The 144,179-nt window shown below is 37.0% G+C and overlaps 5 protein-coding genes across 5 annotated transcripts in view; 3 read left to right on the top strand and 2 right to left on the bottom strand.

The window, feature by feature from the left end:
• Nucleotides 1-17,201: 17,201 nt before the first annotated feature.
• On the bottom strand, nucleotides 17,202-29,473 carry LOC140163417 (arginine kinase-like). Its single transcript, XM_072186746.1, has 5 exons — nucleotides 29,392-29,473; nucleotides 28,310-28,481; nucleotides 23,414-23,537; nucleotides 22,078-22,267; nucleotides 17,202-17,880 (listed from the first exon to the last, which is right to left on the bottom strand). The coding sequence occupies exons 1-5, from the start codon at nucleotides 29,471-29,473 to the stop codon at nucleotides 17,675-17,677; spliced, it is 774 nt and encodes a 257-aa protein (XP_072042847.1). The 3' UTR covers nucleotides 17,202-17,674.
• A 10,106-nt stretch (nucleotides 29,474-39,579) lies between these two features.
• Nucleotides 39,580-60,143, bottom strand: LOC140163401 (arginine kinase-like). The gene is made up of 4 exons (XM_072186745.1): nucleotides 59,878-60,143; nucleotides 48,352-48,456; nucleotides 42,722-42,892; nucleotides 39,580-39,626 (listed from the first exon to the last, which is right to left on the bottom strand). The coding sequence occupies exons 1-4, from the start codon at nucleotides 60,053-60,055 to the stop codon at nucleotides 39,580-39,582; spliced, it is 501 nt and encodes a 166-aa protein (XP_072042846.1). The 5' UTR covers nucleotides 60,056-60,143.
• A 4,815-nt stretch (nucleotides 60,144-64,958) lies between these two features.
• LOC140154294 (glycine amidinotransferase, mitochondrial-like) lies at nucleotides 64,959-97,499 on the top strand. Its single transcript, XM_072176875.1, has 8 exons — nucleotides 64,959-65,073; nucleotides 72,551-72,680; nucleotides 76,351-76,545; nucleotides 77,966-78,161; nucleotides 78,288-78,475; nucleotides 84,384-84,521; nucleotides 93,215-93,443; nucleotides 94,120-97,499. Exons 2-8 carry the CDS (start codon nucleotides 72,624-72,626, stop codon nucleotides 94,344-94,346), a joined length of 1,230 nt encoding a protein of 409 aa, XP_072032976.1. The 5' UTR covers nucleotides 64,959-65,073; nucleotides 72,551-72,623; the 3' UTR covers nucleotides 94,347-97,499.
• A 26,711-nt stretch (nucleotides 97,500-124,210) lies between these two features.
• Nucleotides 124,211-136,233, top strand: LOC140163385 (glycine amidinotransferase, mitochondrial-like). The gene is made up of 6 exons (XM_072186744.1): nucleotides 124,211-124,324; nucleotides 125,788-125,983; nucleotides 126,866-127,053; nucleotides 129,318-129,455; nucleotides 132,475-132,703; nucleotides 135,627-136,233. The coding sequence occupies exons 1-6, from the start codon at nucleotides 124,211-124,213 to the stop codon at nucleotides 135,851-135,853; spliced, it is 1,092 nt and encodes a 363-aa protein (XP_072042845.1). The 3' UTR covers nucleotides 135,854-136,233.
• A 1,224-nt stretch (nucleotides 136,234-137,457) lies between these two features.
• The window catches only part of LOC140154263 (glycine amidinotransferase, mitochondrial-like), an 85,809-nt gene continuing 79,087 nt past the window's right edge, over nucleotides 137,458-144,179 (top strand). The window contains exon 1 of the mRNA XM_072176852.1: nucleotides 137,458-137,627. The gene's annotated coding sequence lies outside the window, so the exon portion shown is untranslated. The remainder of the gene's footprint in view (nucleotides 137,628-144,179) is intronic.

Below are 144,179 nucleotides of genomic sequence, written 5' to 3'. Positions count from 1 at the left end.
ATTTTGTCAATATGATGGGACGTCCTTTGCCGCCTGATAATTAGCTAATTAAGCACAGCGCCGCCACTTTTCCTATGGGGATTTTGTACAGGTTTTTCATGAGATCATAAGAAGGTTTGTTTCGTTATTTTCCAGCAATGTTTTGATGTTGAAAAGTTGATTAAAACTGATTAAAGATATTATAGATGATATTGAAGTAAATAAATAGGTTTAAAGTTAGTATTATTTTCTGAAAATTCAACAATTGTTACTGCGGAAAGACTTTTCGTCCGGAGAGTACGTACTGTATTATAAACATCGCGTACGCGTTCGACTAATATTTCCATCGTAATATAATTAAACGACGTTAAATGCGTTTTATCCAAAATCTCGGATTTTGACAAAACTACAGCACCTAAAGTCTTCATGTAGGGTATGTTAGTTGAATAAGGTACATTACAATCGAGTACACAACAGAATTTTGAAGATATTGAGGGCGTCCTCCTCAGCAAATGTTAAAATATGGCTTTAAACAACTACCATGGTCATTTGATAATTTGTAAAACGAGCCGATATTTATAGCTATCACAGAAGAAATGGTAACAAGTAAAATTAAACATAAAATTAGAAAGTATTCACTGGTCATTCAATCATGACTACCGACCTACTATTATGAAATTCCCTTATAAACTGAAATGTAGTGTTATGGTGCTATTCTCGTCCGATTGATCAATTATTTAAACTTTGTCAATTATTTGAGATGCGGAATTAAAGACTATAGTGAAGATATATTTATATAATCTGTCTAGTTATCTTCGTGTATGCTGCGAGTCATTCCCCGGGACACTTTGAGATCCGTCGGCCGACTATTGTGGTATGATTTCTCTCACCAAATAACTGGTTGACGGAACTAGTAAGTTTCATTCACAACATAGCAATTCAATGAAACACATTCGAAATAAATACAAATTGCATCTAATCTCATTTTACAAGTAATTCTTGGAGCGCTGCTTTTGTGTGGTAGGCTTAGTATACTTTGTTTTGTTTTTCTTGTTGTTTTAAATTAATTCTGTAGAGGGGATGGCCAATGCTGGCCTTATTGGCCTTTCGACCTCCATAATTATCTTTGTATTATGATATATTTCTATGTGTAATTTCAATGTATTTAGCTTTCTTTTTTATTATGAAAATATAAATTCAGTTCAGTATGTTGATATATCCGAGCTTAGCCAGTAAGTCAAACATATGGAGTGTATGGAATTGTCCGAACTTTGTCCGATCGGGCTCAAACTTGGTGGGTGGAATCCTTGATACTGATGAGGGAAACACGTAAAATATAATCAAGGTCATCCGGGGTCAAAGGTCATCCAGGGGCTATTGTTAATTTTAAACTTCGTCCTATTTGGCTTAAACTTGGTGAAAGTTATTCTCCATATCACTGGAGCATGAACAAAATTAAACCGAGGTCACTTGAGGTCAAAGGTCATAATATGGGGTTAAACGTTAGGGTATGCTTAATCGGGCTTAAAAGTGGTAAAAAGAATCGTCATTATGACGGGAACATCTTAACGTTAAAAGGGTTATCAGGGGTCAAATAGCATCGCTACCAGTTACTTGCTTGCTAGTTTACGGAGTTTATGGTTAGGGTTTAGGGTTGGGGTAGGGCAAGCTTGTAATAAGACATAGAGTTGCACCTTATTCGGTAATCGCTCATCAGAATTAAGTTTTCTTTATTCAAGCTCATCTTTGCATACATTGTATATCGAACATACACACCCACATTAAACCCCCATTTAAACATTATATAAATCTTGTTTGTGATCACAGCTGTTTGATGTGATCTTTTATTAGTTTTTCAAACAAAACTTCCATGTACAGACCAATTTTAGGCTTAACCAGCTAAACGCGATATCATGCTAATGTATACAGATGCTTTTGAGTCATTTGAACTTACATTTTCCCTCTTTTACAAAATATTCACATTTACAGCATTTTTAAAAGCTTTTTCAGTTATAAAATGTATCTATTTATTACAAAATTGGTGGCGCTATTTAATAATTCCTTTTGTTTTTTGATGAAATATGTTTATAAAATCTCAATGTTTCTTGTTTAACTTATTCCATCTATTTTAATGGTAGTATTGATCACCTACCCCATGCAAATTAAGAAATATGATTGAGGATAAATAGCGCCACCTATAGCTTGCATTTTGTTAATAATGAAGCCAATTCTATATACATCAAACAGCCGTGTGATAGACACAACACTATTTATATGGACAATTCACTGCCCCTTATTGTGTGAACACGACGTATTTGTGAGGACAATAATATCCTTGTTTAGATCACTGGATAGCGCCACCTCTACCCTATCTATATATATATAGAGAGAGAAGGTATTGCGCCATCTAGTGAGAAAGTAGATATTAATTAGAAAGTTGAAAAAATTATAGGCACAGTATATAAAATAAAATTGAGAAATTAAAAACCTAATGTGGAATGCGTTTTTATTATATATTTTTTTAATTATTATTATTTTTATGTGTCAGTACAGGCTTTGGGACAAGCATTTCAATGTGCAGAAAGTATCCAATGTATGATGCAAATGTTAGAATAGTAGACAAATAAAACACTGCTACAAAATACTTCTTCCCTGTGTTGAAAACTTCAAAACTGGTTGAAAACATGAAATTAAATAGGAATTTTGAGTTTGAAATTCGGCTTTTTGTTAAAAAAAGACATTAAAAATATTATTAATTACTTGATTTTCAAAGAGTTTTATGTTTTTCATCCACCGAAAGATAGCATTTTGTGACCCTTTGGTATTTAAATAGATTGACGAGGCCGAAAATGTTGTAAAAGACGACTAAATAGTTAATCAACTTGAAAAAGGTCTAAAAAAGCTTATAAAATACAGCTGGTAAATCATACATTTAACATGTTATCGACCATTTTTCTGAACGCGTGCCCAGCTAGCTAACGCGTAGTAAAGTGTTTTAGGCCAAGTTGACGTTTCATGTTTCATCGCTATTTTGCATTTAGGTCCTAACAATTACAGGAAATAATTTATACATTTAGCAGAATACGTGATGGGAAAGTCTTGGTATATTTGTATGTTGTTGGGTTGGTTTTTTATCCTTGTTTAGGTCACTGGATAGCGCCACCCCTACCCAATCTATATAGAGAGAGTAGGTATTGCGCCATCTAGTGAGAAAGTAGATATTAATTAGAAAGTTGAAAAAATTATAGGCACAGTATATAAAATAAAATTGAGAAAATAAATTGCAAATTTAGCTTGTGAGAAATTAAAAACCTAATGCGGAATGCGGTTTTATTATATATATTTTTAATTATTATTATTTTTATGTGTCAGTACAGGCTTTGGGACAAGCATTTCAATGTGCAGAAAGTATCCAATGTATGATGCAAATGTTAGAATAGTAGACAAATAAAGTCACTGCTACAAAATACTTCTTCCCTGTGTTGAAAACTTCAAAACTGGTTGAAAACATGAAATTAAATAGGAATTTTGAGTTTGAAATTCGGCTTTTTGTTAAAAAAGACATTAAAAATATTATTAATTACTTGATTTTCAAAGAGTTTTATGTTTTTCATCCACCGAAAGATAGCATTTTGTGGCCCTTTGGTGTTTAAATAGATTGACGAGGCCGAAAATGTTGTAAAAGACGACTAAATAGTTAATCAACTTGAAAAAGGTCTAAAAAGGCTTATAAAATACAGCTGGTAAATCATACATTTAACATGTTATCGACCATTTTTCTGAACGCGTGCCCAGCTAGCTAACGCGTAGTAAAGTGTTTTAGGCCAAGTTGACGTTTCATGTTTCATCGCTATTTAGCATTTAGGTCCTAACAATTACAGGAAATAATTTATACGTTTAGCAGAATACGTGATGGGAAAGTCTTATATTTGTATGTTGTTGGGTTGGGTTTTTTTTTTGGGGTGGGGTCGCTATCTACTAAAGATAGCATTTACAGCACGCGTGGCAGGTGTATAAAATGCAATCAATAATTCATAGGCGCTAGGCTACATTGAATATTTTTATCAGCCAATTATTATAACCCGTAGTCCCATACGACCTGCATCTTCATCTCTTTGACTCCTAAACGCGCAGCTAAAGTCTTTTGGTATACATCAATGTTTCATTTTTTTTGGTTTTGTTTTTTGTTGTTGTTTTTTGCCATCTACTGAAGATAACATCTATGGCCTAATAAAACCAGAGCTTAATTCATACATTTAGCGGACGCCGTGTTACGAAAGCCTTTAGATATATGAAATTCATTCAAGATAATTTTGTTTATCCAAAATCCAAACAAAATTTAGTACTCAATTTTTCTGGAATTTTTTTATGCCGGATGAACAACATTGTTTCCCTTTTTTTTTCAAGAAATTGTAAGATGATAAAATTATGCCAATTTTTTTAAATCATAAAGCGCACTCTATAAAATATAACATGCCATAAATGCTCAAAACACGTGACTTGATAAATCCAAACTTTGATCACGACGATTTAATTTATATTGTGATGACCAAAGTATTTCGCATGTTACATGTAGTATTTCGTATTTTAATCAGAAGTACGCCCTCTATAAAGGTCTGTAGATACTTGCGGTAACCACTCATCCGACATTTGACATTGCGCATGACCTGCTCCCACAAAATGAGTATAAGTCGACAGAGCACTATAAACGATATATTAAAAATGGCAAAATATAATAGAAAAACAGATGAAATTATTGAGGAAATGTTAATTTTTGAAGACCAAAGCAAATAGCCATCCTACCGTACTTGGTATGCCTTTAAAGGGTACAAAATAAGGATTTCAAATCTGTAATATCTCAGAAAGTTATTTTGTCAACTTTATGTTCATGTCGTGAAGCAGGTCATTAAATGTACTCTCACTCTCCAGGATTTGCTCGACCATGTCTGATTGCATAAGTAACGAATAGTTCGAAATACTGACTGAGTTCAACGTAGACAGACAGACAGCGCTGAGAAAATATACTACAATCCTTCAAGTTCAGCACTAGTATTGTGCCTGACACAACCAGGAGTGCTACTGATTCTGAACTACCGAACTGATTCTGCTCATAATACTTACACTACATCTCAAGGTTCCTCAAGGGTATGTAAATTGTGCATTAATTATATCATCCAGGGCCGGGCCTATATCTTAATTACATTTTCAGTTTAGCATTTTCATGAAATTTAACTAAAATTGTTAACTAAAATATGTCCGATTCTCATGACATTTTACATGAAGAGTCACAAAGGTATTACCCTTTGACTCCTAACCGACAATTATTATTAATATGGATGGTCTAAGGGTGTGGTCACTTTTTATTCATAAACATCCTATATCTAAAAGTTCATGGTTTACATAGTTATATCAATATACCGTATCGTCTTTAGTAGACAGCAAAAATGTTTATTGCATATTGGTGCATTCTCGCATAATCGTCATGTATTCACATGTGCATATAATGTGTATGTGCACCAATGGGTGGGGGTGTGTGTGTTGGGGGGGGTGGGGGGAAGGAGATATAGGGGTGTTCTTGTGTTCTTTGATGGATTTGTTTGTATGTTTGTGTATATGTATGTGGTTCTGTTGTTTGACCTTTAGACCGCTTTGTTTTGGAAAGCCCAAGTTCCCCACAGTTATCACTGAGTCTACAACACTTACAGATTTAGTTGATTTTCTGGTTCATGCTTTCAAACAGTTTGCAAATATACCATGAGTTTCTAATTGAACCAGTTGAAACCTGGTCAGTCTCCGCTACATATCAAGCCTCACTAGCGAACATTGATGCATTGAATGACTATCAACTATTGTGCAGAGCATAGACTTCTCCGTAGTCCACTTGCCAATTGTGCACTACTGTGGCTATTACATTTAAGCTTAAAACTCTGATTTAATTAATGAGTGCACAATTGATAGATTTTCACAACTGATCTTTTCAGTCACCGTACGCCCTCTGTTTGTTAGCTTCCCAAGTGGACTACTGACTTTGCCTTTTGAGAGTTAGGCCAATTTCTGGCCTAACTAAAATTGGTGATGATGTAATGCATCTTTAAAATGAATCTGGCTTGTGATTGGTCGCCCAGATCTCGTTATTGTTTAAATCCTCCCGGCGCGTACTGGTACCATTATAACTATACATGGTACACAACTATCTAGGGAATGCGGCGCTTTTGTGCTGGTGGATGAACGTATGCATCTAGCGCGTATTGTACCACCATGCTTAGTCTTGTGGTTAGATTTTATTGATAAACAAGTATGATTGACAGTGTGTGAGTCCTGGATAAAGTTCTGCTTAAAAGTGAAAGTCCATAGTCGGTTTTTCGGATAATAAACTGGCAGATTCTAAAATTAGAATTGTTCAGTATTGAAGTGTCATTATAATTATGCCATTATGATATGTTGCATTCAATAATATAAGCCTACGTAGGGCCTATACTTTACTTTTACTGTCACAAATATAATTATATAGCCTAAACTTTTTCATAACCATTTTATAAGTATTTTGATGTACTAAATATCAGTATAATTTCGAGTTCAACTGAATGCGTTCATCATGATTAATAACATTTTTATTTATCAAAAATCGACTATGGCATAGTCTATGCAGAGCATGGTGTGAAATTGAGCTTGTATTTCCTCTCAGCAGCAAAGTCTGAAGAATATAAGAATGTTCTTCAAGTTGTAGAAGAAGACTTCTGGTTCATGCTTTCAAACAGTTTGCAAATACACCATGAGTTTCTAATGGAACCAGTTGAAACCTGGTCAGTCTCCGCTACATATCAAGCCTCGTTAGCAAACATTGATGCATTGAATCTATCAACTATTGTGCACAGCATGGTGTGAAGTTGAGCTTGTATTTCCTGTCAGCAGCAAAGTCTGAAGAACAGAATCAGAATGTTCTTCAAGTTGTAGAAGAAGACCAAAAGAAAATGCATAATGGACATCAACGCAAAGCAAAAACTGACAATTAGTTGAGCTTGAATTTAAGCTATGGATAAACTGCTTCAAGGAACTGTCACTTTTAGGTGTTTTATTAAACTGAAGTTTATGCAGTATGTCAATGGTTATGAACAATTTCAAGTTATGTCAAACTATATGCTGTTATTATGTACTATATCCATGTTAGACTGGCCCCCAGTCTCTGTTCGGTTCCATCTCTGGATAATGTAACAATAAATAATTACATAATGCCCTATGAAAAAAATGCCAAAGTCCTGTACCCCCCACCCTTATTTTACTCAATGCCAAAAACCCATTCCACAAATCGACGCCACTGATTACACACACACAGTCAACCATGCAGCAATATAGAAATATACTCGTATTATAAGTGAACGCGAAAGTCCATTGAGCGCTGATTCCTCGACTGGTCCAATCTGTTTGAGATCTCCCTTCCAAATAATAGTTCAACGAAACACGGTGATTCCGATGTCAATTACGAAAGCCCCGCCCCAGTTTCAATTCAAATATGGTAGCACAAAGCTATGCCGCGGGATGTGACGCAAGATCGGAAGGGACACTTGTTAACAACTGAGAGGTATTGAGCTCAACTGGCACGCGTCTGATTGACCCATGGTACGCGCAATAATAAAAGGCAACCACTCGACTCGAACTTAGGACTATTGTCCATATTGCGTATATTATCGCGTGCGGTTTGCAAATGTTTGCACATTATTTAGCTAGGGAAGCCCCTTCAAATATCCCCGCGCTGCCAAGCTGCGTTGATTGGTCGGATACAATATCGTTGTTTTAGTCGCTTACACAAACGTTAATGTAGTGAGAACACGGACGTGGTATGTAGAAAGTGCGCCTGAACCAGGATCGGTAAAAGTGAACTCCCACAAAATGCTGGGAGCTGGAAGGCAAATTGCTTACAGACTGGGAGGGTCCATGTATTGGGTTGATTTTTAATGCTATGTAATCTACATTACCAGTCGTTCTCCATGGACCCGAGGGAGGGTCTATAATCCTATTATACTCTATATCCATGTTCATAAGCTTTCATAACAAAGATTGTTAAGGGGGTTGGGGGATGTATCTAGATGAGTTGACCTCAATGTTTATAAGGCAAGGGACTTGATATGCTTGAGTGAACCACATACAACCACTACACTGTTTAATAAGCTTATTGTGATGTGGCGGGTTTTTTAAAAGCACAGACCCTAAACAAAATATGATGTGCACTTATAATACTGCCAGGCTAGGCAAGGAACAATGGTGATAATGTACGCAATGCGCATACTGCCAGGCAATGACGTCAGAAGTCAACTCATAGATAGGTTTAACCACTTCCCTGGTTTAACCATTACTTTAATGACAAAAATATTGTATAGCCCAGATTGAAAATAGTTATTTTTTCAATTAATTCCATCCTGATTTTGAGCCATATTACCATTAATGAAAGGAAAGCGGATTTTTTTCTGGAGGGGGCATCACAATGACCCCAATCACAAGGTTACGGACCTATATGTACCATGTAGTAACTAAATATGTGCCATTCTTGAAGAAAAAGTATTTGATTCTGGTCAAATTTTGTTCAAATTTAAAGTTTTTGAAATACAAGCCTTCAAGCCTTCCGAATTCGGCAACTTGCATTTTAAATGTTCAACCTCTTAGAGGCTCCCCTTAATCATGTTCAAATTTACTAAAATTCTGCAGTAGGCATTTATTTAGGCAATGGAACAAATTTAAACTAGGACAGATACAAAACAGACAATTCTGAAAAAAAGGGGCACCAGATGCACCCTCGTATGTACTGTACATGGTATACGTCATAGAGTACTGTACTCTACCAGATATCAATCTGTAATACAAGTTCTTCGTTCTGCCCCAAATATAGCAAGTTCATCATCATCCTCATCATCGTCGTCGTGATCCTCCACCACCTCATCATTAATGTTACATGATTTTATACTTATTTAAAATACTTACAATATTATGTTTGCTATCGTCTTTTATAGATTCGCTACAGACCCAGTGGAATATTCAGAGCCGATATCACTACAGTCTATAATACTTCATCCGAGTTAGTTGTTATATTTGGGCAAAGATGACGTCAGAAGGTGATACATTTACTCCGAAACAAAAACTTTTCCGACTTTTAAGCAGTCTAGCTATTTTGATTTACGGGAGAATGTTGCTTCCAATTGCGCCTTGCGTAACAGAATGGAGCTGGGCGTATTATGAACACATCGATGATAATAACATCACCATTAACACGATTAATAATACCCGTGTCAGCAAATCAACATTGATGTCGTCCAAGATGGTGATAATATCGATCGTGTTTCCGATTACTGATATTATAATAGCGCCATTTGCCGGCAGTATCGGCGATCACTTAGGCTACGATTTTGCAGCTGTTATCGGTATTCTCACTGCGCTTATTTTGACCGTTTTACTGTCATTCCAAAGCGATTTCTGGGCGTTGTTAATAGCTAGATGTCTCCAAGGGGTATCTGTTGCTTTTATACTTCCAGTAGGTATGGCCAGAATCATCCAGGTTTATCCAACAGACCATAAACATCACAAAAGGTCATAGCATTAGCAATGTGTGCTATAATATTTTCGATTCTGGAAAGTCCCATTGCCGGTTCTGTTATCAAACATTTCGGTGTGTATGCTTGGTTCACTGCAATGATCCCTGTCGGTATTCTTATTCTGGTTGTAGTTTTACTACAATTTCATTTACACAGTAACGATCATAATTTGGAAAACGAACATTTATATGAATCTGTACCTTCCGGAGTAACTTCAAAGGTATCTATTTTCGAAATATTAACTGATTACCAATTGATAATTGCTACCGGTAGTCTCACTATAGCATTCACGACGCGAGTTTCTCTTGAGTCAATTATAGGTGTATGGGCAAGTTGGAATTTCAATGCTGATCCGGAGATAATTGGATTAATATGGGGTGCTGGAGGAATAGTCCTTATTCCCGCGTACATGATCGGCACTCGCTTTGCGCAACGTTATCCAGAATGGGTGTGGTTATACGGGATGATCCATCTAGCTCTCTGTGTTATACCTACAACATGCTTACCATATTCTCCAACTACATGGCTAGCTGGATTGGACGTAGCCATTTACCTATACTGCGCTGCTTCAGCTCGCTATGCAATTACGACACTACTGCCTATCATCGCGGAGACAAAGTTCCATCATGCATATGGACGAGTGATGGCTATAGCGAGCTATGGATCCACATTACCCTACATCATTGGACCAGTTGGTGCCGTGCCCCTGTTTAATCACATTGGATTTAAATACACGTGTATGTGCATTGGTGGGTTGTACCTTTTGTATCCAGGATTATTGGTTTTCTTAAAGAAAATCTAGTTTATATATATTAAGGATTGAGATCCAGAAAGCCTTAAGGTTACGGAAAGAAACGTATAAAAGACGTATAAATTTGAACGCAGTAAAAGAAATGTTGGTGCATAAAATATAGCTTTAGATTATTTTGGTGGGTTTATACAAATATTTAGAATCCTCTTTACAGACCACGTTAACGAGACCAAAAACGCGTTCATGTTGTTATTTCAAATGTATGCCCCGTATAAAATCACACCTGGAGATTGCTTTCTCCTTGTTCGTATTGTGCTACAAACCGATCAAAGAAATAATGTCACCATTTATCAGAACCAAATATAGTACTGATTAAATTTTAGAAGTTAGTTTTGGGAACATTATGAAGAGCAAATCAAAGCTTTGATTCAGAGAGATTAGAGTTGATTCCCAGATACACCATCAGTAACTTGTGCTGCTATGCATGATATTGATGTGAGTGACACTCCACCCATCAAGCAACATCCCTATAGGCTCAATCCTCAGAAAATGAAATGTCTCAAGAACGAGATTGATTACATGCTTGAAAATGGGATAATTGAACCGAGCTAAAGTGAGTGGTCATCACCATGCATAATGGTCCCAAAACCTGATGGCTCATTTAGAGTTGTGGCAGACATGAGACAAGTCAACAAGTGTTCCAAAACAGACGCATATCCAATCCCTAGAATAGATGATTGTATAGATAGGGTTGGAAACGCCAAATATGTCAGTAAGTTTGATTTACTCAAGGGATATTCGGCCCTAAATGATCTAACTTGAAAATCGCTGTTTCAGGAAAAAGAGCTTTTGAACACTTGATGTTTTTCTTTTTGAATAAAATAAATTACTAAACAAATCTAATATCTTAGAAAATATAAAAATCTTTTTATTTGCAAAAATTTGGCTAATTTTGTGATTTCAAGTTAGATCGTTTTACCAAATCAGGGCCGTATTGGCAGGTACCTTTAACAGACAGGAAAAGAGATATCTGCCTTTTGCACACCATTTTCGTTGTATCAGTATCGAGTCATGCCATTTGGGTTAAAAAATGCGCCCGCCACGTTCCAAAGAATGGTCAACAATCTAGTATCAGACATTGACAATAATTGTGAAGCCTACGCAAATGATTTGATTATTCACACGGAAACATGGCCGGAGCATTTGGCAGCACTCGATATGTTATTCCGAAGGTTATCAGAAGCAAACCTAATCATAAATCTCCTCAAGAGTGAATTTTGTCATGCAACAGTGAAGTATCTAAACCATGAAGTTGGTATGGGTAAAGTGAGGCCATTGAGGCAAAGGTAGAAGCCATTGAGAAATATCCCCCACCAAAAGGGAAGAAAGACTTGATACGGTTTCTTGGCATGGTGGGCTAATTGCTCAAATTTTTCCACCTTAGCCAGTCCCCTGACCAATCTTTTCAAGAAAGATACCCCATTCGTGTAGTCTGATGAATGCAACGATGCATTTCAAAAGATTAAGTCGATCATGATTAGTGATCAGTTCACCTATTTTGCTTGCCCCTGATTTTGACAAACAATTCAAATTGGCTGTGGATGCTAGTGATGTGGGATGTGGTGCTATGCTGTTCCAAGAAGGTCCTGATAGCATTGATCACCCTGTGTGCTACTACTCCAAAAAATCAACAAGCACCAGAGAAATTACAGCACTGTAGAGAAGGAGTGCCTTGAGTTGATTCTGGCGGTTCAGCATTTTGAAGTGCATTCCCCATCCTGGTATTCACTGATCACAACCCACTGACCTTCTTACACAAATTAAAAAACAAAAGTAGACGCATCATGAGATGGTCCATTTTCCTCCAGGAATTTGACCTCCACATTCAGCATGTAGCTGGGAAGGACAATGTCATCCCAGATGCTCTTTCAAGAGCATTATTAAGTGTACATACTTTTGTGTACCTTCAATAAAAGGCGCGTGATTTTCTGATGTTAAAAGGTATGTACATCAATATTGAATATGATATGTAAACATTGTGTGGTGAAAAAAGTGCGTTTGAAATATTGTTTTAAACTTACAGTAATACTCATTTCAGGAAAAGGTGATTTAAAAAACTTAATTCCATGAAAATTAAGAAACTTAGGCCTATATTTCAATACCGCAGAATTTATGTAAGGAAGTTTTGATCAGTATATTGTTGATTGATATTTGTGTGTTCTGAAAGATTTGTGAAAAGTGAATTAAAAAAAAAGCGCAGTGTAGAGAAGGAGTGCCTTGAGTTGATTCTGGCGGTTCAGCAACTCTGTTGCTAGAAATATAATTAGTCACAAGTAGTTCTTACACTGTAAAACTTTTAGTGTAAATTACATGCAAGTAACATTAGGTGATTTAAAAATTTCAGTAAAAGTGTGTAAAGAAATCTTTTGTAAAGAAATCTTATGTGAAGATTTCTTTCCTTTAAGGAGGGTGGTGTTACGCCCTTGACCCTTGTCATGCCAGTTGATTGCGGTTGGTTATATATTATATGATTGTGCAAGGAAAACTTATATAAAAGTCATCATAAAGAAATAATGATCTTAATTGGTGCCATGGTGATAACTTAGAAGGACACCCTCTATATGGATGATTTACAGCAACCAGAGGGCAGCAGACTGACTTGCATATTAATGAGAAATAGCAGACTCTAATTTGCATATTTAAATGATATGACGTCATGATACAAATCTCTGGAATATTAGGAGCTATTAGGACTGACAAAATCGATGTCATCGGGTAAAAGGTGACACAATTTACGGGAGACAAATGTCTCCAGATTTGGCAGTAAATGCCATCCTAAAGGACATTAAGAGTTTGTCATGTTAACCACAAACTCTCCTGGACTCTCTTCTGTGTGCTTGAATGGTAGGATGACTTTATTATAATGCAGATTTAAGAAGATATTGAATCACGGTTCCGGCGTCAAGAAGCTTAACATGAACAGCAAGTAATGTGGTAACTTCAATTCAAGCTTCAATGAGCGCTCCATCGTGATCACTTTAAAGTACTCTGTAACTCTGAATATTCACTACAACCTTGCACCATCAAAACTATAAAGCTTTATTAATTAGCTAAATCAGTAATTGCATTGTTTTATTGTTTATGTAACAACTTTAATCTGTTACGTTGACACAACGTTTTGGTGATATTAAAGACCATAGAATATATATATTTGTCATAGATCCTTCAATTAATGTGTCGTTTTGGTGGTTTTGTTTCAATTGATTACAAGTCAGTGAGCCAGGCTTGTAAGAAAACTAACTTTAAGGCTACATGCTCTTGTTGGTTGAAATTTTTGGCGGGAAATAATCCCGCCAAAACATTAAAGTAATCTTTTCCCACAACTAAATATCATAGTCAGGAAATTAATGATGCATCTGGTAGCTTAGATCATAACTTTCATTATACTTAGTTGCAATTATCCCAGAAAATTCTTGATTTGTTTTTACAGAGTCTTGAATTGTCGATGTTTTTGATAAAAAACATCACTCGGTGTATTTTGAAACTCGAGGCATTAACTCTTCTCAAATTAGCCCCAAATCATAATTTATTATATGCACGTGTAGCAAACACCAATGGGAATAATTGGACGTTGTTTGCGGAGCCTAAATTTGGTTTGATTTTATTTCACAATAATTCTAAGGTGAGAATTTTGACCTGACATTTCCTTTTTGGAATTCCAATTTAAATTCATTGATATGTGATATTTTGAATAAATAAAGAGTACGCTTACCTTTCTGCAACACTTCCCGGTATCATTAAGCATCTGCTGATAACCAACATTTTAGCTGAAAACAGTCCTTCCTATCATTTTTTGAACAAAATATGGTTCAAAAGTACGTACACTACGCGTATATAATGGCACAGCGAGGTAACGAAGAGAGCTATTTAGGGTGGGGTATCTATTGTAAGCTATTAGGGTAGGCCTATAGTATATCTTCCCGCAAGTGACAAGATGTGTCAAGCAGGTGCATACATAAGGGCGGTATATTCAAACGGTATTGTCTGGATCATTGAGTATCGATTGCGCACGTACACAGCAGAGGATGATTTAAGCACTTCCCACCACGCCACTGTGTTGACTTGCGGTTAGGACAGCTGTGTGAGTGAACATGACACCACTGCTCGCACATTGCATTGACGGGCATGGTTAAATTTGAATTTGGACTGATATATTTACAATAAAAACGCATTCAAAATGCTAGTCGATTTCACATTTTATGTTACTTACAGGTGTGAATTATCCTTTATGCATACATCACTTTTGTTCTGAAAGTAATAATGACACACCCACAATTCTTAAACAACATCTTTTGCACATAATTCAATGGGATTTGAAAAGTAAAGTGGCAGTTGAAACTCTAGCGATATTACGTTTGCAGTGCATGATGGGGCTTCCTTAAATTATCCTCTGCGTATACAGTAACACGGATGTGGTCCTCCCCAGGTTTTGACATGAATTACAAATGACGTCGTGAGTGACCCAGCATTTTCATTTTATTATTACAAAATTAATCGTCGTTTATCACGAGTCCTAAGTCGTACCAGTTCATGGAAAAACCAGAAAAACATGGAAACCATAGAAACCATACACAAGGGTATAAAAACATTCATACACAAGGCCAGGCATTGTTCTTCCCAATAACAATTTAGTTTTTATTTGACTTCGCTTAATTAAAAGTCAGACCACAAATTCAAGGTTTTTATGAAAATTAATTTTTATTATTTCTAAATCTTTTACTTTTTTTTTAACAATCATTAACAATGAGAAAGTAGAAAACCCATTCTGGGAGCGCAAGTAGATTTAAGATAAGCTATAAAACTTTAAGATAAACTATAAAGGTCAGAAATAAATAAACAAACTACTTTGCATCTGACGATCCTGTTAATCAAACTCCCCTCGGCCCTTTAAAGTAGCGCGTATAAAAAGGAACTTGATTCATCTGATGCCTTTATCAGAGAAAAGGGGTCGCAGAGAAATGGCGGGCGATGTCGGTATTTTTACAAGGCAACAACAAAAAAAGCTTTTCTAGGCATTACTGACATGGTGTTTTCAGTATGTATGGATTGTATAAGGAACGCTCTTTCCGCTGCGTTCAGAAATTTCAGTCAACACGACATCGACAAATCGTAGTAAACAAGTAGCCTCTGAGTTGATTTATGAATTCCACCAATATTCATCACCGTTCAACAAAGATGCGTAAGCGGACGCGAATGTTTAAACGGTGATGAATAATGGTAAAACATGATTGAATCCCTTTCAAAAGAATTACAAGGAGATCGGTGATTTCGCTGTTGGTATCAGCAATACAACGGCAATGGTTTGTAAGCACACAGGTTTAGGCATGGCGAATTATACGTGCTCACGCGTAACGCGTATGCCTGCTGCGTTCTCGTATAATCTACTATACTGTGTAAGTGTGGATTATAACGGTTACCTCCGAGCAATATAAAGGAAGAGTTGTTGAATTAGAGAATAAACGATAGGAATTTTTATTTGACTATCCTACCTAGTATGATAGACGACAGGCAGGTCCAATATTTTGAGTAGTGGATGCCGGCGCAGGTAGAGGATTCCTATCGTTTATTCTCATTCTTAGTTAGCTAAATATTATTTTAATAACTGTAAACTCTAAAATAAACGAAACTTGTTTACAACTTCACATCTTTTGTTGCACGTACTGCTAGCGCGTGCGAGTATTCCGCACTGCATCTACGCATACAACGCGATACATACGCGCACCTCTATGACAGCCTGATGTGTCTACTAATAGTAGGGATACCCACTGTCAATACAGTTGCCACTAGAACGATTTTCCATTTACTGTGTGAATGCACTCACACATGTATTGTCTATGAAGAAACTGATCGATACAGGAAATTCCAGGCCTGTTAAATGGCATACAGTAGGTTGTTGTGATCCAATGTAGGCCTATATCAGGGTGTTTCAAGAAATTCCTGATTCCACCAGAAAACATTAACCAATCTTTTTCCTGATTGGTCAGTAAATAGAGAGGACCTAAAGAAAAATTTAATGAGATGAGAACTACAACAGGTTGAAGTGACACCATTCTGTGCATCAGGTGTTGAAACGCAATTATCTCCGAATTTGGATTGATTCAGACAAGCAAACTTACATACTCATAAAATTTAACTATTTTTGAAGACAAAATGTACAGGATGTTAAGAAATTAAAGAATGTTTAAGCCTGCCGAAACCCATCTCAAATTATGTACTTCTGACCACCATGTGCATTTTAGATATGCTACATCATGGCTTCCATACACACACAGTATATTGGCTCAACGTAGTAAAGATAACCTTTGAGTTGGCGCAAATTTCTCAAAATTGGTAGTGATTAATGTTACCAAACTTATATCATGATGAAATATAATCATTTTTGAAGATAAAATGTTCTGACCTTAAAAGATTGAACAATGTTTAAGACTGCCGCTATTCATTTGAAAAAAAAGGCACTTATTGTTCAGCTCCTCTATGGAGACATTTTCCATGACAGCCATCTATGATCATACTTGAGGTTCCACCAAACAAACCATTTCGCTACTTGCACGGTTCCGCCATTATGCATATGTGCGGGAGAGCCTCGAACTGGCAGCATACATGAATGGGAATTGAACTAGTCATAACGTTCTGTGTAAGGTTACATAATTCTTCCTTTCATGTATGCTGCCAGTTCGAGGCTCTCCCCGCACATAGTGCATAATGGCGGAACCGTGCAAGTAGCGAATGGGTTTTTAGGTCTTATATTTTTGGTTGTATGGCAACAAAGTCATTTAAATTTTCAGGATGATCTTATTTCATGTGGTTATAAGCAAATAAAATGTTCCAGATAACGCTAGTTAATAAATATATTAAGAAAAAGCACCATAAAATTGTACTTTCTGTTAGTATTCCATTTTGGACTTTTTAACATGTTCTAGCAGCCCTATATAAAACCGTGACACTCTAAAGGCCATATCTCTGGAATGAAACGTCCGATTAAAATCATTTAAACGCCAAAATGTTTCTTTCATCAATTCCCAGTCAATAAGTTAGGTCTGAATCAATTTAAAAGTACTTCACGTTTTAGTGGACATGCCTACTAATAGACCACTCCACTGACTAATAATGACAGATGACCGTTTTGACTAATAATGACAGATGACCGTCAGATGCGAACTAGTTTCTTTATCATCTCGGACTTTTATTATAGCTAGGTACAGGCTGCTTCGGCAAAAAAAGTTTAGTTTAACTACACGGTGACCCTATTACCACTGATTACATTCAAAATATTAACCCCAGCTAGTATCCCTTGCTCACGGCCTTACTCCTTTGGTTTTGAACCTATTGCTATCTGGCAGTCAGGTAATTTATCATCAATATTCTCGCCTTCTTCCAGACACTTTTCCAACTCAATCAGTTTAACCACACCATCCACGACGATCTGTACCTGCTGTACTTCAGATGAGCCGAGCCTGTCGAGATTGGAGATGTCGCAGACACCACCAATGACTTGGGTGAATTCGCCATCTACATGTATAAAATATATGAGCATAAAAAGGGTGAATGGTAAAAGAACGAATAAATTTTGGGAATAAAAGTGTATATCATATCATGAAATCGCTTTAAAGATAATTATCGAAGCAGGATCAGATGTTGCTAATGAATATTATATATCTGCGTACTATTACACAGGACTTCGTAACTATACGTTAAACCGATCGTGGAATGGACGTCATTTGATAAATGTGTTAGCCCGTACCCGTGTCAACTACTATTGGGAAATTTATAATAAGAATTCTTTCGAAAGGAATGATAATTTGACAAAACTATTAAAGATTTCCTCATTTCTATGAATCTTTCAGCCCTGTGAGCATACTCTGTCACCCAAATGGATGGCAAATACTAATTACCGTGTAGACTGACAATCTGTCACATTGTTTTGAATGATCAAATTTAACACGATAATCAGTATATCATGTCCCGGGCTTAAAGTTTCATAGAAAAGAGAAAATTTCATTACAGTATTATTATACTGTTGAAGAGCGCATCAATTTCAAAGTTTTAGTTACTGTGTTTAAATGCTTCACCAAGAGTGTTCCTGATGAGTATAATTGTGTTTCCCTGCACTGCCCTGCACGTGCTGGCCTGCGTTCTGCTTCTGATACCACCCTCCTGACAGAGCACAACACAATCAAAACACTCATGTCAGCTGAACGCAGGACCTTCTCCTAATGTTGCGCCTCGCACCTGGAATAGACTGCAATTTGGTATTAGGGAATCACAATCAGTTTTTTGTTTTTTGTTTTGAGCGCTACGTTCTAAATGTAGCAGCGCTATATAAATATTTATGTATGTATCATGATTGGACACAAGTGCGGCAGAAATTGCATGTCATTTTGTCACGAAGCCTGCCTGGCTCCTTTGTTGATGTTTACTGATGTATGTACTCCAGAATTCTTTTGCTTTTAAAAAATACTATCCTGATTTGCCAAATGAAAAATAGCTAAAATGTAATCCTTTTGTTAGTTGTAACTGGCAATAAAATTCAAATTTGAATAGTTTGCAATTGCAGGGGAAATGGGCCAAAAACATGCAATTTGCATGATTTCCGACAATTTCAGTCACAAAATTCAAAAACTTGGCACAAGTCTAAGCATTCCAAAATTTGTAGCATAGGCTGTGAGTTTGCTCATAAATCTTTTATGCTAATTTTAATAATAATATTGGTTATGAAAGATATAAAAAAGTTTGTTTTCCAAAAATTAGAATGCAATACCCACACAAGTTTCGTAAGTATGGCCCACTAGTGTATGGTATTGAGTCAGATTTCGTTTTTGTCTCATAACTCAAAAACACTACAAATACATTTGTTTTACAATATCATGTTTTGCAGGATGTTTTCCAAAATGTTTTTGAATGTTATTAAAACGTTTTGTACCCTTTATGATATAACCCAACATGTAAATGTTTTCTCTAAACCTTGTGTTTGCTGAGTATAGGCATATCCGAGCGAATCAGAAAGATTATGATGTAACAATTTGAAACAACTCATTTCTGAATATTATTTATTTATTTTGCGATGAGAAAAAAAGAAAAGAAAAAAGAAAACAATAACTGAATACACTTAAAGAAAAAATAGACTTGTGTAATTTAGCATAGGAGGTGTTTTCAGTGACCACTCCCTAAATAACCCAACATCTTTATCAACAATTTTATTATGATTCAAAAGGATATTATCTACTCTCAAATCGTGTGCAATATGAAGCTCATACAAGATTCTGTTTTTGAGTTATGGACAAAAACGACATTTTAGAGCAGTTTAGAGGCATGAAACGTGTGTAATTTAGCATAGGGGGTGTTTTCAGTGACCACTTCCTAAATAAACCAAATTCTTTATCAACAATTTTGATATGATTGCAAAGCATATAATCCACTCTCAAATCGTGTGCAATTTGAAGCTCATACGACATTCCGGTTTTGAGTTATGAGACAAAAACGAAATTTAGATGAAATATTTTGAATTCGGTAGAGACAATCTTCGAAAAAAGTACTTGGAACGCTTGGCACACTGTCGAAATTCCGTGCAGAATTTCTTATGATCATGGAAATGACGTATATTGTGTTTGGGAACAAACATGACATTTACAACAATGATTTCCCCTTCCCCTTTCCCCATCAATCAATGTTGGAACACATTGGGAAACCGCTGCACGGGGAGAGGGGTGACAGTTTTCCGTTATTTACATGCAAGCGTTCCAAGACTTATTTCGATGGTTGCAGTTAGAACTTAGTAAATGAGTAGTATTTAGCTATGTTTAATTTGGCGAAACAGGATAATATTGTTTAATCTCCAAAAAATAGTGCTGTTTCTGGAATAGGGATTAGAGCGCGACATTTGAACACGCAAAATTGGGAAGGCTATTTAGCATAGGTTTGTTCCCGATTGCAGCACAAGTTATGTGTGACATGGAAATATGCATATCGTCAGCCTGCTGGCTACGCTAATTGCCTAAGTCATTTTTTGTAATTTTGAGAACGAAGTACAAAATATGGGTCAATCATGCATTTAAACATATTTATTCACCAATCTTTGCACAAGAACAAATGATAATGATAAAAATGAAAGGGAATAATCCGAAATAATTAGGGTGATTACGTACACTCATAGAAATGACTTGTTCGCCTTGTTGGCGCAATTCAAAAGGAGTAAGTTTGGACAACTCAAAATAGTGTAAAAGTTGCCAAAACAAAATTCATTTTAGTTATCCGAACTTAAAAATGCTGAAAAAGCTCAAAAGTTCCGTCAACTAATCAACTTTGTTGGCATTTCTTAAAAAGTTGATGTAAGTCGTTGCGTCAACTTTTTAAGTAATGCCAACTTTTGACTTCAAGTTTAGGGAACTTAGAAAAATAAACAAGATTCATAAGAACCAATTAGTTGAGTTATTGTAACTCAACATGTAAGTTGATGTAACTCGTTCATATTAAGTTACTGGTACTTATTGTTTTGAGTTATCCCAATTTGGTACTTTGTTACTTAATTCACTAAATTGGATCATTTTCTGCACAATTAGCAGTATTCAAATATTTATTTTTGTAATCAGTGCAAAATTTTGTATACTATAGCACACCTCTAGAAAATTATGCTAACCTAGGCTAGTTTCATTTTCTGAGTTGTAACAACTCAATAAAGTAAGTGCAAATGAGCACGACCAACATAATGATATCGAGTCAGCGTTACTCAAAATTGTACGCGTTGGCATTACTCGGAAAGTTGACGCAACGACTTACATCAACTTACTGAGTAATGCCAACGAACAATTTCTATGAGTGTAACTGATGCATGCTTGAACAACATTTTGTTCTTTGTTCTCAAAATTTCAAAAAATGACGTAAGCAATTAGCGTAGCAGGCTGACGATATGCGGGTTTTTTGAGAGACTGTACATATAAAGTCTCCGAGTTTCCAAAGAGGGCTGTATCGGGCAAAAATATGGTATTATATACTCATTTTGGTGGGAAACGGACTTCCTGCCCCTTTTGCCTTCTCAATATTCTATTTCATTATAAGTAAGGCGGGCACTCTTCTCTTTCATTTTTTGTCAGGGGCACTCGGCAGTGCCCCCTGCTGGTTACGCTACTGGTTCACATGGTGAGTTTTTAGCACGTAGCGAGGAACTTGAAATTTTTCAAATTAGATTCATGTCTCAGGATTATTTTCGTCAAAACATAGATTCATGAGAGGATATTTCACCAAAAAATTATACCCAGATGCATCCCTACGTAACACCATCAGTCATGTGGCATAGTTGTCATTTTGATATTGGGTGGACTTTGGTGAAATCTGTGAAGTAGAGTGAATCAAGTGTTTTCGTTCACAGAATAATCTTTCTCAAACTAATGCGCACAAAATACTTAACCAGTTCGAAGCTAAAATAAATATAATATATGATGCAAAGCGAAGCGCGAATACTTTTGCAATTCAAAAGCTATATGAGGTTAATCTTTCTTCACAGCTCTTCACCCTTGACACCAAATCTTTTTTTTTTTGGTCTGAGGTGGCATTCTTTTTTTTTGTCAGAGGTGGAGCATTGTTTTTTCTCAGATGGCATGACAACTTTTTTTCTTCAAAAAAAATCCCAGCCCCCCTTGATATCTAATGCTGCATCCGAAATTCCAACATCACGTACATGACGTAGCGCTTTTATCTAAATCGTCAACTTACTAGTGCCTCTTTGTTGCAGCCTGAGGGCTTTGCAGGTGCTTTCAAAGTCCGGATGAGCAGATAGGTTGGGTAACTTAGCATGCACACTGCATCTTACACCTGTGCCAAGGTTTGTAGGACATGTCAAGATGAATCCATGGTGTGCATTCCACATATACTCATTGCCTGCTGTCTTAATGTTAGCATCCACCTGATACAATTAGAAACGCAGATTGATTAATGCCGCACAGTGCTCGGTACACTTTGATCGATGGTGTTGATATTCGAATACTATATAATTATTAGACCTACCGTCCCACGAAAATGGTCACGCCAGATAGAAACTTACTTCATTCGAAAAGATAATCTCGTTTAGCATATCTGTTTCATCTATCATGCCTGAGTTTTCTTTGGATATTCAGATATGTATTGTTTGTTTGTTTAAACAGTCTCTTATGCGGAGACACGCTTGGGTCCTGATGGAACAATCATAGAAGGAATCCAGGCCACTCCTGATAAGGGATGAAATCAAAACTCGACCGGCGGTTGACCGCCGGTTCCTGTTGTTCTAAACAACGGCAACCGGACGGAACCGCCGGTCAACCGCCGGTCGAATTTTGATTTCATCCCTAACAATTTTATCATAAGCCTCTGAGGCAAGAGGAAGGAAATTCGTAATTTATACTGCCAAATTAGCCCTACAAACATGGCACATATGTCCCTCCGGCATGCCACAGCGTCATCATCCCTATATCTACGTGTCAAAAATTGCCGTGATAGTAGGGCGAATCCACTAACAGCCGCGCATAGCGAATTTGTTCGATATAGGCCGAGCGACCCAGGATAACCACACGCCAGTGTACGATAAAAAAAAAAGGTACGCTAGAGAGAGTGAGGGGGGTAAAGAGAGACTTCCGTTTTCAGAATAATTATTATTATTAATTCAGCTTAAGTCTTGATCATATCATTACGCTGTTTTAAGAGGCTATTATATTGCTGGTGGCAGCGTCATTTTGCTGCTATTATTTATTCATAAGAAATGACGTCATCTTTATAGCAATACGCTTAATTTTACGAAGCCCTGGATGTAGCTTCGTCTGTGGCAGCGTCATTTTTCAAATGACCTTTGACATAGCGCTGGCTAGCCCTGCGTCATTACAAATGCATTACTCTGTCCACGCATTTTTGTATTGGAAGTGTATAGGTTACAAAGGCATGAAGGGGTGTGTTTACACGTGCGATCAAAGGCGATACATTTGCACGCGCGTGAAGTAACTCCGACAAAGTACTGACGTCACTCTCCCAGGAAGCCAAATGGACAATAACATAGTCATATTGATATCCAAGGTACACTTACATCAGCCAACCCTTTACAGAATCTTCTGAATACACGTTTCATGTTGCCACCCATTTCCATGGATATAATTCTCATGTGATCTTCTTCATTCACCCATACTAAGAAATTATTGTCATCATTGTACCTGTTCACAAGATATTATAGAAAATTGAATAATTACATAATCACTGATAAGGGGCGGTGCATTTCCAAACGGCTCGCCAAAAATCGCTTGCACACCCCTTAGTATTTACGTGAGTATTGATGACATTAAAATTCCGATAGAGTTGGAATATGGGCAACGAGTTCAATACCCGTGAAAGTCAGTGAAAGCCGTGATACTACTCCCTATTCCAGAACTTATTTTTTTGTGATTAAATATATTATGAAGTTCTGCCAAATGAAACATAGCTCAATCCTAATCCTTTAGTTAGTCCTAACTGCTGGCAGTAAAAGAAAAAAATCACTATTTTACTAATTTCTTGAAAAAGAGCCAAAAACATGCATTTTCGGCATATTTTCTAACAATCGAGTCTCAAAAAGACTTGGAACAAGTCTAAGCATTCAAAATCTTGAGTATATGCCGAAGTTTTGCTATAATTTTCACTTTTTTGTGTTTCTTTAATTAAATTATCGGTTATCAGAATGAAACATGTCTTTTCCAAATATTAGACTGCATAAACTGAAATTAGTCTTTGGGGTTGATTGTCACAGCATACGAAAAACACCCTAAAAATGAATGTTTTTGGCCCTTATTCCAAAAATTGACCAAATATTAAAATTTGACTTTTATTGCCAGTTAGGACTAACTTAAGGATTAGGATTTAGCTATGTTTCTTTTGACAAAACAGGATAATATTTTTTTAATCCTAAAAAATTAGTTCTGTATTTTTCTGGAATAGGGAGTAGTGAGTATCAATCACCTTCCCTTTCAATGGAGTCACCAGTGCGAAGTAAAGAAAACCAGGACTTTTACAAAATGGTGCTGATACTAAAAATACATGGAAATTCCTAAATTCAATTATTCGTAATAATACCAGTAAATGTTCTGAAAAGTTTGTATCCAAAATAGTTCCTATACATGCTCATCAGCGATTGCAACTGAATTTAATAAATATTTTGCAAATATATATAGGTCTTTCTTTAGGAAATGACTATTCATCATATCTTAAGGAGGCAAATGATAAGACCTGTTTTTTAAAACCTACTAATGAAGATGAAATTTTAAAAATTATGACCAAACTTGGAAGTGGTATAAGTCCTGGTTATGATGGTATGAAATCTGATATAGTAAAGCAAGTTGCAAATGAAATAGCTTATCCACTCATGCTTATTTTTAACCAATAAGTTTATTTAGGAGTTGTATCCGACGAATTAAGGGATGTGGCTATAGGAACAAAGACCAAACAAACATATTCTTGTTTACGCCGTAATATTGTAGTATTTACAACTTCAGCTGTGTAACTTGCAAAAATTCCCGCTAAAAAGTGGTTCTTTGAATTTTTTAAAATACATTAAAAATCGCATTGGACTTTTCGTACTGATTATACTATAATGATTACCTGCCTATAATGTTCTGATCACACTATAGACTGGGATTATATGTGACCCCATTGCCAGGCAATTTGTTCCTATTGTTCCTTGTCTGGAAAAATTCAGGGACTGTGCTTTTAAATAACCCGCCAGAACACAATAAGGCCAATGACCTGTGTAGTGGTCATACGTTGTTCATTCAACCATAAAAGATTTCTAGTCCCTCAGCAACTCATTAAAAATGCGTTGCATCAGGTCAGGGATTCTATTATAATAATTCTAATCCTTTCTTTGAGGTGAATAGATAAAAGAGAGTTCTTGAAAAACAGGTGTGATGTTGTAGATAATATATTATCATCAAAGTTGCTGGCATATAGGACATTTCGTGGAAGTGGCGCTTATTATATATTTCTTGTAAACACAATCTAATGTGGTACTCGCTACATGGAGAAGGTCGGTCTGCAAATGTCCAGTGCATGAAGCTATATAGTAGAGATATTATAGCTTCATGTTCAGTGTAAATCAATTAAAATACTATAGCTGGATATCAAAAAATCGTGATGCATTCCTTCTTGTTATGGACGATATTAATTTTGATATTATTGTGACAAAATCCATTCCCTTCTCAATTGATTAGGCTCCAGTCTTAGGCTTTCTTTTCTAAAAATAAATCCTAGGGCCTAAAGGCAATTAAATATGGGCTAAACCCATATTCGGTATGCGGAAAGTTTTCATAGTCATCTATTACCTATACCAGGGGTCCGCAAATAGCGTGGCTTCCCGAGTGGCGCGAGGCGCCGTTTAGATTTAAAATAAATAAATAAATAAATAAATAAATAAATAAATTCCCATGTTCTCCGTGTAAAGACAGGCTAAAATAGTGCAAAATATTGCACCAAATGGCGTCATTTGCACCTCAACTTAAAAAAAACAAAACGATAACTTCACAGGGGGCACCCTCTGACTCCCCGGCCGTGCTAAAGCACCGCGAAAGCTGCTTCGCAGCCATTGAGTGGCGCTTTTGAGTCTTTTATTTCATGTTGCGCTTCAACAAACCTATTTGAGGAAGCCTGACCTATACCAGTTTTCACCCCGATGTGGCAGTGACGTCAACACGTTGAAGCAGCTGTTTCGCTCGCGCATCTATGCGGCGTCTTTAAGCGTGTGCGAGTGTACATCAGCGCTTTGATCGAACGCTAGGGAGTGTAATGAAATTCATACAGTGCTGATGTCACTGCCATATCAGTAGCCTGAATCCTTCTGGCCTCTAATGACGGCGTCTTTTATTTACCCACAATCCGTCACGTTGCCTTATTCACCAACAGCACAACCCGATGACCGTGCGTAGTTGTTGAAAAACTGAAGGATCCAGCCTACCACATCAGGGTGAAAATGGTATAGCTTATCGCAAACCAGCCAAATTTGTATATGTTTGAATAGCTATAGAATACCCGTGAATATAGTGTCAGAAACTCTCACACATCTTGGGATAACCTTGTCATTAATGTGAGACTGAAAGCAACGCCATTTTGGGGATATATTTGAACATTGCGAGGGAAAACATTGCGGTAAAAGTAAGTTAATCATGAAAATCGTTTAATTCTAATAATATCAACCAGTAACGGACACTTAGCCAAGACTATGTGAGAAGTTTGGGGTATGTAAAGCATTGTCTTGTTATAAAAACAAGGAAAAAGCAGTCCAAAATTAAACAACTCGATATTTAAAGAAAGTACATTTTGAGAAGGCCTACGCTGGTTCTTTTTTTAATTCTAGTTCAAAATCTGTTCATCACCTGCAGTCCGATTTGGTATCTATGGTTTCATAAAAGTATTGGGAACTCTTTTTTATGATATTTTGGTTTAAAAAAACGATACTGTTAAAAATATCGGCATTTATGCCAGCGACATTTCTATTATGTAAAATGCATTGAAAATTGTCGGCTAAAAAGTGCATAAATTAAAATCGCGAACAGTAATAGAAACAACAACTATCTACATTCCAAGCGGAAACGCTTTTCAAAAACATACCACCTTTTTCGGGCAATCGCTGAAACCGAAATATGAAATTCTAGGCCATCTGTAAAAAAGTGCGTGAGCAGAAATGACCATGAACTTGGGTCACCGAAATAAGTGTTTATATTGGTGTCAGGCCTTTCATAGTGATACAACAATTAGCCCCCAATAATGGCTTTCATTTGAACCGTTATTTGTTAAAATTTGAGAAATCAATGAATGTATCAAAAAACCTTTCGAAAGTCGATTAAAAATGGCCTAACCCGTTAAAGATCGCAAAAGTTGCGCCAATATAAAAAAAGAGATAAGTTTTTGGTAACTATAGACCTGTATCTGTGCTACCATGCCTGTCAAAAATTCTCTAACGTATAATATTATAATAGGTCATATGACTTTTTCAAAATTATAATTATTCTGCATAAAAAAACAATATGGTTTCAGATCTAATCATTCAACATATATGGTGGTTTTAGATTTTTTAAATTATGTTACTAAGGCCAGTGATGATCGACCCGAATTTGATATGAATAAATTTATTATACATAATTTAATTTTATGTGTATACCTTTTTATTACATGCCTATAACATTTTTTGTGGTGGTGTGTGCGGGTATGAGTGTGAGGTGAGCAGTCAAGTTTATTTTCCTTTTCCCCCTACAGTGTACTGTATTTTTTCATTTTGTGTATCTGTATTTATATATTTAGGCCCTACTTTTGAGTGTTTCAGGGCACAACATTTTACAGGCTTCTGCTTCTAGTTGTATCTCCTCCATCATTATTTTATCATATTTTGTTATTTGTATGTTTTAATTTTAATGGAAATAAATATGATTGATTGATGAATGATTGATTGATTAAGACATGAACGACTGCTCAGGTGTGTTTTAGAACGTCAAACAGCCTTTCAATCAGGTAAATGTTAGTGAATGGCGTAAGCCTAGCAATCTTATTAAAAGAGAGGTCGAAAAAGCTATATCATGCCAACAGAATTAGATACTTACAGAAACCTAAACCACGTAAATGGTGTTAAGATATCAACTACCAAGAGCTAAAAACTACGAACTCAACTACGATAAAAGATATCATTCAATAAACTAAAGAAATCCCCGGTATTGATGGCAGGGATGGTGTAGCCAAGGCTAATTCCATCAAGGCGAATAAATGATACTTCGTGAAATTTCCCCAAACCCCAAAAAAGTAAAATAATACAATAAATTGGCGCAGGTAGATTTTCCCTACCCAAAATAATAAAATAATACAATCAAGGGGACGCAAGTAGATTAAAAAGTAAACTCTTATTAATCTAACGATTTGCCATTCCCATTGTAATCTACGGAAATCTTATTAAAGACAAAACTGGCCTACTTACCAAATGCCCCTGCCATCAGGAAAATCTCTTGCCATGCCACCACTAATAAAATGGCGGGAAACGGGTCGATCAAATAGAAAGTGGTCATCGATAAGTTGCTGATGGTCTTCAGGCGTCATGGTGGGTAAACCGTAATATTTGCCGATGAATTCTCCGCTAAGAGATGATAAGGCTGCAAGGTACCAATAACAATGCACCGGATTAAAAGATTAACAATGATAAAAGCATATATAATAAGCTCACTGTTTCCCGTCTCCGTTTGTTTTATTTTATAATAAGCTCAAATACACAAGTTCTTGAGATAACTTTTAGTAAATTTAGTATTGACTTGTATTTGGATTTGGCACCTATCAGTTATAAATTTTGTTGATTGCACATCAAATCGTCTGTGTGATTAAATAACATAATTATACCGTAGTACTTTTGAGTCTCCGTAGGTTTGGTCTTTCATGCACACGTTCAGTGTCAGCGTAGTCCGACGTGTAGGACCTTTTTTTCTTATTTACCAGACAATGTTCAGCTCAGACTATGACCACTATCTCATATTTGGGGCGGTTAGTGGACTTTCTTGAGCAATCAGAGCCTGCATGAGCAGTGATAAGTAATGTACTTATCGTACTTGGTAACTGAGAAAAAAACAGGTCCTATTCGTCGGACTATGTCAGCGTAGAAGTATGTTATCTACCAACATAAAAAAGTGATGTACCGGGACGAAGATGATTCCTAGTGAAGTGCAACTTATTTGTGTGAAATATGCAGTTGCTGTTTATCTTATTATCTGTGGATACTACAAGGCATATTTCTTTGAAGCTATACTATTTTGCAGTTAACCTTTGACGAGCGCGACTACCGTGATGTTGCAAATTTGGAGTTAACAACGCGTACGGCGCACAGTTCATTCATAAAGTTCCACTCGGCAACAGCAGATCGCCTCAGCAGCCAATCAGAGACAAGTGCGTCCAACGCAGTAAATACGCGATGTATGCTTAAAATATACGCGCTCGTCAAAGGTTTACTGCAATTGATTATAAGTCCTGGTGTTAAATTATATTTGTGACATATTTTTAGACACATGGATTTACTTGTCACCGTACTGCTTACACTTAAAGAAGTGACTAGCTCATGTCTACGTGCTGTGTATGCTGTGAAGTTTTGCATATTCATGATTGGCAGTATTGCATGGAGCGATTGAAGTCTATGAAGTATTAAAGTTTGCTGAGGCTTGTGGATACAACCCCAGACAAACATACAACGTCTAGGCATTGTGCCTGTGCGTAGCGCAATACTTCGCTTTTTTTTAAGGGAACAAGCAGAAAGCTAGATGTGTTCTATCAATGAAAGGAGACCGGACTTACATTTCTTTACGTACAAAGTTGAATTGTTGAAAATGGCATACAATTCGGAATAAAATTTTGAAATTGAAATATAAAATCATTCCTAAAAAAGAAAACACATGGTCACATTTGGAAAAGGTAATGATCTAACTTTATTATATTATCAACATGAAATATTTCCAGAAGTGTTAAGTACTCGTATCTTCCACAACCAACTATACTTCCCTCACACCACCCCAGGAAAGTTCTTTCCTAACCAGCATATTCCGCCCACCCCACACACGCAGTCAACAGAGTCAAGGTCCCATAAAGAGGACAGAACAAAACATGGCCAGCTGGTAGCCGGGACCACTCCTTCCTACGCCATACATAAATTCTCCCAGTCACATTTCCCTAATATGAAATTAAAAAAGTAAATTAAGTTCGGCAGAGGTGGGGTTCGAACTCACGCCGCGCCGCTATCATGGATGTAGACCGCTCGGCTACCAGACTTGTTGGTAGCCATCTTGAAACTTATTTGAATATATAATCGCAACTTCAACATCGGCCTACCACGTGACAAGCAAAGACAGAAAACGTACCATATTTTATTTTATGTCAGCTGTGTATGTCAGCAAACATATATTGAATACAATACCGCTCTTTTCAAAGATACTAATCTTACAGGTACGAGTGATCAGCCTTTCTTTGATATCTATGGTTCAATGCATTGTTTTCATACACTCTAAGATAGCGAGAACCAATCAGAGCAAGCGTTAGAAAAATCCAAACCATGCATTGATTGTGTCTAATGTGCACTCCGCGTATTGCTTTCGCACGCGTTCGCGTCTCGTAGGCTTGATTTTTTTTAATTTTCGGGCGGCCAGTTGATACATTTATATTTGGTTCTATTTTCCAATATTTTAAGTGAAAATGTTGTTATAAAACAGCAAAAATCACGTGTATTTTTTCTTCTCGTGTATGAAATAGGTTAATGAACGCATAGTGCACTTATGTCCACGGAAAATTCACCGTGACCTTTCCAGCCATAAACCCGCTTAGTGAAGATTAAACCGAGATATGCAGTACTAAACCATTGTAGTAATCGATTGTCCAACGCAAATTTATTACCACGCGATAGGCCTAAAAATCCAATGAGAGATCGAATTGTCCGCTACGGTCGACTAATCCAATTGATAATGACGCTATTGACATGTACGGTCGGAGATCCACTGACTGAGTTTTGGGGTATTTTTCACTGCTTTGCTGTCATTTACTCATCAAGGCGCTCCACCGTTATTATAAGGACTATGCTAATAATTTAAAGATTGACATGTAGGGAATAAACCATACTTGATTGAGAGAAAGTACTAAATTTGTACCTATCACGGTTTCGTGACACGCCTCTTGCAAATGTGACCAAGCCAGGGCGGCTCGGTGAAGCAAAATGTGCATTGGAATAACACGGGAGTTTGCATATAGATGGTATATTTTTTTCTCATAAAAATGTATGCTCCCCCGTTATTAAAGCTTGTACCGGGTTGCAAATTCAGATATTTTACGGAAAAACAGTGGCATGATCGACGGGAAATATAAAAATAAACATTAATTTTCACCAGGTTCGCCGTCGCAAATAATAAACCAGCCTAATCATGAAGCTCCCGTGGCCAAGTGGTTAAGGCATAGGTCTCGTAAACCTGAGGTCCTGGGTTCGATTCCCAGGCGGGATCACTTTTTCTCCTTGTCTCCTTTATTATTTGCGACGGCGAACCTGGTGAAAAATAATGTTTATTCAGATATTTTGAAAAGAATAAGTAATTGAAACATAGAGAAAGTACTAAAATCATAGCTTTTATACTTTTTCATATATGACGCCAACTAGTTCATCTCGTATATCTACAACACAGCACTACCAGTAGGGTTCAACTGCCTATTGTGAGTGCCCCTGTGTTGTGTGCATACATGTAGTTAACAATAACTGCATGATGGCGTATTACTTGTGCTGATGCTGATGCGTCTAACGCACTCCCCCCCTTTCGGGGCTCGTACATTAGACGCATCAACATCAGCGCGCGTGCAATATTTTGTCTAATTTATCTCCCAACAAGTAATACGCGTTCATTAACCTATAAATATTCACGTTTTCTGTCAGGAAAGGACAGGACAACACGATTTATCATGAAATATCCTGAATATGTTCATTAACAAAACAAAGCAACTTTCAAACATAACATAACCAAAAGACAAAGACAAGCGAATCGGATTAACTATCATAGCAATTGATGAATACAATTTTTAAGTAGATCGCCCTGCACTACAAGCAGATTGCACTAATCAGCAAACATAGATTGAATACAATACCGCTCTTTTCAAAGATACTAATCTTACAGGTGCGAGTGATCAGCTTTTCTTTGATATCTATGGCTCAATGCATAGGTACCGCGTGAACGTTGTAGTGCAGGGCGATATATTCAAAATTGTATTCATCTATTGCTATGGTAGTTAATCCGATTAATTACGTCACTTCTACAACGAATTGCGGAAATGTTGACAGATTTTGAAGCTATCAGATTTTTAGGGACGCACCGTTAGATATCAAGGGGGGGGGGGCTTGGTAGTTTTTCGAAAAAAAATTGTCACGTCATCTGAGCAAAATTGCTCCACCTCTGACTAAAAAAAATTGCTCCACCTCGGACCAAAAAAATAAAATTTTGCTCCACCTCGGACCAGAAAAAAAAAGATTTGATGTCAAGGGTGAACAAAATTTTGTTACAGTTAGTGAAAAATTAACCTCATTATAGCTTTTAAGTTGGAAATTTTTTCGCGCGAATTTGCTCCATTTTTCATCATATATTTATTTTAGCTTCGAACTGGTAAGTATTTTGTATGCATTTAGCAGTTTTGTATGGTAGAGCGCTCGCCCGACAAGCGAGAGGTCTGGTGTTTAAGTCCCCGCACAGGCAAGTATGTCCGGAGTTTTTACTCTGGTATATCTGCCTATGCATGTTATGTTTCCATTTGTAGATTCATGTTTAAATGTACTAGTGTGCGATGCGTTAGATTCTTCTTTCCCCTGTATATTGATGTTGATATTGAATAACGATTAAGCATCATTAATTTGATCTCCTGCGCTAGTTTGTAATGTTTGAATGTTTCCAAGTTCCAGTGTATGATGCGTAAGCCTCTTCCTCTGTTTATATGATTATATTAGGCTGGCGGGTAAGCATCATTAATTGATCTCGTACACTGGTATGTAATGTGTTCTTAGTGTTTACCCTTAACTGCTCATATCCATAAGTACCAGACTTGAGTCCTGTTTATCAGGGACAGTCTGTGTAGCTCAGTGGTAGAGCGCTCGCCCGACAAGCGAGAGGTCTGGGGTTCAAGTCCCCGCACAGGCAGGTATGTACCGGAGTTTTTACTCTGGTATATCTGCCTATGCATGTTATGTTTCCATTTGTAAATTCATGTTTAAATGTGCTAGTGTGCGATGCGTAATTCTTCTTCCCCTGTACACTTCAGGTTGTTAAAATACCACCCGATGAAGTGATGTTTTAGTACAGTTTTACTAAGTAGATCACTTCAAGTGGTGAATGAAGTACTGTAAATAAATGATGCAGGCTCGTTCACTGATATTCATGTTAAGAAAATGGAAATAGCATGAAATATCAAGCAAAGAAACAGCCTAGAAAATAATAACCATGATCCAGAGTTTATTATTTTAAATTATTAATTACAAGTAGTTATATAAATCAAATATCAATTTAAACAAGATATTCCTGGAAAAAATCGGTGTCAGTTCCAATAATTATTTACAATGTAATTATAATTTGGATGTAATGTTAAAGATGGAATTGCATGAGAAGTTTTGCACTGCAGGACTGACAGGAACATTTAGTGCCGATGCCGTGGTAATTCCTTTATCATTACACTTACACTTACACTTACAGGCCTACATAAGCCTGTTTTGGCGCAACGTAAGGTTTCAATTCTAGCTTATTCTTCAAATTTTTTCACAGGACGAAGATGAATCGCAGATCATTCGATATTATCATGGACTAATAATATAGAGCACGTAGTGTGAGTGTCAGTGTCCTCATGATGATGACTTGCTGAACGCGGCGGTATAAGCTTATATAAACCGGGCGCCTGATTGTTAATTTTGCAACTTCAAACATACAAACCATCTCAAAAGTTAGGTCTTTATAGTAGGAAACTTTCTTTTGCGAAGGCACCATGTCAACAATGCCCAGATAAGTTGCTTTTTGCCTTAAAAGTACGTAATTTTTCGCCATTTTCTGCTATTCAGCATGGAAGCAGATCGATTCGGACCCAAACCAATTCGGCCACAGTTGACTTGGCCATATGCCATTTGGCCCCAAGCTAAGTCAGCCACAAACCAATTCGATGTTGACAGAAGGGATAAACAATGATAAACGATTTAATATGTTAATGAATATATGTGACCGTCCACCACGAAACGGCTATAAAGTCGGATCGCGGTCAATTTTGTTTTATTTCGTGTTTAGAAAATATATATCATAAGCTTTAAAAAAAAGAGGGTTAAGTGCACAAAGTACAAAAAAGTCACTATGTAAAAAAAAAGAGGGTTAAGTGCACAAAGTACAAAAAAGTCACTATATCTCATTAACCAATGATCCTACAGATATGCGACCACTGACTTTTTTGTTCCTTAGGAAAAGTTCGACATATGGCACGACTCTCTAGGACATTTGGGTAAAAAGATAGAGGGTTAAGTGCACAAAATTAAAAAAAGTTACTATATATCTCATTAACCAATGATCCTACAGATATGCGACCACTGACTTTTTGTTCCTTATGACCACAGGAAAAGTTCGACGAATGGCCCGACTCTCTAGGACATTTGGTTAAAAAGATAGAGGGTTAAGTGCACAAAATTAACAAAGTGACTATATCTCATTAACCAATGATCCTACAGATATGCGACCACTGACTTTGTTGTTCCTTATGAACAGATGAAAAGTTTGACATATTGCACGAATCTCTAGGGTATTTGGTTAAAAGATAGAGGGTTAACTGCACAAAATTAATAAAGTGACTATATCTCATTAACCAATGATCCTATAGATATGCGACCTTTTTTGTTCCTTATGACGAGAGGAAAAGTTCGACATATGGCACGACTCTCTAGGACATTTTGTTTAAAAGATAGAGGGTTAAGTGCACAAAGTACAACGAAATGGTTTGTGACCGAATGCAAGACATCAAGGCATCTAAATATGGAGAAAATCACGAAAAAGTTAAATTTTGCCAACTTTATTTGTACATCAATTATACAGGGTTCGAATTGGCATGTGGGCGAATTGGTTTGGGACTAAATTGACGATACGGTTTGTCCCGATTTACATTAGAATTGAGACTAGATTCTGCGCACGCGCATGGCTAGTCGTCCAGAACATTGCAAGAACTCTAGGATCACCAACAAGAAGACCGCTGGTTAAGTACTGATAGAATAAAACTGTGATTGTGTGATTTTATTGTATATGCAATTGTTATTATATGTACCAATCATAATTTGTTTTCAATTAAAGCCTTAGATTTTGTTAGCTTAATTAAACAGTGTATTTGTGCATTCGTGTGAGTTCGGGTAAAAGGTGATTTTAGCCTTGAATCAGTACGACTCGACTCGTAACAATATATAACAGTCCTCGAAGTAAATTTTATAAATCTAATGATATATTCTTAAAGTGTATGTAGCTGGGAGGACGATCAATTTAAAATTTTGACCTTTTATATTGAAGATATGGATTATTTTCCCCAAAAGACCTAATTTTTTTTGGTGTTTTGGGGAAAAAAATCCATATCTTCAATTTAAAAAAAAATCATAATTATTTGATATCAGAAGGAAATTCTTCGTATTCAGAATGCATTTCGATATGTCTGATGTGCTCTAATCTCCCACAATAAATACTGTCCACACGTTCATACCCCATCCCTTAAGACAAAATAAGGCATTTTAGTAATTTATATACTGACAGTATATTAATTACCTACATGTATTTGAACGGGTTTGAACGGGGTTTCAACTTTGTCAATACTGCTGTTTTCTTTGTGTTTCCCCAAATTATTCATTAAAAAAACCCAAATGATAATTTGAATGACTTGTCCTTCACGTTTAAGCAATTTATAAACAATTTTATTTTTTTTACACTTGGAATCACTGAATGGGACTTTAACACACAGAAATAAGAAGTATGCATTTTTTAACACGCCGGACCAGAAATAACCAATGAAAAACTGCACGGGCTGGACATGTTCATTTTCAATGTTCTCTATTAAAGGCATTTCCAGACGATTTTGAAGTAAAAAAAATTTAAAAAAAATCTACCTATTTGTGTAAATTAATTTTGTAAGCCATGTAAATTAATTGATATTTTTGCATGTTTACTTGGGTTTATTATCCTTGGCCCAAATCTATATAAAAATGGTTATGAATTTTGAAACTTTGATGGCTGCATAAACTTGGAAGAGGAAGTCATTCCATACTTTTTTATTATCGTAACTACATTTAATCGTCTCTAAAGTCTACCTGCAATGAACTCCATTCTTAGCTACATAGAACTCATTCACCATGTTCACGGGGTCAATGTCATGCTGTCATTGCAAATACACGAAAGCAATTATTCACGTTTCTTTTCATGAACTAAAGTACCCATGGAAACCTTTGAAAAAATTAACTTTATCCATTTTCAAAGGTCATTTTCTCAAAGTTGAAAAGTATGTTCCAAATTATTGTTATATGTTTTTAAAGACCGTCTGTCTGAGAGTATTTGGTGAACAAATATGACTGAAAAATATTTTAAATATTATTACAAATGTGGCACCAGTTTTAGTCAAAGGGTCAAAATTAAGTTTGTCCACACGCAAGTCTATTTCTTCGAACTTTGCGAGAATCTCACAAACGCATCTTGTAAGATCAAGAGAATTAACGACAAGTTAGCTCATATCTTCCTTCAAGAATGACCTCGGCTATGTGTGGGGTGGGGGGGGGGGGCTTGCTCGGCGAAGCCGAACAACGAGGCCGAAGGCCGAGTAGCGAGGCCGAAGACCGAGTTATTTTGTAGACATCCATTTTTGATGAATAGGCTTCAGAATCTCGATTTAGACTGCAGACAAATATGTAATGCATATATGCAACTACACACCACTCAACAGCATACATATGGCATCAGGATGATGATACAACTTGGAGAAGATCTGGCATCAGTACATTTACTATCACTAGATGACAATGACCTCATCCCAATGGCATTGTTCAATAACCTCAATAAAACAATCACAGTGCAAAATTTGACCTCAAGTTGGAAAGTATGAGTTTTTGTACCCAAATTTTCAAAGGTCATTCAATGAATGCACAAATGTATTGGGGTTAAACAACTGTGCCCTGATAAATGAGCATGTTGTGGATCCTAGTGTATCATAAAGGAATAGCTGGTCATTCATTTTTTCACCAAATTAATACTCTTAGAAAAATGTTCTTTTAGAATATAAAAGAAAAATTGGAAACATACGTTTCAATTTTGAGGTCCCCTGTATACATATAAATCCCGGGGATATAAATCATTCTCTGTCAACAATTGACATTGTCTATTAAACTTTGGTATTTATATAGGAACAAAATCAAGGAGAATTTAGATTTGTCTGACTTTCACCTTCAGGACCTAATCTGGTGGAATAAAATGTTCGGTTGAATTTTTTTTATTACCCTGAGTGGGATGAAAAGGGTTTTCATCATATTTCAGATCTTTATTTAATATGGTAACTGGTTTCAGAATTCCAAGAATATTCAGGAAGATGTTTTTACTAAAATCTCTGCTGGTCTTGTGGGTGAGGCCAAAGTTCCCAAATATCATGAATATGTTTACTCTATAATGAGGAAATGTGCTGCAGTGGTGGTTGAAAATAAATGGGTCGATTATTTTGGATGAAGTGGAATGGAATGATATTCATAGTGCCAATTTGCACTATTGAAAGGCTCAGTTGAGGTCCTTCTATTTTAAATTATTTCATAGGGTAATTGGTCAGACTGACTCACCAAACTGTTATTTTTGCAACGATATGCCTAAAACACTTGTACATTTATTTTGTGAATGTGTTAAGGTTACCCCTATTTGGGATTAATTATGCTTTTTAATCAATAGTGTGCCTGGGGAGTCTTTTGTTTGGTGTCACCAATTTGTCCGCACATGATAGTTGTATCAATTTTCTTTTTTTATGTTTGAAATTTTATTTGCACAGATGAAAATTTCAACAAACCCAGCCGAATTTGGTTGCTTTTTAAAATGTGGTTAAAATTAAGGGATGTGAAGAGAGCGAACCGTGGTTTGTATTCCAGAGGGAGGGTGTCTGTAAGAGACACAGCCATCAGAAAATGAATAACTGAGATCGCGCACCAAATAAACTTACTGCAGTAATTTTCCTAGTCTTTAAAATAATTAGGCATAGGTGGGAATCGAACCCGGCACCTCTCGGTTCTGAAACAACGGATAGTACCGCTAAACCAACTTCCTATCTGCACTAAAACCTGTGATATTAATCCTTGATAATGCTTAACGGAATAAATCAATACTAATGTACGATGTCATTCAAATAGAAGTACCACAACTAAAGTAGCAATCGATCAATCTGCTCACTCAATCATCACGTTGTTCAAATAATCAATCGGAAAAAAAAAAAAAAAAAAATAATAATAATAATAAATAAATAACAGAAACGAAGGATGAAAGGAAAGAAAGAAAGATATGCATAGGAAGAAGGAAAAAATAAAGAAAGAAAGAAAGAAAGAAAGAAAGAAAGAAAGAAAGAAAGAAAGAAAGAAAGAAAGAAAGAAAGAAAGAAAGAAATAAATAAATAAATAAATAAATAAATAAATAAATAAATAAATAAATAAATAAATAAATAAATAAATAAATAAATAAGGCGACGGAATAGGGAAAGGGGAACGAAAGAGGGAAAAAGAGGTAAAGAAAACAACATGCATGTTTATTGTGGGGAAGCAATTCATGCACAGGGGAAGGAAGGAGTGTAAGAAAAGAGAAGAAATTGACGAATATGAAGGAGAGGAAATTTAAGGAAGGGAACGGGAAGTGATTTGAGGGGAAGTAATTTAAGTGAGTATAATGGAAGGGGAAAGGATGATGAGAGAAAGGGAAGAAACTGAAGAATATGAAGAAGACGGAACTTAAGGAATGGAAACTAAAGGAGGAGAAGAGGAAATAATTTAATGGAAGGGGGAAGGAATGAGAGAAAGGGGAAGATATTAGAACATAATGAAGAGGAAAAGACAAGGAAGGGAAACTTAAGGAAGAGAAGGGGAAGTAATTTAGGGGAGTAATTTAAAGGAAGGGGGAAGAAATGAGAGAAAGGGGAAGAATTGAATGTAAAGAAGAAGGAAAGGGAACGAGTTAATAGACATACTGGTGGAGGAAGAGGAGACCAAGAAGATGGAGAGGAGGAAGAAGAGGAGGGCTATGAAACTGTCAATTTTAGATATATCGTATATTACGGGGTGTAATTGTTATTGGGAACAGGAATTTATCTTGATATGGACTTTGAAACAACATTTAGGCGCCTAGTTAGAATTTGGTACTAGAAGGATAAAATGGGCTGACACCCTTTCATCTGAGGAGATTTTGAAATTGGTTTGATTTATTGACCATAAACCAAGGGTATACATCCAAGGGTATACATCTATGAATCTCAGAAATTGATAAATCGGCGAGATTTAGATTTTTCTCAGGGAGTCATTTTAAAATTTGTGTCGCCATCTTCCAGTTATTGATCCAGGGATATTTATAATGTGTTAACTGGATGCCCTGACACTGACAACATAGGTATATACATTAAAACCATGCTTCTATGACCTTTTAATTTTCAGTGTCGGCCATTTTGAAATTTCGGCAGCCATCTCGGAAATTAAGTTCCCTTTGCCATTGTAAGTGATACTGTTGGAATCCTTGACCCTGAAAACATGGGTGAAAATATCAAAATTATGCTGCTAGGAGCTTCAATGACCAAGTTATGGTGATTTTTGTGATTTTGGCGCCCATTTTGACAAAAGCGCCCTCAGCGGCTCACCCACCGCTAGCCAATGTGCAGGCAAGCAGATTTCAAAACCTCAATGGATAAGGTTTCCAAAAATACCTGCTTCCAAAAATCTCCGGGGGAGGGAGGGTTTCGAGGATGAGCCCACAGCCTATATAATTCGATAGTTTGTTTCACGACTTCCATAATTTCTCGTTTCGCATTTTGGCCTTTTAGTCTGCATCGACATAATTATATCCTTCGCATAAACTTAAAGCGTCAATGCTCTAAAAGATAACTTGAAAGGATTTACGCCGTCGAAAAGTACATTTTCGCTCAACGTTTTAAATCTCAATCATATTACGTTTTCATTTTCTCTGATGGTCTGAACTAGACTTTCTAACTGGTGCAAACGATTGGCTTCGTGACTTTTTTCTGCATAGTGCACTTTAATATGCTGCACAGCAAACTTAAACCTGGTTAACATGAAATTACTCCAGCCAAATCAATCGATAAAGTCTAGTCTATCCTCCACATTGAATGGAGGACTGCACTTATGTCCAAATATGGCACTTGCCAATCAATAATCACCCACTTGAAATCCCCTGGCTCGATGCACTGACCAAAGTTATGGACAGAAATGGGAGCTGTTTTTGCTTTTATCTGTCATTTACATATCAGGGAAGTGCGAATATTTGCAGATGCCCCACCTACTCAGTTTTTAGCCTACATGTAATGCATAGATTATTCTTGATTGACGTCAAGTACAAAAAATATCCGTCAAGTGGTTTAGCTTTAATGACCTTCGGGAGAGAGCGATCTACAAGTGAGTGATAGTCACTAAAAGTTGCATTTGATTTACACAGGGAATTTTGCAGGCATGCCGTGCCCTTCCTTACTAAAACACCAACGTGCGAATATTTTCAAATATCTAAATTAGCTAAAAATTTAGGACATGTTACAAAACCATATGTTCTAGAATTTTAGAGAGTACAAACAATATTGGCCGGTCATTTTTCACACAGTGACGTTAACTAGGCAATGGCCTATACCTCTAACATACACTGTTTGTAGAGGTCACGCGTCAATGGTGAGAGCACTGTGTATTGTGTATAGGAAATTGAACAGTAACTGCAGTATTTGTTCGATTGTGTAAAGTAAGTTTCGCGTTATTCATTTTTATAGAGATTTTGTACACTACTGTAAGACCTATCGTTATGAGATTGTGGTCGTACATAGCCAAGACATAGGGCTTTCACATGGGCTAATCAGGTCCTTCCTAACCTTAAAATAATTGACATTGCTAGGCTGGTCAGAAAAAATAGGGCGAACACTCCCCGCTCTCCCATACACAGCCACGTTAAGTATACATTACAGTCGTGTTAAATCAGAATACATTTTGAAGAAAAAATGAAAGCGCCCTTACAATATTGCTTTAAATTATGTAAATTATAACAAGCCATTCCAGAATGTTTCTTCCCCGACTTTTTTATAAGATATTTCATCATGGGAAAAAGAATCTCGGATGATTCGGTTTATGAATTATTTGTGGTGACCTTATCATTTACGGATAACTTTCATGGATATAGCTCTCTTTAGCATATCTAAGCATTTTAACATTGTACATTTGTTTTTAGGTGATCATCATGTTAAAGTCGATCGGCGTTATTTTAGCTATATTTCTGGTCAACTTCTGGGAATTAGGGACTCTTAAATGTTTCGGCGTGTTTTTTCAACCGCTTCGGGAAGGCCTTCAAATATCGAGCACTGCATTGGGAATATGGATAGCGACATGCAGAGCTATGCAGAGCATTTACCAATGTTATTTCAGGGGGGTGACACTAAATTCACGGCTTTTGTTTAGCAACCTATGGCAAATGTTGTTGGCTTGCTCTCAACAAAGTGAGGCAAGGTATCGATCGGTTATGAATAATTCACATCAACTCTTACTCAGCCCATGTGATTGAGGTCACCACATAAAGGTGTCGTAAGTTTAGCGAATCGAACCTGTTGAAGATAGTAAAAGCGCCCCAAGCAAGGTTAGACCGGGCGGAAGTGGGTCAACTACTATGATCCCATCAGGCCACAGTGATTTGTTTCTGCAAGAAAGTCTTTTAATTTGATAAAGGAATGTCTTGTTGATATAGTAATGTCGAAATTGAAACCAACTATCGATAATAGAAAGGAAATATACGACAAGCATAAGATATGAAATACAGTGAGTATTTGAAGTCAAACAATCATTTGACACATCACGTGACCTTCCAAAATGGCACCCGCGGCAATAGTTTTTGCCATGTGCTTCCTCCCATTGGTGAAAAGTAGAATAGCACCGTAATTTTGACATTTAATTGTATACCGCCACTATAATCCAAAAATCCGATCTTTATTCATCACGTCTATTGGCTCATTTTCTTACATTGAACTATTATAGGCACTTCAACATCGATGATAACCAGCGTACACCACCAGACCCCAGAAAAAAAATCTACGGATACCGGTAGGCCTACATTAAAAAAAGTATGCATGGGTGACACCCATCAGGAGCGATTATAGTATTTGTTCCCCAGCTACATCATATTTTGATTGTTTCTGTTTGCCATAATTTAACACAGAATAAAAGCAAAACTCACTGAAAAATAACATTTGCTGAAAAATCAACTAAGTTTAGGGAGTGTTCAGAAATACTTTGGTGGGGTGACAATATATTTTTTCGTGTTACAAATTTGTTAACCCCCCATCCCCTCTTCGTGAACCAAAAACTTTGTTGACCCCCGGTCTCACAAGTAAATGGACCTAAAACTGTTATGACCCCCACCCTCATATTTTAATATTAAAAAGTACAAAACTATCTCCCCCAACCTGTACCATTGTACATCAAACGATAGAGGAAATAATATTATTAAATAATACTAAAACTTGTATTCATGTCTCTGGTTGTCATGGTTATTTTGCTACCAGGACATCGATGTTAAATCAACCTCAGCCTAATACATGTTGACAATGGACAAAATAAGGCAAACAATATGCTCACCTTCTGACACGATTTTCTCAATTTGTCGCCTCTCAGCCCTGCAAACGTGTGGCGATAAGCAATAGCCACGAATATTACGTCCAGTCCGAATCCGTGAACTAACCACATATTCAGGGTCGAGTTCATCGGGGCCTGTAATTTTCTCAGGATCCAGATCTGCGATATGGTTGTCTACCAGATATAATATAAAAGTTACAAGTAAAAATATTATTAACATCACACAGAGAATTATTATTTATTTATTTATTTATTTATTTATTTATTTATTTATTTATTTATTTATTTATTTATTTATTTATTTATTTATTTATTTATTTATTTATTTATTTATTTATTTATTTATTTATTTATTTATTTATTTATTTATTTATTTATTTATTTATTTATTTATTTATTTATTTTTTTTTTTTTTTTTTTTTTTTTTTTTTTTTTTTTTTTTTTTTTTTTTTTTTTTTTAATCAGCGGCATACGCTTGCCCGGTGGTCCGTTCATACACAGAGCAAACAAATTGAGATACATACAAATGTATTGAAGTAATTATGAAGAAATTATTTACCCACGTTAAACTCATAACTCTCCAAAATATAAAGAATTGTGGACAAAATCATCAAAGAAAAGTGTTAGCACACCCTTAGACCCAACGTGATTTATACTTTTCCAAGTTCAATTTAAAACCACATTCTTTTCCAGCGATATTTTGATGAAAAGAACATTGGGTACCATAAACTTTTTTGAATCAACCCATTTAATGCAGTGGTGACGAATGTTCCAGTTGTAATAATCAGGATATCGCATAGGCATACTATGTCTGCAGCAAAAATAAAGTTATATAAAAGAGCTTTTTACTCACATTTTCCAGAATAAAACCCGGGGCACTCAGCTTTAGAAAATGATGGGATGTGCCATCAATTCATACCCGATGACCCCCCCCCCTTTTTTTTTTAGATACGGCTACCCAATGACCCCCTTATTTCTAGAATGGTATCATCACAATGCCACAAAATAATACGGAAACTTTCAAATTATCTTATTTCAGCAAATTTGTATTGGGAATTTGGCAAATTTGGAACAAGAAATAAAAATTTGCACCAATTTTTAAAAATTTTCTACCATTTTTTGAAATTTTATACCCAATGACCCCCTTATTTCAAATATTTAGTATACCCAATGGCCCCCTTTTTCATTCTGTTTGTACCCAATAACCCCCTTTTTTAAAACAACGTTTTGTACCCGATAGGCCCCTACTTCGCGACGCCGGTAGGCACATACCCGTCACTTCTAAAGTTGAGTGCCCACAGAGGCTATTTTAACGCGCCTCCTGGCACGTTCGTGCAGAGAGAATAAAAATCCGTGCAGTGAGAATTAAAAATCCGTGCTTTAAATATTTACTATACTATTCAAGTTTTAAGCACACAGGAAATTAAAGCAGTTCCGCATCAAACACAAAACGTTTTACGAGTCATAGAGGGTATAAAACGTATAAATGTTTTGCAGGACCTTTATATAACCCGACATTTAAATGTTTTAAAAACATTTTGACAAAAACTAAATCGCGTTTATAAATTATAACGTTTTAAAAACATATTAAACGAGCGAAAAAATCAAGCTAATATTGCATTACGCCTCTTGCAACGCCCTTTCTTCCCAAATTTCTATCACTCAGGACTTTGGATAAACGGGGCAAACTGGTAAAAAGTGTGTTTTTTATGCAACTTGGCAGAGTTTGTATGCGTTTTTTGCATTCTTATTAACATTTAACCATAATACCATTTAACTCGATATCAGTAAACCAGCAAACAGTATACTTTCATCCCGATGCAGCTGATACAAAACTTGCAATTCAATTAAATGGATTGAAATTTTTAAATGAAAATCTATCTTTCTAAATAAAACCAAATGATTTTGATTTTTTTAAATTTGCGATATAATACAAATTTTATGGCAAATGATTAAAAATTGGTATTTTTGAAATTTAAGAGTCCTTGTAGTAAATTGTATAAATCTAATGATATGTACTTAAAGTATATGTAGCTGGGATGAAAAACCGTCCATCACATGAAAATTTTCCCCAAAACACACAAAAAACAACAACATTGAGGCCTTTTTGGGGAAAAAATGTATATCTTCAATGAAGATTAACATTTTTAATTGATGGTCGACTTTTCATCCCAGCTACATACAATTTAAGTACATATCATTATATTTATAAAGTTTACTTTGAGGACTGTTAAATGTCAAAAATATCAATTTTTGATAATTTGCCCAACATTTTTTTATTGTTTTGCGAATTTCAGACAATCAAAATTGGTATCAGAAGGACATTCATCGTATTCAAAATGCAATTCGATATTTCTGATGTCTTCTCAGGTCCCACAAAAATACGTGAAAACGTCGCTATCTGAGCCCTTAAGTAGAGACATTAGCTTCATGTATTTCAATGGGGCTTCAACTTTGCCACGAAAAATTGTCTCCTAGTGAATAATGCTGTTTCCTTGTTTTGTTATTGTTGTTGTTTTTTTGGGATTTTTTTGTTTTATTTTGTTTTTGTTTTGTTTTGGCCCAAATTTTTCATTTCAGAAATACATAATGATAATTTGTGGCCGTACACTACCAATGAGCTTTAAAGTCGGCAAATTGTATTCTGAGTTACAGTGTAAAATGTGCGTGAAGGTCGTATTTATAGGTACCTCAATTTGGTGCGCAATGTATCTCATTTGATAGCGCCAGTCAAACACCGTTTAAACCAATCAATAATCCTATTGCTGAAGAGGATAAGAAGCTTCTACCTATTTTTATAGAATCCTTAAATAGCTCTAGACTTTGCTTGCTTTGGCTAAATCCTGTTTAAGTAGTGGGTTACAAAGCATTTTGTCTAGGTAACCAACAATTAACAATGAGAGGTAATTCCTGAACCTCGTTGACTTGGGGATGATTTGAAATATCCGCCAATTATGACTGTTTGATATTTATTACCAGCAATGTGGAAAAAGAGACACATGTAGAACCGGAAACAGGTACCATTTTGTTGAAGAAACAGAGTTCAACAAACCATAACCCCGCAACTGGATATCGTTTGAAGTGAAATGATATACCATTTTAAAGCTTATGATATATATTTTCTAAACACGAAATAAAACAAAATTGTCCGGGCCGACATAACGGCTGATTCGTGGTGTACTGTCACATTTGTTTATACTTTCACTGAGATCACTTTCACTGAATGGGACTGTAACTATAAGCCTTAGTGAACCAGGTGTGTACTTTCATCAAGCTGTGGCTAATAAAATAATGACATGTCAATTTAATGGATTTACATTTTAAATAAACGCCAGCCTTGTAAATAAATTGTAGGCACCTGTGTACATTTTGTACAACTTTGCAGAGTTTTTATCCATTTTTGCATTCTGATTAACATTTTTTAATCGTTAACTTCGCATTAGCCAACCAGGTGTGTACTTTCATCGAATTCTAGCTATAGGTTTCGGAAAAAAAATGACAACAAGAATCAGGTCATAAGTATGCACTTTCAAAGATTATACGTTTAATGTAGCTAGTAATTTTAGCAGAAAAAAGTCACATCACAAAATAGTGAGAATGTTGGTCAAACGACGAACAGTTGGTCAACATGTTTATCATTTGAAATAATCTTAATCGTGTAACCAATCGTGGAAAATATTCTTAAAAACAACAACAAGTTGTCCTTACTACAATATTACGCGAACAATTGGTAAAATAATTGTAAATGATGAAAAGTATGTTAATTTTAAAGCTTTAATTTTAGAATATAAATTGTGGTGTACACCCAGGGTAAATTCTTGGATCTCTATTATTGTATAATATGAACGATAATAAATGCATGAAGGATGTTCCAATTTATTCTCTTTGCTGATTACATAACATATTATACTCAAATAAGAATATCATTAGAAATTAGTTCTTTTTAAATAAGAAATGTATCGTGAACCAGATACAAACACAATGGGGATCAATTTTTTGATACCGAAGGAAACGGAATATAAACATTAGGGACCGTTCACAAACACTTGTAAGGGGGTGGCCTTATGAAAAAAAAATTCATCGCGAACATTTTTCGGGGCCCCCTTTACAGATCTCAAAAATTTCAGGCCCCCTTTGACATGAAAAATATGGGTCAACCCCAGAGCATATAAACTTAATTTTTCCAGGAAAATTTGTAGACATTTTTTTCAGGTCCCCCTTTTTGCATCAGCCCCCCCTAACAAGTGTTTGTGAACGGTCCCTTAACAAGATAAAAGTACAGTATGGTAGGCAAGGATTTAGACAGATTGATAAATACGGTATGAGCCTCCCCACCATGCATTTGGTTGATGGATTGTTAAACGAGCTCGAGGCGACGGCCACCCCCCCCCCCCAAGATGTCAAAAAGAAATCTATACGCCACTGGTTGAGATCAAAATTTATCACCAAATTCTAAATAAATCAGAAACTGGAGGTGGAATACACCCCTCGAGACCCCCCTCCCTCTTGCACACGCACAACCTGCTTGGGCATCGAAGCAAAAGTAACCAACAAGTCAACGTGCAGTGTCTTCCCCCACCCCTAAAATATCCCTTGAGTGTCCGGATAAAGTTATCAAAACATTCCACTGACCTTAACTTAAACGGACCTTCATTTCACCAAACATAAAAAGTCTTGGAACACTTGCGTGTAAATAACGGAAAACTGTGCGAAATGATACTATCTTCAGCGGTTCCCAATGTGTCCAACATTGATTATATTGAACTTGACTGGACCAGTATAAAACAACCTTCACTGTCAAAATACGGTGAGAGTGAGATCATTTGTTTCAGTGCGAGAAAGGGGAAATATTTGAACAGAAGGATCATAGTGCCATATCTTGATAAAATTACATCAAAACAGTCAAAGATCTATTTGGAACCAGTCTTATGATGGAACAACTTATACATCATTCCACTTTAAGGGATTTTTTATTCACTTCTCAGGGGGAGTATCCCCTCAGACACTCCCATGCGTATGGATAAACAAGTTGCCCTTTCAGTTATGCGGGCAATTATGCTTTTCTTTTATAGCAATAATGATAAATTGGGCTTTCATGGCCATTCCTGGGGGGTCACTCCCATTGTGGCCTGTACACCATCCGCGATAATCAACTTTTGAAAAGCACCCTAAACAAGGATTTAACCCTTGGCAAAAAACGATACCCTTTTCACGCCCTAAACAGGGATTTTATTCCTTGTATCAAATTTCATACCTTAAATTTCATTTCCGCGTATTAGCAATTGCAATTTTCCTACCCTTTTTTCCTTCCAATTTTTCATGTTTTTGACACCCTAAACACGGTACGCGCGTATCGTGCCTACCCACGAAAAACTACCCTTTTTACGCGTTTTCATTATCGCGGATGGTGTACAGACCACAATAGGAGTGACCCCGGGTGACCATCACTTCTAATGGGGCCACATCTTCCCTCTGGCACCCTCTTGTGTTGCGTTATAAACGTTACGACGAATAGGTGGCCTTGCAGGAAGTTGCGGCCATGTTTACATTTTCCGGTTTTCTCATATTGCCAGCCCCGACTGCTCTAGATTACTTTGAATTTATAATTTGATTATACGAGTGAACATACATACCATACTTCTTGTATCCATTATGATAATCTTCAATAACAGGGTCAAACAATTCACCATACAAAGTATAACATTCCTCGTCACCTGCCAACAAGCCAATATGAAAATCTACAGATCAAAAGAAAAAAATAGAGGGCAAGTGAAATTTTGATTTTCATTAAAATGTTGTTTATGACTGAATAAACATTATGAAATTATGGAGTCGAAACATAATTACTGCCATGTCATTGATGTTGTGGATGATGATGATGATGATGATGATGATGATGATGATGATGATGATGATGATGATGATGATGATGATGATGATGATGATGATGATGATGATGATGATAATCAAAGAGCTTTTAAATAGAAATAGAGTCGCAATAGATTATATAATCTTTTGTTCGTTTGATGCCGATTGGAAGTTGCGACAGGCTATTCATAAAAGTGGTACCTTCTCTTTGTCAAACAGGTTCGGTACAAGTTTTTCGGTACTTAGGACGTTGTTATTTCCCACGAGATTCCTTTGATAATCCGATAACCACTCTTCTTGTACTTTCAAACGCTCCGGCGCCAAGGGGTAAGCATTGTGTGAATCGTGTAATTCCTTCGGGTACTCCAAGTCAACTTCTAAAAATACCCCACTTCAGAATCGCTGGGGTGCTTTTGGATTTTTGTAGAAAGCCCCTCTAGATCCTCCTCCCATTTGAATTCTCCTCTCGGTAGGTGTTGGCTCATCGCCAAACCGTACAGGTTATTAGCGTCAAAATATCCTATATGGCTCTTGTCCTTATCGGGATCGTAACCTTTTACCATCGGGTTGTTCGCTTTGGCATATCTGCCGGATACCATGGAAACACCCCGCGCTAGCCCTTCTCGCAAAAAGTATACATATCGTAATCCGTCAACAATTCGAGCTTGACATCAGTCTTTTTTAGCATCGCATCCCACCCCAGACTGGGACCACTGATATAGTGCGCTGGATCTAGCTCGTAATGTTTGAGAGACAAAGCTCTAAAGTTTTCAAAGATATCCGCGAGTAGAGTGACATCGGTTTTGAGGTAAAGATAATCACCCATGTTTTTACAACCAAAAGTTTTCCAGACTTTTTGAGCATGTGCGTAATCCTCGTCGGAAATGTGATCATCCATCAGCGAGCTGTAAAATGCATCCTTGGGTGGTAATTGTGTTTCTTCGAAGCGCTCCCAGCTGTCCATGTATTCGTACGGATACACACCCTTTCTGAGTAGCATATCACGCTTCTGCGTATTTGGCTCATGTTCCGTTGTAATTTTAAACAAGTTGGAGGTGGTGGACTCGACCAATTTTGCTAGAGAAGAGAGCAAAAATTGGTTGCTATCTATGAATTTTAGATTACCCAACGAGAATGTTTTATATTTTTCCATGTTATTCGCGATACACTTGATCTTTCCTTCTGTCTCGCCCATCGCTTGCATAATCAAATGACTGTCGTATCCTTTGAGATTATGAAAAACCACGGGAATCGTGGGGTGGAAGCAAAAATTAAGGTTGCACGAGTTATGAGCTCCTCAAAAGGCTCCGGTGATGTGGCAATGATCCCTCACTTTGTCTATTTTACCTTCTTTAGTCAGTGACTTATTGCATATGTGACAAAAGGTAGCCTCATCAAACAGACAAAAATCTTGTCTCGTCATTTTCATTGGTTTTATGTTTTTTAGGACTTCGGTTATTTTGGCTTCTTCCTCTTTCACGCACTCGAGAAATTTCTTGTCAGCGTCTTGCCCCCTGTAACTGATTGTTTTTTTCGGTATGACCATCGCTTCTCACGACAATGTACGAAAAACTACATACCGCGTGCAGGTGTGTTTTTGCGTATTCTTCACTTTTTGTTCTTTCACCTTGGTGATTAGAGACTCAAAATCGGCGTAGATGATGTAGGGTGCTTTTAATTGATTGCTAAAATTCCTAAATTTCACAAACATTTTACTCTTCATCCTAAAAATCTCATCCTTCGACAGCCACTCTTCTTTTCTATTGCTATCCTTCCACTCGACCAGATACATTTGCTTCCCTTCTTCCCATTTTTCATCTACAATGTCTTTTATGGGATAGTTTGGCATTTCGAGTTTAGCGTCCGTTTCTACGGGGCCTTCGCATTCTGGGTTATGTTCTTGTAAAAGTTCTTGCTTAGAAAACCCATGAAGACATTTGTCACAAAAGTACGTTCTTGCTTTGTGATTATTCATATCGCTGAGAAATCGATCTAAATTCCTGATCAAAGTGTAGTGAGAATTATTTCCTTCCTCTAGGAGCAAGAGGTTGATTCTGGGAATTTCGGTTGGTTGTTTGCTTAAATGTATTCGAGCGGGAGTACTACCCTCTAGATTAAAGACATTGAATGCCACGTCGTTTGGCTTCTCCACTCTCTTAAGTTTTTCAACCGGAATAGGAGTGTTTGGTTCGAATCCTTTAAGATTTAGCCCTTCATACTTTGAATAGATCGATGTTCTTTCTGGGTTTTTTTACAGGGTATTTCCACGCGCGATAGCACCAATCTAGACCGTTGTTGTCTTTGTTTTTTATGTTCACGATCGCCTTTTTGTCTTTCAACCACTTTGGTAATTCGATGTACGAACCACCGGGTCTTTGGATCGGATTGTACTCCCATATGTCAAGGTGCAATGCTTCTATACGTTCAACCCACCACCCAGATCCGAGCTTGATAAACTCTTCGATTTTGTTCGAGATAATAGAAAATTGATCGCTGAGATCGATATCCTCCTCGCTCGATATTAGTCGCCGTTCGTGATTAAAATAAGCCTGCATGGTTTCTATTTCGTCACCATTCATCCTTGCCATCAAAATTTGAAGGCACAACACAAAATTAAAGCCTTTCATCTTTTTCAACTGTTCTTTGAGTTTAGTGATAATTTCCTCTTTTACACCACTCAAAAACTTTTCAGGGTCCTTTTCGAGAATGTGTCCTTTAGGTACGTTCATTTGAAAATTTTGTATGCATTTTCCTCTTGTGCACGCGACTCGCTCAAATTCAAGCGCCCATCTTCTTCTTTCCAATGAGAGTCTAGGAGCTGGTACGGGTCTTTGGGTTTGAGTGCGGGGAGTTGGTATTGGTCTTTGGGACCGGGAAGCTGGTATTGGTTTTTTGGTCCGGGGAGCTGGTGTTGGTCTTTGGGTCCGTGGAGCTGGTGCGGGTCTTTGGGTTTGAGTCCGGGGGGCTGATGCAGGTCTTTGAGATCGAGGAGCTGGTATTGATCTTTGAGATTGGGGGTGTTGAAGTATCGATAGATTGCCTGTTTCTCGCAACAAATTCGTCAAATCCTCTTTATTCAAACGGTAATAACCCCTCAGGCCAGCATCTTTGGCTATGGAGCGTAATTCTTTTACGGTCGGCATACTTTATTTATAGTAAATATTTTTTCTTTAAGCATTTTTTTTGTGCTCATAATTCGCGAATTCGCGATTTTTTTTGTGCTCATAATTCGCGAATTCGCGATTTTTTTGCTCATAATTCGCGAATTCGCGAATTTGTCCATGAACCAATGAAGGACCGTTCATAAACATAGCTCTGTCAAAGTGAACGTGCGGAATTCGCGAATACGCGAATTTGTCCATGAACCCAATGAAGGACCGTTCATAGACATAGCTCTGTCAAAGTAAACGTGCGCGCATTCGCGAATATTCTACTTACACAATCATCTGTTTCCAACAAATTATAAACATTATCCTTGAATTTAACCAGACCTTTGTATTTCTTTGACAGGAAGGATTCTAAATCACTTAAATAAATTGCAAAAAGTAATGGAGAGAGATTTGTTGCCCTGAATTTTGACACAGGATTTGGCATGACAGTGAGACTAAATTGCAAATTGGATCAGCTGACCATGCACCTGACCGGTCAGGTACATGATCAGCTGAGGTTTGATCCACCAGTCCTTCAACTGCTTAAGCATGGTCATCGGGTTGTGCTTGCAGGTGTTTTTGAATTGTTTCGAGGTCGGGCCGAGGGACTCAGGCTAGTCAGCTATTAAAATGGATGGTGTGCCAGAATCGTGCGAATTCAAAGGAAATGTTTGGTAATTTTCAATAAAGATTAGTTCCAAAATGGGACGTTGTGGCAGTATGCTAAATAAGAAGAAATGTGCGTCAAGTTTCATAGGTGCAGCACGGTGAGTAAGAAAATGTGAATTACCAAATGGGCCCCAGAAACCGACATTTGTCACCCAAATAATTACGAAGAAGATTTACGAAGAACTAAATAAGTCCAAGTTGTCTCTTGTACCAGTTGTTTTTATCACTTGCAAACTTCGGTATCAACCAAAATACACTTAGAGAGTGCCTTGAACGAAATGTGGATGTAATCTGCATAATGTTGGCAAGAATTTCCGACGATCAAACCAAAATTTTGAGCATGCCATTGTGAAAAATGATTCTTAATGCAACTACATGGGTAAAACGGACAGAAAACAGTGAAATAGGAAATCAAATCAAAGTGTAACAGTAAATTGGGAAACTCGCAGCTGCTAAAACCATACTGAAAATTTGTGTGTATGTATGTATATGAAATGTCCAACAGCGATTGTTTCTGACATTTCTCTTTGATGAAAAATGTGCAAAAAACCGATTTTTCACTAATTTGCCCCAAAAATCTTACCAGATACAAAAGTTAGTAAAAAAAAGAGTATACATGGCATGAACTGACCCATGGCAGTTATCACACATGATAATGGGTGTAGGTCATCTTTACTTTTCGATAGGGGCTACCCTGACCAACGTCGCTACCCCAGCCCTTAATAGATTAACATTTTCATACTTTACATTAAAGTAATTAACACACAGGAAACAATTAAGAGGCAAACATTTTGAATCTTTGTTGTTGGTTTTTTTATATGACTGGGAATGACGTTATTAACGTGTTTATTTATCCGTCATTGATGATGAGAGTGTCATCCTCATCCATCTAAAAAAGCAGGCAAGAAATAAACAATGAAAAATTGCATGGGCTGCACATTTTTATTATCAAAGTGCACTATTAAAATCATTTACAATAATATGCTACCTATTTTGTCTGAATTAATTTGGTAAACTATGTAAATTAATTCATATGTCTCCATGTTTGCTAAGGTCTATAATCCTGGGCCAAAATTTATGGTTATGGAAAATGGAAGAGGAAGTCATTCTATATGTTTATCATCGTTTAAACTAAATTTAATAGTCCTAAGTCTACCTGTAACATGTGTAATGAACTTAATTCTTAGCTACACAGAATTAACGGGTCATTTTGATCATTATGAAAATTATTCACGTGTTTTCTCAACACGCAACTCATGAATCAAGTAGTCATTGAACCTTAATCTTTGAAAAAAATAATATATGGTTTGGCAAATATTTTCTATAGAATACGTAAATTGTAATTGTTAGCATGGAATGATTTATATAACTGTGATATATGTAACCTACCGCTTTGGTGTAGACGAAAAAACTAAACTTTAAGGATAGACGAGGTCATGGTCGAAGCATCCACATAATAATGTATGGGTTTGTCAAATATTTTCTATAGAATACGTAAATTATTGTTAGGGACGCACCATTAGATATTATCGGGGGGGGGCTAGGGAGTTTGGGTCAGGCAGAAATTTTTGTTTTTCGTTGCCTTTGGAGGCAAATTTTTTTTTTCGCCGCCTTTGGCAGCGAAGTTGTATTTTTTCAATTTTAATGTATACCTTTATACAGAGCTGGGTAGGGGAAAATTTTTTTTTTTTGCTCATCAATGAGGCAAAATTTTTTTTTACTCATCAGTGAGGCAAAATTTTTTTTTTTTACTCATCATCAGTGAGGCAAAACTTTTTTTTTCAAAAAACTCCCTAGCCCCCCCCGATAATATCTAATGGTGCGTCCCTTAGCATGGAATGATTTATATAACTGTGATTTATGTACCCTGTCGCTTTATTGTTGACGAAACACTGCACTTAAGGGACCGTTCATTATTTCTACCGGAGGGGGGCCGGGAGCAGACAGAAAGTCACTGCCGAAAACTATATGACCCCCCCTTCTCCGATAATAAAAACCATATGACCACCCCTCCGAGCTACATGAAAATCATATGACCCCCCCAACCTGACGTATGCACACACTCAATGATGCGCAATATATATGCGCGCATGGATCAGCTGCCTCAACGCATCACGTCACTGCCACATATCAAGCTGACAAATTATGCCTTTATACCAATTTTTCACAAAAAGCACCTAAATTTACTCTAATTGCAGTAATTGGGCACTTTTCTCCAATGGTCTTTACTGAATAGCCACCCATCAATATACCAAAATCGCTGAAAAGGACCCCCAAAACGTAGCACATCCTCATATAGGCCTACCTTCAACTAGGTAGAACCCCACAGGGTATTTTAACTTGTTTTATTTATTTTTCTAAAATATTATTTATTTCACATGCATGTACACAGTTTTTGGTTCAAACTGCCACCCTGTGCTCCAGCTAGTAAATGTACATGTACTTCAATACCACAGGTCCCTGAACAAACCACAGTGATATTATCCATATACGACTACAGTTTTTTTGCACCAAGAACAATCTTTCAAGTGGCAGGTTTGGAAACTTGGGGTCAAAATTATTATAATTCATTAGTTTTATGTAAAATGGCTGTAAAACGAATTTATTTCATTTTTAAGTTGTAATTTAATTCAATCATACAGAATATAAAAAATTAAATGAGTTTAATAAACTATCAAGCTGATTTATTAATTTTCAAAAGTATGCATCAACTTCTCATACATGTTGATACTGGGTGCAGTACATAGCCCCCTTTGGTGTAAAATGAATGAGTTGCAAAATCTTCTTCATCAGTATATTAAAATGAATAAAAAGTAGTTTGTGACATCTTACCATAAATCAGTGATGTACAGTGGCGTAGATTTCTTTTTTGACATGTGGGGGATGGGGTTGGAAAAAATTCTTGAAGTATAGTGAATCCAGCACCTTTTGGCGACAAAAAAGTTCATGTATACAAATGCGACGGAAGCGCGCGCAATTTTTTGATATTTTGAAGCTAAACTGATGAAATATGGTGCAAAAGTGGAATAAATGTGTGCGAAGGGCACGGAAATTTGCACTTTTGGGGCTAAAATGGGCAAATATGTAGTCAGAAACCTATATTCAGCAACATTGGATGGGATGATTGTATGGAATATCCACCTGGCAAAATATGGGGGGATCTACGCCTATGGTGATGTATCGATCGGACTCAAGTCCACTTTTTGCCAGACTCGGACAGAAACCGACTCGGTTCGGCTCAAACTTGGACACAGGTCCAATTAGATCCATGTAAGATGTGAAATGATTATCTAAAAATGTCAAAATAGATCTCAAATTTGATTCAAAAACTGTTGTCATAATATCCAACATATCCACAAAATTATTTAGATTTATCTGTCACTTCCCAGAATCATTACTGTTATCGTTAATGAAATAATTGATAATTAATATTTTGACTATATAAAAATATCTAAAATTTCTTTCATCAGTTCATGGAACTTTCTAATTCATTAAACTCTTGAAAGAGAGAAAACATGCACACAGACGTACACCCCATCCATAGGGCTAGGATGGCTGTGGTTTGTGTGCGTTCACTACTCAGTGGCAGTCACTGCACATTTGTCCGGAACATTTTGTCCAACACACAACCGTAATATAATTTCTGAAAGGGTGAATTTCTATTAGTATTATGATGATGATGATGATGATGATGATGATGATGATGATGATGATGATGATGATGATGATGATGATGATGATGATGATGATTTATTTTTCTATAATGTATTTGAATACATTGCCCAAGTTTACCTTCATGGTGGTTTGGGTGAGTCTTTGTAGTTTAACTAGGGTATGGAAATGACACCTGTGTGGGGTGGGGTTTGACAGTGGATGTGTATTGGGGGAGTGGTTTGGGGTGGTGTAGTTTTTCATTGTAAAAGAACAAAGAAGAGTCTGACCACAGCATTACTGTGCAGCAGCTTGATTATTCTTAATTCTCTATTACGAAAATGGCAGTGTACATGTATATTTATGAAATATGGTTCAAAATTCTCTTATTTCAGCAAATTTGTATTGTACATTTGGCAAATTAGAAGCAAAATCTAGAATTTTTCCCCATTTTTTGGAATGTTTTACCCAATGACCCATTTTTTCAAAATGTTATAACAAATTACTTATTTTTGGTGCAAATTTATGTCAATTCACACTGTGGCAGGTGAAAAACAGGTTGAGGCCCGACTTAAGTCCGGACTAGGACCAAAGTGTCGGCCGACAATGCAAAGCGCAAATCTAATGGTCAGGGTCATTGGGCAATGTTCCAGATGGGGTCCAGGGGCGAAGCCCCCTGGAAGCTCAGGATTTTGAGATGCAAAACCATCTGACCCCCCTTTCAATAACTAAAAACCATCTGACCCCCCTTTTTGCCTGACAAAAACCATCTGACCCCCCCATGTATTCTCCCGGCCCCCCTCCGGTGGAAATAATGAACGGTCCCTAAGGCCATAATGTGTGATTTGCTTCACAGTGACGCCCTCAATTTTACTCGGATTTCTACTTATTGAATAATTATAATGCCCAGTGGTATTCTAAAATAACACGTAAAAGACTAAGCCTGAAGTGCTTTAATAACAGTAAAATTTAAATTTTTGTATTAAAACGGGGACCCGGTTTTATTCAGAGTTCAGCGATCGAGTACTTGCTAACATGTACCGTGGCTGTCAGCTTGTATGCTTCGCGCGCACTGGCCTGTTTATAACAAAATTCAGCTTCAATTGGGCCTAAAATGTCTAAAATTGAATTTTTTTAGCGCGCTTTGCGCGCAAATGTCCTAATGAAATCTAAAATTTCGCAACTTGAGTGCACATGCCTTCCTCACGGTGCGTTTGGGGGCCTCCAAATTATGGCCTGGCCCAGGGCCCCCAAAAAGGTAAATCCGGCCCTGCTTGTATGTACACACGTCGAGCGTGACGCTCCGTGCAGTTACATCTAATACGATCGGCGAGCGTATTACACGCATTGTAGGCATTGGAATGAATCGCAAATTTCTTCGTTATACCTCATTTGTTGGCTCGAAATTAAAAGGGGATAATGTGATCAGTGAAAACAAACATATAAATACGAATCTATTCTTTATGCAAATCACACATTATTGCTTTAAGGGTAGCACCAAGTTTCATTATCATTGAAGTATAGGACTTTTTATTTTTTCGGAAAAGAGCAGGTAGGGCAACTACTTGATTATAATATTTCTACATTTTCATACTACATACTCTGAAAATTTTATAAAATTCGCACGAGTCCATTTTTTTAAAAATCACATTTTTGTTCCTAAAATGGGGGTTATAGCGCCCTCAACGGGCACTCTCTCCATATGTTACATGGCCCTAAAATAAAACGGACTCGTGCGAATTTCCTCAAATTTTGCATATGATGTAGATTTAACATCTGGAATGTAATGCAAGTGATGTCGTTGCTGCTCTTCTAAATTCATTTTTAAAATGTCCGCCCCAGACCAAGGTGGTAGACGAAGTATTGTTGGTCGAAGCAGCCAAAACATTTTCATTGTTTAAGTCAATATATTATTGAAAAATAACACTTTGATGATCCGCAAATAAGTTCATCAGGATTGTCAATAAAACAGATAATTCAGATATTCTGGTCGCACCAAACGCTGAGAAACATCTTAGTGCACCCCAAAGATAAGCGAGACGCTATAACATCTGATTGTGTATACGAGATTCCCTGCCTCAACTGCGATAAAACATACATTGGAGAAACAGCCAGACTTTTTGGAACGAGACTTAAAGAACATAAAACTGAAGCAGAAAAAGCTTCAAAGAAAGCTTTTACCAGATCACAAAGACAGGCCTCCATCGCGATAACAGATCACGTCGCAGAAGATAATCATGTAATTGGGTGGGAGGAATCACAAATCAGAGACAGAGAACCGAACAGAAAGAGAAGACATAAAGGAAGCCATCTGGATAAGAAAAGGGGAGGGCAAAACACTCAACAGAGACGAAGGGACTACTTTCTTCCGCACATCTACGACCAACTCCTAACAGCGCCACCTACGTCAGCTCCAACTGGTAGCAGCCTTCGAGGTGCAGAAATTGGTCAGTCAATTTGAGAAAGTGCACGAAGCACGAAATTGTCATTGAGGTACGTGACATCAACACAAATTTTGGATTTGTACACAAGAATCTCTGAATTATCTAACACTTTGATGTTTTGCATAAGTTAATTCTACAAATTATATACTTTGAAAACTTGCTTGATTTATTTATGTGTGAGCCCGAGTTTTTGGCTAAATAGTCAATATAGGCCTCAATGGGACTTGACCTATTTTGTTGTGTTACCTAGGTAACGAAACATCCTAGATGGTGCAATCCTATCCTTATTTGAATTGTTTTATCAAAGCGATCAATTTGACACCTCTTTTGGTAAAATCGGAGCCCTTTGACGTTTTTGACCCCCATAGAGCCAAAAATGTGACCTTTGACCTTTTCGATTATTAACCAAGATAGGTCAAACTATACATTTTCTGAATCCTTGTGACACAATTTGAGCAACTTTGAAATTTGACCCTGTGCAAAGTTCGATGACCTTTTCCCGCCAAAGGCTACTCCGGTTCAACTCCTATCAGGCATTTTGTATAGCCCATGATGTCAACTATCCCCCAAGTGGTACCAAACACCCAATCTGAGGATGTTTCACTCCTCTTTACAACATAACTCAAGAACCACAGGACCTACAAAAGTATATCTGTAATATTTGAATTCTTCTAGACACTCGCAAGGATTGATCACTACAATTTTTCCAAAGATCACTACCATTCGCAAGATGCTCTTAACATCCGCGCGAATTTATTCACTTTCTGTACCATATTCCCAGTTTAGCTTCTATATGGCAAAATTTGTCGCGCGCATTTGTAACATTAACTGATTTTGTCGCCAAAAGGTGCCCCCTTCAAATTTGTCTTGCCCCCCTCCCTTGCCCCCCCCTCTGAAAAAGTACTGGCTACGCCACTGCTACCAAATCGCACCAGATTAAAATAGTTGCTAACCTTAAAGTGAAAGTATGGTAAGTGTTACAATTTCAGCCATGAAGGGAAGGCTCTACTTTCATCCATCTGAACCTCAAGTCGAACCCCTTATTTAATTTGCTCGAGGACCCTGAACCCTTGGGGCCCACGGACTTCGTCTACCCTGTCCACCCGCATGATACGCCCCTGTAAAAAAAATCAATATTTTTCATACCCTCCAAAAGGTAAGAAATAATATTAAACATATATAAATTGCCACTTCGTTTTCAAAAGATGATGTTTTATTGTTTACATTGAAAGTAGGTCCGCAGTTTGCGTCCCATTACGTAATTAAATTAAGTTTTTCCATAGATTTTAAGTGGGAAATCTATGGTTTTTCTAAACGACATATCGCTACACTGATAGCAACCGGAAGATTGTGAAGTACTTAAAAACTTTATAATTACCTGCATTGTCGGTTCCGTTTTGTATGACTCTATCGAGAGTAAATCCAGATGCGGTGTGTACGTCCCGGAGTCGCGAGTACATATCGAGAGACAAATGTTTGGAGAGCAGACTCTTATATCCGGTGAAGTTAGGGTAATCCTCCTCTGCGCTGAAATTCTTCTGCTTTGAATGTGCCATTTTCGATTATAACAATTGTTTTTAGTTTCAACAAATTATAAGTTGGAAAGAAAATGGCGGAAATCTAGACTAGAATCGGATCGCCAGCAATATGTAACACAGCGAACTGTTACTACTGAAATGATTAAAATCTCAAAACAAAATTTCTACAGAAATGACCTTGAGAATGCGGACAATAAAACTGTATTTAAGAAGGTGAATGGTTTGCTAAACAAAGACACCAAAGTACTCCCAGCCCATGAATCGGCGCAGGAACTGGCTAATGACTTTGCTAGCTTTTTCAACAACAATGTCACTACAATATATCAAGATCTTGGTAAAGACCAACCTGATCTAGACAGATTTGACTCTCTGCCTGAAAGACCAGTTTGTGTTTCATTCAGTGAGTTTGATCTTTTGGGCGAGGAGGACGTTCTGATAGCCCTTAAAGAAACTTCCACAAAGTCTTGCAAAATTCATGTTTTTGAAGCAGCGCCCGCAGGCAATGCTTCCCTATTTAATTTCACCGAAATGACTTGCATACGATAGGTGATATGCCTCAACTTTTGTTGAGACACCATTCAAAATACATACGATAATCGAGCTCAAATGAGATCGAAAATTGTAGGTTAAGCGCATGCACACTCTGTATTAATTTGTTATGAGTTTGTTTTGTATGGCAGTACATGACTGAGAAAGAGATTAAACATAGTTGGTCTTTTTAACAGTCATTTGTCATGGGATTGTTTTACATATGTCAGTAAATGACTGAGAAAGAGATTACATGAGAGCGAAACCCCCATAATGCATTGCGAGTCAAGCATACTAGCGACTGAGCAACAGCTGTTACGTCATCATTTTCATGTTGGTCATCAGCATGGTCAGTTGATATAAACAGTCTTATCTCTCACAACTCCCGTATTTTGCGTGTGAGTATTATAAACCTAGATGTAGTTCACACAGTATTCAGTGGAATAAACGAATTTGAGTCGACAATAATCTGGTCACTGATGTGGTCATGTATGTTAGCGATTGAGCGCCAAATAAACTTGTTCTGCATAAAATGTTGTCAATTAGACCTATAGGAAACAAATGCCTTGGATATTGATATTGGCAAAGCATTCTTCAATCTTCGGATGATTGATGTATATTGTAGTTTGATGGAGACGATGGGGTCAAATACTAGGTTGAAAATGTTATTTTATCGTGCCGCCAGTTCATGTCATGTCATGGTTATACTTTGATAGAGGACGGGAGTAAAAAACTTTGATTAAAAAGTGTTATAAACACAAGGAAAAGCAAGGACATCGGAAATATTCAATTATTCTCATGATCATACGCTCAAAATAAACGTGGGGGGTCTCCCTGGTTGGAGGTATACGGGGACGTGCCACGGTTTTGGGTACCGTACCTTTTCAGCGATTTTGGTATATGATTATGGGTGGGTTTTAAGTGCATTGGACCAATATTTAAATGATAAATCCTTGGCGTTGCTTAACCCTTTTAAAGGTTTTTTTTATTGTTCCTGTTATCACACGTATCATCAATGAATCCCTTCATACTGGTGTTTTCCCTGATAACCTGAAGCATTCTGCTGTCACACCCATTATCAAACAAGATATTCCTGAAAAAAATTGGTGTCAGTTCCAATTTACAATGTAATTATTATTTGAATGTAATGTTAAAGATTGAATTGCATGAGAAGTTTTGCACTGCAGAACTGACAGGAACATTTAGTGGTAGTTCATTTATCATTAAATAATTATACACTTACATACGTGTTTTGGCGCATCGTCAGCCTTCTATTCTAGCTAAAAACGTTTTTAAAAATAAAAAATATGCAAATGAGGTAGTTAATTTGCATATTTTGCTACAAAAATCACGTGGGATCTTAAGACTGACACTTTACCACCACCCTACCAAGTTACATATATATACCCCCTACCAGTTCCGAAAAATGGCAAAAAGCGTTTTTAAAAATAGAAAAAAAGGAAACGAGGTGGCTGGTTTGCATATTTTGTGACAAAAATAGCATCTGATCTTAAGACTGCTCTTAACCATCACCCCACCAAATTACATTTCTATATGCCTCACCAGTTCCGAAAAATGGCCAAAAGCATTTCGACAAAAAATCGGCAAATGTGGTGACTAATTTGCATATCTTGCCACAAAAATCGCATCGGATCTTACGACTGCCGCTTACCACAACCTCATCAAGTTACATCCCTATACGCCTCACCAGTTCTTCGAAATGGCAAAAAAAAAACACCCAAAAACAATTTTTAAGTTAAATATGCAAATTAGCTACCTAATTTGCATATTTTGCGCCAAAAATTGCATCAAGTCTTAGGGCAGCCACTTACCACCACCCTACCAAGTTACACCCCAATACACCTCACCAGCTCCGAGAAACTAACCTGGAAGCCAAAGGCATTTAAAACAAAGTTCACACAATACAAATGTATAAGAAGCCATTATAGCATAAGGCAATTTATAAGTCATTTTAAATGATTTTAAATGTGACGTATAAAATTTGTCTATAACACAGGGAGATATAAAATGTAGGGATTTGGGTACTTTTTGTTCAATTTTCACAGAAATTGAAGGATTTTGACCCATGTTTTTGTCTGTCTGTTTACCCCAGGGTCGCTGAAACAAAGAATTATTTTAATTAAATCACCTAATTTATAATTAATAAAGGACAAAGAAAGATAAAAGCAAACATCCCTGTTGCGTACAAAAAATAACTCTATACGACAATGCAAATCAGGATCAATTCATGGACTAATTGCACAGGGAAATGTTGATTTCTCAGCGGATGGAACAGCCATTTTTTTCAGAGGGAGTATGTAAATTAAAATGTCTCTCGGGGAACATTGTAATAAATGCCGTGGTCATGGTGGTGTGCATTTATGGGCCGGAGAATGCTATGTAATTGGCCGTATACAGGAGCCGGGGTTTGCCGTTGATTATATTACCGGTAATAATCCACTGAGTTATAAGTGAATGATATGGAAAATTAATTCAATGCTTTTCCACGATATATATATTTTCATGTTGGAACGTTTAGCAACTTATCACAAATCGTTGAAAAGATGTTAAATAATATCAAAAATGGCAACACAGTGAACACAAAATTTGACCAATTTTGTCACACAATCGATGCCTGGTCATATATATATATATATATATATATAATAATAAAACATTTACTGCCTTTTAAAAGGGCATTTCGTGATCCACAGCCTCATCCCCCCACTTTTCTCAAAAAAAGTTGACATTTTTATACCACTGGAAACCTCTTGCTACATATGTACAAAATATTTCTTGCAGATTAATTCGTTTAGCAAAGATATCATGAAATTTGAATTTCGTTCTGAAATACCAGAACGAAATTACAACACATTGTCCATGGAGCAGTGTAATACACATAATCATGCATAACTCGGAAACGCAAATCGGAATCAACTGACATTTTGGGAATAAGCTTTTTTCGTGGATATGTACTGAAAAATGTCATAAAAAGAGGATGCTAGGATCACGAAATACTCCTTTAATATAATTCTTGAAGTTGAAGTTTGCTTTTTAAAAATCAGTCAGCTCACTATGATGTCAATGTGCAGAGTATTTCTATATTTTGGGAAACATTTAAATGCCTGTAGTTCACTCAAGTGGTTAAAAGCACTGACGGATTGTTTGCATGATCATGAATGGCTTGGTTAATTCACAATTCAATATGTGGTTGTTTGTTTGCCTTCCTATTAGTATTAATGACAAAATTAAATGTTTTGCTCGGTAAATCACTGAACTCTGCAGAGTACACATAGTTGTCTACTTTGTTAAGGCTAAAAATAGTTGACTTGCCCTTCAGGTACCAACACCTGGGTCGGTCGGTCGATATATATATATGAATGTAGTTTTGATAAGACTATTACATTTTATTTATTCCGACGAATTTGTTTCGAGGTAGACAGGCATACCCATTGCAATCTTAACGATCCTTCGCATCATTCATATTTTTATATGATAGTCGTTAGTTTACGCTTTGAGAGAGTAGCTTGCGTCTTGAGCTGAAAAAGTGACCAAAATTCAAGATTTTAAATAGCGCAGCATAGACCCTCATGATCATATCTTGCATTGGGATTGTGTGCAAATATCTGGTGTTTTCATCCTTTTATTTAACATTCAAAACATTGAGACTTATGAATAAAATTAATGCAGTGGGACAATATGAATGTTTCCTGTAAGAAAGTCAAATATAAGTTATAAGTCTCAACTATTAGCTCGTTGGCTGCAGTTTTAAAAATACTATGGGAATATTATTTGCCTTTAAAATGAGGTTATTTTGATCAAATTTCCCAATCACAGTGCATTGTAGGAATGCCTTTAAGCCTCCTCTGATCTGAGCTAGTCCTTTTCTGATGGCTGTGTCTCTTACAGGCACACTCCCTCTGGAATCCAAACCAGGTTGGTTCCCGCCCTCTTTACACCCCTTAACATTACAACTTACTCTATCTTCAATGGGTTTTTTTGTGTGAGCGATATTCTTTGAACAGTCATTGGGTATTAAAAGTCCAATCAATCTCATTTATGATTTTACTTGCTTTAGGGACCGTTCAATATTTACGCCGGGAGGAAGTGGAGTTTTAAGGGGTTAATGCGATTTTTTTTTACTTGAACCATATAGGGAATGAGAAAAGTGGGAAAAACAAAAGGGACTTTTAACATTTGAGCGGGGGGGTGGAGTGGATGGACGCGAATTTTTGTCGATTTTTGTCAAAAACGGTCCCTCTATATTCTTATCCTATCTATTTTGTAATTCCATGTTACATAAAGTAAAAAAAAAGCCTGTAAATAAGTGATACAGATGACCAGTTTCACTTTGAACTTTGTTCTGATCTTTTGTACCGAATTTGTTGTGTTATGGAAGTTAAAATATTTGTTTACGTAGCATATGTTTCGACGACATTTGACATGTATGCATGACATTGGCAGCCAAACGAGAAAGAGGGAACATTTGTGTTTGTCGTACAAAGCAGGTAAAATTTACATTAATTTATCTTTTTTCTCCAAAATGAGCGATATTTTAGGCCAATACGAGGCTAAAATCCGGGGCGTAGCAAGAGCCTCGGGGGCCCATGCAAGGAGCAATACGGGGCCCTTTTATAACATCTCCTTTATTTAGCTTTATCCCTTAGGGAACAACCAGGGGCGTAGCAAGCGGGGGACATGGTGGACAAAGTTCATGGGCCCAAGGGTTCAGGGGCCCCAGAGCACTAAAGCGAAAATTAAATAAGGGCTGATAAAGGAGATGTTAAAGGCAGGGCCGGATTTACCATTGGGCCAGATGGGCACGGGTCCAGGCCCCCCAAAATTTTCCGCGCTTCGCGCGCATTAAAATATCAAAGTTCATGTTGATTTGGGGCTAAAATAGTCTGAAATTGAATCTTGTTCTCGTGTTTTGCGCGCAATTGTAACATCGGAACAAAATATGTTAGTCCTCGTCTATATTTTAATCCGCATTATACGTAAACCAAAACTTGGCCACTGACTTGAGTACACATGCCTTCCTCGGCACGCGAGTTCGGGGCCTCCAAATTTTGGCCTGGCCCAAGGCCCCCAAAAAGGTAAATCCCGACATGGTTAAAAGGGCCCGTACTGCTCCTTGTCCATGGGCCTCTGATGCTCTTGCTACGCCCCTGGGAACAACCCGAAAGTTTGATGAGGTCCTATGAACGTAAGTCCTCCGTTAGGAGGCTGAACCCCTCCCCTCCCTCTAACGTAAATGTGAAATATCGAAAATTCCAGTATTTCTAGGCAAATAAGATAACTAAGTGGCCCAATATTATATGGTTTAATTAGCCTTAAATTGGCAAATGGCCATTTGCGACTCACTTTTCTATATTTAATCTTTAATATACATGAATTTTAAGACCTCTAATAAAATGTATTAACATTTCCATATTAACACACAGGAAATAAGAGGCAAACATTTTGAATCTTTGTTGTTGGTTTTTTATATGACGGGGAATGATGTTAACAATGGTTAACGTATTTATGATGAGATCCTCATCCATCTAAAGCAGGGGTAGAATACCTTTTTAACTCGCCTGGCTAGAAAAAAACAACAATGAAAAACTGCACTATTAAAATCATTTACAATAATTTAATTTGCTACCTATTAATTAACTTTGAATTAATTTTGTAAACTATGTAAATTAATTCATATGTTTCCATGTTTGCTAAAGTCTATATATAATCCTTGGCCATGATTATGAACTTTGAAACTTTAGTGACAGCAAAATGGAAGAGGAAGTCATTCCATATTTTTATTATCGTAACTAAATTTAATAGTCTACCTATTACATGTCTGATAAACTTTATTCTTAGCAATAGAAAATTCACGGCTTAGTCATGTAGTCATGGAAACCTTTGAAAAAATAATGTATACATAAATCCCTGTTATATAAATCATTCCATGTCAAAAATTTACATATTCTATAGAAAATCAAGTTTGACATTGAAATACGGATGTTCAGGACTCCCTTTACCGTGAACTTTTAATAAAAGTAGTGTTAGCATACGATTTCGGTCAAATTTTAATTTGATTATTCTTTGCCAAAAATTATACAATATTATCAAGGAAATTTTCTGGTCATTTTAAGCCAAACTAATGAGGTAAAGTGACAGAAAACTCACTCATTATCTCAGCCGCTTAACTTTGGTGTTCTAATGGGGGATTTTAAGTCAAATTTGCTTTTGTCCTTAAACACAATGAATTTTGTTGAATTCAATTACGTGAAAGTTGGGTCAAGTTAATTCCCCAAATCTACAGGGCCTATTCTTTTCAGGCACTCTGCATGTAAAGTGTGCTGAGGCTTGTGGATCAACGTCTAGGCTTTGTGCCTGTGCGTAGCGCACTATCACTGCACTTTTTTTTAATGTGTTTAGTATTTAAATAATTTTATCAATCGGTTCACAACTTTTGAAGATATGCTCTTTAAAAAGAAATGTACCTGTTTTTTACTCTGTCCACGGAGAAGGTTTGGCTACTTCAAAGATTGAAAAGGAGTACACGTGATCGTGCAGGCCACTCCACAGCATGAGCCACCCCAACCACTGTGTTTGCTATCCGTGGACAGAGTGAAAAACGTGTACTTTTATTCAAAAAGGCATATCTTCAAAAGTTGTGAGCCGATTGAAATCATTATTTTGGTTTACTAAAGCTAACGATTTAAGGTTTCTTTACATACCAAAATATATTTAATCAACTTTTCAGAAATAGGAGAAAAAGAGGACGCAATGAGGGGCTTCTTTTTTGGGACACCCTGTATAGGCTAAAAAATGACAGCAAGAATCGGGTCATTAGTATGCAATTTTAAAGAGTTATGTAGCTTATGTAGCTATTAAGTTATGGTAGAAAAAAAAGTCACATCACAAAATAGTGAGAATGTTGGTTATCATGTTTATCATTTGAAATAATCTTAATCGTGTAACGAATCGTGGAATATATTCTTAGAAACAACAACAAGTTGTCCTTACGACGATATTACGCGAACAATAATTGGTAAAATTGTAAATAATAATAAGTATGTTAATTTTAAAGCTTAAATTCCAGAATATAAATTGTGGTGTACACCCAGGGTAAATTCTTGGATCTCTATTATTGCATTATATTATGACCGATAATAAATGCATGAAAGAATTTTTAATTTATTCTCTCTGGTGATTTCGCAACAATATTATACTAAATTAATAAGAATATCATTAGTAAGGTATTTTTAAAATAAGAAATGTATCGTGAACCAGATACTGGGATAATTTTTTTGATACCGAAGGAAACGGAATATAAGCATAACAAAATAAAAGTAGAGTATGCCAGGGAAGGATTTAGACAGATTGATTAATACGGTATGCGCCTCCCCACCATGCACTTGGTTGATGGATTATAAAAGGACCTACGCCACTGATTGAGATCAACAGTGAGCTAAAATGTATCACCAAATTGGGTGAATTCGGAAAAAAAAATCAGAAACTGGATATGGAATACACCCCTCGAGCCCCCAACCCAACACCCCACACCCCAAAACCTTGCACACGCACAACCTGCTTGGGCATCGAAACAAAAGTAAACAAGAAGCCTACGCGCAGTGTCTTTCCCCCCTAAAATAGTCCCTGCTCACAACTCACCCAAACACTTACACAGAAAATATGACAATCCAAAACTATATGAGGGCGACAATGTTTCACTCTAACCACGCTCCAACCGATGTAACAATGGTATATATTTACTGCATGAATAAAAGTAAACAATGGCACTTTTGCTCAAACCTGATGCCATTTTGCATGATTGACATTTACACGCCTATAATAAAACACAAGCTTACATTACTGCACATTATACCGAGGCACAATATGTGGGTAATCTTTGTTCACTGATATGGATTATAATAATAAATAAATAATAAATAAATAAATAAATAAATAAATAAATAAATAAATAAATAAATAAATAAATAAATAAATAAATAAATAAATAAATAAATAAATAAATGGATAAAAAATAAAAATAAATAAATAAATAAATAAATAAATAAATAAATAAATAAATAAATAAATAAATATGTTGTGGAAAGTCGTCCTTTTTCCGCTAATTTAGGCATTAATTTGCACTTAATTTGTTGCCGATCTTACAAGGGCGTATCAGGTAAGCAGCGCCAGACCCAATGTTCCTGCTGGTCATAATTTTTGGCCCGATTTTGCAAGGAGCCCGCAAACACTTTCCATTTTACACTCTTGTAGCCCAAAATCAAGGTTATATATTATGTCAATTTGCAATATTACACTATCCCCCCCCCCCCCAACAAAAAAAATTAGGTTGTTTAACGGACCAAAAAAGGAGATGCAACTCTGGTCAATATCTTTCCGGTGGATGGAGCTGGCTATATAGTCCAGTAACACCGTCGGGGCCACTTTTCCCCCTACCCCCACATCTGCTGCGCATCCCGAGGTTTTCCCTCACTTGTGACCGAAAAATTTGGGCAGTGGCGTAGTTGCCACATTGAAGCTTAACTGATGAAAGTGGAATAATGCGCCAAAAATTGCACTTTTGGGTCAAAAATGGCCAAATATGAGGCTAATTTGGTAATAAGTTCACATGCAGGCGTCAACATTGGGGATGACTGTATGGACCATCCCCCCTGGCAAAATATTGGGGGGATTTATCCCGGGATCTACGCCTATGAATTTTGGTGAAAGAGCGTCGCCAGAGGCGTTGTAAGGCAATTTGCTTGAATTAAGATTAATGTTTGACTGACTACCACAAACTATACTGTTTTTGCACAGGATTTTCTGACTCGATTCGTTTTTCTTTCAGAAGGAACTTCTTTAATTTAAAAACAGTTTAAGCACTGATTTTTAATTCCTATTGCATGGATTTTTATTCTCACTGCACGAACTAGGCCCTGCTTCTGGTTGAACCAAAACATCTCATGGCCATTCAAAATGATGATCTACAGAGCCCCTATTCTCCTTCTTATGGAGCCGAATTTTGGACCTTGCGTAAATCAGATGATTTCTATAATAGAAGTGTTCGAGATGAGATGTCTTAGTAGTAGTAAGAGTATGAGCGGCGTGAGCCGCGAATATTCTTACAAACTAGTAGCACCCACCAAAATGCTCTTATAAGTAGGAGGTGTGCTTTTATAACCAACTGTCCTGGTCTCAAACTTGTCATCAACTCCAATTTGTTTATCTATAAACCTGTCACCAATTCCAATTCCTTTACCTTTGACAAGAGTTGATATATAATGGGACAAGGCCGATAATTGATGAAATCATTTCATGGGTCTGAAGGAGCAAGGTAGATGGTCATTGTATGTGTCTGGATTTTAATATGCATTTCTTTCTTTCCTTTCATCCTTCCTTTCTGTTTTCATTTTTTTTCTTTTGTTACTTCTTTTTTCCTTCCTTTCATTTTTTCTTTCATTTTTTTTTCTTTCTTTCTTTCTTTCTTTCTTTCTTTCTTTCTTTCTTTCTTTCTTTCTTTCTTTCTTTCTTTCTTTCTTTCTTTCTTTCTTTCTTTCTTTCTTTCTTTCTTTCTTTCTTTCTTTCTTTCTTTCTTTCTTTCTTTCTTTCTTTCTTTCTTTCTTTCTTTCTTTTTCCTCAGCTTTAACCATAGCATAGGCCTTCATATTGTGATGTTTCAAACATAAGTCGAATACGGTATGGTACATGTCTGTTGTCACTACTACTACTACGGTAATTGAAAGGTGGTCTCTTAACAAGAATGATCTGGTTTAGTTTTGTATGTCAGGTGAAGGTCAGAGTAGTTGTCTTTGCACATCCAAAATATTGGGTATTGGTTTTACACCCACCTAGATGTTTACAATATCAATCTGTCTCAAAAATCTGTTATCGGTCAAGTATGTCACATATCTGTTATCACTTACTACTATTTAATTGAAAGTGTTCTCCTATAGAAAGTTCTCTTCCAAAAGACAATGCACAGTTCATATTGCATTGTACAATTTTAATATGGGAAATTATAGCACTGCTGGAATAGGGTACGGTGTGCTACTAGGTCCTTAATGGAAAAGACGAGGAGACCATTCCAACGACGGACGAAATGGTTTGGCAGTGTTGTCCGCATGCCCAACCGCCTCCCTCAGTCCCTCTCCATACCATAAATGACTGTTCCTAGACCACCAGGTCGCCCGCCTACCCAGCAAACACAAAACGTTTTCGACATCATTCGCAAAAGGTTATAAAAGGTTGTCAGAAAACGTTTAAATGTCGGGTTATATAAAGGGTATATTAAGAGTATAAACGTTTTCATAGCCTTAAAAAAACATTTTTTGATAATGTACTGCTCAGCAAACAAAAATGTTTTACAGAAAACGTTTAAATGTCGGGTTATATAAAGGGTATAAAAACGTTTTAATAACATTCCAAAAACATTCTTGAAAACTTGATACAAAACATTCTAAACAGAATGTTATTTTGGGGTTGAAAAATATTTTGCGAAAAATGTTTGCCCAAAATATTTTCAATAACGTTTTAAAACGTTTTCATGACATTTATATAACCCGACATTTAAATGTTATTAAAAGGTTATGAAAAAAACATTTTAAGAACATTTCTGTGTTTGCTGGGTTCAAATATTTTAACATAATGTTATTTAAGTATTGATACAATATTTGGCAAAAATGTTTGCAAAATAGTTTACAATAACATTTTTGAAAACATTTAAAAATATTGTTGTAGTGTGTTTTCATACAAAACGTTTTAAAACGTTATCATGACCTTTATATAACCCGACATTTTAATGTTATTAAAACGTGTTTTTTTTTACCTAAACCAAAAGCCAAAATATAACTTATTTAAAACATTTTTAAAACGTTTTTGTGTTTGCTGGGTACCAGATGGAATGATCAAATGCAACAAAACACGGGGATGCCGCTGGAGGAGGCTGAACAGGAGGGCGAAGAGCCACACCGGCCTGTTGATTCAATTCATTTAGGTCATGATTTGTTTGGATATTTAGGACTATAGCAAATCAGGACTTGGAAATATTTTGAGATTCAGGTCTACCTCTGTAAAGCAGTATTCAGACTTTTTATTGTACGTACAATATTGTATGCAACATATCTACGTTGTTTAATCTATTGCCATTCTATTTCAAGTAATGTTTAAGTTCTAACGAATGTTTGATGACGTAAAATCAATAATATATTTCTACTAGATATTACATGTAACTTATTATCGATTTTTCGTCATTAAACATTCGTTATAACTTAAACATTACTGGAAATAGAATGTCAATAGATTAAATAACGTAGATATGTTGCATACAATATTGTACGTACAATACTCGGAGTCTGTGGAGCGCTTTATACTCTATATGCATGATAATTATTTCCCCCATTCCGCGTATCTCATGTGCAACTTCTAACAAAAGGCGTTGGTTCCCGTAGTATTCCTCATTCAAATCAATTCAATGCACTAACTCGGAGTTACTTGCATGACTTTGGCGGGCTATAGTTGCACATGCAGGTACTTCTTTTGAAAATCCTAAACATAGTCGCTGATAGGATATGCAGCTTATACATGTTAGGGAGTGATCGTTATTTACGACAGGGGGGGTAATGGGCGTTTTGAGGGGGGAATCCGAAAACAATTTTGGGTCTTGAGGGGGGGATGCAAAATTTTTCGTTGAACCAAGAGGGGGAATGTTAAGTTTTAAATGGAGAAATTCGGGAAAACAAGGGGGGAATCCGAAAATTTTGAGCGGACGGACGCGAGGGGGGGAACGCGAAATTTGTTGTCGATATTTTTTCCAAAATGCCCATTACCCCCCCTGCCGTAAATAACGATCGGTCCCTTATAGAACACGGATAACCTCTATTATCATTTTTAAAAATCACAAACATCATCTGAAAACGAATTTCTTTGAATATTGAAAATTATCTATTTTTTTTTAATATGGTGTCTTTATGATTTGAATTTTCATTTCAGTATTGATATTAAGCGGCGGTTTTGATACTTAACTTGGATAGTAAATGAGAAAAGCAGGAATTGGAATGACAAGATGCTTCGTGTTTGTCTTCGAGATGTTAATATGTCAAGAATCTTCAAACCTATATCGGTAAGATGAATATCAAATATTTCGAGAATAAACGATACTGCAATTTTGTTTTTACTTTATGATATAATTTAAATATAATTTAAATCGAAATATGAGTAATATATTGTTTTATCTTTTTGTCATTTCAATGTTTGCAAGTTTTCCCTACTTCTAATTTTGGCTCTTTGTCACTAGTGGCTTCTGGGGCCTTCTTGTGAGGTACATGGCCTACATGTTCCGTTCAACTGGATGACCTCGAGATCGGATTTGAATGAGTTTACTTGATCAAATGTTTGTAATATCAATGATTCTTTTCTCATAATTAATATTTATAATGTTGTTTTGTTTTGTTTTTGTTCTTTGTGTGTGTTTCTCGGGCACCGCTCTTGTCATGTCATGTTTGTATGTCTGTTTGGTTTTTGAGTGTTCAATTTAATTGTCAGGTGGTGCAACGTCTTCTCAAGCTTTTTCTAAAATGTTGTTGGTGTTATTTTATGTGTGATTTTGATGGAAATAAATTGAATATGAATATATATGAATATAAACTATCCTCTACCGTGTGTTAAACGACAGGCAGGTCCAATATTTTGAGACATGGGCTATATTTTGCTCACCTGGAAGGTTTTTACTTTTGAAGATATTGTTCAATGAAAATCATATTAAAATACACAAAAATTACATCATCAGATTAATATACATCAAAAATGTTATGTCCAACATACCTGCCAAATAATGAGCTCCGCTTCTGATTGGATACTCTCCGACACCCCAGATGGGGTCAAGCGGAAAGGAAATCTAGTGTGTGCGCACTTGTGTCGTCTGCTTAGCTGCTTTTGAGGAAGTGGTCTTGGATGCTTTCTTGAATTGAAGGGTATCTGTTTGCTGAGTTAATGCTGCTGTTAGAGCGTTCCATTCTTTTATTGTTCTGGGATAAAAGGAGTACTTGAAGACGTCCTTATTGATGTGTAACTCTTGTTTGGATGGCTACGGTTGGTATGACGGTTGGGTTGGTTGGTTGGTTGCAGTATGTTTTGTACTGGCAGGGCCAGGTGACCCTCTCCGGCTTTCTGTAGTATGGACAGCCTATCAATCTTTCTTCTGTCAGTCAGAGACTCCATGTTCAAGTCCTTCATTAGTTTGGTTACGCTGATGCGTTTGCTGTAGTCTTTTTGATGAAACATACTGCGCTACACTGGATCGCTTCTAGCTGGTAAATTTGATCTTGGATATAGGGATCCCATACAGCGGAGCAGTATTCAATGATTGGTCTTACAAATGTCTTAAATGCTGTGTGTTTGATGTCCTTAGGACATGAACTGAGGTTGCGTTTAATGAAACTAAGAGCCCTGTTACCTTTTGCTGATATTTGATTGATTTTTTTTCAAGTCATTTGTGATTACGACTCCTAAGTATTAATGTGAGTTAGTTTGCTGTAATATTGTACCTCCTAAATTGTATTTATGTGTGAAAATATGTTTACGAGCATGTGTTATTTTCAGAATAAAACATTTTTCTGTGTTAAATCTCATCTTTACATAACCCGACATTTAATGTTATTGAAACGTTTTTACCAAAATAAAAAACCCAAAATATGACCTGTTCAAAACGTTTTAAAATCGTTTTGTGTTTGCTGGGGAGCAGGTGCCTTCGAAGAAAGGTACTTGTGAGCCAGTCATTCATTTTTCCCAGTCAATGTGCTACTAATCCAGCAATATCGACGATTAGGTGTACGCCAAAGTGTGTATCCGTCCCAAGAAGGGGATATACTCTTCTTCCCTTGAAACCTGATTTATGAAACAACAAGTCTGTAAATCAGTGTAAGTGCACGGAAAAGAGTGGACGAATAACTGATCCTGAATAAAGCGAGTAAATGGCAAACACATCACCTTTTTGTAAGTTGTCATCTGTGCAAGGAGTTCCTCAAACCATCTTCGATGTGCTGGGTGAGGTTGAGTAGGCGTAGCTCTTTGCAATTGATGGATCTTTCCCGGGCTTTAGGAGCGCCAGTACATGTGCTTTCTTCTTAGATCACAAAAAGTTTGTGGCAGTTATTTTTTAGCAGCAAGTCCACAAAGTTCTTTATCTGTTGTGATGAGATTTTATCTAGTCCAATTGCTTTTCCTGTCGTAAATTATGAGATAACCCTTTTCAGCTCTTCCATAGTCATAGATAGAGTGTGACCATGGAGTTTGCTTTCTTTGTACTTTTTAAGACCTGAATCAAATATATAACAATGGTGACAACTCATTGCGCCAATTATTTGTTTCAATCCGTACCAATAAAGCCGGCGGTACATGGTATTTTCGATGGATGCCGGGGCTTTAGGACATTTACTGAAATCTAAACTTTACAATGCTCCAATTATAAGCGTCAAGAATTATTGTTGTATAAGGACAATTAGTAACTAGATGGCACAGTTGTGTTTGACCAAACACCAATATCTATGCCCGTGACCACACCTAACCCCCTTCCCCTATTCACAAACGAAAACTTGGTAAGCACCATGTGAAAGCCCCTGTTTTAAGCTTTCATTTGATATACATGTAATGCTCATAACACTAGACTGGCCCACACTCTCTCTAATACCCTACCAAGCCTTCACTCTCTTTTATACCCCATCAGACCACCACTCTCTCTAAAGCACCACCAGACTGGACCACGCTCTCTCTAATACCCCACCAGACCCTCACTCTCATACTCCACAAGACCATCACTCACTCTAAAACACCACCAGACTGGACCATACTCTCTCTAATACCCCACCAGACCCTCACTCTCTCTTATACTCCACCAGACACTCACTCGCTCTAAAACACCACCAGGCTGACCCATACTCTCTCTAATACTCCACCAAGCCTTCACTCTCTCTTATACTCCAATATACGCTCACTCTCTCTAAAACACCACCAGACTGGCCCACACTCTCTCTAATACCCTACCAAGTCTTCACTCTCTCTTATACCCCATCAGACCATCAATCTCTCTAAAACACCACCAGACTGGACCACACTTTCTCTAGTACCCCAACCCTTAACCAACCACACACCTTATCCCATCATGACAAACTTTTGAGGTGGTCCAAGGAACCAAAATCAAAATGCCTACACACATTCCCTTTTTAGAGAGATTGATGGTCTGATGGGGTTTAAGAGAGAGTGAATGCTTGGTAGGGTATTAGAGAGAGTGTGCTGAGGCTTGTGGATCAATGTCTAGGCGTTGTGCCTGTGCGTAGCGCACTATAAATCACTGCGCTTTTTTTAAGGGAGTTTTTGTCAAGTGATCAGTTTCCTTGACATACGATTCAGACCTTTATCATTGCAAACACAGGTAGCTAACAAAATACTACCTTTATTGCCCTACACTGTGTTCATAGGTCGTACCCACAGTCGTACCTATTTTGTTTTTTAAAGCCTTTAGACTTTGACCTCTGGGAATGCGGCTACTATAGATACATCTAGGGTCATGGGTCATCATTGTACCAAGTATGAACCCTGAGGGCGCTGTTGTTCTTGAGCTAGAGCTGTTTGAAATTTGACACATATTGTTCACTGTAGCCCATGACCTTTTACCTCTGGGGTCGATGGTACTGTAGGAAATATAGAAGGGTCATGGGCCATCATTGTACCAAGAATGAACCCTGAGGGCGCTATAGTTCTTGTTATTTATTGAATATTATTATTTTTCCCCAAAGCTACATACTTCCACAAACGTAAGCACGGTAGTTCATGGATTCCTTTGTCGTAATTCCTCTACAATAGCTAATAATAGCAACATACCATCGTCCACGAGTCCTGTGTGTTCGTATAATGAATGGGATCATTTGGATGAAGTCATTGTCGGACGTGCAGAAGGCGCCACTGTTCCTCCCTTAACCGTGGCCATCAAGGTATGACATAGTAAACTATAGGAAAGTTATGACATTTCGTCGGTTGCATCACATACGGTTCTATTCAAGATTGTTTTATTTTTGAGAAAATTTGTGTTTAGCAATTTGTTTTGGAGCTCTTCGACTTACAGACCTTCATTCTTTCCAAATTCCAAATTTTAAAGATTTCTCTGGATCAAAGCAACAACAGAAAAAGCAGAATACATTGCGATTAATTCGATTTCGTATTAAATACGTTATTACGCATGTGGGCATTTCATAGACGAGTCTGGACATTACGATTAAGTTTAAGGCGTTCTACTTCTCATCGCCCTCCTGAAATTTTACAACGGAAAATGTTTTTGGGAATTTTGGGAATTGTGGGTCGTTTATAGTTAGAATGTCCGAACCATAAAAATTGCAACACGCACGAAAATTCAGGGTTCCGTAATAATTAGTTATTAAGGTTAGTCAGAGACCGGAATGATGGTCAGTTTTGGTAGAAATGTAGGGCTACTCAAGTTACGAGAGCTAAAAATGTCGGAAGAGCGAAAAGTCATTGACACCAGAGAGAGAAGGCTTGAATGACTTTGGCACGTCATTAGCAATAAGAAAATATCTTTGACGTGAAGTCAATTAGTTCTTTTTGAATAGTCACGTGACCTAAACATTCGGTTGAATCTTTAGTCTCAAAATTTTGACTGACTCTGATATCCGTGGTAAACAACATTTCGCTCTTCCGCCATTTTAAGTCTTAAAAACCATTGTAATTATTTAATCTGGTGCTGAAGCAATTTGATACAACTTCCACGAAACTATTTGTGTTGGGCCTAGACGAATAATTTGATCAACTTTGAAGTGATACCGTAAAGATTCGCCTAATGGAGCATATGGGCTCCCTTGTAATTTTAGGCACAAAATAAAAGTGCCCTTCCGAAAAATGCCACCACAAATAAGGGTACACACCAATAATTCTTTGTTGAGATTTTTAGAGGAGGAAGTGATCTATTTGTATTTTAAATTTACTCTCGCAGGAACCCAAGTGCGCCACTAGGTGAATCTTTACGGTATCTGAACACTTTAAATTTTTTACCCCTGTATAACCGTATGGGGTCATTTTGGGCAACTTATTTCAAGATGCCCAAGGAGTGTCTGGATTCAATAGAGCCCCAGTTAAGTGCTCAATTATTTTTTTTACCGAATGGAACTTCTATCTATCTCGAAGATATTGCAATATCACATGGTGTGTAAGAAAATTAGTTCAGTATAATAAAAAAAACCTTTCTTGCTTTCTGCATAATGTTATGTCAACAAAGGCAATATTATGGCAAGTATTGTAACCAGCAAGTTATGAAGTTTGCCATCATATTCTCTCATCAAACTCGTTGGACTGTGCTCAGCTCGTGTAATAGTATGCACACATTTGATTTTTATTTTAAAGGCTACAATTTCTGAGGAGAAATGGAATTTCTTCTCCAAGTATGGTGGTAGAAGTTTTCCTTTAGAGCATCTTAAGAAAGCCAGTGCTGAACTTGATGAGTTCTGCTCTGTCCTTAGGCGAGAAGGTATCACTGTCCGAAGACCAGATGTTGTTGATTTCAGCGTCAAGTACACAACACCAGATTTTACTTCAACAGGTATTTACAATACTTACTTACTTACTTACTTACTTACTTACTTACTTACTTACTTACTTACTTACTTACTTACTTACTTACTTACTTTTAAGAATGAGAAAGATGTGTTCTTATAAATCTATACAGGTCAACTGTCAATGCCTAGGGATCTTCTTCTTGTCATCGGTGATGAGATAATAGAATGCCCTATGGCGTGGCGAAGTAGATTCTTTGAATATCGCGCCTACAGGGCGCTTCTCAAAGAATACTTCAAAGGTGGCGCCAAATGGACTACTGCTCCTAAGCCACAGATGAGTGATGAACTTTATGATGAGGTAAATTAGTCAAGTTGCACAAAGTGTACGGTGTTCTATTATGGTGTGCTTTTTTAAAATTAAAAGCAGGAACCAAGTTGGTGGTAAAATGCACCTTGCGCCTTGAGTTATGTCCCTAAAAGGTCATACAGGGGTCACATTTCAAAGTTGATCAGATTGTGTTCAAAAACACATCAAATTATTGCTCTGGTCAAAAGGAATCAGAAAAGGTATAATATAGTCTTTAGGCTGAATTGTGGGCTCCACAGGGGGTCAAAACTTAACAATGCTCCGATTTTAACCAGTGGTCTCAAATAACTCGTCTTAAATTTGACCAAAATACCCATCCATGTTTCCAATGTAACAATACATCCTAGATGTTGCAATCTTTACTTATTTTAAATTGTTATTGAAACTTAAAGGAAGTCTCCGGCAATGACAACATTATGCCTTATATGTTAGAAAAATGAATACATGAATACAAAAGCCACCTAAGTCCATGCGAAGTTATTTTGAAAGAAAAACCTGTGTATCATTTTAATTCCTTCAGTTAGATTTACCTGGTCAATATGGTAAGTTTTACGTGCAAATGAGTGGATTAACCTGTATTAGGTATGACGATTAGCATTTCAGGGACTTCGTGGGGTTCATTTTAAATTTTGGACTTTTTGTAATATAAACCACACACTTTCCTTTATTAAACCCATTTTTTGTTCAAAAGTCATTCTCCAGCAATGAATGTGTTACAAGTGGACTTTTATACATACTGGATTTCAATCAATGTGTTACAAGACTCAAATCATGGAATTGGGTGATTCTTTCATACATGCTATTTTTCACATGCCCAATAGACACAGAGGATGAATTTGAGTTGTTCTTTCATGCATATAACAGGCCTATGTATAGCAACAATTTCCCATGCTTAACTCAATTTGGCCAAAGTATGGACTTAGGTGGCTTTTGTATTCATATATTCAAATAATTATCAAGCGCGAATCACATGGTTTTATTTAAAACAAACTCATATTAACCATAAAAACGAATAAAAACAGTCGGCTCCCAACACGCGATATTCAAAATTCCCGCGCCAAAATTGTCCAAGTGCAATGACGTAATGGTTATTTGTGCTCAATTGTCATCAGCCTTCATTGTATTACTGGGACGTCATTGCACTGGACAATTTCGGCGCCTGGGAATTTTGAATATCGCGTGTTGAGAGACGGGTGTTTTTATTCGTTTTTATGGTCACTATGAGCTTCTTTCAAATAAATCCACATGATTCGTGCTTGATAATTATTTTTCTTACATATAAGGCATAATGTTGTCATTGCCGGAGACTTCCTTTAAGTTTCAATAACAATTCAAAATAAGTAAAGATTGCAACATCTAGGATGTATTGTTACATTGGAAACATGGATGGGTATTTTGGTCAAATTTTGTTCTAGCCACACAAATGTATTCCTCTGGTAATAATTATTCAGAAAAAGTATAGTTTGGTCTATCTGTAACGTATAGTTCTCGAGTTATAAGCAAAAAGGTCAAAGCTCATGCCATTTATAGAGACCATTTTTTATGAATATTTAGAGCGAAAAAGTGGGTAATGGTGAATCCAACGGACGAGGACACAAAACACATTAAGGATCAATAAATGATACAAGAGGATACATTGAATATGAATAACAGGAAAGAAAACAAGCAAGGTACACCAACTTGATGTGTGGACAAAAGTAAGAAACAAACTATGACGTGTGTACAGCCACAGTGACCAGCAGAATGCCAAACCTTGCCCAAGTCATGCTATTTGACCCTCATGGCACTAGACCATCAAAATGATAAGAACAATTTGAAAACGCAATGGCCTTTTGTCATGTTTGTACAAAGTCGGGTATTTTTACGAGCCGGTGAAGGCCGGGAAATCGGCTAGTAAAAATAACAAATTAATTGTTCTTCGATCTCTTGCCATCTCTACTTGGTTGCCGTTAGTAGGAGGGTCAGGACTGTTCTTACGTTTGTCCTTGGCTTTGGCTAGACCGAAAGTACAATTGCGGTATCCGCAATGTCCTAAAGCGGACTTCTTTCACTCGGGATCCGTCACCGCGATTTCAACTCTGTAAAATAATGTCCTGATAACACTTAATTTGTGAGCGATCGGATGGTGGGAAACAAAATGGAGGTATATTAATCTGTATATGTAGGTTTTCTGTACATGGAGATACTCACGGATCCATCAGCGTTTCGCGAACCTTTGGTGTCTAAGAAAGCGAGGTATCCGTCAACTTCTGGCTCACTGGTAAATTTGATTTGCGAATACTGGTTGTTGATATGTTCGGTGAAAATTGTCACATCAGTTTCGCGAATGATTACATAGGTGTCATCCACGTAACGAAGCTAAACGGATGGTTTAATTACGTAAGGCGGTTATCTCAAAATGTTCCATATACAGGTTTGCAATAACCGGATTGATCGGGCTGGCCATAGCACAACCCCCTCATTGTTGGTAAACCTGTCCTCGAAAAACAAATTAGGTAGTACCCCGGGGTAGTACTATATAAGGCAAACCTCTTTTAGCTGGTATCCTTCTCCAATTAATCTTTCGCTGCATTCACCGCGCTCTCCACAGGGATACTTGCAAGCAAAGTAGATACATAACGAGGGTTCAGAACCAGAAAGCCACAACACACTATGACAAACTCTCACAAAATGAGCATGAAGTTGGCTTCTTGCGTTGGTCTTCAAAAATCAATATCTCCTCCACAATGTCTTTTGTGTTCTATTGAATTTTGTCATGATTAATGGACTGTAACTATAACGCCCTGGCGACTTTTAATATGCTCATTTTGTGGGATCGGGTGATTGTGAGTTGAGGCTTTCTGGCTCTCATTGCTCCATAATATGAAATCTGATTCAGTGTTGAGGAGTATATAACTTGGAGTACTCCGACAGATTACGCTCCGCCTTAAAGTAATTCAGTATTTTGATAAACTTATTTTGGTATGTCTTGGTAAGGTCTTTCTTAAGCTTAACATACGTATCACCACTGTCTATCAAAGCATTGATCTTCTGGTCATACTGTTCAGGGTCTGTCTGCAGGCAAGATGGTAATGGTACGGTTCTTTCTTAGCCTGTACAATGCATCCCGTTCATCTTTAGAGATTATTCCTTTGAGGTTTAGCCGATTTTAACGCACCTGTTATGCGAGCCCGTAATTCTGCTACCGAATCATAATCAATACGTGTTTCCGGGAAGTGATTTTAATCGCGCAATCTTCAGAATTTGATGCTGTTTGACCAGTATACTCGAGAATCCTTGAGTGTGTTCGTTCAATTGCGAACGCTCCGTGAACTCTTTTACACCTATCAAAATCCGGGTCATTTAAATGTCCACGATTTTATTTCCTCCTTTCGTTCGCTCAACTGGACGATTTTTTTGGTTGTTCTAGCGAATTATTTGATTCAAAAGAGCTGCCTGTCTCAGAATACTTATAGCCTTATGTCCTTTCACACACGATTATAAGCGAAGGCTTTTCGGAGTAATATCGAGTTAAAACAGCACAGATTAAATTGCCAGAAATTGCCAGAACTAAACAACCTTATACAACGCCCTCATTCGACCAAAACTCGGTAATGGTCTACAAAAGTGCAAGTCCATCACAACATCTTAGGACCTCTCCTGATAATGATGTTTGTCACACCTCGAAAATTCAAGGTTAGTTGAATTTGTGTGCTGAAAGTCAGTTTCAACTTTTATATAGAAATTGTTTATCACCAGCAGGTATGAACTCACACCACTCCACGCCATACATAAATTCTGCCAGTCACATTTCCCCAATATGAAATTTTTTTAAAGTAAAATTTTAATTTTAATTTTACTTCATTAAAGTTTGGCGGAGGCGGGGTTCGAACTCACGGCGGCGGACTGCTTTGGACACACTATGAACCCAGCGCCTTAGACCACTCGGCCATTTGTCTTGTTGGATTCATTTGAAACTTATTTGAAGATATAATCGCAACTTCAACATAGGCCTACCACGTGACAAGCAAAGGCAGAAAACGTACCATATTTTGGAATTTTATTTGCCTAAAAACATTTATGTGTATTATTAGCGCTCAATTATTGTTAACTGCGTGTTTTATAAAAAAATATCCAACAATAAACATGATAACTGGGCGTCTATATGGACAATACATTATATCGATTTTGACACGTGCTTGTGTCTCAGTACATTTCCATGGTCAGTAAAATACTATAGAGGAAAACCTACCATTTTCTTGTATACACGTTCGATGTTTTGATCAAGTATGTGAATATTCGACATTAGACCCAAAATGTTTTTTCAGGAAATAAAAGATTAGATTACCATAAAAACGAAACAGTAATCTTTGGTTGGGTCTAATGTAATATTCACATAGGATTTTCAACGTTTTTTTTTTTATTTTTATTCTTGCTCAATTAAAAAAAATATTTTGGCGTATATAAAATTGAAATGTAATTCTCTGCTTCTTAAACGACATCAAATGTGCCACAATTGGGTATCACGAATCGTTATATATGATGTGCAGAAATATTCATATTTTCTTTTATACAGAGGATGCTTCAGTTTTGACAGGAAAAATATTTTCTTGAAAACCCTCTCACTCAGTTATTTTAAAAAGGTAACCACTTCCCTAGAATGTGCAATAAATTAGCATTAAATAACAGCAAGCGTTTTCTTATTCTAACAACGATTCAAGCGTTGTAGAATGTATTATGGCGTTTATGAGGCAGAGAACTTTTCTATTTCAATTTCATATACGCCAAAATATATTTTTAATTGAGCAAGAATAAGGATAGAAAAACGTTGAAAATTCTATGAATAAATAACATTAGACCCGGCAAAAGATTACTGTTTCGTTTTTATGGTAATCTAATCTTTTATTTCCTGAAAAACATTTTGGGTCTAATGTCGAATATTCACATACTTGATCAAAACATCGAACGTGTATACAAGAAAATGGTAGGTTTTCCTCTATAGTATTTTACTGACCATGGAAATGTACTGACACCGTGCGAGCACATGTCAAAATCGATATAATGTATTGTCCATATAGACGCGCATTTATCATGTTTATTGTCGGATTAACAACAATTGAGCGCTATTAATACACATTAATGTTTTTAGGCAAATAAAATTCCAAAATATGGTACGTTTTCTGCTTTTGCTTGTCACGTGGTAGGCCTATATTGAAGTTGCGATTATATCTTCAAATAAGTTTCAAATGGATTCCATCAAGACAAGTGGCCGAGTGGTCTAAGGCGCTAGGCTCATTATGCATATCCAAAGCGGCGTGGTGCGCCGTGAGTTCGAACGCCTCTGCCAAACTTTAAAAGAAGTAAAATTAAAATTTAACTTTTTTAAAATTTCATATTGGGGAAATGTGACTGGGAGAATTTATGTATGGCGTGGAGTGGTGTGCATTCTATTTAATTGAAAATCATGTTTCTGTCGCGGTGAGTTTTGGTAGAATGATATATTGTTATAGCTGTCTAGTCCGACGAGTAGGACCTGATTTTTTCTTAGTTACCAACTATGCTCTGACTCTGATCGCTCAAGAAAAATTAACCACAAAAATCCACTAACCGCTCCTCCCGGGCGGCGCGGTCACTGGACTTTCGTAATTCATCTTTCTTGCGCCATGTGAGATAGTGATCACAATGTGAAATGAGTAGTCCTGACCTCGATTGTTAATTATATTTTATTTAGATTACATAATGCATTATCTTATAAATTTTTGATCTTTGCTTATGTAAACTCGGAATTTCATGAGTCTATCATGTATTAATTCATTCATTCATATTCATTCATTCATATTTTATTTCCATAAAAATCAAAGACATTACATAAAAAATAATAATTTTAATTTCAAAATAATTATTTCATTTTAATACAAAGGAATACATGAAATACAGTGTTGAAGAACGCCAAAAGCTTGTCACAAAGGGTCGTTTTGTGATCACGGAATTTGAGCCTTGCTTCGATGCTGCAGATTTCATGCGAGCTGGCAAGGACATCTTTGTGCAGAGAAGTCAGGTTAGTAATATTTTTTTCCGTACAGTTTATACAGGGCCTAACTGCTATGATTTTCCGCTGAAAAGATTGATGTAATCCGCAATTTTGCATGTGGTTTTCTGTTGCCACAAACACTGTTTTCCGTTCGCGCAAGCGCTTGCTAAATCAGAGCGTACCAACATGTTGCTCCCTCCTAGTAGAAGTGAAGTCCATGGAACACAGCGTCATCATCCCTATATCTTCGTGTCAACAATTGCCGTGATAGTACGATGAATCCTCTCGTTTTTCAACAGCTACGCAGCTACATTTGTTCGAGATAGGCCGAGCGACTCAAGCTAAGCATACGATATGAAATTCCAGAGAGCCTGCCACACAGTTTCTATTCTATGTTTTTACGATTTTCGCATGATCAGTGTATGGCTGGCCGTAACCGCCACAACGTGGAGCTGCTACGCGTAGCTTACTTTTCGCTTCGCGGAGCTAAATTGACCAATCATGTTAGATCTTTTCATTACGCGTAGCCAGTGGATGCATCCTCGAGAAAACTCTTGACAAAATTAATGTTTACTATGGGGATTTTAAATGAACCAAATGTAAATAAACCACGACCAGTTGTACAGGATCAATACCATTGTTTGATTAGTGTATAGTCAATGTTACCTTGCATGCATGTGTCATGTGTGTGCGTGTTTGTTTGTTTGTTTGTTTGTTTGTTTGTTTGTCTGTCTACTGTGTCATGCCAAGATCACTGACACCCACGGTACTGATACTGTCATACTATCACGGTGATCACATTGTTGAATGTTGTTGACTTTAAAATAATCATGATGCAGTCATGTCTACAGTAGAATTCACCACGACCCGTTTGAAGGACTTAAACCCCATTAAAAGCTATTAAACCAAGATAACACTCATTGAAAAGAGCTAAACTATGTTACATCAGATCTTCTCTGGTTAAATACACACTGCACATGTTTCTGTTTTACCTGTGCAATGAGCAATGAGCTGGTATTATAGTTTCAGTTGGGTGAACGATTATAAAGCAAACGCAAGGTAACAATACTGTGTGGGCTTTTGTTTACGAAATGAGACAATAGTCTGCTTATTGTTAACCAGCGTTCTTGAAAATGATAAGCATAATGGTTTGCAGACTTAACACGGTTAAGAAATAATTTCTTCATATTTTTTGGTGTTATCTGTCGTTAACATATCCTTCATAAAACACAAAAGTACCAATATTTCCAAACACCTAAATTGGCCGGTTATTTTTTACACAGTGACGTTAACTAGGCAATGGCCTATACTTCTAACATACACCATTTGTAGAGGTCACGCGTCAATGGTGAGCGCACTGTGTATAGGAAAACGGACAGTAACTGCAGTATGTATGGCCTACTACTAGTATATTAAGTAAATCCGAACTGGTTTGCTGAAGGCCGAATTCTCTCGTATCAAGCATGATACCAGACAGTTTATAGCACAGGCCACGCCGCGCCGCGCCAGTTGTACAAATTAGCTCCCGGCGATACACTGCAGATCGCATAATTATGTGCATGGTTTACCACCACTCTGCCTAGCTATATAGTTATGTACAATACTGTATGAGTTTCTTATGAGTGCTTTTCCATCTTAAATTGAGTTAGCTTGAAATTCCCCTGGACAAGGAACTCACTGCTAATTTGTCTCGTTGTAACCCGTACGAAACTCGGGGAGCTGATCCTGGTTGCGAAGGTTATTTGTGGAATGTCTAGGGTGTGCGCTCTTGAAGCAGCAAAGTCCCTGAAATGCTGTGTAATGGTTTATGGCATGATGTGGGCCGTAGTGGTCAGCGACAACCTGTAAAGTGTGCTGAGGCTTGTGGATCAACGTCTAGGCGTTGTGCCTGTGCGTAGCGCACTATAAATCACTGCGCTTTTTTTTAAATAATAAGGCGGTTCGTACTTTTCATTAACTACTTTTTGAATCATAACTTTCGTGACCGAGGATATCTTGCAACTACGCGAAGCTCGTCTGGCAAATTCTTAATGAATAAATTCGCTTCACGTAATGAGTAAGTCGTACTTGATTGGTCAGTTTTACCTCCGAGTAATAAAAAACTCTAACATGATTGGTCAATTTGGATCCACGGAGCAAAAAGTCAGCTACGCGTAGCAGCTCCACGTTGTGGCGGTTGCGGCCTACCATATCAGTATCCCATATGATATTTCTATTACAAGAAAATTTTATTTGTTGTCAGGTAAATCCCAAGTTTTATTTTTTAATACACTAACTGGAAATTAAATACACTAATTAGTGAGGACCGGTATTTTGCTGTGGATATGTTTTACTGCAATTTTGATGTAACGATTTTGAAATCCACAGTTAAAATTGTGATATATTCAACTATTTGAGAAATTAATTATATAAAGGAATCCATGTCAGATCCAGGTGCTAAATCTATAATACAATGTACATTATTGACACACTCCCTCATTTCAAATAATTAGTTTTGGTTTCTCTTTTGTTCAGAAACCAAAAATCAAGGGATTAAAAAGTGGAGATGAACTGTTCTGCAATCATAACACTATTGTGCTGGGAGGACACAAGAGGGTATATATAATCAAAAGTATAATGGCCTATAACCATACGTATATGGTCAATGCCAGCGAAAGCGGGACAAAATTCTCTCTATGTTAACTTTCCACTTTAAAATGTCATTAATAAAGGACATCACGTTATTGATGGAGCATATCATGTCACGTCCAATGTGCTCTCTTTGTGCATATAGGCCTTTACTAGCAAGTCATACCGGGGACAAGTTATGATAGCTTAAATGAATTGGCGTTACCCACGAATTCAAAGATAAAGCACCATATATTGAAACGGAGAGCCAAAATGCGATTTCAGATTTTTGGCCTGTTTTTAAGCTTATCTCCCGTGTGTTGTCAATGGCCGAATTCAGCTTTTGTCAAATTCACATTTAGAGAAGAGTCACGATGCTCACGTGTTCGTGGTAGTTTGTGATTGTTATTATGCATTTAAAAATGATTGCATGGCTCTGCACAAGGTATATTTTTGTAAATATTTGGATTTGTTTATCTGTCGATCGTCAGTTTTTGCCGTGGGTTGAAAATACGGCAGAGAAATTTGTCATGTCGTACGTGCGAATTTGGCTTCAAAATTTCACTATTCTGCTAGAAGTTGTACAGAGATCTTATAATATTGTGTAAATAATTTTGTCAGGAACAAAATAAGGTATTACATACCGTCTACAAGTAAATATTGAGGACAAAATTCAGGTTTTTCATGTGTTGTTTCAAAGAATTTTAGATTTGTCATTTTGAAATTCCCCGGCCAGCAATCGTCTGAACGTAAACAAGTTTTTCCTACAAATTGTAAATTTCCTTAAAAAAAACGACTTTTGTTGATCAAACTTTGGATTATTTAAGATGTAATTGTTTAAGGATGTAGAATTTTAAGATATTTTTGAGTATTTTTATGTTTTACATGGTCAAAAAGGGGGTCATCAGTTTGATTCCTGATTTAAAAACACTAGCAGTTCTAGTTATTAAATTTCGTCATGTTCAAAATCTTTTCGAAAGTGAGCGCCTGACGCGGAGTGACTGCGCGATGTCCATAGTAACGGAGCTTACGCTTTGAACGCAGCCGCCAAAAGGTTCCATGAACGCGTTCAGGAAAGTATATAAAGGCCGTGCACGACACAAATGAATCAGATTGCTTGGTGGACAATAGTCCACCCAAACCTTCACTCAGTTTGAAGGTAAGCACTGCCAACCAAAGCAAATACGCCCTACTCTGGAGCTCAGATTGAGCTAGGGGCAGCTTGGCTACCACAATAGTGGCAACACCGTGCACCCGGGTGGTTATGCACTCCGGTGTTTTGGCCTAGCGCCTATGCCCATTGTGCAAGTGACTTGCCGCACACATGCACAAGTCCAATGGAAAATTATGCACTGTATTTATGTGCATTCATTGTTGCATGGCAAGCTCGTATTTGGTGTACAGGCATGGATACTCTGTACTAGGCCTACTAGGCCTTGGCCTAGCCTATGACTATGTCATGTGATGAGAGATTCTGTTGACTATAAAATTGTATTTTTATGCTTCTCGATTATTCAAGCAGATAGGTCTAGTATGTAGGCCTACTGTTCGGCAGCATTTATTGGTAATTTATTTGGATTTAAAAGAGATAAATAAGGAAATATCGTCATGATCAACAACAGAGATTGTGTATTTACCAGTGTTAACTTGTATTTATGAATTGTGATGTGATAAGACAAATATGAAAGCAAAATAACAATACAAGATATAACAAAAGAAGCAAATATAAAACAGAATTGTCAAGTCTCATTTTTACCTGTTAGCCTACTCCTTTCATGTATCACTGATTCCACATATCTTGGAGAAAATTCTAGTCTTTGATTCTACGCTACCACTTGTATGTTTATAAGGCTAGTCTTCTCCACCAGTCGCTTACAAAAGAGTTAGGGGCAAGCTCGGTCCCGTTACAATATGTCATTGAATGTCCTTCAATCAAAATGAAAAGACTACCGTTAGAAAGACGTTTGCATGATCTCTCATCATATGTAAAACGATTGAATTCCACCAAAGTTTGTGGACTCTTGAGGCCATTAAGTCAATTTGGCTAATAATTTTGTTACCCGCGTATCAAAAATTAAATGATCGTTCTGAAAAATGTTAAGTGAATATGCCATAAATGACTATATCATGAAACGAAGTTTCGTTCTATAATTCTGAGGTCCAAGTGATTATTTTATGCAAATACGTTTTACCCATAAAATTCCATAAAATCAAATTTGACGTTACCCACGTATCAACTGTTACCCACGAGTCCAGCAAATATAATTGCCATGACTTAAATTAACATTTAATGACTTTGGACACTGAATTTAGTTTGACAAGCGCTTAAAATTGTAAATCGTAAAAATACGTTCACCGCTTTAAAAAAGAATCTACGACGGTTTAAACCTTTGTTACCCACGAATCCCGAATAGATGCTAACCTTGAAAAATAAGGAGATTGTTTATTTTAAGTTTAAATCAGCACATATTCAAGCCATGGGTATGCTATAATTTTGACAGTACTTACAGTTTATACACCTAAGAAACGCAAACCCCAAACGGTACTATAGTACTTATAGCTTTACCCACGAATTCGGCGTTACCCACGAATCCAAGGATTTACTCGTAAATTATATGTTTCTTATGCATCTTAACATTTTGAAAATATGCGAAATAGGTTCCAAAACAGTCCTGTTTAATAGCGTCCTCTTGAAGGTATACTGAAGCTGCAACATGAAGTTTTGATTGATTATCCTAAATTACCATTTTTTTGGTAAATGCAATTGGTTAGAGAAACGGGAATCATTGAAACACGATAGAGGAATAACCGCATGGTGGTTTCCAACCTTCTGTAATATTTTCTATTTTGCCGCTTACCAATACATACCTTCAAATATGTGTTACCCACGAACATTTTGGTTACCCACGAATCCCTACTTAAATTATAGTTAACAATGTATGATAGTGTTTTAGTTCTTAGGAACTGTCAAACACGAGTTAATAGAATATTGCTGCATGAAAATATGGAATGATTTTACTAAAATAATAATATAAAACTGTTTGCTCTGTCTATTTAAATTTGGCAACTCCATTATTCTCAAAATTTTTATACCCAAAATGCCATAATGATCCATTCTAAATATTCCATGTTGTCTGTGTTTTGATTAAAATTCATTTTAGTGCCATTGCAGCCTGAATTATTGACATACGGAAAAGTATTTTTTATTTTATTTAAAAAAATTAATAGGAATTGCTATTTTCCAGACGCTGTTACCCACGAATCCATCCGAGATCCTCATCCTGCGACGAGATACAAAATCTAACTTTATATTTATATGAAGCATTTATTCTAATCTTTCGAAATAATACAGTAATGTTAAATGACAGCCACTTTGGAAAGAGTTCGAAGAATTGACACAATCTTAACTGTACACCTGGTTCTTTCTTAAAATTTGTAATAACCAAAATATTTCTTTGTAGATATATGTAATAAAATTCTATTTTACGTTCAAAGTCTTCACCGATTTCTAGTGTATATGAGTCACACATAAAATATTGAAAGATATTAAAGAAAGTGAAATTTTATGGCGTAGAACAGGTGAAAAATGTTTGAATTCGTGGGTAACATGCATATGCGCATTTAACACTTTATTTGGTCTAGCAAGAAAAGTTATTTTTCAATCCGATGGCACTTCCACCTGATGATTCACTAGACATGATCGTCTCATTTGATAAGTCTAGAATTGAAAAGGAAAACATTTTCAAAATGGCCCCCAGAGAGAATTTTGGCCCGCTTTGGCTGGAATTGACCATATAATAGCCTATTGTGCTAACATTTTCATTATCGATATCTATCAACGCGGGCGACTGTTGATGCTCTCTGCCGTAGGTGGCACACTTCCATGACACCATATAATTACACCCGAGTTCCGAGATTCGTTTGATAAGTTATGCATAGACATCGTTGAGACATAAAGGATGGATATATACGAGGCCTACATGTAGCAATCATGTGCATATATTGAGGGGCGGGGGGGGTTTTGTTTATTTGTCTGAAATATAAACGATGCATGATGATGTAGATGATTTAATTATGAATTAGATTATTCCCCGGAAAGCACAACCCATACCTCTTACCTATGTTCCCTCCGCCACCTATATATAACCTCCTCCCTCCCCTCCCCACACTCGATATCGACTCTTCCCTATTATTCCACTCCACTCTTGAGCTCCCCTCCCCTCCTTCCCTTCCCACTTCCAATGCTCTCTCCCCTCTGTTTCTCTTTCTCCCTTACCCTTACCCCCCCCCCCCCACACACACACCCCCTTTCCCCTGGCGATCTCGTCTCTCTCTCTCTCTCTCTCTCTCCAATAAATAAATTGAATAAAAGTCAGTTTAAACCAGCTTTCTATGATATTGATCTTCCGTCATGCGACATGCACATAAATAGAGTTGTGTATAATAGTGTTTATATCACTGAAGTCATAATCTTTCAAGTGTCTATTGTAATGTCTGTGGAAATATTTCGATGGTCTATATATTTTCACAGTGAAATCAGCTTAGGCTATTTCGTAGTCTCAAGTCAATGCTTTCAAACTAAATCAATGCTTTCAAATGTAGACTGCTTTGTTCGACTTCTCTGCTCGTGAATATTGCACTGCGAAATTTAAACATTTCTTTTGTATACTTAGATCAGGTAACTCGAAAATCCTGTACTTTTATTCGTCACACCACTTATAAGAAACTGAAACCAAAACCGAAACTACCTGTCACAAATGTTTAGTTTTAAACAAAAGGTAGAAACAAAGAGTTCGATATCTTGTGATTCAAGTGGTTAGGCAGGACAATAGGAAACCACGTGACCAAAACCAAAACCAAAACTAAAACTAAATATTTGAAATGAGGCACTGTACCACTCTCTTTATCTACGTCAATAATAGATATTGATTTCAATCGAATTGAATACATCGCTCCATTTAGAACTCCTTTTCTTGCGTTCGGTGAAATACCACTCGCCCGTCGCTCACCAACGGAGTATTAAATTTATATTTATCATACAGATTGTCGACACTGTGTGGAAGACAGCTGGGAAATGCAGCCCATATCTCCAAATTACGTGCGCGCACAAGCAGATTTGCTGAAAGCCCCATTCCCTACTACATTAATCTGCTGAATAAGCAGTAGTTGCTTGCGTGCTGGTGGCTTCCCATTGTGCCCTTTTGCATCTCTCTGCTGTTTTCCATGCCAAGTTGCCTTTTGTTTGCTTTATAATTATGTGTAATTGGTTTCTTTCATAATATTTGTTTCTTGTTTCTTGTATAATGCAATTCAGCCGTTTGGCCGCGATGTTGTGCAGGTTAATAAAATCATATCATAGCATATCATATCATATCATATCATATCATATCATATCATATCATATCATATCACATCATATCATATCATATCACGATATCATATCATATCATATCATAGTCCGACGTCTGGCGAGCATTTTCCCAAAGTGACAGCGGTTTACTTCTAACCATGCTCACTAGCGTCTTACGCAGTAGCTAAAAATGCCACAGGGTCTTTAGTCGCAGGATACGTTTACCATGTTTGCATGAAGCAAACAAAAACCGCGACTTATTGTTAAATTGAGCGGAAATAGCAGAAGGTCGCAGCGGACAACTGGAAATCACTACAGGCGGCATAGGACACGCAACACGGACGTACGAGGCTGGCGAAGATACAGGGCTGACAGCCCCATTCACAATACACGGTTAGCGATTATAAATGGACAATTAACATACTTGCAGTGGGGTACTTTGCAGAACCCCAACGGTTTTAGAGTAAGATAATTTTGCTTTGACACCACATAACAAATTTAGAATTGTTTGTGAAGATTTCATGATTATGTGTTAATCCAATGGCGACGTCAAAAATAGCGATATCGCATCCACCATCATCTGATCACTACGGAGAACCGAAAACGCCCTCAACGTCTGATTATTATTATTCTTTATGACATGATTTAGTTGCTGCGGCAAATTCTGCGGAAATAGAAAAATGCTACAGAAAAATTGCCGTTGCATCTGTCACAAGTAAAAAATGTGGAGTTACTTAATTTTTATCCTTTCAATGTATAATAGGTGACTAATAACATGGGCATAGAATGGATGCGGCGACATCTTGGAGACAAATACAACATCCATGTTCTCTCATTTGGTGATCCTAGTGCAATGCATATAGATGCTACCTTCAATATAATTGGTCCAGGTTTAGTGCTTGCTAATCCAGTCCGACCATGCAACCAGATCGAAATGTTTAAGAAAGCAGGTTGGAGGATCGTCCATCCACCAAAACCTATGATGCCCAACGGTATGTTTTATAGCATTATATTATTTACATATTTAAAAGCAAAACAACATTTAATACCATGTTTACACTTTAATATCTTTCGACCCAAGGACTAAGAGCAAAATTGTTATACTGATTAATTGGAGTGGACTTCTTTGCTTCTTTCTATTTCTTGCTATTTTGTTTCCTTTTATGTATTTGAGCCAGCATACTTTTTATAGCTATATCCTGGCTTGTGCATATTGCATAGGTCTGAATCGTGGATTTTCCATGGACCCAAGCATATGTCCCTTACGGACCAACCTAGGTAAACAAACAAATGTGAAACAAATGCCAAAGGTACAAATAAGCTAGACGGTTACCAGCAATGGTATCACATTCATTTCAAATGTACAGTCTTAACGTTCTTTCGGAGCCTTAGAGACCAGGCAATAATAATGCCCTTTTCGGTTCCTGAGTGAAATAAAAGATACACTATATTTTGTCAGACGTTCACGTTAAGGAACTAAACTTTCTTGTATTTAAATGTGCTATGTAAAGGTGAATTATGTTCTTAGTGCGTTGTGAGAAACAACTTACAGTAGTTCATAAACATAGTAAACATGAACAAATAAAGAGGGCTACAGTTTGTCCCGTTAGCTATAAAGGTGGAGACAGAAGTCATTGTGTTGTACCTGATTGTTTTATTTAATTTCAGATCACCCCCTCTGGTTTACCTCCAAATGGTTATCCATGAACGTCTTAATGCTGGACCCCACTCGTGTCGTCGTTGAAAAGGATGAAAAGTCCACCATTGAGATGTTTGAGAAGCTGGGTATCGAGACAATACCAGTCTCTTTACGTTTCGCGAAATCCCTTGGAGGAGGATTCCATTGCTGGACTTGTGATGTCCGTCGTCGTGGAAAATTAGAATCATACTTGTAAAACCAAGGCAATGAAACATCGTAAGACATGTCCAGAAATCCAGATATGTCTTGACGTGATAGCATTGTTACTTTGGATACGTACAAGATACAAGATAATTTTATTTCTATAATTCAGACAAATCACACAAGTATCAATTTAAAAAAATAAATAAAGAAAAATCAATGTCAACAAACGAACCATGGAGTAGATGACCAGAAGGCCAGTAAGGCCGAAGGAGGCACCGCCTTTAACAAAAATAAATTGTTACCATCAAAAGATGGTTAGCCTTTGGTTTGTATTTTAGTGGTATAGAATTTTGGGAAAAGAGCTCAGTTAATTTTTCAACAAAAAAGTGACTTGTGTATGCAAATGTAGTTTCTATAGATAATATATGGTTATAAATATCCAGTGTTGACTTTTGACTGTGTATCACACATGGGTGTCCACAAACTTCATCGGGAATTCATATATTTCCGAGCTTAGCCAATAAGTCGCACATGGAGTGTCTGTATTATAAGGTACCATATTACCGGGCCAAGTTGACACCGACAGTGGTTTGACACCGGTGAAACCATTTTTGAAAAAAGCCTCACCACTCTGTCATGACTGTGTCGTATCAGAAAAGTTAGTAATGGCGCTTATGTTTGATTCAACCTATTCTCCCCATTATTCCACACGTTTTTACATAACGAACTAATAAGATATACCGTAGAATTCCAATCTACGGACATGCCTCTAAATTAGTGGGTTTTTTGTTTCGAAATAGACGAAAGGTAGACACCCCCATTATTTGGAGTTTGAGCAATTATTACTGATAAAGGCGTCTGTACAAACATGTATTATTGCATTGTAATGTTTTGTGGAGAGTTTCTGTCTTTTGTCTCTTTCGTTAAAAAAACTCATTTAGAAAGGTACATATGCTAGTAGAGACTTTAGATTGTATAGTAGGCCTATGTTTGTAATTCTAAGGTATTTAATTTAAAATAAACTATGCGTTACCATTTGATAATGTACATGTAAATAGCAATTTGTCCAAGAAAGTCCCATATCTTGGAAAAAGTGAGACATTCTACTGTATTAAAGATGCTTAAGGGTGGTCTTAACCAGGTGGTGGTCGCATTGCATTCTCTAAATTCAGTAAATTTTTAATTAAATGGGATTGTTTTGAAATTTTAAAATACTTGAAATATCACAAACAAATAGGCCTATGTTAATAAATGATATAAATACAAGCTAAAACCGTTGGGGTTCAATAATGAACCCCACAAAACTAGCCAAGTATATGGAAAATGCCATACGGCCGGGCGGTTTCACAAGTTGCCGGCTCGATCATGCCGCCGCCTGGTCTTAACCATGGAATTATGGAAACTTTCGGGCATCATAACTGCTCAAATTCTTGGGTCAAAAGTATTTTTATTATTAATTTTTACAAACGAAATTAAATATCTAGGAACCTTTTTTATTTTTATCTTTAAATTTTGTCCAACCCTAAATCCGCGTATTACGTGATGATTTTGTTCATATGTATTAAATATCCATGTGTCATGAGTTCTGCACACCAAATATGAAGTTTCTACTCCATTGCTAGTTAGAATGTGATATTGGCAAAAAATTCCTTTAATATCGCAAAAGTTGTCATGAAAACAGAATAGAACGCAGTCAAGCTAGCTCAATCGATAAGGCGCGAGAGGTTGCGGGTTCGAACCCTGGCAGTGCCTAGGCTATATAGTACTCTCTCGTGGAAAATTGAGTTGGCTTGAAATTCCCCTGGACAAGGAACTTACTGCTAATTGTCTCGCTGTAACCCGTACGAAACTCGGGGAGCTGAGCCTGGTTGTTATTTGTGGAATGTCTAGGGTGTGCGCTCTTGAAGCAGCAAAGTCCCTGATTTGTTGTTAAATGATTTATGGAGTGATGTGGGCCGTAGTGGTCAGCGACAACTTGTATTAAAAGTGTGCTGAAGCAGTGAGGCTTGTGATCAACGTCTAGGCGTTGCTACTGCGCTTTTCTTTACAACGCACGGGTTACAAATGTGCTAACATGGCAGAAAAGATTCTTCAGACTCTTCTGAACATGTTAATATATGATTTATTACGGGTCTATATATCATAATGTTGTCAGAAGTTCCGTTTTGATTTCACAATCCCACCCCCCAATTGTGAAAAATTTTCACATAAAAAACGGGTGGGACTATACTCGGACCAATACGGTATATTTAGCCTCGTATGATGTGCTTTAGAAAGTTGGGAAATAGCTTTCTTCAGCGAATTATATTACTTTGAAAAGCAAAAAAGCTCACGGGCGCAGTTCAGACTTATCAAAATCGAAATTCTTACACTAGACATGCTAGACGACTAAATTTCACACCTAAGTTTTACACGTAAGTGACCAATTTAATGGTGGAACTCCTTTGTTCGAAATAATGGTACCACTTTTATGAATAGCATGTCGGCAAATCAAATCCGCATCAAAGGTGTGCTATTTGACAATGTTTGAAGTACTGGTATATTACTATCTGTCCAATTAACTTAGACACCCGGTTTTTATCATATATTTAGATATATAGATGTTTCCAAAAATATTCATGAAAGAAAAGTTGTTAGTGACCTTTAGACCTAAGAAATATTTCTTGTTGTAAAGATATTTGGTAATATTATAACCGCAAATCTATTGAAATTTGAGCACCTTGACCGCATAATATTTGAAAGTGATCTGCGAAACGTTGTGTATCATTTACCAAATACGTATTTGGACGGTTCGATTAGTTTACTTTGAAGGTAGAAGTCCTATAGACGAATCCAATTTCACGCATTCCTACACCTCAATGGCAGCCATAGCTGGGTCCCTGTCGGCTCCATCTCACCTAAAATGTGAAATGATGCGGCCTGTGAGGGTATTTTAAACTGCATTCTATCACCCGTGTTACACGTAGACAAAAGAATGATGACAGTATACAACACAAAAGAATATAACATCGAATTTTAAGCGGCTTTAATCCACCCAATTGGGCAGTCACAACACCAGTTAGGTGCTGCGGGGACCCAATAATGGCCGACCAAATCCTGACCATGACTTGGCTCGTGTGGCTCGTTGGATTCGTCTATACGGATATACATGCAGTCAAATAAGAAAAAAACCATTTTCGATCAATACGGAACACCGGTAGATAAAGGTCGTTGTCTCTCTTTCTTTATTGTGTGCATATTGTTCATTTTTATTTAGTCTTTTTGAATAGCGTATATTGTGTTATGATGAAATAAATGCCTTTTCAACTATACGCTGCAGTTACGTAATAATCGGATTAACTACCATAGCAATGGATGAATATAATTTTTTAATATATCGCCCCGCACTACAAGCAAGTATATTATATATGATGTGCAGTATATTATATGATGCTTCAGTTTTTACACAAAGATATTTCATTGAAAACCCGCCCACTCGGCTATTTTAAAAAAGGCAATCAGACTTCCTCAGCATATGCAATAAATTAGCATTTTAAAAACACTTGTTCGATAGCGTATGCTGCTATGACGTAAATATGGCGGACAACTTAAATGCATTCAACAAAAGCATAATTGCAATCTAACGCGACAGTTCGTCTCACACACATAACAAATGCACTACGATCAAATAGGTTGATGACAACATTTGATTGAATGGACTGCACTGCGCCATGATTACGGTGAAGGAAAACGGTTCAAATCCTTTGGCGCCAATCAATAATTTCACACATCTTAATACTAATTATAGAGAGTTTGTCCGTCTGTCCGCGCACTATCGCGTGCGCGCGGAGCTATCGCGTGCTCGCAGAGCGCGTACGCGGAGTATCAACGGGCGTGTGCGCGGAGTACCGACGGGCGCAGTGCGGGTATCGGGTATCGCAAAGCATTACAGTGTGCATGTGACTAATTTACAGGTGCATCTCATCGGACCAGAACCAGGTAAGGCCTATAGCCCATTATATTGATCACTATTAAAGACGCAGGCCTATATCATTGTAGTTTAAAAGGTCAGGGCGGGACCGGCGGGTATATGGGTAACGGGTGTTTGGTACATACTGCAGTTACTGTCCGTTTTCCTATACACAATACACAGTGCTCTTTCCCATTGACGCGTAACCCCTACAAATAGCCCTACGTTAACAGTATGGGGATATGACTAGTTAACGTCGCTGTGTGAAAAATAACCGGCCAATATAAAAAGTACTCTTCTAAAGTTCTAGAAAATATAGTTTTTAACATGTCCTAAATTTTTAGCTAATTTAGATGTTTGGAAATATTCGTACTTTGGTGTTTTAGTTAATGTTATAGGTAATAGTACATTGCCTAGTTAACGTCGCTGTGTGAAAAATAACCGGCCAATATTAAAAGTACTCTTCTAAAATTCTAGACAATATAGTTTTGTAACATGTCCTAAATTTTTAGCTAATTTAGGTGTTTGGAGAGGGTCGTACTTTTGTTGTTTAGGAAGGACATGTAAACGACAGATAACACCAAAAATATGAAGAAATTATTTCCAAACCGTGTTAAGTCAAAAATCATTATGTTGCTCATTTTCAAGAATGCTGGTTTACAAAAAGCACGCCATTGTCTGATTTCGTGAACAAAGCCACACATAACATTGTTTGCTTTCGTTTCCTTTATAATCGGTTACCCAACTGAAGCTATGAATACCAGCTTTATTGCGATATCGCACATGAAAACAGTCACTTGTGCACAACCAGAGAAGATCCGATTTAATCAGTTGAGCTGTTTCAATGAGTGTTATCTTGGTTTAATAGCTTTTAATGGGGTTAAGTCCTGCAAAGGTCGAGATGAATTCTACTGTAGACATGACTGCATCATGAATTAGAGATAGGCCTATAATGAGAACCACCCAACACGAGAACCGCGAAATCTAGTTACCTCTAATTGTATCATTTCGCGTACACTCAAGAAATCAGCGAATTTAAGCAGGGCTTTGACATTGCTGATCAATATCATTTTCCACTGCATGACTTCAATTTTAATCGCCCCTAACTTTGAAATGGACTTTCCTTTAAAAAGTTTTTCATCATTGGGAATAATTCTCTGGTCCCGGTTTATTGTCGAAATATGGTTAAAATTGAATAAAAGTCTGCTTTTCTTTCACGACTTCTAACCTACCGGTATATATTTTTTCAAATAATTAATAAAAACCGGGTATCTATATAAGTTAATTGGACAGACAGAAGTCGTGTTCACACGGTCGGACATACGTTACTTATTTCCTGTAATAAGTAACTTATTACCGGTAATAGTGACTTATTACCGGTAATAAGTGACCTATGTCCGACCTTGTTAACACGACTATTTATTGCAAAACGGATCGTGGTGATCTTAAAAAACTTGAAAATATTCAGAAGCGCTTAGCACGCTCTTGTATCCCTGCACCTAGGGGCGAGTTGTCTTATAATAAGCGCCTCCAAAGACTTAGTCTCACCTCATTGCGGCCCTGATTTGGTAAAACGATCTAACTTGAAATTTGGACATTTGGAGATAAAGCCATATCTTGGGTAATGTGAGGGCGCTCTTTCCATTGGTGACATCCACAAATCACCACCATGCCACCAAATAATGAGATTTTTATATTTTCTAAGACATTAGATCTGTTTAATAATTTATTTTATTCAAAAAGAAAAATGTCAAGTGTTCAAACTTAAAAGCTCTTTTTCTCGAAACAGCGATTTTAATTTCAAGTTAGATCATTTTACCAAATCAGGGCCGATTGGAGAACAGATATGGTCGAATCCAACCAAAAGTGTCCACGGGCCAAAAATAAAAGTCCAAAATAAAAATGTCTCCACAATTTTTTCCTTTTGCCCATTGATTGATGACATATTGGCCTTATAGGAACCAGAAGTGCCATTACTAATCTTGAAAAATAAATCCAGGACGTGTGATAGTAAATGTGATGTCAAAACCCAATGTTACCTACGAATACCACTAGGATGCTTTCACTATCGCAATACTAATCAACCTAAAACAAATGGAATATTCCCATTAACGCTTTTTTTCGTGTAATGTAGACCACAGGGTGTCAGGAAACATGAGCGATTTAACAATATCTATATTGAGTTTAGAGGTTTAAATTTAGCTATTATGGTAATGATCTATAAAATGGTAGTTTTTAGATGTCTTTCAGATAGTACGTCCAAATGAATAAATGCTATTACCTTAGATCAAAATTTTTTTGATGCTTTTAGCCAGATTTTGACCACTTCATTTTGATATACAAGTAGTTAATCAGCCATTTTACATAATAAATAATTGTTGAATGAATCCGTATATGGGTAATAATAGTGTCCTGGGGTACCGCTTAAAGTTTTGACAATTAATTTCCATTGGTAGGGACACTTCATTACACATGTCATGTATTATGTTGTATTCGTAAGTAACATTTCGGTATTTGTAGGTAAGAATTAGACTTTTGGTTGATATCGCAATCAAAACTTCATTTTATAAAGCACTTTGAATGTATTATTTTCTTTATGTGCATTTATTGATACTTTAGACCCTATTATGTATTAATAATGTCGGTTCACAGCGGTTGAAAGAGGATTGAAGTAAGAAACAAAGGCACTAAAGTGACTTTAATTTGCTTAATTGCACACAAATTGCTTAAAACCGTTATTGCAGACTTGTGAAGTCCATCTTGGAGTCAGTTACGTCTTGTGGCCTTTCGTTTGAGGGCAACTACAATTAGCTTTATACCAGGGTCCATCACTGTGTTGTCTAGATCATGACAATGAGAACAGTCGTTTTTCCATGGTATTCGTAGGTAACCTTAGCGAAAACGTCAAAAGTTACCTTCGAATAAATCAATTTGGACACAAATTACTCAGAAACCAGAAGGTCGGTAAACATTTAAAATGAAGCACACATGACAGTTGACAAATCCAAGTATTTATCCCCTTCTAATCTTCTTCGAATCTGATTTTTCTTTCAAATGAGCAGACCGTCGTCTATTTCAGTACATATTTTTCAACAATTAAGCCGTATTCAGTTTTGTATGGTGGGCATGTATGTGAATTCGCAACTTTCATTGACATATGATTTGATAGCAAACATACAGGCCTTCGTTATGTACCAATATGGGCATTGGCATGAATTGCGGTGTTTCACAATACTGTCATGATGTCAAATTGTATTCGTAGGTAACATTCGGTTACCGAAATTTACCTACGAATACTTGCTTTTATTGTTGACATCTCAGAAATATTTAAACGCAGGCTATTGAAACTTGGTAGAAATAAAGAGTGTATTACCCTGCACCTATTGCTTAACTATTGTTTACTATTCTCTCAGTTTGTGGAAATGACACAGCTTTTAACATGTATTCGGAGGTAATGCATATTTTTTACCAAACCTACCTTTGTGCCATTTAGAATTTCTGGCAGCTAAACAAAATAATAAAGATGTCCGAATGCAATGCATTTCAGTATTGGACATATCAAAGCTTGTATAAATTGCGCATTTATTAGTGATTTCCATTTTTTAAAGATATATCTACTGCTATGAAAAATTGTATTCGTAGGTAATGTAAAAAAATACCACTCAAAAAATTATCACAAAAAATTCATAATTATGTACAAATATGTGAAAAATTGAATAGGCAATCTTTGAATACACACCTTTCAGGAAATCAATTAAGATTTAATCCAATGACTTCTTTTCATAACTGATTTAGATGTTTTTAAAAATACTTTAAGAAATATTTTTTTTAAATGGGTAAAAATAGCATGTTTTGGGGTCTCTGTGTCTACGTTTTTCACAGAAGGGGGTATTATTATATATGGCGCGAAGCGTATGATCAAGGCGAATAAACACAATACAAAAACGAATGCCAATTGATTAACACTTTTAAGTTATGGCCCTGAACATGCCGTGTACACTTTTGGTTGGATTCGACCATATACATATCTTGCCATTGCCTATGTTACCGTGTCTTTGTGGTGTGTACGATGTTGATCCCTCATACTGCAGTAACTGTCCGTTTTCCTATACACAATACACAGTGCTCTTACCATTGACGCGTGACCTGTACAAATAGCCTACGTTAAAAGTATGGGGATTTGCCTAGTTAACGTCGCTGTGTGATAAATAACCGGCCAATATTAAAAGTACTCTTCTAAAGTTCTAGAAAATATAGTTTTGTAACATGTCCTAAATTTTTAGCTAATTTATATGTTTGGAAATATGCGTACTTTGGTGTTTTAGTGTATGTTATAGGTAATAGTACATTGCCTAGTTTACGTCGCTGTGTGAAAAATAACCGGCCAATATTAAAAGTACTCTTCTAAAATTCTAGAAAATATAGTTATGTAACATGTCCTAAATTTTTAGCTAATTTAGATGTTTGGAAATATGCGTACTTTGGTGTTTTAGGAAGGATATGTAAACGACAGATAACACCAAAAATATGAAGAAATTATTTCCAAACCGTGTTAAGTCGTATACAGACTCCGAGTATTAGACGTACAATATTGTATGTACAATATGTACGTTATTTAATCTATAATATGTTACATACAATATCTAGCAGAAATATATTATCGATTTTACGTCATCAAACATTCGTTAGAACTTAAACATTACTGGAAATAGAATGGCAATAGATTAAATAACGTACATATTGTACATACAATATTGTACGTACAATAAAAAGTCTGCAAACCACCATGCTTCTCATTTTCAAGAACGCTGGTTAACAATAAGCACGTATTGTCTCATTTCGTATACAAAGACCACACAGAATTGTTTTTTAGCGCTCGCTTTATAATCGTTCATCCAACTGAAACTATAATCCCAGCGCATTGCGCCATTGTACGTGTAAAGCAGAAACATACATGTATGTTGTGTGTATTTAACCAGAGAAGATATGATTTAATCAGTTGAGCTGTTTTCAATGAGTGTTATCTTGGTTTAATAGCTTTTAATGGGTTTAAGTCCTGCAAAGGTCGAGGTGAATTCTACTGTAGACATGACTACATCATGTTCAAATATATCAAGATTAATTTGCGTCATGCAGATACTCTTAAGTTTCATCATTCATATGCCAGAACTGACAGTTTTAAATTCACAGTTTTTAATAGATTTCCTGTTTATTTTGACAATTTACCCTCACATGTCAAGGACCAACTCTTGATGAGTCTTCCTAGTTTTTTACAAGGTACAAAAAATATTTAAATGAACTCAGCTGGCAGGTCCAGAACTAATCCTGATTTCTTTTTTACCTTTTTGGGTGCAATATCTGTAATTTTCTTTCTGTACTTTTGTATTTTTGTTCTTTTTATAATTTTACATAATATTTTATTTAATTTTTTAGATGTTCATATGAGCTGCCTGGCCTGCTGGGAGTTTTGCTCTTCATCCTGGGGGGGGGGGGGTCTCTCAGCCCGTTTTGTTGTTTTGTGTTTGTAGAGAGCCATACGGTTAGCCACTTTGAAAGTTGACTTCTTGTCACTGTTTGGCTTTCCCTGCCAGGGTTCTCTTGTTTTCCGTTCTGTTTTGTCTATTTGTTGCTCCGACCCACCCTCCTGGGGGTTGGTGTTATCTGCCCAGCAGGCCATGTTGCTCAATTCCCATATGTGTACATCCATATCGGGGCGGTGCGCTTGTCGGTTGCTGCATGTGTCTCGTTTCGCATGATAGCTGGGGGTGGGTGCCGGACTTGTCTCGGGTGGAGGTCGCTTCGGGTCGTACCCGGGTCGCCTGGTTTGGGAATACATTTCTGTATTCCTAGATCAGGTGACTTTGGTATGGCTTGGGGTGGCTTCGGCTTGGGACGAGTCGTATTTGTTCCTGGCTCTTTGTGTGGAATGGAACACGTGTGGCGGCCGACAGGTGCATCGTTTTTGGGTGTGGATGTACACATGTGTAGTGCTTATATACATGTAATACTACTGGTGAATTTTTGTTTTGCGGGTCCGGTAGTTTGCTCGCGTTTTGGACGTCTCATCCTCCGGTCGGGGGACGTCATTGGTGATGCGGGGCTGGCGGCACTCCTACTCTCGTTCCGGAGTGTGCGGACTTTGCGGTGGTTGGTCATATGCATGATTTGGTGAGTGTGTCCCTTCATCACCTTTGTTGGCGTTAGCCCAGCTCTCTTCTGTGATGGCGGACTTGTTTATGAACGGACATGACCACTAGATCATGTGTGTGGGTGACTGCTGCGGGAGCTGTGTGCTCTGGAGGTGGGAGTGGGGGTGTTGCTGGTTCATTGTGTTGCTGAAGGGGTCTTCAGATCGGAGGGTGGGGCGTCTGGAGAGGGAGTGAATTATTGGACTCGTGAAGCAGTTTACCATTGGTATGTTATCTTACAGTCCTGATGATGAACTTATTCAAGGGGCTTATATATTCGTTTTTAAATATTTTATTGTTTTTGATGTAGTGCTTATAAACTTGTGCAATATATGTATTTTTATAATGTTTTTTCTGGCGAATAAAATGAAATGAAATGAAATGAAATGAAATTGCATTGACGAACCTAATACATACCAGGGATTAATCAGTCCCGGGGTGCGGACATTTCATTACTCGCAAACCACCGGGAGCGGGATATTAATGAACACGTGAATAAGAGTGTCAACCCCTTGCATGTCAGCTAGCTAGCATTCCGCTAGTCTTACTAAATAGGGAAATGTCGTGCGGGTGTTTGTGAGTTTATGAGTATGTGAGTACTATTGACATTAAACGGCTACGTCAGTTTGGATTCAAATATCGCCAAATTCATACGGAAGATTGAGGAATTTACGGGAATTGCAATAAACTTGTAATCGGGCAAGAATTGGCTCCAAAGTCGGTGAAAAGGTGAGTTTTTGTTATAAAAATGTCTCAGTTTTCCCGGGCAAGTGGCTCCGCTCACGTAATGCAGCAAGCGTAAAGCACCAATGCGCACTATGCCATCGCGCGCGTAAACGACGCAGAGCCACGCACTTACGTGCCAGAGACAAGTGGACAAAATAATATGGAAAGAAGGATAAAAGAAAAAAGGAGGTCAAAATGGTATGGTCACGGGTACGGAGGATTAAGAATAGTTAAGGAAGTATGGTTAAGGATAGTGCCTTTGTGGTTTTACAGTCTATACGCAGGACAACCAATTCTTTTGTTATGCAAGGCTCACTCAGTCATTTAATGAAGCAATACAAACGATCGATTTTGGTGTTGAAATGAGCAAAATTTTGAGTTACACCTTTTCAATGTAAAATTAATTTTCTCGGCCAAATGAAAAGCAATAATTTTCATTTTTTCAGTAAATGTCAGGAAAAACTGTAATGCTTGATACTGTATTTTATTTTCAAATACTAGTGTTGAACTTAGGCGTGAAATTCAGTCATTTAGTGTAAGATTTTCGATTTTGATAGGCTTCAACTCTGCCCGCGAGCCTTTTTTTGGATGAACCTTTTAGCTTTTCAAAGTAATATAGTTCGCTAAAGAAGGATTTTTCCCAACTTTCTAACGCACATCACCGTGAGCGATATATCATAGTTTTGTCAGAATTTCCGTTTTGATTCCATAATTTTTACTGCCGGCTGAACATTTTTCAAATCCACGAGTGAAATCGTAGGCTAATACTAGCATTGTAGATCGATATCTCTGGGTACACGGCCTGGCTACAGTGTTGCCAGAACTTCAATATAGCAATGAAATTACCTAGTGTTTCAATTGTCATGAAGGTGACTGGGTATAGTGCCTTTTGTTTGTGTTTGTTTGAAAGTGCTTAAACCCACCAAAAGTCATAATGAAGCAGCCAAAACAATACAAGGTTAAACATGGAAGTTTATAACAACCTATTATAATGACCTAAAGGAAAAATCATTTATGGCAACAATGAGCCTTGCATTGTAAGTCATGGTTAAAATGTGTTGAGTACCACCCTACAATCCCTACATACACACCCCTACCCACCTCACACACCTCTGCACCCACCCCACCCCCATAGGCCTACATAATATTACATACCGGTACCTAATAATATTTATATAGCACGGCTATAGCTATATATTTAGAAAGTAGGTCCTATAGCGCTAAATTATGACAAATAGGCCTATATGTCAAATTAAAAACAAACCCGAACGCAAGTCTGAAGGGTGTAATGAAAATGCCAACCCGCGATGGGAAGGGGAGTCATTCAAAATTCACCTGGATATAGGAGGGACAGAAAATTAAAATCCCCTATAATAACACGCGAATTTTTCTAGGTTTGGACAGTGGATTTTCCCATGGACCTCATGATCCTAGGTAAATAAATAAACAAACAAACAAACAGACAGACAAAATGGTTTTCATAATCATGGAATCCATAGCCCCTATAAATTGAAATTGCAGGCTATCATGGGAGCAAATTTCCAAAATTCACCTCATTTACCAGAACATCCAATTGGGGATTTGGGCTACCAAATCGCTGGTCAGGCAATCCTGGTTTTCAATGGAAAAGGGACCTGGTTGACAACAATTGAAATATCGATTATTTCTGCTGGTTGCTCTCGAGATTTGACATTTTTGGAGCATGAAGGAAAAAGGGTAAAATAAAACGGAAATTCTGACAAAACTATAATATATAGACCCACACGATGTGCCTTACAGAGGTGGGAAATATCTTTCTTTAGCAAACTATGTTAGTTTGAGACGCTAAAAAATAGATTCCGTAAAAAGCTCGCGGGCGAACTAAAGGCCTATAAAAATCAAAAATATCACACTAAAAGACAAAATATGATGCTTGAATTTTAACACCAGGATTTAAAAAAATGTATATCCAAGCACTATGTTTTTAACTGACATTACTGAAGAAAAAAAATATTGCTTTATATTTGACCGAGAAAATAAATTTCATAGCAAAAAGGTGTATCTCTGAATTGTGCTGATTTTAACATGTATCGATCGACTTTTAGCGCGACTATGCATTTCTAAAGAATTGGTTGTCCTGCGTATAGACTTTACTTGTTTATAAAATCTCTTGTGAGCCGGTACGTGGTGGCCGTGTTGTTGTATTGTGATGCGTGTTGGTGCTGTCAGGCGCCGGGTATTTTACAAAAATTATACAATATCTAGTTCTGTTGTATCGCTCAAAAGCCTGATATAAATAATAATAAGCCTGAAGTGCTTAAATAACAGTAAAATTTAACTTTTTATATTAAAACCGGGTCGACCCGGTTTTATTCAGAGTTCATCGATCGAGTGCTTGCTAACATCTCCCGTAGATGTCAGCTTATGTGTACACACGTCGAGCGCGATGCTCCGTGCAGTATACATGTTACGATCGGCGAGCGTAGTACACGCATTATAGGCGCTGGAATGAAATCGCGATTTTCTTCGTTATACCTCATTTGTTTAAAAGGGGATAATGTGATCAGTGAAAACAAAGATTTAAATAGGAATCTATTCTTTATGCAAATCACACATTATTGCTTTAATGAAAAAGAAGAAGTGAAATTTAGCAACGCGACGAGGTTTATTGAATCCGCTATTGTATTATATTCATAAACACTAATGAAGGACTCGCGGGGGAGGGTAGGGGGATCCATGAAATACACATTTATTAATTATCTCTACCGCCGGTGTTTCGCAGTTATTAACATTCAAAATGATCCGATACTCTTACAATTATAGACTTATACGTGCTTTTTATATAATATTAACAAATTAATTAATAAACTATAAACTTTAAAATTGAAAATATATAAAGAGGCCTATCATACTTAATTGTATATAATCTATACCGAACCCAGAAGTGTTCAATTATATATACTAGCAATTATATATACTATATATAGCATACTAAAGACTATATAACGGATTAGTATTCAGAAAATGTAAAGTTTTACCTATCTAGGATGTACCATTCTTGAGTTATTACCAAAAAGGTCAAAGGTCAAGCTCCTTGTCATCAGGGAATTTACTATGATATTGGGAATTGCCTGTCACACTTGATCGCACACAAGGTCGAAGGCAATTGGTCGGACCTCATCTGCTCAGAACATATTGACCCAGGTCAGCATACCGCCATATCCTTCCCGACATGCTTAGTAGCCAAGTCCGTAGAAGAGTGGATCCAAACACTATGTACACAAATATACATTTGGCCACATTTTATTATACGATTAATACGAATTTATTAAACATGGTAACAAATATTCTCTAGCAATTCGGTTATAGATGGAACTGGTAGGCATATTATAAATTCGGGATATTAAATATCTTCCTGACCAGCCAGATCTGCGCATGGTCAAAGACGAGTATCAGACCGACGCAAACTGGCTTAGTCTCCACATCAGCCAGTTTGGTTCCGCCCTCCACTGGGAGCGTAACCTGTGTAGGAGACTCGGTCGGACCTGGTCGGACCTCATCTCTCCCCATCGATTGTGTCCTATAATCCCCGACATTGCCCTTATGAAGTCACATCGCCCTGTTGTCATTCGCTGTCGTAGTGCACGTTAGTAACCATTGGTTACTGGTTCAAGCTTAGATGGGTTCAAGCCTGGGCTTATACACCTGTTCCGAATTTTGATATGCCATAGGCATTGTGTTGTGATCATTTCGGTTCGTGATAAAGGAAGCGTGAGCCAGTTGACCAAGCAATGGTCATAATTTATTCTAACGTGCACTACGACAGCGAATGCATTTTGGTTGTGATTATAATGATCAATTGAAATCAGGAGGGTGAAAGTGCATAGGAACAATGCCGGAAACTACGTCACGCTATTGTTCGACTTAAACTACATCATTTTTAACCCCTTCCGTTTCCGTTAATACAGCTTTAGTCTCCTCCACCTTCGCAACACGGTACGTGGAGTGACTGGAATCACAATGACAGCGGAGGAGAATACTAGCTGGTCAGACAATTTAATTCTATCAAGCATATAATACCTGAACAATCACCGTCATTTGATCGATTTACTACAGAATATATTGTATACACAAAATATAATTTTAAAATTGTAAACCTGTTAACTTATATACTTGTGTACTAAAGTATAAGGACACGTGAATAAAATCATGTAGAAGACAAAATGGCCGCTAATCCGCCTATTGTCTAGACTTAAACTACATCTTCCGGTTTGTTACGTAATACTAGGATGCCATGCCCTGTTGAAATCCGGCAAGTGGCAGACTGTTGTATTCGATTCCACAACTAAACCAAATTCAGGTAAATGATTAAAATAAACGAAAATAAAAGACCTAAAAAGACCCAACATTACTCGTTGACTGCCGATAAACGTCCCAATAAATCGGACTTAGTCACCGGTCAGTTCTCATGATAGATATCCATGGCTAACGATGGTTAACTATGAAAACATGTTAAAGGACATCAAGAAAATTTTCTAAGTTATTTATTTTGAGCTCTTTCGAGTATCGACGAGTAATGGATATATTCTGTAGATTTAGGTTTTGTCTGTGACTGCTAATGTGAGGCCGTCGTAGGTCGTACGGGGCTCAAACTCGGTGGGTGGGTGTAGCTCTGTCCTGGCAAGAAGAAGTTTATGTTCGTTAAGTCATCCGACCCCAGGGCCCCCTCCCAGGGGTCATTTGAGGTCAAATGACTAAAAACTGTCATATGGGCATGAAACTAGGTCGTACGGGACTCTAACTCGGTGGGTGGGTGACGTTCTGTCCTGGCAAGAAGATGTTTATGTTCGTTAAGTCATCCGACCCCGGGGCCCCCTCCCAGGGGTCATTTGAGGTCAAATGACTAAAAACTGTCATATGGGCATGAAACTAGGTCCTACAGGGGCTCAAACTCGGTGGGTGGGTGTAGCTCTGTCCTGGCAAGAAGAAGTTTATGTTCGTTAAGTCATCCGACCCCGGGCCCCCTCCCAGGGGTCATTTGAGGTCAAATGACTAAAAACTGTCATATGGGCATGAAACTAGGTCGTACGGGACTCAAACTCGGTGGGTGGGTGACGTTCTGTCCTGGCAAGAAGATGTTTATGTTCGTTAAGTCATCCGACCCCGGGGCCCCCCCTCCCAGGGGTCATTTGAGGTCAAATGACTAAAAACTGTCATATGGGCATGAAACTAGGTCCTACGGGGCTCAAACTCGGTGGGTGGGTGTAGTTCTGTCCTGGCAAGAAGATGTCTATGTTCGTTAAGTCATCCGACCACGGGGTCCCCTCCCAGGGGTCATCTAAGGTCAAATTACTAAAAAGTGTCGTATGGGCATGAAACTTGGTAGGTACAGTCAACATTTAAAGCAGCATTTTGGGGTCATCCAAGGTCACGGGTCATCTGAGGTCAAATTAGTAAAAGCTCATATATGGGCATGAAACTTGGTAGGTACAGTCAACATTTAGAGTTATAAGTTTAGGTCATTTTGGGGTCATCCAATGTCACCCTGGGGTCATCTGAGGTCAAATTAATAAAAATTGTCATATGGGCATGTCACCATCAGCCTGGTAATCGCGCCCAGCCGAGAACCGCCAAATATGGGTAACCGCCTAGTCTATTTTAAAACTGATGCATCAATGACTATGTTCATCATGTCATATAGAGGCCTTGCATGCGACGTATCATCCCGTAAATATGGTGGACTACTCAAATGCATTCAACAAAAGCATGATTGCAATCTACCGTGACAGTTCGTCTCACACACATAATCCTGCACTACGATCAAATAGGTTGATGACAACATTTGATTGAATGGACTGCACTCCGCCATAACTACGGTGAAGGACACCGGTTGAAAACCTTTGTTTGGAGCCAATCAATAATTTCATGCAGGGCCTCTATTGTATCATTCTCACATAGATATAGAAATACTAAATTCGTTCACTATCTATATTTTTACTTCTAGTAGAGCTCCAATCTAAGGGTTAAAGTTATGTTTTAGGTTAGGTTAGGATTTTTTAAAAGTACCCAGTACAGTGAACCTTATGGTACAAATGCGCGCGAAAATTTTAGCATAGGCCTATTGAAACTAAACTGGTGAAATATGGGACAAAAGTGGAATAAATTCGCGCAAAGCGCTAAAAATGGCATTCTGTGGCTATAAAATGGCCAAATATGAGGTTAATTTCGACACAAACCAATACACAGGCGTCAATATTGGGGGGTGATTATATTGACCATCCCCCTGGCAAAATATTGTGGCATTTATCCCCCCCCGATCTACGCCTATGTATTTTGGGCCCTGTGACTCCATCGGTCTCCCTCTCCCTCTCTCTCCTTCCCCCCTTCCTTTTTTTCTTCCTCCCCTTGGCGGAAACTCTAATAGGCACAAAGGACCAATATGCGATACGTAATCTATTTCCTCTTCTTTCTATATCTAACCTCCTTGGGCCTACATATTAGTACTGATATATCATACGCTGGCGAAATTACGTAATTAATCGGATTAATTAACATACTGAGCAATAGGTGAAAACAATTTTGACAAAAGGAGTTGTCCTTGTCAATTTGTAGACATGTACTTTTGATTATTTACATAGCTTCTTCTCCAATCACTGTGTAAAACATCCATCCAAAAATCTGATTGCTATTATTATATGGATGAATGGACACATCACAAAAGGATTGCTTATCTCAATAGGGCATGTACTTAAGCATTTTTTTTTCACTGACCGGCGTTATTGGGCGTTTTATCGGAGGTCACCGAGTAATGCCGAAGATCAAAATCGATTTTATGTATTGTGTATGTATCATAGGACGCTCGTATTAATTGTCTCTATGCGCTTGAGAATTCAACAATATAAATAATTTTAGCTCTATTATAATACACATTAATGTTTTAAGCAGATAAAATTCCAAAATATAATACGTTTTCTGCCTTTGCTTGTCACGTGGTAGGCCTATGTTGAAGTTGCGATTATATTTTTAAATAAGTTTCAGCTGAATAACAAGAAGACAAGTGGCCTAGTGGTCTAAGGCGCTAGGCTCATAGAGTACTAAGCGTTGCGCCGTGAGTTCGAACCCCGCCTCTGCCAAACTTTAAAAGAAGTAAATTAAAATTTTACTTTTTTTAATTTCATATTTGGGAAATGTGACTGGGAGCTACTGGGAGAATTTATGTATGGTGTGGAGTGGTGTGATAGGGCATGTACTTTAACTGGCCGGCGCGGTCCGGTGACTAAGTCTTTATTGGGCGTTTTATCGGCAGTCAACGAGTAATGTTTTGCCGGACTCGAGAACTTAGCTTCGAGTCCTCGAGCCTTGGGGTCCGAATCCGAGTCCGAGTCCTTAGCTTCCAGACACGACTGGTGTTTACTAAACGTAAACGTAACGTACATTCATGACAGCAGTGTATTTTGTTGTGTATCCTTAAACGTGGACGTGATCCTGTGTCATATACTGGGGTACCCAAAAAGGTGGTTTTGTTACATTTTGATGTGCAGCTTGGATTTCAAAACACTGTCTCTTGAGTATTCCTTCACTTAGAAGATTCAATTAGGTCTTAAATTGAGGCTAATTTATTCTATATGACTCATGTTTTTATCCTGTTTTAAAATAATTTTTAATTATTTTCTTATGACGTTTGGCATGAAATGTGCCAAGAGTGGTTAAATTTGATCTTAAACCCCCATCAAAAATTTGAATCTAGTAAAAAAAAGTCTAAATGAACTCCCAGACATCTAAACCAAGTAAATAAATACAGAAGGTCATTTAAAAGACTAATACTTGCTCAGAATGATTGTAAATGTGGAAAAAAGAGGTGGGGTTAAATCCCACCTACCACCGCACTCTCTCATTTTATAACCGATTTCCATAAAAAAAGGTGTCAAAATGCTCAGGAGGATGAACCACTTCAAATGAGACGTGTAGGTAAATTTGAAACATTTCATTTTTTTACTATTTAACACAAAGGTACACCAGGTTGTGACACAGGACCGGGTAAAAATGTGTTTTTGGCGTTGGTCTATCTACTTGAAAAATAATGAGGCTTGTAAAAAACACCTGTAGGGATCACACCACCTAATCGAGTTCCTATTCTTTTATTGTTAAAGGTTATAAATAATTTCATCGCGAAAAATTTTCGGTGGCACCCTTTTCAGATCTCAAAATTTCAGGGCCCCCTTTTTGATATGAAAATTATGGGTCAATCCCATAGAAAAGCATATAAACTCAATTTTCCCGGGAAAATGTGTGGTCAATTATTTTAGCCCCCTAGGAGGGTCAAAAATTTTAAGTTTTGCATCAGGCCCCCCCCCCCAACAAGTGTTTGTGAACGGTCCACAGTGTCTTCGACCCTATATCTTCATGGCAGGAATCGCCATGGTAGGTTAAATCCACAGCCACGATTAGCCATTTGGTTCAAACCTTTAAAGCTGTTTTAAACTAATAATTAGTCGAGGGACATAACTAAGGCTACTCACAATAGCCGGGTAATCGATCTTGGTTGTGCGTGATTAAGCTTGTATACCCCATTGAGGTCAATGGTCATCGACTTTTATACTGCCTACAGTGAGTGCAGCTGTACTACACGCTGCACGCTGTAGTCCATAACAGGACCAACGCAATATAAAATGGTCAAATTTTGAGTTCAAAGCGCACGGCCAATTTTCAAAGCGCATTCTAGCGACTATCATATCTGTTCAACACGTATTTCCAAGTTTATGAGACCAAATCTGGTTTCTTGAGAAAAAATCATGACGGGAGATATTCATCATTTTCTAACCCGGTATCAGAAGATTTTCGTCTGATATCAAAATCGTGCATAGCAATTCACGTGTATCGATCCCGTGTATTCATTTTAGTGTCCCTTCTGCACCAAATAATTATTAGCCAGGCGGTGTCGGTGTGCGGTCCTAACACCACCATTTCTTGCTAGTTGAGCCGCTCGATTTTTCGCAGCAGAACATGATGTAAACCATACCAAACTCTACAGAAGCGCCTCCATGTTGTGACATCATTTGGTGAATAGAACCAAAAACCGTCCTAAAATTTCAGAATAGTAATAGCTTTAATCCATTGTCCCCATTTTAATGTACCAGGTATGGTCAGCGAATGGAAACACTTTTTGTTATTTCTACAGTTAGATACGGTTGAACTTGATGTAGTGGTGCGACCTCTGTAAAGAAATTGTACAGATCACCAATTTTACTTTGAACTTGGCCTTGGACTTTCTTTGGTACTGTGGTGGTATTCTTTGAAGTCCAATTAATTCTTGTTGTGATATACGTATTTACATGTATTATATAGTGTAGGCCTATGACCTCGGAGCCATACGATGAAAAAATAAATATAGTTGCTACAAGGTTCTGTGTGTTGTAAAGCAGGTAAGATTTTCATTAATTTATCTTTTGATGAGTATTCACATTGTAGACATTATAATTATTATGAGGCCCATATGAGAACAAAACCGGGGGACAAAAACACTGAACACAAATGTATGAAACCCTTTTGTGCCACTTTTTACATTTGAATTTGGATTTGGAAGATACCTTCTCTTAAATAACAGTATTGCGAACCACCAGCATACATAACTCGATGTAGAGAGTCTTTCCTATTCAGAGGAAATATTGCAATTACACACCTTATTGCCTTTTAACAATAACCATTGACACTAGCACATATCAGAGAAGATGTAAGAAAAGGATGGAGAACAGAATTATATCCTTGAGATAATCCCGCAGGTAATCCTGTTGCACCTATCATAGTCCTTTATTCTCAAGTGGTGGGTTAACCAACAGTTAACAATGAGACGAAATTCCTGAACCTAGTTCAGTTGGGGATGATTTGAAGTGATCGCCAATTATGACCATTTGATATTTAATACCAGCAATGTGAAAAAAAAGAAGAAATAATGTAGTGCCAAAATAATGTACCCTTTTACGGAAGGAGCAAAGTTTAACAAGTTATAACTCCGCTACTGAAGTACGAATGTCAGCGGCGAATGTCAGGTTATTATTTCCCAGTCTTTAAAAATAATTGCAGGCAGAGGTGGGAATCGATCTCGGTACCTCCCGGTTAAACAGCACTGTGAAAGACCACTAGACCAACTAAATATCTGTTGTGAGATGTGTGACATTAATCTTTGATATTGCTTAATGGAACAAATCGCGGAATTAAATCAGTAATAAAAGAAATAGATTCTTATATAGCGGTCAAATTAGATAAAAGGGAAATATTTGTCCCTGCTCGAAAGAAAATATAGGTTAGAAAATTATCAAATAAATTTAAATTACAAATTGAGATTTTATATTTCTTTCTTTCACGAGGCGACATTATCACAGACAAACACTGTATAAGCTAAAAACTCGACGCTCATCACTAGATGCTGTCATTTAGCTCAATGGTAGAGCATCAGACTGCTGATATCAATATCGTTGGTTCGAGTCCTCCTGCCAGCAATGGTTATATTTATGATTTTAATGCTACGCTAAAATTTGTTCCATTTTTTTCGTTTATTTATTTATTTATTTATTTATTTATTTGTTTTTGTTTATTTATGTAAATAATTTGATATATTTGAAAGAGGTATTTGAGCAATTTTATAATCCTATGGGGTCATTTTGAACCCCCACCCCTTCCAACTTGCCAAACGCACAACACCTATGAGTTTGCATCATACATGTCATCATTAGTCACGATTATGCACTTTCAGTTTCCCACGCGTTTGAACGGGAATTGGATTGCGTACTTTTTCGATGTCTAGTGAGCAAATTTTTCAATTTTTTTGAGAAAATGATGTCAAATTTTCTATTCTATATTGTTTGGTAATAATGTCTTTTGCCAATAGTATGTTTAAAGTTGTAATTTTGTGTTTTTGATCGCAAAGATCGGATATTTTCGTTCCCGATTCGAATTCTGAACCCTTCGCAAGGGTGCCGATTTCGGCAGAACTTTGACGATAATTTTGCCTTTTTGGACACTTAAATGCTTTCGATCCTTAATTTTGTTTCAACCGAGTCTTAAATTATCAAGCACAATACAGTTGGTACTACATTTATATACATTGATGAAATTTTAAAGATTTTTTTTCAAGTTTCTAACCGGCGCAAATCGTTAAGTGTGTATTTTCCATTGACATCCAAAATGGCGTAAGCCAGTCCTCAATATACATAGGTACGGCGTATATAGGACTGGCAAGCGAGTCTATGTCATCATCATAAAAATTTGAAATTCAGGTCCCACAAAATACAGTAATTGTGCAAAGAGGACATAAATAATTTCTTTCTGCAACCATAATGGGCCGCAATATATCACTAACCGCATAGTCCGAGGCAAGGTTCATTATTGTCAGGGTTAGGGTCTTAGGGTTAGGGTCTTATGGTTAGGGTTAGGGGTTAGGGGTTAGGGTTAGGGTTAGGGGTTAGGGTTAGGGTTAGGGTTAGGGTTAGGGGTTAGGGTTAGGGTTAGGGTAAGGGTTAGGGTTAGGGATTAGGGTTAGGGTTAGGATTATATTCGTATTTATTATACTAGTAATAGTATATTGTGTGTATGCAGTTTATTCCGTAATCAATAAGTATCATAAACAAACACCTTTCTGGCACAACGAATCATAGCACAGTCGTGTAGGCATTAGACTATGGATACAAAGGTTGTGGGTTCGAACCCCAGGTAAACCGTTATAGAATTTTAATTCTATCGATTTCTTTTTATTTTATTAAGTAAGAGGAAATAATAATGGTAATAAACTCGTGTTATATCTAGCCTCATAGGCCTATTAATTACATGTATGTACTATGTGTTATCGCATTGTGGCCCATTAGGCTGAGTTCACATAGAAGTATACGGTATACGGTATTCGCTATACGAAATACGCGCATTCGATCAGGCTGAGTTCATATAGGAGTATACTATGTGAACTCAGCCTGATCGAATGAGCGTATTTCGTATAGCGAACAGCGAGTATGTCAGTTTACCCATTTTCTTCGTCGTATCAAATGCTTGTAACTTTACTTCTTGAAGTCACATTGCATTCAATGAGGTGTCATAATGTGCAGAATTAGATAGTGCATCTATTAAAAAAATGAATTTACCCACATATGGTTTAGGTTTTTCAAATTTGGACGGTATACGCTGCACTAAAATCGAACACGCGCGATTCCCACTATACTATACTAAACACAGGTATACGGCCTTTTCGAATAGCTCTTATGTGACCCGGTACTATGAAATTACCTTGCTCGATTTAAGCTATACGCGTCCACCTGCAAAACGTGCATCGTATACCCGAATAGTATACTTCTATGCGATCGTAGCCTTATGTGACCCGGTACTATGAAATTGCCTTGCTCGATTTATAAGCTATACGCGTGAACCTGCAAAACGTGCACCGTATACCCGAATAGTATACTTCTATGTGAACGCAGCCTTATGGTTGCAGAAAGAAATAACGCACGCCGGCAACTAGACTACTATACAAAAAAATAGTATCAAATCTTTCCTGCTCAATCAATATAATACTTGCAAATAGATCATAGTTTACTAATCTAATCCTGTAATATAGACCTGTTATATCACCTGTATTTGCATGTAGAGTCTATACATGGTTTGTTATGGTAGGGATTAGTGTCCGATCTCTGTAATGTAATGTAAATGAAGCATATTGATATGCAGGAAGAATCGATCAGGGCGCTATCTATTAGGGAAAGATAAACACTATTCAAAATATCAATAGACAAGAAGAAAGGGATGTAGAGATTTGTAATTGAGTCATGCATGATTTATCAGAAGGTTCTTTCCAATTGAATACCTGAGTGGAAAAGGGGCCCAACTCCGTCAAAATTGTTTTTGAGATATTGAGAAAAAACTTAATATTTGGAAAAGTTTTATAGACAGAACGTTTTCATCTTCAGGGGATCTTTAATTACATGAACATACAATATTACATACATCTGGAACCTTAATGATAAGAAAGTATCATATTCCATCAAATGGAGAATTATTGCTCAAAGTAAATCGTACTCTACCAGCAGCAAAAAATGCAATCTATGCATTACTGAGAAATACTTTATTATAACTAAACCACAAATGTCAACCTTGAACCACAGAAACGAACTAGCAAGTGGCTGCAGGCATAGAAAAAAACATTTACTGTGTAACTATAAATAAGTCGCTCTTTTAGCATGTTTAGCAATAAGTAGGCCCAGACATGGATACGCACTTAAGACGCGTATTGTGTTGCGCAACTTTAAGATACGCGGTTGCGTTAATTCCTCTTGCGCGCGCATCAAAACTCAAGACATATTCTTTGTCATTTTACACATTGCAACTGACGAGTGTGGATGGGTCAAACCATCCATACGAAACAAATTTGTATTGCGATGTGGTAATTTCACTAATAATAATATATTTCGCTCCTATATTTTATAGTTGAGCACTTTATCTAGTGATGGTTTCACTATAATTTCTTACTATACATTCGAAATTATATATGATGTTTCCGTGGCAACGGTACAGGTCTTAATACGAGCTGGAGTTGGGCCCTTCTTCCACTAATATACTGCAAGTGCCAGTTCCGTAAGCAGATGCAGACGGGGTCTAATTCTGCATAAAACCGGGCAGCCTTATTTCTATAGATCTGCTGCGCATTCAAATTGCATTGTATTGCATCGTAATTTCATTTGTGTCTATGCTAATTATGTTTACACAACATGAACTCACGTGTTTTCAAGCAAATTCGCCGATAATAGGTGATCAAAAGCGATCGGAATGTTACAAAAGTACAGATCGCATTCAGCTTACTTCATATGAGATGATCTTTGGAAAAATACGGCATAATTTGTCTTGGTGCTTGCGGAATGCCATGATGCAGTAAATTATTAAAACGTTGCGGCAATTCATGATTGACAACTAGCAATCGGCGTGTCCTTCGTATCCTCCGCTGTCGATTTCTTATCCACTCACTAATTCTCACAAAAGCTTTGTGTTGATTACGTAATGTGTGGAGGCAAATTGCAATAAGTACAATGAAATAATGAGTAGGGCGGGCTTCGAGGCGGGTTTCTTCTTCATCTTACGTAACAGTATTGTTCTCCAAAAAACCCGGAAGCTTGTCGTTTGGAGCTCTAGCTGAAATACAGCAAGATAAAATTATGTAAGATAGTAAATGTAAACCTGTATTTTAGCTAGAGTATCTCGAGCTAAGCAGATGTGTTATAAATAGCTACAGAAATTTGATCAATTGCACAAGTAGAAGCATGTAATATGTTAGGAAGAAAGTTTATTGCAGTGAAAAGCAGATCATGGATGAACAAAATTCCTCTTCAACCCAATATTTATGGAAGAAGGGCCCAACTCCATGGAGTTGGGCCTTTCTTCCATGAAAACCATGATTAAGTGTACATGGAAGATTATTTAGAGAGTGGATTTTGGCTCATCTTTCACACACAAGGAAGAACAGTCTGCTGGCAATAAAATACTGGGTCTAACTCATTTTTGTAAAAATTTGGAGTTGGGCCCTTCTTCCACTCAGGTATTCAATTCCCAAACGTAATGTAGACAATTGAATACAATGTTATCATGATTTATATACCTTTACATTACAGTTAATAAAAGAACATTCATTTGTAGGATTAGAAAAGATTATGTAACAATACTGCTCAGTAAAATTTCAAACGTATACGATTTGCAATATTTCGGTGACATGAATTTGATTTTATAACAGAGTGTGCAATATCTGTTTGCCTTTTAAAGGTCATAATATATTGCTCGGACAACATCATATCATTGGCAAGCTAATATTATGAGGACAATGAAAATTACTCTTTTTTTTGAGAAAATAAGACGTTTAAAATTGATATTCCGCAAAAAACAACTTAAGCAATGAGTTGACCTAGAAAAAAGTTGACGTCATGAAATGACTGTGCCTGCTTTACCAGAAGGGACTATAAACATTCTCAATGCACAGAACGTATGCTGTTGTTATGAGGGAATAAGTTCAATCTATTAGTATGCTGTTGTTGTTCACAGAAGAAAAAAAAGAATTAAGTATTACAAATTTAATGGTTTTTAAACATGTGGATAAAATCAGCCGCTTCTTTTTTTTTTATATAGTAAATTATGATATTACAATTCATATGTATATCAATATCATGAGAAATATTTGGGCTAAAAAATAAAAAAAGTAATTTGAGCCTAGAATTTCAGCGTGATCAATCTGAGACTAGCATATAAACCGTGTTAAGGTAATACACTATTTTAAAGTGTTGCGATTTGGTAGTTCACAACATCTTGCGAATGATAGTGAGCTTCGGCAAAAATGGCATTGCTCATTTCCTTGCGAGCGTGTAGAAGAATTCAAATATCACAGAAATGCTTTTATAGGTCCTGTGGTTCTTGAGTTATGTTGTAAAGAGGGCTGAAACAACAACACTTTTGTAAAATGTACATAACTCATTAACAACAATAAATTAAGCAAGTTTTTTTGCAAACATCAAAGTGTTATTTTTCAATAATATATTGATTTAGACAATAAAAATCGATTTTTTTTTTTTTTGGCTGCTTCGACCAACAATACCGCATCTACCCTTAAGTCCACAAACTCATGTATCTGATTTCCCTGTGCGATATTGCAATGCTATAGTTATTATAGTTTCAGTTGGATGAAATATTACAAAGCAAACGCATAGTAACAATACTGTTTGAGGCTTTGTTTCCGAAATGAGAACAACAGTCTGCATATTGTTATGCAGCATTGTTATAGTAAATAATAGTACAACTCATTGTTGCTAATGTCAAACTTGTCAAAATGATTGTGATTGTGTCACACAAGTAAATGAGAGCATGATATGGTGTCCGCTTCATTTACTTACCGTCGTTTTATCTTTTCAGTTTCTGTTTCCGTATTCGTATCCATTGTTATTCTGAAGTGGTAGCCTCCCAGGTGTGACCAATCTTTTATTCTAGCCTTTTGTTAGTTACCAATAATTTGAAGCTCGTGAATTTCAGTTTTCGTTTTGGTAAGTTAGGTTAATTTTTGACATAAACCTTGAGATGAGAGGTTGGGTGCTAATCTAGACAAAAGAAGAGTCTAAACGGTCCTAAATTCGCGGTAAATTGTACGGCTTCAATTAACTTGTGTTTGGTGTACCAAATTATTTATGTTTTTAGCACCGCACCCACTGTGAGGTCGAATCAACCCACTTCCAGTTTAGCTCAACGAGCTGTTATAGGAAGCCACCCACTGAAGACTGAAAGCCAATCATGCAAAATCAAATCATGCCCCCATTGTCATCCACAACATCCTTGGGCCCTGCACTCACTTGGCAAAATTAGTAGAAATAGTTGTCATATTTGTATTTTCATGATACCACGAGAGCATTGGAAGATTTGAGAGTTAAGTTAGGGTTAACTCTAGGAGAGTTACAGAACCAACTCCGGGGGGGGGGGGGGATACATAATAAAGGGGACAAAAATGAAATTACTGTAAAATGCATGTCAAGCTATCAGTCTTTGCCACAACGTATGGTAAGGGGCTGACGATCTATAAGGGACCATACGGATAGGCGCTATTAAGCGATCCCTGTTTATTGAGTTTGATGAATGAAATAGAAATATTTGATGCACGGGATTTAATTCTCACCGCACGGATTTTAAATCTCACTGCACAAACGTGCCAGGAGGCACGTTAAAATAGCCCCTGTAATAAACCATGAACAGGAAGTCTGAACAGACTTGATGAACATCACCTAACACAAGAACATAAAATGAACAATAACGAGCAACCATGGATGTACTATACCATCCATTTCTTGTTCGTACTACTGCGATTCGGCCAGGTATGACAGGCGCATTACACTTGCGTCACAGCTTGCGTCCTTGCTTTTGTCTCTCATTCCCAGTGGCGTATCAGGTGGGCAGCGATAGATGAAAACGTTCCTTCATAATTAAGGTCATTCAAAATGAGGATCTATAGAGCCCTTACTCTCCTTCTAGGTCGCCCGCGTACCAGATGGAATGAACAAATGCAACAAAACACGGAGATTGCGATGGAGCATGTTAATTCAATTTTTTCTGTAGACAAGGGACAATCTTCAGTGAATCTTTTCAGAGCCACTAAAACCTTTAAAATTAGCAGGTAGGCGAGATCTGCTTGTTCTCTGTTGACAAGGGGCAGTCGTCAGTGAACGGCTCTTTTCAGAGCCATCAGTAGGCAAGGGGCGGCCTACATGTCTTATTCTTAGGTACTTGAAGAAGTCAGAGCTACTCCTGACGAAAGCATGACAGTTCTAAACGTGTCCGCCGGCGAACCCGCTAAAAACACACTAATAATGTTATGAATTCCCGTCGTACAATTTGTTTGAATATTTAGGACTAAAGCAAATCAGGACTTAGAAATATCTTAAGATTCAGGTCTACCTCTGTCATATTTGTCCCATTATTATCGGACTTCGACATTTTTAGAAATCACAAATATCATATTTTTTTGAATATTTAAAATTATCTCATTTGTTTTTGTTTCTTTATGATATTAATTTTCATTTCAGTATTGATATTAAGCGCTGGTTTTGCTACTTACCTTGGATGGTAAATGAGAAAAGCAGTAATTGCAATGATATGATGCTTCGTTTTTGTATTCGAGAAGTTAATATGTCAAGAATCTTCAAACCTATATCGGTAAGATGAATATCGATTAATTAAAAACCTGCCCACTCAACCACACACATTCTAATCGACAGGCTCTGATATGAAGGTAGTAGACTACGTTTTTATGACTTTCGCTGACGGAGGTTCAGGTATTCGCACAGTGACGTATTTACAACGTTATCTTAAAGAGGGATGACCCTATTGGTTTGGGATATGGATTGTCTTCAAACTTACATACATTTTCAAATACCGTCCCCTTAAGGGGGTACTACACCCCTGGGGCAAATTTGTAACTATTTTTGCATTTTTCTCAAAAAATAATAACACACTGGTAACAAAAGTTATGTATATTATTGGGGCAAGGAATCCAATTACTACACCGAAATTTCAGTGACTCTAGACAAGCGGTTCAGTATTTACGATAAGAAATGAGGTACATTCTAGCGGTACCTCTTTTCTTATCATAAATAACGAACCGCTTGTCTTGGGTCACTGAAATTTCAGTGTAGTAATTGGATTCTTTGCCCTATAATATACATAACTTTTGTTACCAGTGTGTTATTAGTCTTTGAGAAAAATGGAAAAATAGACATAAATTTATCGAGGGGTGTAGTACCCCCTTAATGCATCTGTGTGAGAAAACGAGAACGTTAATGTGAATAATTAGCATATTACGTTGGTATACGTGAATTGCATTATGGCTTGGCATCAAGAAACAACACTTTGCCGTATTCCCATCGAGTGCTTCGCCATATAGTCCGGCTGCCAGACGCAATTTTGCTACAGAAGCTTGTTTTGTTGTCCATAGTTTTGTTTTTGACGGATATTGTTTCTCAGGACCACCAACTTCAACTTTACTGGACCTCTATCAGCATTGAGTCTTTTGAGATATGGCGGGTCAAAGTTCACACAGAGGTCAAAATTTAAACTGCTCAAATGCTGTTGAAAAGTTCCCCAAATTATTCCTCTTGTCATGGCGATCCAGAAAAAGTGTGCTTTTACCTATTCAATTTTGAGATAACCTTTTCCAGCTCTTCTATAGTCATGAGTTGAATGTGACCAGGTTCTTTGCTGTACTATTTATTTTTATGACGTGAATCAAATATATAGTAGGCTAATGGTGATAAACTACTCATTGCGCCGATCTTCTGTCCATTTGTTCAATCCGATCATTGCATTTTGGATGATGGATGTCGGGACTTTAGGACATCTACTGATATTAAAACTTTAAAATGCTCCAATTATGAGCCTCAAGAATTATTGTTGTAGGACAATAAGTAATAATTCTAGTTGTGTATTGAATATTATTATTTTTCCTCAACATGCTCAAAGCTACGTACCTCCACAGCTCGTGGATTCCTTTGCCGTTCCTCTACAATAGCTAATGTCAGCAACATGCCATCGTCCACAAGTCCTGTGTGTTCGTATAATGAATGGGATCATTTGGAAGAAGTCATTGTCGGACGTGCAGAAGGTGCCACCGTTCCTCCCTTAACTGAAGCTATCAAGGTATGACATAGTACCTATAGGAAAATTATGACATTACATCGGTCGCATCACACCCGGTACTATTCGAAATATTTTCCTTTTTTTTAAATATGTTTTGGAGCTTCTTGATTTTGGTCTATTTGCTGTTTTCTTTAACTTTTGTGTTTCACACTATACAAATTTTGACTGCTATGAGGAGCATGTGTAAAATTATAGGATTAAAGGTCAAGGGGCATAGTCATGAACACCAATTATTATTTTGTAACGGAAAATATATTATACATGTTTATACATTATTATATTTTCAGAATCTTCCTTCCTATACTTTGTACAGAGTTGAAGAGTCCAATATAATCAACACTTGGACTCAAAACTTGGACTGTGTTGGATAGGCTCACTTTCCCCCAAAAAAATTTGTTTTCTACAATTTTTTGACCAAAACTCATTTTTGACTTGCTCATTTTTGACCAAAATCACATTTTTGATCAAAACTCATATTTTTGACCAAAAATCACATTTTTGACCCAAAATCACATTTTTGACCCAAAATCGTGTTTTTGAACAACAATCACATTTTTTACCAAAAATCACAACTTTGACCAAAAGTCATGTTTTGACCAAGAAAATATTCTGAAAACATAATAATGATAAAATTGGATGGTTTTTTTCACCCAATACAAAATTTATTGGTCTCGCTATGAGTTTAAAAATATTGGACTCGACTTCGTCTCGTCCAATCTTTTAAACTCATGGCGCGACGAATAAATTTGTGTATTGGGTTCAAACCATCCAATTTTATATCACACATTGCTGGGTTATTACCAGAGTCAATAAACATTCAACTAACTTTAGAGAATGGACTTTGTGCAATGTAGTTATATTGAACTTTTTTCTGAAGTAAATCGCATATTGTAGCTTGCTATCATAGATGATAGGCCTTATCACTAAGTAAAAAAAGTATACTGACCATTATGACATGACTAGCTTTTATTAACCAAACAGTTATGTGTATTATCAGCATGTGATGGCTATAAGCCAATTGCAAACATGTTTTACAAAAAGACTAAAAATATCCTATACTGAACAGTCTCACTGCAATATTAAATGAGCTAAATAAACAGCCCTTGTCATGTGGGGCAGGCTTAGATAAAGGCATACAAACGAGGGTATGAGATACTAGCAATTATTTCCTAGCCTCTTAACCACAGAGTTGGTGGGCTACAATAGCTATTCAAGACACAGGGTATATAAGGGATACACTGTGCGTATGAGATGTGAGTGCAAGTGGCATTAATGTTCACTGACGTGAACAAAAAAAAAAGACTTTCTTGCTTTCTGCATGATGTTATGTTAACAAAGGTAATATTATGGCAAGTATTGTAACCAGCAGGTTATGAAGTTTGCCATTATATTCTGTCATCACAGTCGTTGGGCTGTACTCAGCTCGTGTAATAACATGCACACTTTTGATTTTTATTTCAAAGTTTTCAACTTTTGAGGAGCATTGGAATTTTTTCTCCACGTATGGTGGTAGAAGTTTTCCTTTAGATCATATTAAGAAAGCCAGGGCTGAACTTGATGAGTTCTGCTCTGTCCTTAGGCGAGAAGGTGTCACTGTCCGAAGACCAGATATTGTTGATTTCAGCGTCAAGTACACAACACCAGATTTTACTTCAACAGGTAATATAAAATACTTACTAACTTACTTACTTACTTCCTTACTTACTTACTTACTTACTTACTTACTTACTTACTTACTTACTTACTTACTTACTTACTTACTTACTTACTTATTTTTACTCAAGCCTACTACTTACCCAGCAAACACAAAAACGTTTTAAAAACGTTTTTAATAAGTTATATTTTGGCTTTTGGTTTACATAAAAACGTTTTAACAACATTTAAATGTCGGGTTATATAAAGGTCATGAAAACGTTTTAAAACGTTTTGTATGAAAACACACTACAATATTTTTAAAATGTTTTCAAAAATATTATTGTGAACTATTTTTGCAAACATTTTTTGCCAAATATTTTGTGAACACTTAAATAACATTATGTCAAAATATTTGCACCCAGCAAACACAGAAATGTTCTTAAAATGCTTTTTTCAAAACGTTTTAATAACATTTAAATGTCGGGTTACATAAAGGTCATGAAAACGTTTTTAAAACGTTATTACAAATATTTTGGGCAAACATTTTTCGCAAAATATTTTTTCAACTCCAAAATAACATTCTGTTTAGAATGTTTTGTTTCAAGTTTTCAAGAATGTTTTTGGAATGTTATTAAAACGTTTTTATACCCTTTATATAACCCGACATTTAAACGTTTTCTGTAAAACATTTTTTGTTTGCTGAGCAGTAGATTATCAAAAAATGATTTTGAATGTTATGAAAACGTTTTATACCCTTAATATACCCTTTATATAACCCGACATTTAAACGTTTTCTGACAACCTTTTATAACCTTTTGCGAATGATGTCGAAAACGTTTTGTGTTTGCTGGGTACTTGCTCGCTTACTTAAGAATGAGAAAGAAATGTTCTTATAAATCTTTACAGGTCAACTTTCAATGCCTAGGGATCTTCTTCTTGTCATCGGTGATGAGATAATAGAAAGCCCTATGGCGTGGCGTAGCAGATTCTTTGAATATCGCGCCTACAGGGCGCTTCTCAAAGAATACTTTAATGGTGGCGCAAAATGGACTACTGCTCCTAAGCCACAGATGAGTGATGAACTTTATGATGAGGTAAGTTATAGTCCAGTTGCAGAGTGTACTGTGTTTTATTATACCCGCATGCGAAGCATGGACGGGTATATTGTTATCCTGTGGTTTCTTCATCCCCCTCCTCCTGCATCAAACACATAATTCTGTCAAGGCTAGCGCTAAAACTACAAAGGCCCCTGGGCCCATATGTGGTACATTTGGGCCCCAGATGTTCAAGGCTAGGGGCCCTGGAGGCCCAAACGTTAAAACAAAGGGCCGGCCGTTTCTCAGCAAATAAAGTAGCTACATGGTTCAGATTTGGTATACAAATAGGTCTTCAGCATTATACTGTTATATGTATATATGAGCCCAATGTGTCACACAATATGGGCCCCACACAACTCGGCTGTGTTCGTAGTCTTAGCCCACCGATTTGTCTAGTTGTTTATTTATCTTACTATAAATAGGGAAATGTTGTATGTATCTATGTATCTATCTATCTATGTATGCTATAAAGGCTCCGTCAGTTTCGATCCAAATGTCGCCAAATTCATACGGGAGATCGATGAATATACGGGAACGTGTTTAAACTTTATTTGGTTGAAAACGGTCAAGAATTGGCCTCAAAATCAGTGAAAATGTGGTACGTTGCTATGCTGGGTAAACAAAAAGGGAGTCAGTTGTCAAGCTAGCCCGTGCGCGTCGTACGGGCGTATCTAATGCCAAGCCGCTCGCGTAGCTGCAGCGATAGCGCGCAGGTAACGCAGCACTACGCCATGTCGCGCGTAAACGACGCAGAGTCGCGCAATGAATGATAATACGGGTGAACGACCGACCGTAGGCGTAATAAAAACGGGAAAGATGTGTGTTAAAAAGTACAAACAACATGAAGAGGTAGGCCTACTGTAATTAAAAAAGAAAACAAAATGAGGACAAACAGGTAGGCCTACGAGTATGTGGGTTAGCCTATAGTTAGTCACAGTAAGAAAATGAAAACGGGAATAAAATAGGCTAAAGAAGGAAAGAATAATAAAATCTAATAATGAATTAGATGATTTAAATAAAAACAAAGCTATTAAACTGAGGACAGAACTAAATAAATAACATGAAAACGGGAAATCACAAGCTAAGCAGCAAATAAAAAATGAAGTCAACAGGAAATGTAAGAAAGGACAGATTTAGAAAATAATGGGAACGGGATTGAGTAAATAAAAAAACATGGTAACGGAAATTTGCAAGCTTAGCAGCAAAATGTTTTTAAAAAATGGAACAAAATTGGCCCATTTAGAAGAAACTAAAAAGAAAGAAAGAAGCTAAAATGGAAACTTAGGCTTAACGAGGGTCAGACTCAGATAAATGAAATTTGCCTTTTCAATGATTCTACCTGTTCAGTAATTCCTCCGTTTTAGTGAACGCTCCCATTTACTCACCTAGCGGGGACCCGCGCGTAGCGCGGGTGTCCCGCTAGTCTTACTATAAATAGGGAAATGTTGTATGTATCTATGTATCTATGTATCTATCTATGTATGCTATAAAGGCTCCGTCAGTTTCGATCCAAATGTCGCCAAATTCATACGGGAGATCGATGAATATACGGGAACGTGTTTAAACTTTATTTGGTTGAAAACGGTCAAGAATTGGCCTCAAAATCAGTGAAAATGTGGCACGTTGCTATGCTGGGTAAACAAAAAAGGGAGTCAGTTGTCAAGCTAGCCCGTTCGCGTCGTACGGGCGTATCTAATCCAAGCCGCTCGCGTAGCTGCAGCGATAGCGCGCGGTAACGCAGCACTACGCCATGTCGCGGGTAAACGACGCAGAGTCGCGCAATGAATGATAATACGGGTGAACGACCGACCGTAGGCGTAATAAATACGGGGAAAAGATGTGTGTTAAAAAGTACAAACAACATGAAGAGGTGGGCCTACTGTAATTAAAAAAGAAAACAAAATGAGGACAAACAGGTAGGCCTACGAGTATGTGGGTTAGCCTATAGTTAGTCAAAGTAAGAAAATGAAAACAGGAATAAAATAGGCTAAAGAAGGAAAGAATAATAAAATCTAATAAAATTAGATGATTTAAATAAAAAAAGCTATTAAACTGAGGACAGAACTAAATAAATAACATGAAAACGGGAAATCACAAGCTAATGAAATAATTTACCTTTTCAATGATTCTACCTGTTCATTAATTCCTCCCGTTTTAGTGAACGCTCCCATTTACTCACCTAGCGGGGACCCGCGCGTAGCGCGGGTATCCCGCTAGTCTGATATAAAATCGGAATATCATGATTATTTCATTTTGCAAAGGAATACGTGAAATACAGTGTTGAAGAGCGCAAAAAGCTTGCCACACAGGGTCGTTTTGTCACCACGGAATTTGAGCCTTGCTTCGATGCTGCTGATTTCATACGAGCTGGAAAGGACATATTTGCACAGAGAAGTCAGGTTTGTAAATATTTGCCCGTACAGTTTATACTAAAAGTTGCTCCAAATCACCTTCTTCCGCTAGGGCCTATCTGCTATGATTTTCCGCTGAAAAGATTGATGTAATCCGCAATTTTGCATGTGGTTTCCTGCTGCGACAAACACTTTTTACCGTTCTCCGACACATAGTCCGATGTTTTGCGGGCATTTTCCCCATAGTGAAAGACGCATCGGTTTATTTCTCACTAGCGTCTTCCGCAGCAGCTAAAAATATTACGCAACATCTTCAGTTGCAGAAGACGCATAAAGCGAATTATGACCCCGACTTGTCATTAAGAGCGGAAATAATAGAAGGTTGCAGCAGACAACCGAAAATCGCTACGGAGAGCCTACGTCTGTCGCATCATAACATATCAGCTAGACTTATGAGCATGGTGATTGCCCCTCCCTTACCAAAGAGGGAGGTGAAGCCACGTACCCAGCAAACACAAAAACGTTTTAAAAACGTTTTAAATAAGTTATATTTTGGGTTTTGGTTTAGGTAAAAACGTTTTTAAACATTAAAATGTCGGGTTATATAAAGGTCATGAAAACGTTTTAAAACGTTTTGTATGAAAACACACTACAACAATATTTTTAAAATGTTTTCGAATTGTTATTGTATAAACTATTTTTGCAAACATTTTTACCAAATATTTTGTCAACACTTCAATAACATTATGTTAAAATGTTTGCACTCAGCAAACACAGAAATGTTCTTAAAATATTTTTTTTTCAAAACGTTTTAATAACATTTAAATGTCGGGTTATATAAAGGTAATGAAAACGTTTTTAAAACGTTATTGCAAATATTTTGGGAAAACATGTTTGCAAAATATTGTTTCGACCCCAAAATAACATTCTGTTTAGAATGTTTTGTATCAAGTTTTCAAAAATGTTTTTGGAATGTTATTAAAACGTTTTTATACCCTTTATATAACCCGACATTTAAACGTTTTCTGTAAAACATTTGTGTTTGCTGGGCAGTAGATTATCAACAAATGTTTTTTCATGTTATGAAAATGTTATATACCATTAATGTACCCTTTATATAACCCGACATTTAAACGTTTTCTGACAACCTTTTATAACCTTTTGCGAATGATGTCGAAAACGTTTTGTGTTTGCTGGGTATTCATGGTGATTTTGACGGATTGCCAAGAGTTACTAGGCGCGGAGAAATGTCGCGTACATGTCTGGAAAGAAAGATGCGCTCGTTTGTGTGATTGCGTGCAGCGTAGACGCGAAAATGTCTGCTTGGTGCGTCCGGGTTTGCGTCCTTGCCAAAATTGTTGAGAGGGCGCCACACTAAATCACTACGCATTTTATTAGGGAGCATTTTATGTAACAACGAAATTCGGCTAATTTAGTCCATAGTAAATATGAGCAACCATATCTACCGACATGTTCACTTTAAATCACTCAATATAAGCTCATATGAATTCGACAAGTGTCTACAATGATAACATACAGGGAAAACTTACATTTTACCTCAAATGCAATGCTCTATGGCGGTTTTGAAATGTGAGTGGTGAGTTTAGTATATTTTTGCCCTTACTTTTTGTACCGCGAAATAGCGAAAAAAGTCAATGGTCAAGCCGACAAAAGTTTTTGAAATCTACAGCAACATAGCTTTAATTTGATACCAAATTTATTTTGCCAAGTATTGCAGGGACGACAGAAATGGCGCTTTAAGTAGGCCGAATTCGCACGTATTTCTATGGGACACTGAATTAGTGTTTCGCCCCTTAATATGCAGTGTCGACATCATGCTCCACTACGCGCAAATCCAGGTCCTCGTTTATGGCAAGCTAAGCGGCTCAGAACGTGGGACTAGCTACGCGCAGCTTCTTTCTCGTTACGTGCAGCTTATTAACCAATCAGATTCGCGGTTTTAAACACGTGGAGCTGATGTAAACATCCTCTCTCACAAATATTACGTTGTTAATTTTTGTAAATGAAAATATCTGTAGTATATCAGCAAAAAATGGTATAGGTGCTATTAAAGTAATATCTGAACAGAATGATGATGATTGTTCTATATTTAGGGGGCTATCATTTTCTTCGGAGGGGATCCCAAATATAGGGGGGTCATACTTTTTGGAAAGAAAAATAGGGGAGGGGGGGTCATAAATTGATAATGACAAAATGTAGGGAGTCACAAGATGACTACAGATAGTGTGTTTATTGTATTCAAAAAGACTGATTTCAATACAATTTTAGCCTGTCTAGGGGGTAAGGTGTATCGGTGGTGCACGGTGGGAGTCGGGGGTCATAACATTTTGATGCCGAAATAGTGAGGGCCGCAATTTATTGACGCCGACTTTTTGTAAATTTAGGAACCCCCCGTTTCGAAAAAAATGATGACCCATTTTACTCTCTCCATATTTACACAGTGGCATGTGATATCGCTTTCCCTGCAATATCTTTACACAGCGCTTTACATCAGTAGTAGTTGTTGACCTTCATATCCCCTGTACCGCTAATACAGCACGAGTATAAAGTTACTTGCTATTAAACACGGTGTAAACTTGGAAACACTAAATAAATATGCTTTGTGTCATTTTAGCCAGGCATTAGCAACATGTTCTCTTGACACGTGCTGTGATTTGGCCTCCTTTATCCGTTCGTTATCTATATGCTAATTCCGTAAATTAATTACAAGATAATAATTGTGAAAGAGGATACCTATAACTATACTACGCGCAGCTAGCGACCCAACCACGTGATTAAATTTGACTATTTTGATTGGTCAAACAGCTGCTCGTAACGAGAAAGAAGCTACGCGTAGCTGTTCAACGCTTTTGGCCCCCTTGGCTTGCCATACTCGTTTGCCTGGGTGTCGCAGCGGAAAACGCCCGCAACGTCTGACTATTATTATTATTCATGACATGATGTCGCTGCGGGAAGTTCTGCCGAAATAGAAAAATACTGCCGCTGCGTCTTCTTAAGGGAAAAACGTAGAGAGTAACTAAATTTCTACCCTTTAAATGTACAATAGGTGACTAATAACATGGGCATAGAATGGATGCGGCGACATCTTGGAGACAAATACAACATCCATGTTCTCTCATTTAGGGATCCTCATCCAGCGCATATCGATAGTACCTTCAATATCATTGGTCCAGGTATGGTGCTTGCTAATCCAGACCGACCATGCAACCAGATCGATATGTTTAAGAAAGCAGGTTGGAGGATCGTCCATCCACCAAAACCTATGATGCCCGATGGTATGTTCTTATAACATTATACTAATTATATGTGGGGAAATTATTAACGAGAAAGGTTTTTAGTACAAGTCTCCACTTACATTATTAATGATAGCCAGTGAATCTCGAACCTGCGGGTCACCAGACCAGACCCGACACTCTATCAACTGAGCTAATGAGTCAGATGGAGAAGAGCAGTGATGTATTATCTATAGGCTTTCAGTTCCAGAATCATCCTCTAACATCTTCTCATCCAATAAGCTTAGAAAGAGTCTTTGAACAAGTTCATTTGGATTGTTTGATTTAACTGTTAATATAGTTCTTTTTTTTTTACAAATCCTAAAATAATGAAGATGTTAAAGTTACATTTTAGTGACGTTTCACCACTACACTAGTGGTTTCATCAGACTGGAAACTCATCACATCTGACTATTCATTTTATAGGCTACAGGAACCACCATAGAGGGCGGACTCAAAAGCAAAGTCATCGACAGAGATTCTGACAAGACCACTAGGTGGCTGACAGAAGCCGTCTGGATACGCCGAAAAGGAAAAGACACTGTAAATAAGGACGAGGGGGCCTACTTACACAGCCACATCTTTGACCAACTCATCATGCCCTCTATGGTGGTTCCTGTAGCCTATTAAAGGAAACAGATGTGATGAGTTGCCAGTCTGATGAAACCACTAGTGTAGTGGTGAAACGACAATCAAAATGTGAGTTTAACATCTTCATTATTTTTGGATTTGTATAAAAATAACTATGTTAACATCATAAATTAAAAAGGGGGTTTGGAAATCATTCATCATATTCGAGACGGAAAAATAAGGTTACACTATATGGAAAATTAATTATGAGAAATTTTTTTAACACAAGTTGCCACATACATAAATGACAGCCAATGTAAAAAGTAAACTGACTATCCAGGATTTGAACCCGGAACCTTCGGATCACAGGACCGATGCTCTACAAACGGAGTTTGTGAGTTAGATAGAGAAGAGCAGTAATGTTATAGGTGAACTTTTTCAATGGGTGTCATTAATATGTATCCAATGGTGGAGACTTGTGTTAAAAACATTTCTAAGAACATTTACCATGTTTACAAAAAAACGATTGAAATACTTATTTTAAAAATAATACTAATTATAAACGTTCCCGTGCCACAAATGTCAAATGCGCAAGTAAGCTACATGGCTACCATCTCAAGCATCAGTCTACATTAACGTTCTCTCGGAGCACACAGAGATAGACATGATAGAGAAGCTATTATTGCGTGAATAGGGGTCAGGGGTCAATCAAAAGAAACACTATTATAATATTGTGTCAGATGTTAATTAATTCAATCTTCTTGTGTTTGAATTTCGAATTGATTAATTCGAACTAAACAATTCACCAAGTTGTCATGGGCGCCGCCATTAGACATGTTACAAGACTACCATGTGACAAGTGATGAACCAGGCATACACATAGGCCATTTTCATAATTTTCGTGACAGTTACTTAAAACTGACCTATCTAGTTTATCCTACAAATAAAAATCTATCGACGAAAAGTCTTGTTATGCACTCACAAACTTGGCAAAATCAAACATTATGGCCAAAAGTACAGGAAGGCCACCCACATCGTAGAGGTCACCTTTCCAGATTTCCTACAAGCAGCAATGGATGCTACAGTGCTGTTATCAATGAAATATTTAATACGAATTAAAGGTGGGTAACCTGATTGACAATCTCATTCCCCACTTTACCTCATCAAAATGTTGGTTTTGGTATCAGATGAAAGCTCATTTTTTTCTCATAAACATATCGAAATTTGGCGTTCGAAATCGGTATATTTCCGAAGAAATCATCAAAAAACTGCCAAATTAGTCTCAAATATGTGACCGTACACGACGAATGGGCCGTAAATTCCCCCGGTCAATTTTGTTTTATTTCATGTGTAGAAAATATACATCATAAGCTTTAAAATGGTATGTTATTTGACTTCAAACGATATCCAGAAGCGGGGTTATTGTTTGTTGAACTTTGCTCCTTCAACAAAATGGTAGCTTTTTTCGTTTCTACATGTGTCTCTTTTTCCACATTGCTGGCAATAAATATCAAACAGTCATTTCAAAATATCCACAAGTCAACGAGGTTCAAGAAAGTTCTCTCATTGTTAATTTTTGGTTATACATACCTATACAAAATACAATGCCTGGTAATCCACCACTTGAACAGGATTTAGCCAAAGCAAACAAAGACCAGAGCTATTAAAAGTTCTATAGCCATCTAAGGTAGAAGCTTAGTATCTTCTTCAACAATAGGATTATTGATTGGTGTTTGACTATCAAAATGAGATAGATGTCGCGCCAGCTACAGGTACCGATGAATACGACCTTCTTGCACACTTTACACTGTAACTCAGAATACAATTTGGGGAATTTACGGCTCATTCGTGCTGTACGGTCACATATTGTATACCACATTGAGACTAATTAGGCAGGTTTTTGATGATATCTTCGGAAATACACTGAGTTGGAACTTCTAATTTCAATGTTTATGAGAAAAATAGGGCCTTTTCACTTGAAATAAATATATTACATGATCATGATGATTATCATTAATAAAAACACTGTAGACTACCAATATCACGCTGTATAAATGTCGGTAATTCCATTAGGAATTAGTCACATTTACAAAAAACATTTACATGGTTTTTTTTTTTTGCATGAGTGCTTGAAAGGGATGACATTTTATGTTATACGTATATGTTATAAGTTTTAAAGAATTTGATTTTCCAAATATATAAGGTCACCTTCCTTTAATAAATTAGGTATTATAGATTGGTAAAGTCAGTGCATTCACAAATGGGGGGGGGTAATGAAAGCAAAGATAAATTGATACTATAATGGTGGAGACAGAAGCCACCGCACGGTTTTTATCATTGTTTTATTCCATTTCAGATCACCCCCTCTGGCTTACCTCGAAATGGTTATCCATGAACGTCTTAATGCTGGACCCCACTCGTGTCGTCGTTGACAAAAATGAAAAGTCCACCATTGAGATGTTTGAGAAGCTGGGTATCAAGACTATTCCAGTCTCTTTACGTTTCGCGAACTCCCTTGGAGGAGGATTCCATTGCTGGACTTGTGATGTCCGTCGTCGTGGAAAATTGGAATCATACTTGTAAAACCAAGGCAATGAAAAGCTATGAAACAAGCTAAGACAGTGATTATGGTGATTAAGAAATTTCTTGACATGATAGCAACTATGTAGGGCCGGTTGTGGAATCTGTAGTTTGTGTTTTTTGTTTGTTTGTTTGTTTGTTTGTTTTCTTTGCGTTTTTAACAATTTACATTGTTACTTTGCATACGTTGCCCTTTGTTTGTATTTTAGTGGTGTTTATAGATTTTTGGGTAAAGGGCTCAGCCCGGAGCTCAGTTAATTTTTCAACAACAAATATGCAAATGTAGTTTCTCTTTTAATTTTCTCGTTTATTCAGGGTTTATGAATCCAGTGTTGCCTGGCTGGATCGGGGATGTATTATGTTTTAGAGACTGCTCTGTAATAGAAGTGTTGAATTTATTAATAAATATAAAATTCGTAACGGAGTTTTATGTGTAAATGTAATATGTAGCCAGAGTATGCACTTGTACTAGGGGAGCTACATGCACCCCCTTTCATAGGCGTAGATCCCGGGGGATGGGGGGATTTATCCCCCCCAATATTTTGCCAGGGGGGATGCTCCATACAATCATCCCCCCCCCCCAATGTTGACGCCTGAATATGGGTTTCTGATCAAATTAACCTCATATTTGCCCATTTTTGCCCCAAAAGTGCAAATTTTCGCGCGCTTCACGAGCATTTATTCCGCTTTCGCACCATATTTAATCAGTTTAGCTTCAAATAGCAAAATTTTTCACGCGCTTCGCGCGTAATTTGCACCATGAACTGTCACCAAAAAGTACTCCATTCATTATATTACCAAAATTTTTTCCAACCCCATCCCCCCCAATGTCAAAAAGAAATCTACGCCACTGCCTCCTTTGCACCCCAGAACCGAACCAAATCAACTTTTTTAGGTTCCATGACTCCAAAACATAATCAGGATGTTCCTAAAAATAAACTGGCCCCAATGAGGGTTTTCAAAGATGGCGCTCAAAATGGCTGCCAAATACAAGTAATAAAAATATAAATGACCATATGAATATTATTGCCGAACCACACTAACTTTTTAGCTCAATTAAAGAGCCCATCATAAACTCAAGTTGATATAAAGAAAATAAAGTCACAGGAGTCAGTGTATTTTCGAAATGGCGCCCAAAATGGCCGCCAAATAAAGAACTATAAGTTATCATATATCGGGACATTTCTGAACCAAACTATAACTTTTTGCCTTAATTTAATGCCTAATATACTTCTAAGTTTTGTCATGGGATAAAGTGGGAGGATGAGGCTGTCAATCAGGTTACCTTTAAGCCTAAAATGTATAGTTTGGTTCATAAAAGTCCCGATTTATGATAACTTATAGTCTTTTTTCAGTATTTATCGGCCATTATTCATTTTGAAAATACGCTGACTCTTGGGACGTTTTTTTAAAATTTACATCAACTTGAGTTTTGGGGTGCCACGAAATAACACGTGTTCAATGGGACCCGGCGCATACAGGTATACACAACTAAAACGATGTAAAATAGCAAATCGGTATCACATGTTCAGTGGTGCTTCCCGTTTTAGTGATCGCCCGAGTGATCGCTCCCATGAACTCAAGCTAACTCAGCTATAAAGCATACCGCTAGTCCGAACTGTTGTGCGGGTGTTTGTGAGTATGAGTATGTAAGGCTACGTCAGTTTGGATCCAAATATCCCCAAATTCATACGGATGATTGAGGAATATACGGGAATAGCAATAAACTATATTTAGTTGCAATCGGTCAAGAATTGGCTCCTAAATCGTTGATAAGGTGAGTTTTTGCCGGGAGTTTTTGTTTGTCATCAAAAATGGCCCAGTTTCCCCCGGAAAGTGGTTACGCGCACGTAATGCAGCAAGAGTAAAGGGGCAATGGGCACTACGCCATCGCGCTAGTAAACGACGCAGAGCCAAGCATTTACCCGCCAGTGACAAGTGGACAAAATATATGGTAAGAAAGATAAAAGAAAAAAAAGAGGTAAAAATAATGATATGGTCACGGGTACGGGGTTAAGGGCTGGGGTATGGACGTTTGCACAGTATTTTTATGGGACATGAGAGCACATCAGACATATCGAATTACATTCTGAATGCGAATTTATAAATCTATTGATATTTACTTAAAGTGTATATAGCTGGGAGAAAAAGCCGACGATCATTTGAACATTTTGAACTTTCGTATTGAAGATCTTGAATTTTTCCCCAAAACACCTAAAAATTGAGGCGTTTTGGGAAAAAATGTGTATCTTCAATACGAAATGTCAAATTTTTCAAATGGTCGTAGGCTTTTCCTAGCTGTGAAGGTTAATTGTGAAATGCCTAGGGTGTGCGCAATTTAGCTGTAAGTGCCCGCGTAGTTGTTTAATGGTTTCTGATTGATATCATATGGGCCGTAGTGGTCAGCGACAACCTGTAAACAACGTCTAGGCGTTGTATATATCTGAAATTCACTGCAATTCATTGACAAATAATCTGTCAATATTGTTGACAGGGAATAAAAGGTTTCAATGGTAATTAATTCCATAAGAAGAAGCTTGAATAATTCCCTTTGAATATTCTCAAAGATTCAATGACCCGTGAATTCTGCACAGCTAACAATTAATTCCTAATCCACCTATATATTTATCCTGAACGTGATCGGTTTAAAAATAGATTTTACTCTAACTTTTTTTTTGATACAAGGTATTTGGGCCCTGTCACCTTGGGAGACATTGAAAAAATAAGTTTCTACTTGCTGCCATGGTAACAGGCGAAAATTCAAATGTGCTTATTTTGGCCTTTTTAGCAATTTTAATGTTGAAATGAAGGAGTCTATGGGGGCAACTCGAAAAATATGGAGGGGGTGGGTGGTGGGGGACTAAAATCAATGAAAAAATGTTTGGTCAAGATTTGACTAACTTTGCAATATTTCACCCCTGCATATAAATCCTGCAGTTTGGATTTATGCAAATTAGCACTGTTCCACTACTTGGATTTGTGATGTGTTATTAAGCTTTTCTGAAATGAATGGTGATTAAATGGATTCTGTTGCAATTAGTGGTGGGTTAAGGGATGTGTAATAGGCGGGAACCTGGTTCGGATTCCAGAGGGAGTGTGCCTGTAACAGACCCCGTAACAGACACAGCAACCAGAAAAGGACCAGCTCAGATCGCGCGCCAAATAAGTTTGCAGTTCAGAAATTGAATTTTTTTCTCAGCCTTGAAAAAAATAGGCAGAGCTGGGAATCGAGCCCGGGACCTCCCTTTTAAAAACTCAGTGCATTACCACTAAGCCAATGGACTAGCCGTGAGAAGTTTGATAGTAATCCTTGATGTTGCTGAATAGAATAAATCAATACTGATAGGTTTATTTATCTAATGTACGATGCTATTCAAAATTAATAGACGTTCCATAGGGCCTATAAACTAGGAATATAATGTGAAATGACTATTAATCGATCAACCAATCAAGTTTTCAAGTTATCAACAATTCAATAATAAACCGACGAATCATGGAATATTACTAATTACTTTTACTAATCTACCAAATAAATATATAAATAAGTCAGTAAATAAATAAATAGGCATAGGCCTAAATAAATAAATACATAATGCAGAATGCAGTTAGTATTTTAGTTAGAAAATTCCAAACATTCTATTATAATTTTCTGCTATGCACGCAAAGGACCTGTGCTTTTAATACTACTGACTGTATCCCTGTAGGATTATTTACTAACCAGGTGCTAAACAACTCAGTAAAGTGGACGCTTTTACAGTACCCAACCAAGTCTACATATCAAGGTCATAGCAGGGCATTTACAAAGAATGGTCAAAGGTCAACGTTTCCAATGAAATATAGTATAGATGTTGACGCAAGCTTTCGTGCGGGAAACATAAAAACATACTCGCCAGTCGTGGCCTTTTTATGAGATTTGATACGGCGCTGAAGTCTATAGCTGTTCCAAAACCAGTTCCAGACCCGGTTTCCAGACGCAAATTTGTTTGTTGTTACATGGAATTCAAAGTAATTTTATCATCAAGTGACCCACATAGAGGAATACGACATCTATCGTGAGTCAATCTGCATTCCGTTGCCTGCAAAAGCCGACGATCAGGTAAAAATTCTAAAAGCAGCGTGACTATATATTCGCGTTAATTTCATGATAAGCTTAAAACGCATTGAAAAAGACAAATTGCAGTCACAAAATATATAATATTAGTAAATCACCAAAGCAAACGGTAACGTGGCAAATGGAAAAACGCCTCAAAATTTAAAACAAACACGACCCTTCCAAAGTAAATACTTATTCGCACTCGGCGGCCCAGTGACTACCTGCCGCTGTGATTTGGGGTAACTCGTTGCTTCCCCTCTCCAGATACCTGTACTTCAAGTTCGCCCATACCTCACGCCTTAACCCTTAATTTTTCTTAATTTGACTAGCCTAAATGGCCAATTTACTGCTTCATGCATTGAACTTAATAGACTATTAATTGTCTTCGCATTTATTGTAACATTATTTCGGGGGAAAATTTGTGCTTGTAAAATTTCTGTCGGACCTGTAACATGCTCATTCTTAGACAAGTTGTCAGAGATTGACGAGTAATTATCTAAATCTGAGGTACTTCTGTAGTTATCACAACTCGAAACATTTTTTAACTTTTAATACAGTATTAAGTTCAGTTACTCTAAATTGCCAATATATTATAACTGTGAAATACAACTACAACCTCAACAAGATACGTATGTTTGTTTGCATACACTACTGAAGACGATCAACAATGGTACCCGGATGTGGACCAAAACTCCCGAAGTATCTATTGATGCATAGCTGCCACCTGAAAAGTTCTCGCATTTAGTTTTAGTATGGATTTGCTACTGGAACTCCGAAAACTTATCTTAAATTTAATCCTAAAAAATCATATATATTTTCTAGAATTTTCTGTTGAAAATTAGGGATTCTGGAAAATGTTCGCAAATTTTGCTAGAAAATTGACACTCTCAAGATTTTTTTTGTTTTGAGCATTCATCCAACAATGAGCTGCAGCAACATCTTCGGGGAAGATAAGAGAAAAAACCTTTCACATAATGACTCTAGCAATACCCAGGCCAAAAAAAGTTCATTTGGGGCTGAAAAAAATCATAATTGTAGTGGTACTCATTATACGAGTACATGTGATTCATTTTGTCTCACTAATCAAGTCAGGTAATAATGATTTAATTTGCCCCTCCATGGGGGCACAGACCATGGTTGGGAACCATCGGGCCTGATTGGCAGGGGGCACAAGCTATTTTTCAGCCAATGGGATTTTCTCATTTTTGCAATCGATTGCCCTTATGACGCTACGCTAATGTAAGTCACTACTATTTTGCAGATAATTGCATGCTTCACTGCACATTGCTTCGGTAAGAGTAAGACTGTTGGCAAATTGAAAACCAAGGTATAATAATAGCAAAAATCCTGGTAGTTTACCAGGATTTCCAGGCCTTAGCTCTGGCTTAAACAACATCTTTTCTATTCGAATAGTTGGATCTGGCCCTGAAACCAATGCAGGACAAGTGGGTATAGACAGCAGCTGTAGTTCGGGAACAACACCCGCCGGGCAACACCCGCAAAAAGCAAGTAATATTGTAAGGATGTTGAATAGAGTTCAAACAACACCGTTTATTCGTGTGATTCAAATTTGTGACCAGTTCATAATCATGACATTTGACCTCAAAATGCAGTCTTGGACCATGTGAACGTCACCATTACATGATTACATGAAGCGTCCTACGGTTTAGGTATGACCTACTAGTACCCCAGCAAACACAAAACGTTTTCGACATCATTCGTAAAAGGTTATAAAAGGTTGTCAGAAAACGTTTAAATGTCGGGTTATATAAAGGGTATATTAAGAGTATAAAACGTTTTCATAATCTTAAAAAACATGTTTTGATAATCTACTGCTCAGCAAACAGCAAAATGTTTTACAGAAAACGTTTAAATGTCGGGTTATATAAAAGGTATAAAAACGTTTTAATAACATTCCAAAAACATTCTTTAAAACTTGATACAAAACATTCTAAACAGAATGTTATTTTGGGGTTGAAAAAATATTTTGCGAAAAATGTTTGCCCAAAATATTTTCAATAACGTTTTTAAAACGTTTTCATGACCTTTATATAACCCGACATTTAAATGTTATTAAAAGGTTTTGAAAAAAAAACATTTTAAGAACATTTCTGTATTTGCTGGGTTCAAATATTTTAACATAAATGTTATTTAATTATTGACACAATATTTGGCAAAATGTTTGCAAAAATAGTTTTCAATAACATTTTTTGAAAACATTTTAAAATATTGTTGTAGTGTGTTTTCATACAAAACGTTTTAAAACGTTATCATGACCTTTATATAACCCGACATTTAAATGTTATTAAAACGTTTTACCTAAACCAAAAGCCAAAATATAACTTATTTAAAACGTTTTTAAAACGTTTTTGTGTTTGCTGGTACATTAGGTTATAATGGCAAATTAGCAATACCAGTATTGGATTGTTCAATATGAGACAAAATATTATTCAAACCTAAAATAGCTGTTAAAGATGCTGCATTTATTACCATACATGGCAACACTACTTGATATTTTATTGAACTTGAACACGAATCTCAAGAATGAGAGATATAATTCAATCCTGATGCCCGGAAAAAGCATAGAACTCGTGAGCTGGATCAAATACCGGGACTAAATTAACCAAAAGTTGTATGCCTATGCATCTTCTCTATAGAGCCCTTACTCAGGCTTGCCACATGGAGCTGAATATTGGACCTTGCGTAAATGAGATGATTTATATAAAAGTGTTCGACATAAGATGTCTTAGGCCCTAGTGAAAAAGAAGAAGAAACCATGCGCAGGACGAACAAAGATCATTCTTGAAGAAGTATTCCAACGGCTGACGAAATGGTTAACGGTTTGGCAATATTGTCCGTGACCGGACCAACCGCCTCCCTCTCCATGCATATACCAGAATGACTTCACTGTTCCTAGACCACCAGCCCAGTAAACACGAAAATGTTTTTAGAACGTTTTAAACATGTTATATTTTGGGTTTTGGTTAAGATAAAAACGTTTTAATAACATTAAATGTCGGGTTTTATAAAGGTCATGGAAATGTTTTAAAACGTTTTTGTATGGAAACACACTACACCAATACTTTTAAAATGTTATTGTAAAATATTTTTTGCAAACATTTTTTGCCAAATATTTTTTCAACGCTTGAATAACATTATGCTAGAATATTTGCAGTAGGTTATCAACAAATGTTTTTGAATGTTAGGGACCGTTCATAAATACTTTGGGGGGGGCTGGGCACTTGAAATTTTTGGAGTCAAAACTTTTGACCCCCCTCCAGAGAACCTTAAACTTTTTTGCCCCCCCTCTTTAGACATGCAAAACTTTTTTGACCCCCCCCCCTTTCCAAGAGGTTAAAAACAGTCTGGGGAGGAGGGCTACTCCATTTGTGCAAACTCAGTCACAAATTACATGTTTGTTCATACATTTATTTATAACTAGCGGGATACCCGCTTCGCGCGGGTCCCCGCTAGATGAGTAAATGGGAGCGATCACTAAAACAGGAGGAATTACTGAAAAGGTAGAATCATTGAAAGGTAAATTTTATTTTTCTAAACCTGTCCCTTCTTGCATTTCCATTTTCTTTTCAGTTTCTTCTGCACGGGCCTAGTTTGTTTCCATTAAAACAAAATGCTATTTAGCTTGTGATTTTCCGTTTCCATGTTATTTATCTATCTAGGCCTAACCCCATTCCCATTATTTTCTAAATCTATCCTTTCTTATACGTTTCCCTTTATAGCTTCATTTTTATTAGCTGCTTAGCTTGTGATTTCCCGTTTCCTTTAGTTGTTATTTATGTTTCTTATTTTTCCTGATTAGTTTCTAATTTTAACTTCTTTTTTTTCCCTTAATTTTCCCGATTAGTTTCTTTCTTTCCCTCTTAATAGTTTGCTCCCGTTTCATTTAGTTACTGTAACCATAACCCGTATAATAGGCCTACCCGTATCTTTTTTGTCTTCTTCTTTTTTTTTTTTTTTTAAAATTCATTTATCTCCTTTCTTTCTCTTCAGTTTCTTTTGCATAGGTCTATTTTGTTCCCATGCTGCTTAGCTTGTGATTTCCGTTTCCATGTTATTCATTTATTGAGCCCCGTTTCCATGCATTATTTTATAAATCTACCATTTCTTACATTTCTCCTTTTAGTTTTGGCTTTTTTCTACGTTTTATTCCCATTTTTCATATTTCCTGCTTAGCTTGTGATTTCCCGTTTGAATTTTATCTATTTAATTCTATTC

This window comes from Amphiura filiformis, chromosome 1 (genome assembly GCF_039555335.1).
Source record: "Amphiura filiformis chromosome 1, Afil_fr2py, whole genome shotgun sequence".
NCBI lineage: Eukaryota > Metazoa > Echinodermata > Ophiuroidea > Amphilepidida > Amphiuridae > Amphiura > Amphiura filiformis.
Note: the sequence above shows the minus strand (reverse complement) of the source record. Positions and strands in the feature narration are given on the sequence as shown.

Coding starts and splice junctions, on each gene's coding strand:
- LOC140163385 (XM_072186744.1), top strand. CDS start 124,211: ATGCCATCGTCCACAAGTCCTGTGTGTTCGTATAATGAATGGGATCAT. Junction 127,054..129,317: donor GTGATGAACTTTATGATGAG/GTAAGTTATAGT, acceptor CATTTTGCAAAG/GAATACGTGAAATACAGTGT. Junction 129,456..132,474: donor TATTTGCACAGAGAAGTCAG/GTTTGTAAATAT, acceptor AATGTACAATAG/GTGACTAATAACATGGGCAT.
- LOC140154294 (XM_072176875.1), top strand. CDS start 72,624: ATGCTTCGTGTTTGTCTTCGAGATGTTAATATGTCAAGAATCTTCAAA. Junction 72,681..76,350: donor GAATCTTCAAACCTATATCG/GTAAGATGAATA, acceptor TTTTCCCCAAAG/CTACATACTTCCACAAACGT. Junction 78,476..84,383: donor GTGATGAACTTTATGATGAG/GTAAATTAGTCA, acceptor TTTAATACAAAG/GAATACATGAAATACAGTGT.
- LOC140163401 (XM_072186745.1), bottom strand. CDS start 60,055: ATGGCACATTCAAAGCAGAAGAATTTCAGCGCAGAGGAGGATTACCCT. Junction 42,893..48,351: donor TAATGGATACAAGAAGTATG/GTATGTATGTTC, acceptor TATATCTGGTAG/ACAACCATATCGCAGATCTG. Junction 39,627..42,721: donor TGAGAAAATCGTGTCAGAAG/GTGAGCATATTG, acceptor CCATGTTTTCAG/GGTCAAGGATTCCAACAGTA.
- LOC140163417 (XM_072186746.1), bottom strand. CDS start 29,473: ATGAATATGCAAAACTTCACAGCATACACAGCACGTAGACATGAGCTA. Junction 28,482..29,391: donor TGTAAGCAGTACGGTGACAA/GTAAATCCATGT, acceptor GGTACCTTGCAG/CCTTATCATCTCTTAGCGGA. Junction 22,268..23,413: donor TCTGTAAAGGGTTGGCTGAT/GTAAGTGTACCT, acceptor TAATTGTATCAG/GTGGATGCTAACATTAAGAC.